This window comes from Battus philenor, unplaced genomic scaffold, assembly GCF_028537555.1.
Source record: "Battus philenor isolate CCGP_79_NKW_IND1 unplaced genomic scaffold, ilBatPhil1.0.hap1 SCAF_13, whole genome shotgun sequence".
NCBI lineage: Eukaryota > Metazoa > Arthropoda > Insecta > Lepidoptera > Papilionidae > Battus > Battus philenor.
The window spans coordinates 14391317-14497747 of NW_027181675.1; the positions used below are offsets into that span (position 1 = coordinate 14391317).

The 106431-nt window shown below is 33.4% G+C and overlaps 1 protein-coding gene across 1 annotated transcript; it reads left to right on the forward strand.

Annotated features, from left to right (window-relative positions):
* Window positions 1-5957: 5957 nt before the first annotated feature.
* On the forward strand, window positions 5958-63766 carry LOC137933595 (uncharacterized). Its single transcript, XM_068777610.1, has 5 exons — window positions 5958-6642; window positions 12688-12793; window positions 23907-24000; window positions 57477-57602; window positions 62774-63766. Exons 1-5 carry the CDS (start codon window positions 5958-5960, stop codon window positions 63764-63766), a joined length of 2004 nt encoding a protein of 667 aa, XP_068633711.1.
* The last annotated feature ends 42665 nt before the right edge of the window (window positions 63767-106431 follow it).

A 106431-nucleotide genomic window follows, 5' to 3' on the forward strand; every position in this document is an offset into this window, starting at 1 on the left:
CACACACACACACACACACACACACACACACACACACACACACACCACGGGCTGAGGTGTACTGCTACGTGGCGCGTCCCCAAGGTTGCGGATAGGGGAAAGCCCGAGAGTCGCAATTTGCGAAACAGGGTAGGGGTGAAATAAAATAGCCCTCGCGGACAAAACACAACCCGATGTCAGTGGTCTAGCGTGCCCAGGACTGGAAGGCGACAGGGAATGGTCGTCGCAAGCGCTCCCCTGAGGGTACCAGGTCCCACCTCAGGCGTACTTAAGTGGCCTTACTTCGGTAACCGGGGCTCTGCCGAAGCGGACTGTATATTTCCCTAGGTTCTCGTGGGAACAGCATGGATAAATTAATCAAAAAAACAAACGAAAATGAAAGTAATATGGAGCTGAAGAAGGCATTACAGCTCCACGAAAATACAATCACTGCCCTGGCGGAGTACATAAAGGGCAAATTAAACGTTCATGGAGAGATCCGCAAACATGTGGCCGCGCTAGGTACATCGTTTGCAAAGATCACCAGGGAAATTGGAAGCGTCGGAAAATCAAACGCCACCACATCTGTAGGAGAAGTGCAAACGTCACCGTCTCTTTACAGATTGTATTCGGACACGACTGTAAAAGAAACCGAAGAAGAAAGCAAATCGGCAACACCGAAGAGCCGAAAAACGCGAAAAGTCAAAAGGACGGAACGCTCTTCACCCTTGGAGATCAGCCAGGCACCGAAACTGCGAAAAGCTAATACAACGGACTTAGCAGTTACGGTAAGGCCAGAGCTGAAGCCAAAGCCGCCACTTCCACACGATCACTGGGAGTGGAAAGAGGTAAAAAAGAAAAAGCAACCCAAGAAGAAAGTAGCAACGCGTCCGAGTGCTCTTATCATTCGCCCAAGCCAGAAGGACCAGTACGCCGAGATCCTTAAGCGGGTCAAAAAAGATGCTTCCGCGGATCATATAGGCAAATGTGTTGATAAAATTAGAAGGACGGCTACGGGCGATATGCTTCTTATCCTAGCGAAAAATCAAAAAGATAAAACGCAGGAGATAAGAAACACCATTTCCACAGTTCTTGGAAAAGATGCTACGGTAGTATGCAAAGTACCTGAACAGGAATTAGAGATTAAGGACCTAGACGAAACCACGACGGTGCCTGAAATCGTAGAAGCCCTACAGAAAATAACTGGCGGAGGAAGCCAAATTTCTGAACACTGTGTCAAGTCCCTTCGCAAAGCATACGGAGGAACACTTACGGCTTCTGTTAGAGTAGCAGCTGAACTGGCAAGAACCTTAACAGAGCGGCAAAACATCAAGATAGGTTGGGTCAATTGTAGAATAAGAGCTACTCAAAGGCCTATAAAATGCTTCAGGTGCTGGCACTATGGTCACGTTGCAAACAAATGCAGCAACAAACATGACAGATCGAAGAGCTGCATCAAATGTGGGGAAATAGGCCACAAAGCCAAAGAGTGCGGTAAGGAAGCCCGATGTGTCCTCTGTGTTGACATTGGGAAATCGTAGACTGTGCTCACATTGCAGGATGTGGTCATTGCCCTGTATTTAAAAAAGCACTTCAGATGTTAAGACAGCCTCAAAAATGATCAAGGTACTACAAATTAATCTTAATCATTGTGAGGTTGCCCAAGACCTACTCATGCAGACTGTACGGGAGCTAAAATTAGACATAGTACTAATTTCGGAACCCTATAAGCACATCAGTGGCCTAAACTGGATCACCGATAAGGAAGGAAAAGCTGTCATCTGGGCATGTGGCACTAAACCTCTCCAGGGTAATCAAAATAATTGTTCTGGATTTGTAAGAGCCAAATTTAATGGAGTACATTTCTACAGTTGCTATGCACCACCTAGCCTAACACACGATGAGTTCGTCCGGTTCCTGGCCAAATTAGTGGAGGATGCCCGAATGTACTCCCCGGTAGCTATAGCTGGAGATTTTAACGCTTGGGCAGTGGACTGGGGTAGTAAAGCTACTAACACTAGAGGTTGCCAGCTTCTGGAAGCGATGTCACTGTTGGACGTCGCCTTACTTAATACAGGCGATAAACCCACGTTCACAAGAGGCGAGGCGAGCTCAATTGTGGATCTGACTTTCGTCAGCAGTACACTGGCAAGAGGAAATAACAGTTGGGAGATCTCGGATACTTACACCGCTAGCGACCACTGTGCCATATACTGGGAGGTATCATGTAAGCCAAATACAAATAGAGTACCACACACAAGAACTGGCTCAGTGGGTTGGAGGACTAGCATGTATGATCCCGGCCTGTTCAAGATAGCACTCGAGGATCGACCACTGCTTTCCAAAAGTGCCAGTGAAAAGGCGGCTGAAATCATAAGGAGGCTGACCGAGGCCTGCGATGCAACAATGCCAAGGCGACGCAACAACAACCGAACCCCACCGGTGTACTGGTGGAATGATAACATTGCTGAGCTTAGGAAAATATGTGTTAAGGCGCGTAGAACCTCCCAACGGGCTCGGAAAACACCACAATTCGAGCAGCTCTACGACAAATATAAGGAAGCGCGATTAAAATTAAATAAATCCATTAAAGAGAGCAAGAGAAACGCGTGGAAAATATTGTTGGAAGAGGTTGAAAAGAATCCATGGGGCAAGCCGTACCAGGTTGTAGTTAAACAACTGAGACATGAGAATACAACGCCCACTTGTCCTATTCTACTAGGAAGAATTGTCAGAGCTCTGTTCCCCACGCAACCAAAATCCTCCTTTCAACTAGGGATTGTGGATCCGAATGAAATCCCCCCTATTACCGAGAAGGAGCTAATGGTAGCATGCGGTAGGGTTGGAAACAACAAAGCTCCGGGACCGGATGGGATCCCCAACGTAGCTCTTAAGCAAGCTGTTGTAGCAACACCAGGAGTCTTCTTGGAGGCCTACAATAGCTGCTTACTGGAAGGCACCTTTCCTACCGCGTGGAAACGACAGAGACTGGTACTTCTCCCTAAAGGTAAGAAGCCACCAGACGAGCCATCGTCATACCGGCCCCTCTGTATGCTGGATACTGCGGGGAAAATACTAGAACGTATTATCCACAGCAGGATCGAAGCAGCAGTTGAACCCCACCTAGCTAACTCACAGTATGGGTTCAGAAAAGGCCGGTCTACGCTGGACGCTATAGAGCAAGTAGTCAATATAGTAAAACTAGCAGTGTCTGGGAAAAGATGGAAGAGAGGCTCGATAAAATACTGCCTGGTTGCCACCTTGGACATTAAAAACGCCTTTAACTCAGCAAAATGGGAGGTCATCATGGGGGCACTTAGCTCACTGAATGTACCTCTATACCTACGTAAAATAGTCGCTAGTTACTTCTCTGATAGGGTCCTCATATACACTACGGAAATCGGGACGGAGGAGTACAAAGTCACCGGAGGCGTCCCACAGGGGTCAGTACTGGGGCCACTTTTGTGGAACGCTATGTACGATGGACTCCTGAAGAAACATCTACCCAGCGAAACTAAACTCGTCGCATTCGCTGATGATCTAGCAGTCGTTATAGTAGCGAAACACGTGGAGGAAGTGAAGTGGGCATTTGAAAGATCCTTCCAAATAATCACTCTGTGGATGAGGTCAGTCGGACTAGAACTGGCTAAGCAGAAGACGGAAGCAGTGCTCATTACTGGCAGGAGAGTTGCGGAGACCATCATACTCAATGTCGGCAGCTGTGAAATCGCAACTCAACCAGCTATACGGTACCTTGGAGTAATGATCAACCATAGGCTAAACTTTAAAGATCAGGCTGAGAGAGCAGCAGCGAAAGCGTCTCTGGTGACAGCTAAACTCTGCCGACTCATGCCTAATGTCGGAGGTCCCAAGCAAAACAGAAGGAAGTTATTAGCGTCGGTGACTACGTCAGTGCTTATGTACGGAGTACCCATATGGTCCGACGCACTGAGCAAACAGGAGTCCCGACGGAAAATCGCCTCTGTTTATAGAGTCAGCACTCTACGGGTAGCTAGCGCCTTTCGTACAGTAGCGGAGGATGCGGCATGCGTGATAGCAGGTATGGTTCCTGTTGCGCTTCTTGCAGACGAAAGAACTGATCTGTACCGAAGCAAAAAAAGCAAATCAGACCCAACTTCAGCTGAACTTAGAATTCGGGGAAGACTGAAAAGCTTGCAACAGTGGCAATCGACCTGGGATAAGTCGACGAAAGGAAAATGGACGCGTAAGCTTATACCAAACCTAGAGCCATGGGTGAACCGAGATCATGGAGAGTTGAACTACTACCTGACTCAGATGATATCCGGCCACGGCTGTTATCGAGCGTATCTCCATAGGTTCAAATACGAAGATTCCCCTGACTGTCCTAATTGTGCCGGAATGATTGAAGATGCAGAGCATGTCTTTTTCGTCTGCCCCTGATTTAACGAAGCCAGGAGGTCTTGGGAAGAAGGTGTAGGATGCAAAATCTATCCTGAACCTCTGATAGCTACAATGCTATCCTCGCCTTCGGCCTGGGAACTTACGAGCGCGTACTGTACGACGGTGCTGAAGGAGTTGCGTAAAATAGAGCAAGAGCGGAGGAAGTTGGCCTGAACAGCCACTCTATCAGAGAAAGCTGCGGCTAAATCCCCCCCGCGAAGTAATGCCTAACGGCCATGCCGTGGGGACCAGGGATACCGAAGAGAGAGGATTGTTTTTAGTCGGTATTGATCTAGATCGAGTCCGACATACGGGGCACCAACATCAGGCCCTATGATACGTAAACGTATTTTTAAACCTCTATAAAAAAAACATATATATATATATATATATATATATATATATAAGCGGTAGCTCCGTGGTAGAAGACTTAAACTTTCGCTCATAATTCACGGGTTCGATTACTAGGATAGTCTTATATAAATCACACTTTGTGTATTAATTATACAGGTTTGTTACTGCTTACAAAAATATTCCCAGAGGATGGGTACCATAATATCACACTGAACGCTAACTCAAGCTAAGTATGGTATTTATGGTGTATCACTCCATAGATATATTTGAGGGAAGACTACTCCTTTCTTGCAAGTTTTTTTCATTTCATTTTATTTATGTTTAAAAGTTCATGTCCGTATAAAGTTATTATCTATTTTTATAGAGCTTCTATTATTTCTTCTTCTTCTTCTAATATTGTTATAGTAAGAAAAGGACCAATATTTAGCCACTTCCGCACATGCAGTGGTAGTCGTGCTACAAAATGCACGGCGGGCGGTGCACTTTGTTGCACGACTACCACTGCATGTGCGGAAGTAGCTAAATATTGGTCCCTTTCTTACTTAGGATGGACTTCCGCAAGGTAACACCCGATTCCATTAGATATTGTAATAGTGTTGTAATGTTTCCTTTATTGTATCTAAATTACGTTACACTTTTATAGAGTGATAGGTCTGTATCTTTTAAGTGTATAATTATTAAAGCTATCATTGATACGCATAAACACTTTATTATCTTCAAAGAATTTAGTTAATTTTTTTACCAATACCTTGGTAGTATAGAAAGAACTTTGTAACTACATCACATAATTGAATAACTTATTTAAAAAAAGGTTCAAAAAGAAAATTAAAGGTCTGTAGAATTCTATAAAATTCAATGAAAAACTCATAAGAATTTTTAATTGAGTTCGTTGGTTCTGAACTTGTATGAATGACTCCTTAAAAGTTTTTGCAATGGTCGGTAAAAAGCCAATTTCGATTCAGCTTCTAACCACGGCTACGGGTCACTTGCTAAAGGAACTTATAAAGTAAAAAATATAAATCTGTTCAATTTAAACGAACACGTATGTAAAATACTTACATTTTATTTAAATAATTTTCCTTTGTTCACAGGTGTTCGGAGAGTATAATGCATTCGAAATATGCAAGAAGAAGCAAATAAACGACGAATAAACATTGATAAAATATAACAAGTCATTCTGAAAAAATAAACAGATTTCAAAAATGACAAATGTGAAATTAAAACTGATGTTTTTCATTTTGAACGCAGTACTCTCACCGGATATAGTACAAGCGAAACCATATTTAGATCAGAATGCAACAATATCAAGTGATACGCATTTTACACTACCAGTGGATCCAAATTTGGATACATTGGTTGTTGCAAACGTTGAAGAGAGTCCGGAAGAGACAAAGAGTTATAAAACACAGTTAGACGATATCATGAACGCAGAACAAGATAGAGACGAAGCCTTATCGGAGAAGGTTATGAAAGATTCGACCGCTCTCGAAATGCATAAAGACGACGCTGAAGGCTTAGAGAAACAATTAAACATATCAAGTTCGCTTTTAGATAAGATCATTGATTCTGAAACTGATAGAGAGGAAACACTTACTGATATCTTACTCAGACCAGATTGGGATCTTGTAGAAGATGCACCGAGATTTGAATTCCTTATATCAAGAAAGCTAAATGAAACAGCTGTAGTTAATGGAACAATATCAAAAGTTTCCAGTGTCAGTGACAATAGTTTAGATGGGGTGAATAAAAATATAAGTGATGTGATAAAGAAAGTGGATTATGTTGAACTCGTGGAAGTATTGAAGCCGAGTAATGAGAACAAGAGTGCATACAATTTAGCCAATATGACAGGACACGAGGTTGACAACGATTTAGCGCCGGACACAAGTGAGTATAAATATTATTTAAAATTAATTTAGAATCGATTTAGAGTCGATACATGTCGATATTTATATAGTTTGCCCAGAATCGATGCATTGAAGATCACGGAGCGATGAGCATAGCACATTTACTTACAAGGTTGACATTTGAGAAAATAGACAAAATTTTGTGTGTTTTGCCAAACACAGGGCACTAATCGATGTAACATAACTAACTCCTGAAGATGCACCGTGGAGGGGTGAAACACGTGTTGAGTGATTTGACGGTGGCGGTTGTGTAATTCGCATTGTTTGCCGCATACGCATTTATCAGCGGGCGGTGCACTTTGTTGCACGATTACCACTGCATGTGCGGAAGTGGCTAAATATTGGTCCTTTTCTTACATCGTATTAGAACTTTATGGAACCCATGTACAGCCGTGCACTTGAATGATGATAATAAACAATAAATTTAATATAAAATTAATAATGTCCAAAGTGGTAATATTCAGTGATAGAATGTAGAAACAATAATAAATCATACTTAAGGTCTACATCAGGTTTTTATCATTTATAGGCGATATATTAGACCTCTGTCTCGCCAGATGTTAAACGATGGCAAGGTCTATAATAGTGCTTGCACGGAAGATAGGTGGTAGTTGTGTAATTCGCATTGTTTGCCGCATACGCATTTATCAGCGGGCTGGCGGGCGGTGCACTTTGTTGTACGACTACCACTGCATGTGCGGAAGTGGCTAAATATTGGTCCTTTTCTTACTTAGGATGGACTTCCGCAAAATAACACCTGATTCCATTAAAAAACTAGGCATTGTTACGGCGTCGTTAAAATAGATCAAGAGATTTTGTAAACACTATAATTTTCAAAAACGTGAGCAAATAAAAAATAGGAAATGTTAAACGTAAATATAAAGCAAAGACACGGATGATGTCTGTGAAATATAGGTGTAATAAAAAATATAGTTGCGGTAAATCTATTTAAATTTGACTAATTGCATAACGATGTCTTTAGGGATTAATAAAGTAACCAAAGGAAAGTTGAAGTAGTAGTTGGTAGGCTACATAGGCTGGTGACGCCTTGAAGTCCTGAAGCGGAGACCATTGACCAGCAAGCGTTATGTAAGACGTCCACCAGCAAGGACAGATGGCTTTGTTAAGTTCGCTTCTGAACTGTCTTATTGGAAATAGAAGATCCTATATCTAGAAGTGAACATTATTTAACTGGAATGATAATGATTGATATTTCTTAATTTTTCGTAATTTTATAATAGATTTTTAAGTATATAAATCTTTATTACATTTACAAAGATTACAGTCGGTAAAACGATACAAAATATATCCCAGCGTAGATGAATTGGTCTTTTAAAATAAAAGCAATAATAATAATCAATTGAGAAGAAATCTTCGTAAACAATAAACATTAAAGAAGATTTTTGAGAATCCGTAAATTTATTTACCGTTTATATTCTTTTGTTACAAAATATCAAGTGAATATAACACGTTTTCTTTTATCCGAAGTACAAAAGCGATTTCATTATTAACGTCAGACCTTTATCAAAATGGCCGCCCAAGTGTTGCTCCTTGAGGAATTATTTACATAAAGTAGAAAGAATGATTAATTGAAAGGCATTGTTATTTTACTATACAATTATTTATATTATCTACAGGACTAATCTTTACACACACATACACACACACACACACACGCGCGCACGCACACGCACACACGCAGCTTTGCAGCAAGAGCGGAAGAAGTTGGCCTGAACAGCCACTCTATCAGAGAAAGCTGCGGCTAAATCCCCCCCGCGAAGTAATGCCTAACGGCCATGCCGTGGGGACCAGGGATACCGAAGAGAGAGGATTGTTTTTAGTCGGTATTGATCTAGATCGAGTCCGACATACGGGGCACCAACATCAGGCCCTATGATACGTAAAAGTATTTTTAAACATCTATAAAAAAAAAAACACGCACACACGCAAACACGCGCAAACACACACATACACACACACACAAATATATATATGTTTGGGGGAGGCATACGCCTTGCAATGGACGTTCGTAGGGTGAAAACTAGAAGAAGTGTATCAAAGAATTCAGGCTTCAAATATAATTAATAACATATAGTAATATAGTAAAAAGCGTTTTTGAAATTCGAACTAATACATATTAATTGTTGTTTACTACATGATCCTGTAGACTTTATACTGCCAGAAGTTTTACCCTATCGCATATTAATAGAATTAATAAATTAGTATAGTAATAGTAATATACAGAATGATTGGAAATAGGTGTACAAGTTTTAAATCCTTTAATATTTATCTTGTATACTTACATCTGCTACTTCGATATGAATATTATAATCGAATTTAAATTAAAAATAGAAAACTTAGAATATACACATCTTAAATGAGAATTTTTCAGACTTTATTTCATTCCTAGCTGAAAATATTAAGATTTATGTCGATGGATTTTTTGATAATGACGTAAATATATATAATATATATAGCTTACATATAATCTAATATATAAAATTTCCATGTCACAATGTTAGTTACCATGCTCCTCCGAAACGGCTTGACCGATTTTTAACAAATTTTATATGCGTATTCAGTAGATTTAAAAATCGGCTACTATCTATTTTTCATACCCCTAAGTCATAAAGGTTGTTCACTCTTAATTTTTTTTTAATTTTTTGACGAAATTTTTTGTTTTTATTTTTTTTATAATACAGTATACAAAAATACATACAACCCTAAATTTTCACCCCTCTACGATTAACCCTTATTTTTTATTTATTAATAATTTTTTTTTTGCAAAATAACGTTTGCGGGATCAGCTAGTAATATATATATATGGACCACTTAATGTAAATTTTTGTCAAATTATCGATATCCATCTTGCACATCACTATAGAATTATTATAGTGTTGTTCAATCACGTATAGGTGGTATATCGATACGAAACACCATTCGAGAGTAGTCATGTCCAATAAGACAGGAATTCCGTAGGGATTGTAACAGGAAATGAACTAAAGGAACGTGTTCGGTCGACCAGTCGGCGCATCCCCCTCTAGTCAGACCGGAGGATACAACCCCCCTCCACCCGGTTTGCTTTTGTTTCATATCCGCTTATCCCTGTATTCTATCGGCGTTAAAACATTGACTTTTTATATCACACTACCTTCGTTTATGGCTCTGACTGTACACATATAATAAAGTTCGACAAGATATCTTAATCTTCCCTTTCTTTCAAATCTAAAATTAAAAGTAAATATTATTGAATTATTGTCATTATAGCATTCAAGTGTTTGTATTTGATCTAAATATGTGAAACTTGCTTTGTTGATTTATTTACAGAGTCCATATAATAATGTATAAATGATTATAAGTTTTATATGAAAAGAGAAACTTTTGAATGGATCTAGTGGATTACTATTTATAATGTTAAAATAATTGACGATTCAAAAGCGCTTGTAAATATCTATTTGATTAAAGATTTCTTTTAATTTAATTGAAAATTAGAAAACTTTGTTCACATTGACCAGTTGAGATAAATCTTTCGGGAACTATGGAGTTGTCTTTACAAGATACTTATTTATCTAAATTTGTTAATTTAGATAAATAAGTATCTTGCTTCATTTATATCCATATAATATGATAAGATATAATATATCTATTTAACATTGGATTTTTTTATAGAACTCTTATGTATTATCAATATATTATCTATTTATTTTATTAATCTATTTTATTATTGACTCAACTCTGCTTCGCAAAGTGTTATAGTTGTGTAGAAGAAGCAGGAAGAAACTCCACAGTAACACATCTTTTAATAAAGTTTAACAAAGATATATACATATACACTTTATCAGATATAGCCTAAATGAAATCAAAATAATCAGGCGACATCACTGCCAAGGATTCTTGTCATTTAAATATTCGTTTATTGAATAATAAACCTTTTTCAGAACTGTGTTTGGACTTAACAATTTAGTTTGAGTTTCTATAGGCAAGCAGCTGTCTATGTAACTTTAATTAGGAACCTTCTTAAAGGTTTGGCTTGAATACGTAACATAAGTGTAAATCACTTACCATACTATCTTAACTTTAATGTACTGTAAATGTAATTGGGAACTTGCAATGTTTTTTTATTAATATAATGGCATACAGGCCTTTCGATTGTGGAATGATTTACCGCTGAATATAAGACGTGCTAACTCACTACATATTTTCAAGAAAATGGTTAAGAAATATTTACTAGATCTATGATAATTATCCGTTAATTCATTTCTCTTTCTTTCTCTATTTCTTTATTCTTTCTTAGAGGAGTACAGTTCAAGACAGTTTTATATTTAAGATATGTATCATACCCTAATATGTATTATATCTTATTTATCATAAATATACATGCTATATACATATGCATGTTTGTACATTTTAACTACCCATTATTTATACTTATACTATTTCCATACCATTGTTGTCTGTAAGAGATTGCCTCGTATGATAAGACCGCCCATTATACATTTTTGTTTATTATTATGAAACTATATAAATGTATCTTAGCGTGTACAAAAAAGAATATTAAGAAAAATGAAATTTGGGATTACAGGATCGTACACTATAACTATATTTATTTATATTATTTATTTACAACTTAGTTGGATGCGGGTCGCCATAATGCCTTGCAGGGACTTGCATCAGCTGACAAGATGATTGTGATATATTTATTATTTAATGGAATCAGGCGTTATTTTGCGGAAGTCCATCTTGATTAAGAAAAGGACCAATATTTAGCCACTTCCGCACATGCACTGGTAGTCGTGCAACAAAGTGCACCGCCCGCCAGCCCGCTGATAATTGCGCACACAGAGTCTGTGTTTGGCACTAATCGGTGTAACATAACTCCTGAAGATGCCACGTGGAGGGGTGAAACACGTGTTGAGTTATTTAACGGTGGTAGTTGTGTAATTCGCATTGTTTGCCGCATACGCATTTATCAGCGGGGTGGCGGGCGGTTCACTTTGTTGCACGACTACCACTGCATGTGCGGAAGTGGCTAAATATTGGTCCTTTACTTACATATTTATTATTTATTTATTAGTATATAGTAGCAGCATTTTTAATGCTATTATGTCGTTTGCGGACATATTAGATATAATCTGTATTAAACCGTGTAGCATCCTTCTCTATGAATAGCGAAATATTTAGAGATTAGCCATCTGTGGGGGAACAATAATCGCCACGCTTGGCAGGCAAATTGGCGATCACAGTGTGTTGTTATGGTATGTAGAGAACGCTGCTGCCAATCCTCTGTAAGCTTGTTTTGTGAACAGAGGCAATTCTGTATAATTAATCTAAGAAGTGTGAATAATATAAAATTGTGTCCTGGGAATCGAACACGAGATTTACTATCAAAAATCTTATTCCATACCTTTTAAACTTAACTAGAAAACGTGGTTACATTTTTCAAGTCAGTTGCCATAATACGTGAAAGTTCTCATGAAACGCCTTTCGTTAAAACTTAGTTGAAGGATCGTAGGTTTCTACGAAATTACTTATTCTGTTCACTTGAAACTATAGTCTATTGTTAACTTATATTTAACTTAAATAAATTGTTTTGCTCGTAGAACAATAACAAGTTGTCTTGGTATAGTTGCACTAAATTAACATATACTCACTTGAATATACGGTAACTAACTTTATTACGTGTAATATATTAAGTTTATATCAAATTTAAATTATTCTCCTTGGCTGGCGATGCTTTTATTCCACAATTGAAAACTCTTCTGAAAAGCTTCTTTCGGAAGGCTCTTCAGCTGTTCTGTTCTAGTTTCTTTCAATGTCGTGTCAATGTCGTCATCCTAAGTAAGAAAAGGACCAATATTTAGCCACTTCCTCACATGCAGTGGTAGTCGTGCAATATGCAATTTTCTTGAATACTTTCTAGATACAAGTAATCAAAATAAATGATCCAAAGTTGATGGTATGACTAAATAAATAAAAGAGCGGGGTATCAACTGTGTGTAAAGTTTTGGCAAGTGACGTGTCGCAGTTCTTTCTGTGTTTTCAGGCTTCACGGACCTTCAGACGCTGTTCCTGGCCTGCTTCGGGACGCTGCTGCCGTTGCTGGGTGTGCTGTTCGCCACCCTTGCCCTCAGGTGAGCTGATAATATCACATGGAAACAGTCTTGACTTCAATTTTTTTTTTTAATAGTAATGTTGCTAGTGATGTACACAGTTAAAAATTACGTAAATAAAACAAATAACAAAAAAACAAATTAAGGAATAATATTTAATGGAATCAGGCGTTACTTCGCGGAAGTCCATCCTAAGTAAGATAAGGACCAATATTTAGCCACTTCCGCACATGCAGTGGTAGTCGTGCAACAAATTGCACCGCACGCTAGCCCGCTGATAAATGCGTATGCGGCAAACAATGCGAATCACACAACCGCCACCGCCAAATTACTCAACACAAAAAAAGAAAAAGTTTTTTGGCACTAATCGGTGTAACATAACTCCTGAAGATGCCCCGTGGAGGGGTGAAATACGTGTTGAGTGTGTGGAAGTGGCTAAATATTGGTTCTTTTCTTACTAAGAAATATTAATAAATTAATTCACAAGAAAATGTAATGTGTATTCTAGTTGGAAAGCGGCGAAAGTGGGTTGATGAATGAAAGGTTTAGGAAAAAAAATGAAAGGAACGAAATAATTTGTGAGGAATAACAGTCGAATGAATAAATGCATTGAGAAGGAATAAAACATAAGAACGCAAATAGTATGACGAAATAAATATACATTTAGTAAAAATTGTCCCTATGTAACAAAGAGTGAGGAAGTATGAGAGGCCAAAAAACGAATGCTATAAAAAAAGATGTTCACATATATGTTAGCACGAGATGAGAGCTGTTAGGTACTATTTTAGCAATAGATACATACATACACACTTAATAATTATAAATAATAATACATATGAATTTCTAAAATGTCTATAATATTTAGTATCTTGATTAGGCCGCCTCTAGCGATTTCCAGTGTGGTTTGTCCCGTGCTACTCTCTCTCACATGTAAACAGCTATCACATATTTAATAACACACATTGATATGAACAAACATACATTGATACAAACGTATATACATATATAATAAATAAATGAGATACATTCTTATATATAATATAAACTTTGTGCATTAATTATAAAGGATTACTATTGCTCATATCCAAGTTTTCAAAGGATGCGTAGTATCGTTCTCTGCATACTATAATATCCCACGAATCGCCAATCGGCCTGCCAAGCGTGGCGATTATAGTATATCCCCATTTATATATTCGAGGGAGGGTAAGCCTTGCGATGAAGTATATGTGGGAGTGAATCACGCAGGCGAATAATAGATGTAAATATTTTTTTAAACACTTTAATTTTTTACCTCTTACATAGTTGACACAAACCGGCCCATCGCCATCTTGACAGAGAATCCATAATTCATTCCTACTTTTCATTCATTCATCAATCAATCGCTCACTTCCTTCACTCTTAAGTTCCGTTCCCACGTATATATCGAAATAAAATTGTTCGAAAAAAATTCTTTCGACTGAAACGTAAAATGTTTTAGTATGTGAAAAAAAAATGTCTTCGAACGAGGTTTGAAATTTAAATTTTAATTCAGTCCAACAGAAGATTCAAAGGGAACGGTAGTAATTGAACGAAATTGGGACACTATCGCGCGAAAAATTTGCTGACCCCTCTGCATGCAGTATCCGACAGTTGGATAGGATTTAGTGTATCCATTTCGAATCGGGTTTTTTTTATTTTCAAAGTGTAAAAAACTGTTTCAGCAAAAAGTCTTTTCAATTTGGAAAGTGTTCATACATGTTTCACTACATGAATGTGATATCTAACCATTTGATTTTTACTTCTGTCGTTCTCTACAAAATTTTTAGGTTATTTATTTAATATTCTTTATTGTACACGTTAAGATACATTTAATAAGTTTTATAATAATATACAAAAAGGTACAATGGGCGGTCTTATCATACAAGGCAATCTCTTACAGACAACCATAGTATGGAAAAGGTAAAAGTACTAATAATGGGTAGTTTACGTTTACAAAACAATACATATTCACAAACAAATGAACATAAACATTTATAGACATACATACATACGTATATAACATATATACTTATAATAAATAAGGTTTAACACATATTATAAATATAATAACTATAAATTTCGATCAGTATTGATTCGATCGCACTTGCCTTAGAAAGAAACAAAAAGAAAAAGAAATGAATTAAGAGATAGATAATTATAAGTCTAGTAAATGGTTCTTAACCATTTTCTTGAAAATAGGTAGTGAGTTAGCACGTCTTATATTCAGCGGTAAATCATTCCACAATCGAACGGCCTGCGTGGTGAAAGATGTTATTATGTTACCTTTTTAACATGATATTTTAAATGTGTGATATTTTTTTTAACATAACAATAGATCAATAGCTATTTTAAATATATACCAAATATTGTTTGAACTTTATTGGGAAGCGTTAATAATAAAAATATATATTTTTTAAATCCGGTAAATCAACAGGACAGAGACATTACAATTTCGGGTAATCATTTTTTCAGATAAATTTTATTAATATTTGTCTTCTTTCTTCCTTCGCAATATCTTCTATTCTTTTTCTTTAACTTAAGCATTATTGTCATTCAACCATTGCCTTTCTTCATCTCTAATCGCAATGGATTAGGAGGACCGGAAAGTAATGTCGCTTTTGTAAGTTAAATTCACACGACTATACTTTTAACAAGTTTTTATTTCTAATCAACAATATATTCACATTCGTTATCAACAACCTTTTGCCATCTAGTATAAAAATCAATGCAGGAGCGGTAACAAATCAATCGGTTTTTCTATAAAAACATGTCGACAGAAACGACATTACTTTTTATTTCTAATTAACAATATATTCACATTCGTCATCAACAACCTTTTGCCATCTAGTATACAAATCAATGCCGGAGCGGTAAAAATCAATCGGTTTTTCTATAAAAACATGTCGACAGAAACGACATTACTTTTTATTTCTAATCAACAATATATTCACTTTTGTTATCAACAACCTTTTGCTATCTAGTATACAAATCAATGCCGGAGCGGTAAAAATCAATCGGTTTTTCTATAAAAACATGTCGACAGAAACGACATTACTTTTTATTTCTAATCAACAATATATTCACTTTCGTTATCAACAACCTTTTGCCATCTAGTATACAAATCAATGCCGGAGCGGTAACAAATCAATCGGTTTTTCTGCAAAAATATGTCGACAGAAACGACATTACTTTTTATTTCTAATCAACATTATATTTACCTTCGTTATCAACAACCTTTTGCCATCTTGCATACAAATTTTCAATGCAGGAGTGGTAAAAATCAATAGGTTTTTCTATAATATATGTCGATAGAAACGACATTGTTTTCCGTTTCCTTAATATCACAGATTATTTATCACATCATTGTCTCCTTGTTTTATGTTATTACTTTTATATTTTACATTTATATTCTTTAACTAATTTATTATTCTTATTTAACACTCTTTTATTTATTATTAAATACATTTGCATTACTCTGGTTTTACTCGGACCTTTGTTAACTTTGTTAATTGTGATCTAATTTTTATTCCTCTCAATTACTTTCTTTATTATTCTTTTGCAGAACTTCAGAAATGGTAGGACGTGAGGCAATGATTTGTATATAATGTTAATAAGCTAGCAACCGTCAATATACCGGATTTCTGGCGTTGAAATCAGGGAGGAGACAATAGCCTCCCTGATAAGCGAAAAAGAAACTAGGAAAGAATTCCTCGCTTGTTGCAAGAATATAGTTAAAAACGTTGTACAAAAAAATAAAAATCCAAATATACAATAAGAAATGTGATAAAATAAAACTCAAATGTGATATATAATGTATTATAGAAAATAAGTAAAAATGTAAAAAGAAAAGAGGAAAGAATGATAGATGAACAGAGCAAAAGGGTAAGAAAGTAATGTAGCATGAAAGATAGATAATAGACCGAAAGAGAAAGTAAAATATGAAAGAAGAGAGAGAAAATAAAAAATCATGGGAAAAATTAAATTGAAAATAAGTCCCTGTCCCACCATAAATAGGGGTACGAGAGGCCCCTAATAGCGGGGGTCATAAAAAAAATATACCGGATATATATAAAGAATGTTTTCAGCTAATTACGTCGCAGGAAATGTTTTTGACGTACACCTTCTTCTAACTGATTCTAATATTACCTGTTGGACCTTTATACTGCGTCTTTTAACTCCTGCTGGTCCATGGAGTCCACTTCAGAAACTTCTTTAACTGACTATCTGTTCTATGTGGCCTGTAGTATTGACACTTATATTTGTCTTGCGGCAACATCCCTTTCCAAAGAAGAGAGCTGCCATATTTTCTTGTGGTTTTGTTGCAGGGTGGTGGGTGATGTAATTAGGCATAACAAAACCGTGTAACAGTATGTGGCGAGGATTGGTAGGCGATGCATGAATGTAATGTTGGTGAATGATGTATGTTGAATGATAGAATACATGAAGGATGAAAGAGAGAAATTGTAAAGGATGAGATAGAGAGAAGGTGAAAGTAGGAGGGTGTATATCTCTGTTCCAAAAGGAAGATAGGAGAAAGAGTTTATAAAAAAAAATACTTGTCAATCGGTTTATCTGCGAGGGATACGTTTGTTTGTATACGAATGTCCTCATTTCTTATTTTACTATAGGACAGTTTCATTTCATTATATTTTTTATCAAATTTGGCACTTTTGGCGTTGTCATGTACATAAGAGATATTTATAAAAGATTCATTTTATGTACACAACACATATTCATGTACACACACACACACATTTATATATATATACACAGCATGCTATCCATGTCTTAATATATATATATATATATATATATATATATTTGTATTGGAATGTTTCTATATATTTATGTATTTGTATGTACGTACGTACTCTCTTAACTGCCCACTCCTTTATATCTCTTATCTCCATCCAAAGGTTGTCTGGTAGAGATCTCCTCTAGCGGTCAGACCGCCTCTTGTACCATATGAATTGCTTCTTTTTTCCCTCCACTTATTGTCTATGGTGTACAAAAAGTGTTAATAAATAAATATATAAACAATTACGTAAATGAATATTTCTAGATTTTAATTTTGGGAACCGCATTTTTATTAGTCACGTTCTCGGGAAACCACTGACCCTTTAAAACCCCTCCACATATGCCGTGACCTGAAAGTGTAGTGCGATTACGGGTCATCACTAATTTGGGTTACATTTCAATATCTTCATATTTAAAAATCGAATATAAAATTCATTTACATCATCCTAATTAAATTTACATACGCTTTACGCATGTACAATAAAATCACACAATTAATTTGAAATCTGCCACTGGATAGATTTAACCCTTAATAGCCTAGAGTTTCAATTTTGATACCAATCTTTTTAACCGAATATTCATATTACTATTAGTCTTTTTTATAGGTTGGCTGTACGTATTTTACTGTTGTATAATATTCTTTCCAACGAAATTAAAAAAAAAATCTATTTTTCCCTTCATCTAGACACTCAAGCAAACACAGTAATATTAAAAAAATCACTTTCGTAAATCAGGCTATTAAGGGTTAAAACGAATATTTAAAAATATTTGACGAAAGTATATCTTACTAATCACGGTGTTCGAACTTGAACTCCTCTGAAACGGCTTGACTGATTTTTACCAAATTTTACATGCGTATTCAGTATGTATGAGAATCGGCTACTATTTATTTTCCATACCCCTTAGTGATAAGGGTGGTCCACCCCTAAATTTTATTTTTAATTTTTTAGACAATTTTTTTTGTTTTTATTTTTTTATGATACAGCATACAAGAATACATACAACCATAAATTTTCACCCCTCTACGATCAACCCTTATTTTTTATTTGTAAATTAAAATATCAATGTTTTTTTTGCAAAACAACGTTTGCGGGATCAGCTAGTTACTCTATATAAGAATACTACACTGATGTTAATGTTTAGAATTAGTTAATCGATGTTCACTATATTCGAAGTTTCGTGGTCGTATTGCTTGTCTGGTGTCAGTCTTGAGGAAGCTAATTATTGTGGCAGACTCTTTATAAAACTATATTTGTAAATAGCAACTGTTGAGTTTCTGGCTGCAGCAGAACTGCCTTCCGAGCTGATACCTTCCTATGTGGACAACAACGCCGACATTTTATGTTGATTGTCATCTCGAAAGTACAACAGACTTTTTGAATATGGAATATTTTGTTTTCTGATTTTGGTAACATGTAAAACTGTTCAATATTGCTTTTAATACGAAACTGGATGCAGGTTTTCTATATATTCTTATAAACACACACACACACACACACATATATATATACCTATATATATATATATATATATATATATATATATATATGTGATATGTTTATAATAAAACAGGTATGTATCTCGTTGTATTAAATTGAAATGAATGTTGTTTAAAAGAATTTCAGATTGAATAATTTACCAGAACACGATATCATCTCTACAGAGGCGTAGCGTTAAAATGTTGCATGCATTCCAATCTTGTATATAGATCTGAGCGCTTCATTCCATTCGGTTGAACATTCGACACAAATGCCGCGCATATTTGCCTGTTTGTACATTGAATGTACGTATATAAAATTTTCTAATATAAAATAACACTAATATATATGATGAATTTATACAGGGTGATAGGACATAAATATAAAATGTTTAAATTGGTAAATAGTTAGCTTATTTATCAGGGAGAAACTTCAAAGATTTTACATCTATTTTCAATAATGCTATTTAAAATGATCGTTCTGAAATGTTACATATTTATTTATACAATGCGATAGACGTGTTATTGTTGGTTTCACAAATATGGTAGAGACAGATATTAGAAACAGTAATTATTTTAATATGTATTAATGACATTTTCCTAAAATTCTTTTTAGGATATATTTCATTAAGTTATTTATTATTTTTGAAACCATTTTTTATTTAAAATTTTTATGCTTGTTATCAATCACATTGCAGTGGTATAGATCAGTATATTGGTACATGTTTCTGAGGAATTAAATAAATAAAGCTTTTTCGTGCGTTATTATAAAGTGTTGGAATAGAAAGCAACGAACTTGTACCTGATTCCGAATTTTAGTTTTTAAAAAAAATAACAATAGAGCTTTGAAACAAGTATGAAAATATATAAATAGATTAAAAACTTTTTTGATATTAAAATAAAAATCAATGTATGTCGCGAAAACAAAAGTATTACACCCAAAAGATGACAATTCGTAATCTGTCATGGCGTCTGGTTCAAAATTATAATAACATCAGCTGACAGACGTTCAATGTAAGGCATATATGTGTATGTATATATATATATATATATATATATATATATATATATATATATATATATATATATATATATGTATACGTATACAATTTTATAAAAATGATAGATTCTAAATTCAAAATTTTCTTGTGATTATTTTTAATAATAACAGTATTTATGGCCAGACTAGTATAAATATTTTTTCTTTTACATTTATACATTTGCCTGTTTGTAATTTCTGCATCACTTTGGGTTGACTGGACGGATGCACACGGCATTAGGTCCGCCATTAACAGTTTTGCAGTCTATCGCTGCGAGTTTTTTTTTAAATAATAATAAAGTATATATTTTAGTATAACAAATAGAAAATTTCGTGAATACGAAGTAGCTTTTCGATTTACCGCAATTTTTCTGAATGATCAGACATCGGAGAATTAGACCCGCAGGCCAAGTGTTAAATATATATATATATATATAAATATATATCAAGTGTAAAATATATATCTAAATATATATACATTTATTTACATATTATATTATAACAGTAGAACTTTGATAATCAAAGTAACACTCAAATACAATTTTAATAATATACCTTTTAAACTACCAAATAATACAAATCAATTATATTACATATACAACAACATAAACATATTATAATTAAAACATATTATAATAGGTTCTTAATGTTGACGATATTAAATACGTAAGTTATATTTGATTATAAGGCTTTGCATTTTGTGAAGTGGCCTTTCAAGTCACTGGAGTACGCTTATAGACCCTTCACATACATATAAGTAGAGCATTTTTAAATCATATATTTTTTAAGTTATTAATTATTATTGAGGTTAATATAAGTTTGTAATTTATATAGGTTAATAAATGCTAAGTAAAAGGTAGCATAAATCGTATTACCTTTCGATTGGTATATTTATAATTTAAATTTGTTTATCTCTCACTGAACCATGGCTGTGATCGTATTTTTATTTAAGATGGAATCAGGAACATAGCCCAGCGATGGGAAGTACAAAACAGATCGCCTCTGGGTCTTCGAGGTTCCGAAGACCAGACCACGGACTGGCATTCGAATATAGCACTTCTATTAAAGTTGAACAGATGACTGACCAGAAACGGCTGCCTCCAGGCCGCTTCTAACCGGTATTTTTGGAAATCTGTGGGTCAGACGTATGTCCAACAGTGGACGATATACGACAGAAACGGTGATCATTCATTAATATTTATTTACATATTTTTTTGGATTTTATTCAGAACTGTACAGAAAAATACGACACTAACATTAAAAGTGATTAAACGAGATATAATTCACAATTATTATTAGATTATAATATTTAATGGAATCAGGCGTTACCTCGCGGAAGTCCATCCTAAGTAAGAAAAGGACCAATATTTAGTGCCAAACACAGAGTCAAGTTGGCACTAATCGGTGTAACATAACTCCTGAAGATGCCCCGTGGAGGGGTGAAACACGTGTTGAGTAATTTGGCGGTGGCAGTTGTGTAATTCGCATTGTTTGCCGCATACGCATTTATCAGCGAGCTGGCGGGCGGTGCACTTTTGCACGACTACCACTGCATGTGCGGAAGTGGCTAAATATTGGTTCTTTTTTTACTTAGATTATAATATGTAAATAAAGATAATTGACATGCAGTAATAGAAAGTACGTTTCTAAACCAAAAAAGTAAAATTATGTTTATTTAAATGATTTATATACTATTAAGAGAGGATGTCATAAAGGATGCACAGCAGCGCCCTCTACGTAATATGTTACACTGCGATCGCCAACCCGCCTGGTAAGCGTGGCGATTATGGTATATATCCCCATAGATATCTTTGGGGGAGGCATATGCCTTGCAATCAGCGTCCATAGACTGAAAAGACGACCACGAAAATAAAATAAAAAAATCTAGAATTTTTATTGGGTAGGTTATTTTTACAAGGTAATTTATATAAGTATATAAATATTTTATTACATGGTATATACAGGCTGATTAATTATATATTTAATGGAATCAGGCGTTACCTCGCGGAAGTCCACCATAAGTAAGAAAAGGACCAATATTTAGCCACTTCCGCACATGCAGTGGTAGTCGTGCAATAAAATGCACCGCCCGCCTGCCCGCTGATAAATGCGTATGCGGCAAACAATGCAAATCACACAACCGCCTCCGCCAAAATACTCAACACGTGTTTCACCCCTCCACGGCGCATCTTCAGGAGTTATGTTACATCGATTAGTGCCAAACACAGTAATTAATTATAGGTGTCAAAACTTTAAAGGGGTGAATAAATAGCTTATTCGCTGTTTTATGTGTAGCCTTCGCGTTCGCACTGACCACTATACATCAATACTTCTGCTAAATTATACTTTGAAAGCCGAATTAAATTCAAACGCCATTATTGATGGAATCGCTGATATTGTGTAATGGTACAAATTGTAAATATTAAATAATTTCTGTATACATGTAAATATATAATATACGTGACATAGATCACATCATAGTATTTGTAAGTTCAAGTGAAAGCTCTGTTTACATTAGGACAATCGACAACACCATCATACCCACACTCCTCATCACCATAACCTTGTACTACTATACAACTGACCCTCGTTGTTCACTACAGACACTACTCACCTTTAACATATGTCCACTCTTGCTTATACATATAAATGCAGGCCGCTTGTAGCTGGTGCATTTGTAAATCTATGGGTGAAGCAGATCTTCAGTGATGAACATCCTATTGCTGAAATGATGTTGATGATGTAATAACATCTACTCATCACCGTTTAATCAGTATCACTAATAAATTTTCGACTGCAAAAAGTTTCCAATTGTTTTGTAATTTAATCAGATTTTTTAATAAAATGCTGCAAAATATTATTGGACTAACATAAAAAAAATTAAAAAATAAATTGTCAAAAATTATTATTCAATAAATGAATATTTAAATGATAAGAATCCTTGGCAGTGATGTCGCCTGATTATTTTGGTTTTATTTAGGCTATATGTGATAAAGTGTATATGTATAAATCCGAATTGTTAAACTTTATTAAGAGATCTGTTGTTGTGGAGTTTCTTCCTGCTTCTTCTCCGCAACTATATTACTTTGCGAAGCAGTGTAGAGTCAAAAATAAAATAAATAGATAATAAATTGTCGAGCAATAAGAGTTCTAAGTATGTATTCTGAATAAACGTATTTTATCTTTATTCTTAATATTACAGACATCGAAAACTTTTCATTCGAATTTAAATTGGCTTTTTGCTATAAAAAGGTCTCCGGAATATTCTCGAATTCCACTGAACTATATTTCGAACGAACGCATAAAATGTTTGCGATAGAATAACTTTGTTTAAGCAACTAGGTTAACCTGTATAATTTTTAACGAGATCTAGACTGAAAAGTAAAGTTCAGTTTCAGTTGAAATTGTTTTCACGTATGTATGTTTCGAGTTGGTACAGTAAAATTAGTTTATGCAATTCATTTATTGGTAGAGAACTGAGATTATGATCTTGGGATGTAGGTTCGATTCCGGATACAACCTTATATAATTCACACGTAGATTTGTCTCTGCTCACAAACTAATTTCTAGAGGATACCCAGCAGCGCCCTCTTTTTACCATTGTATCACGTCATCACCTGAAGCCACTTTAAACATAAAATAAAATATTTTATTATTAAACACATATTAATGAAAGAGACTTCAGGCTTGTAATATAAGGGTCCTTTAAGAGGATGCCTTCAGCTATTCGTCTACTCAAAGGACTATCGAAGATCCTGATAGAAATGTTAAGAGAAACAGTAAACATATGAAGCTTTTTGCAGATGCTTGTTCCGGCGCTGGTGTCCTGGTTGGTGCAGAAAACCGACCGACTCCTCGGTCTCTGAGAGCAGCGAGAAACACGAAACCAACCAACAAGTAAGATTACCAGTTTCAGGAACATATTAATGCGTATAGGAATGATCGCCCTGAAAGATCTCGTTTCACTAAACATTTATTAGAGTCGGGTCATAGTTTACCGCACGGTCATTCCTATGACGTGCTGCATACCTGTAGCAAAGGATTGCGGATGTTGGAAAGGTTAGAAATAATAACTATATTTAACGAGCAGGTGAAAGTTTTCTCTTCTCCATTATTACAAACTTACCAGGGGACTCTCTCAAGGCACTCATCTATTATGTAAAATCGCAAATATAACTCACGCGTAAGAGAGGGTATAATAAAGACCCAAGTGATCTGTCACGTGACTTTGAGTGGTAGTGGGGGAGGAGGTGGCATATAAATAACAAAGCGGTGATGGAGTGAGTTCTCTGCCAGCCGACTGGGTCGCGCTGGAATGTCCTCGAGGACTGGCTGGGTGATCCCCGCTGCTACTATCTCGCGGCCACTACCTATGTGACTTCCTCGTCTTCCGCCGAGTACTGATATGGGTTCGGAAACTCGAATCCTGTAATTTTATATAGTTCACGGACCCCTCCGTTCCGTGAACTCATTTCCGATGAAGCTGTAAAAGCCGCAAGGCTAACATCAAAAACTTCACATGAGACAATAGACAATAGGAATGAGCTCACTCTGTGTTTGGCACTAATCGGTATAACATTACTCCTGACGATGCCCCGTGAAGGGGTGAAACACGTGTTGAGTGATTTAACGGTGGTAGTTGTGTATTCGCATTGTTTGCCGCATGCGCATTTATTAGCGGGCTGGCGGGCGGGTGCACTTTATTGCACGACTACTGCTGCATGGCGGAAGTAGCTATATATTGGTCCTTTCCTTACTTAACAGTTTCATTTATATAAATTACTAATGCATTTTTTTACCGACGATTGAAATAATACCTCGTGTATTTATGTCAAGAGCATATGTTATTATAGGGATTATTTAAACAAAACGTAATATATTTTAAAGTATGTAAGATTCTCAAATGTCCACGTGCCGGTAGACGCGTCTAGATGGTTAAGATCACACCGCTCATGGTGCTGATCATAGGATCATTACGTCTTTCAGTGGGCAAATTGCCCACCCGTGAGGTGTGGCCCCACGTAAAGCGTTGAACCACCGTTTAAGAATGGTATACAATATCACTATGTAATAATACTTGTTATTTCTTTTTATAGAAACATTTTAAACACATGAGAACATAAAATTTGTATATATAAATAGTATTATATAGATATAAGTAAATAGAGAAACATAAATTTGACCCGACTATTGTTAAAGTATTGCGGGAATTGGCATTGGCCAGTGGCTATATTTACGAGTATGTAAGGAAGGTAATAAACAAAATAAAATAAAATGAAATTGAAGTAGTTACAATGAAAAAGTAAGTCGTGTTATATATTGTTATGAGTCCTCGTAAGTTACGACGTTATGGATCTAGGCCTCATCCACAGATTAAAAAAGTACCGGTTTGAAGCAGTTTACATTCAACGTCTTATGAGACGAAAATTTATTAAAAATATTTATTTATTTTTTTTATAAAAAAGATATTTTTATCCAAATAACTATTGTATCTATTAAATAAACTAACAATTATTTACAACATATTTAATTTTTAATAAAATAAGGTGTCAATTACGTTTACTTGTTTTTTTATAATATATATCTATGAAAATATAGTACTAACAGATTCAATTTCTTTTTTTCGTGTGAACGCTCCGACATTTTTTATTACAATGTAAGATTACATACAATGATACGTAATAGATTACATAATATATAATTAAAAAGTATGAATCGCCTACGTAAAATGTCACAAATTGTTTTAGTTTGAAAAAATTGCAGATTATTTTTGACAGGCGTTTAAAAAATATGTATCAGTAAATAATAGTAATAACGGAACTGCGGAAGGATATAGTAACATAGCCCCACTATTTAGCCAAGAGAGAAGACGCCAGATTTTTCTGGAGTACTGTAGGGGGATAATCGTGGCAGAAATTAAAAGGAAGACTAAGGTAATAGAAGATAAATTGAAGTAAGCTAATTATTTTTTTAATAATTTCCCCTAAGTTTTATAAGACGGAGGTTTACTATCAAAGTGATCAATGATGAATTGATCAACGTGGTCTTTTACTTCGTGGCTTTTTTAATTGCGATATTAGGGAACTATCGTTTCCCTACCTTTATTTTGGACGGAGATATATCCCAAAATGATATTTTCACAAATTTTTCCATTTTCTCGTCGCTCATTACCCTAAAACTCTAGGTAACATCTGTCCAATCATTCATAAAGAGAACTATGCAAGGAATATCACAACAAAATAGAATGAGGAATAAAAATATCCATAGACGAAAGCAATTAACCTGTATTGCTTATATTGCAAAGCGTGGACGGAAGGTTCTAGAATCTTTCACGAACCTGCGTAGCGAAGGACAAGGTGAACAGAAGACCTGGTCCATCATAGAAGACTGGATGACATACAAAAGCTTGTGGACAATATACAGCTGAAATTATGATAATAAATACGCCCGTGTGAAGTGAATCGAAATTCAAATCAAAAATACATCTAAACTAAAACAAGCCTCATTGAATAACAAAAAATTTTTTTAATCTATATTTGCAAATGGCGTGATATAGCCTGTTGCGAAAAGAAACTTAGTAAAGTCTTTTTAAAAACTTAAGTAATTTCGTTAATAAATAAGTTTACGACGCATTCGAGTATTGCGAGTTTTTTTAACTCTTTTAAAATTAGACTCTATTGCACTCTTTTTTTTAAACGAGTTTTGATTAAACTAAAAGTTGTAAAGGGAAGTTTATTAAAAAAATTTATGACTATTCGTTTTAATCGTCGTATAGACATATACATAGGCATTGTCTTGTCAAATTCTAAGTCCTGTTGGGTTCCTCGCAGGCATATCGACAACGTCGATACAAATTTACACTTTTAATGGAATCAGGCGTTATTTTGCGGAAGTCCATCCTAAGTAAGAAAACGACCAATATTTAGCCACATCCGGGCTGGCAGGCGGTGCACTTTGTTGCACGACTACCACTGCATGTGCGGAAGTGGCTAAATATTGGTCCTTTTCTTACAAATATAAACAAAAAAAAACTCTACACAGTAAATATTAAAAGTAGCATATACAATAATAATAGATGTGGACTTCATTTTTATTATTTAAATTTGGAACAAATAAATGAAAAGTAAACATAACAATAATAGAAGGCTTTGCCGTTGTTGTTATTTCAGCACATGGAAGCCCATTGTGAGGAATAGGCTTTCCCAAAGGTCGCCACGATGATCGGTCATGCGTTGTCCACGTCCAGCGACTTCCGGTCACCTTAACTATGTCGACGGCCCACCTAGTGGGACGCCTGCCCACTTCTCGTCTACCAGCTCTTGGTGACAACTTGAGAACCTTTCGGCCATTGATGTGTCCAGTCTACTACCACCCTAGATGAGCAATTCTTCGAGCTATGTCACCGAATTTTAGTTTGTGAATCTCCTCAATTCTCTCCATTGCTGTCTGGGTCACCTTGAACTTTCATATGGAGCATGTAAGTGACCACGTCGGAATCTGTATATCATCATCGGCAACACACATTGGTCAAAGACCTTCGTCTTCAAACGTTGCATAAAACAATCATAAGAGCTAGAGTTAAGTTATTTGATATAATATTAGGGGAACCGAAAAGTAATGTCGCTTTCTTAAGTTAAATTCACACGAAAATATTTTTAGCAAGTGTTTATTTTCTAATCAATAATGTATTCACCTTCGTTATCAACAACCTTTTGTCATCTAGTATACAAATCAATGCCGGAGCGGTAATCAATCGGTTTGTCTGTAAAATATGTCGACAGAAACGACTTTACTTTTCGGTCCTCCTAATACATAGAAAATTAGGAAGAAATAAATGTATTGTAATGTATTTTGACTATAAATAAAAAAAAATAACGCCTGTGTCTATGTGATATTGCTATTGTTAATTTTCAGACCGGATTGGGTACTAAATATTTATTTAAACATACTCTAACGGTATTATTTTATATTAAACTAGTTTACCTAACATAGCCTTAAGGCTTTCATAAGATTCTTGGAACAGGTTACATCCCGAATGGTTAGTTATATGAAGTTTTAAAAGTGTGAACGTAATACAAAATTAAGTAAGAAAAAGCTTTTAAAAATTCGCATTACGATCTCCGCGGATTTTTATTGCCAAAGTTATTAACAGGTAGCATTCCAATTAATTAATGTAACTATATAAAGTGATCACTTTATATAAAGTGACTGAATATACATTCAGAAGACTTACCTGTATATTATGCATATATTTGTATAAGTATGTTAGTATGTATGTGTGTATAGTAATATATATATTTGTGTACATATTGTACACTTTTAGATGCCCTTTACTTCATGTCTCTCGTCTCCTTCCAAAGGTTGTCTGGTAAAGATCGCGTCGAGTGAGAAGACCACCTCTTGTAGGATTATTTCTTTTTTTTTATTATTGTCTATGAACAGAAAGTAAACAAATAAATAAATAATAATATATGATTAGCCATTAAGTATTTAGCGATCAAAGCCAAAAACCTTGTGAAAGCATTGGGTTTTTAGGTAAGCTATTTAAGTATAATATATTACCAATAAAGCCTGTTAATATACTAATATCAAAGAGCCACAAATGTTAACATTAAAATAATTTTGTTTGGAGACAGATAACGAAAGATTTCTTTACGCTATTGGTTTATAAAATAGTTCATATTTAAATGTTATGTCAAATTTTTAAAGCATTCTATTTTGAATAGTAATGTTATGTATGTCTGGAAAAATTTTAGACACCCGAAAAGGTTAAAAAAAGTGTAGATAGTTTTTCTCTCGAATTCGCGTGATGGGGTTGCCGTGTGACATTAATATGAATATCAGTAATTCGTAATTGAGCAAGACGTTTCACCATCGCAAATTGTTCGCGTAACCTTTTTCAACACACGGCCCGGCAAAATGGAGGCGGGCCAACAAAAACTGGTCAAAAAATTTCTCATTGCATACTTTGTGATGGCGGGCCCGGCTGCATTTTTGGCTGCAAGTTCTAGAGAGCATCTAGCGCCGTCTCGCTCATGCTCGTTGGGGAGAGGGAGACGGGTGAAGTGTGCTTGACCTATGCGCTTGGGCCGCCTCGAATGATTTCGGCGATTCGGTTTTGCTGCATGGAAGTGCTTGGATTCCAAATTAAAAACTATTTAAATGCACTCACATTTTTTCTACTTTTAATCATTTATAGCCTAGATACAGCCATAGATACGGCTTTATTTATAAGAAACTATAACAAAATCGAGTTCCTCTATTATGACATTTTTGTGCTAAAATTAAACTTTTTTTTTTTTTGGAGATCTTTTATTTTGAATAAAAGTTACTGCTATTATTTCTATTATTATCATTTGAAAACAATGTATTAAGTCTTTTACAAAGTATTAGAATAATTTGTTTTAAATATTATGATTTTCATCAGTTTTTATTTGTTGAAATTTTAAGTTCACATTTTTAAATTTACGAATTTACTATAAATATGTACTTGTAAAAGTATGTAATACGGCGTTTTAATGTCCTGCAACTTAATTTATCACTTTGGGCCAGTTAATCTTTTAGATTAATTATTAAAAAATTAGCCCAAAATAACGCTTTTTATTTTAAAATTTTTGTAAGCAGCCGGTTAATGAAATCAAACAGAATTTGAATTATTGAATTAGCACATAATATTGTAATTTAAAGCCTTTTCGGTAGATCATGTAGAGTGACGACCCAAGCATAGTTCACTAAGGCTTTCTACAAAGAACCTCAACATAGCAAGGCTGCCTCCCAAGCCGGAAAAATAGTAGAGAGAGGTTAGCTACTTTAAAAGAGGCTTGGTATACTCCGCTCTCTGTCACTTTAAACAAGTGGAATCTGCAAATGCCATTTGGGCAATAGAAACTGTCTGGTCCAAAAAAATATGTTACAGTAAGAACAGCTTTCAGTGTTCTACCAGGTGAAAATCGATTTAAAAAGTTTCCAAATTTAAAGATAACAGACATCTCAATTTATATCAAATCGGAAATCTTTCACATATGTATATAATTAAAATTGACAACTTTATCGATTTAGAAACATTTTAAAATTTTTTATAAAGCACAAATAAGGGGATATATGAAAATTAAAAAAAAACTCTTTTCTTTCCTTTACAAACCACAGAGTATATTAAAACATAAGTTTTTAGCTGTCAAATATTTGAAAATCGTAATTAAAATAAAGGTTTTTTTACCGCGAATTATTTGAATGGATATATAATCTCATTACTATTGCATTAAAAACATATGTTTTTAATTAATACTTGTGTACGATTAATATATTAAATCAGTAAAAAAAGTGATCGATATGAAATACGTAATATTTTTTTTACTATACTGTGACATATCAATAATTGTTCACAGTACATAAATTATTTTATTAGCGAAATAGCTTATGCTATATGCTATTATTTTATACGGATGCTACAATTATACAAGAATTTCTACAAATGACGAGTAGGGTCAAATCAATATCAGCTTTACACTATCAAGTTTCTTTGAAGCTGTGCCAGGCGTTTCGACTCGTTACTGATCAGCACAGCCTGAGGATAGAAGGTTCTTCCGGCTTACTTATTACTTGATTATAACCTAAGTTTCTTCAGGGTTAGAATAAATAGGTGATAGTCTGCGTGTTTCATCTTCGACCACAACGTCAGTTTCTATCAGACAAGCTGGTTATCAAATGTGGATAAAATAGCGTAAAGATAATTACAATAATATAGCATACATATATAACGTTATTTTAAAAGTACTTATACGATATATTAAGTGAGACATTATACTATATTCTTCCCTAATGCTTTTACTTACGTCTTAATGTATCTAATATAGTATTAATTATAATGTCGAAAGTGCTTAAAAGCGACTTAATTGAATTAATTATAACTTCTCTTAAATAGCATCAATTTGATGTGCTATTTTACTATAAAGAGATTAAAAACTACTAACTAACACTAGGTATACACGTTCATCCATTGTTGTGATATGGATCCAAATGAATATATCTAAATAAAAAACCAGTATAGATGCTTGAAATATTAATTGATGAAAAAGAAAAACAGTTTTTCAATTGTAAAATCTTCTCGGGGATTTACGTAATAATTTAACAAATTTTTAAGGCAGTTGATTATGGGATTTTTAAATCTATTGAGCACATACAGAGACATATACATTTATATATAAGTACTAGCTGATTCCGCAAACGTTGTTTTGCAAAAAAAAAAAAAAAATTAAAGTTATTACTTAACAATTAAAAATAAGAGTTGATCGTAGAGGGGCCATAATTAATGGTTGTATGTATTTTTATATGCGGTATATAATAAAAAAATAAAACCAAAAAAAAATTGTCTAAAAAATAAAAAATAAATTTTAAGGGTGAACAACCCTTATCACTTAGGAGTATGGAAATTAGATAGTACCCGATTCTCAGACCTACTGAATACGCATATAAAATTTGGTAAAAATCGGTTAAGCCGTTTCGGAGGAGTACGGTAACTAACATTGAATGGAGATGAGAGATTAGAATGAGACGGCAGTTTATAATGTACATAAATACATACAAATACATACGCATATACAAATATATAAACATTAAAACATATGTGTGCCGATTATTAATCTGTGATGGTTCACCCTTTCAAACATTAATGTTTTCAAAAATACATAACGTAATAATAGCTCCTGTAACACCAAAGCCTTGAAGTTTAGTAAAGACATATAGACTTTACTATATACAATGTGGACAAAATGTTGCTTCAAAAAGGTTTATTTATATCTTTTCTAATTCATAGTATAGTAAAGAATGAAAAACAATATAAGTACTATTTATATTAAGGAGACCGGAAGGTAATATCGTTTCTTTCGACATATTTTACAGAAAAATTGATTGATTTTTACCACTCTGCCATTAATTTGTATACTAGATGGCACATGGTTGTTGATAACGAAGGTAAATATATTGTTATAGTAATAAAAACTTGTTAAAAATGTTGTGTGAATTTAACTTAAGAAATCGACATTACTTTCCGGTCAATACAACCTATCACGCAAGTTAAATTAGTGTTTATTAGTATTGCAGTAAATTCCTTTTGAGCCGTGCACTCACAATTTGAAGGCTGTACACCCGAAATGTATATGTGCAGTGTGCCTATCTTCTAGTACTTACAAATAATGATTGCCTTCAGCGTTTGCGCTTGCCGCTTACACACACATTCAAAAACATTACAACTACATGCATGTTTTACGTCCCGTCATTGTGCACTGTATGCGCTAATTTATACTGCGTTCTTTTAAGTTTGTACATATAAAAGATGCAGTTAACACGTTCACTGCGGGCCCAATTTTGAAGAACTTTCAGCTGGTGCGGCTGAGGTCGAATCAGCCTCAAGCTGAACTTCCTAGTAGTGCGGTTGAGGCCTTTTCTGCCTCATGTTCATCAATATTTTTTTACAATATTGAGTCAATGCTTCGCAGACATAAAGAAAGCTATATTTGTCTTTGTCATACCTCATACGGTTGAGTGTAAACAGCCGCCGCACTAGAGAGAAAACACGAGTTTTACGCGCCGCACCAGTGCAAAGTCTACCATGAGGCTGAATCGACCTCAAGCCGCAGTGAACGTGTTAAAACATCTACTATTAAATACACAGTATGATTTTTTTTAAATGACCCCCGCTATTGGGGGCCTCTCGTACCCCTATTTATGGTGGGACAGGGAATTTATTTGCAATTTAATTTTTCACAGAATTTTTTATTTTCTCTCTCTTCTTTCATATTATACTTTCTCTTTCGATCTATTATTTATCTTTCATGCTACATTTCTACTTTCTTACCCTTTTGCTCTGTTCATCTATCATTCTTTCCTCTTTTCTTTTTATATTTTTACTTATTTTCTATAATACATTATATATCACATTTGAGTTTTATTTTATCACATTTCTTATTGTATATTTGGATTTTTATTTTTTTTGTATAACGTTTTTAACTATTTTCTTGCAACAAGCGAGGAATTCTTTCCTAGTTTCTTTTTCGCCTATCAGGGACACAGTATGATTGGTTATACTTGTAAAAGTTGTTAAATCAAATTACTGCATATTAAAATTAATTATTATTTAATATCTGTACATACACTGCCGGAATGCAGGCCTATCGCATTTAAATAAGTAAACGCGTTTAAAAGTGATCACTTTAAACTTGGTGATCGAAAAAATGTGTTGAAATTTTAAAAACTTTTTGCTGATAAATGATCCTTACATTTACCCTTTTAAAGCTATTACAAAACATACTGTATACATAATAACTTCAAAAATGCAACCACATATTCCATATCCATTCGATTGTTGTGTTAAACCGTAAATAAAATTTATCCGGTTTTATTTGAACCGGAAATTTTTCAGTCCACTTCATCCGGTTCGAACGTAAATAGGTCGAGGACTTTAATCGTTCACTTGACTGTGTGAAGTACTTTTGTGAAATGCTTAATAACTTATGTAACCAAGTGTGTAACTTGAAATAGCTTGTACACTCAACCGGCCGGATATGACTCGGTGTTTCTTATTTAATACTAGCTGATCCCGCAAACGTTGTTTTGCAAAAAAAATTAAAGTTTTTAATTAACTAATGTAAGATAAGGGTTGATCGTAGAGGGGTGAAAATTTAGGTTTGTATGTATTTTTGTATGCTGTATCATAATAAAATAAAAACCAAAAAAATTGTCTAAAAAATTAAAAATAAAATTTAGGGGTGGACCACCCTTATCACTTAGGGGTATGGAAAATAAATAGTAGCCGATTCTCAGACATACTGAATACGCATGTAAAATTTGGTAAAAATCGGTCAAGCCGTTTCGGAGGAGTTCAAGTTCGAACACCGTGACACGAGAATTTTATATATTAGATTTATTTAAATATATATAGAGAATTGGTTGCTAAAAAATTGACGATCGAAGTTAAAGGTTAGAATATAGATAGGCAAAACATGTACAGGATGATTTGATATGTGTATACTTTAAAGTGATGGATGTACAGCATATTTGCTGTCATTTAATGTGTGATGTATCCCATCTTTTCATCTATATTAAATAACGTTATATCAGAAAATATATATTTCTATAATTAAAATATATATAGCATAATTAAGACTCACGTTTATACAGTATGACTGTAAATAGATGCAAAATACAAAGCATTTTTGTTACAATTGTATAGTTCACACATTTAATCATTTAAATCTTTTACACTTAAAACCAACCAACAAGTAAATTATTTTAAAATTCATCTAAATTTTAATATAATGTCAGCTGTAGTGTGTTAAGCAACCTTCAATTTTCTATTATATATACAAAGATATAATTACAGATAACAAAAAAATGATACATTACTTAAAAAACTTTACCCTTTGATTGCTTTTTACTTAGGCGTTTTTGAAAATATAATTGAGATAGCTTTGTAAGTAATAAGTACAATAGAAGTATGTAAATTTACTAACAAGAATTTCAAGTAAAATAAATATAATTATTATAAAGATGTTTATATAGATCTTGCAAAACGTAACATTTCTCGAGATTGAAATATAATAAATTAAAATCTATTCTTACTTGTAATTTACCATTACTTGATCGACCACAAGGATTCTATGGTAGTTTCTATGGATAAAGGAATATATATATCTGAATGTGTATATATATATATATATATATATATATATATATTTGATACGCCTTGATGATTAAAGAAAAATTGATATGACGTTTTTTATTACGACAATTGTAATTTTATGCTTGTTTAACAAATAGTAAATTTGTGAATTAAAATATAATTAATTAAAAATTATACAAGAAGATACCTTTATTACATTCACATACTCTGGCATTTAAAAGCCTTCAATGTCCCAGGATATCATCCTTTTCAAACTAGGTTCCTATTGTTATGTACCTGGCTTATATTTACAACGTAAGGTTTGTGTTCAATTACGTATGTAATAATTATTATTTCATGTACGTTTCAGAATAAACTTCTTTGGTTTTATAATAGAGTCTATAAGGTTCTACAGAATATCTTAAAGGCTCATCGTGAAGGAAGTAGTGTCGCTTTGGCTTATCTTAGTATATATACGCTTGAAAAGACGAGAGAAAATTCGATAGCTTACGTGAAAAGTGTATAGAATGAGCTTTCAGTGAAGTTCGAACGCCGGAAAATTATTTTTGTAACTGAAAGATGTATTATAGATATGTTAAGGTTGTTCTATGATATCGAGAGTGATGAATATACTTGTTTTGGTGCTGTAATTATATCATCGACATCATCTTTCATCGATCGCCACTAAAGAGGGGAGGCTACCCACTGCGTCTACCGGTTCATGATCTCGTAGGATGGTCGAACGATGTGCCTTATTATCTGCCGCTTCGGATGGGAAAATATTCGTAGTACATGAGTTACCTAAGTTGTTTTGCGGGTAAATGTACAACTGTATAATATAAAGATACTAAAATAAATACAAACATTGAAGTGACATTTTAATTGTAAATTTAAGATTAAATTTTCTATTCATTCTATTCTATTTTTGAAAACCGTTGTAATTAATATATCCTATTATTTTTTTAAATCATTTATTGAAGTTGAAAGGTTTAAGACAATCAAACTTAATATGAAAAGTTTGCGAGTTGATGCAAACAATATTCGACCAAGAGGACCTATACTCTACATTTACGAGTCAATTATATATATATATATATATATATATATATATATATACACATATATGTCTAGACTAAATTTATCTTGGATTGTTTCAATAAATAATTTAAGGAGATTGTACTAGAACAGGTATGAACCCTAAACACATTAATGGGTCCCGCTGAGCATATAAAAGATTGAATTTATTTTATCGACTTTCTCTCAACAATATATTATAACATTTATTATAATAAATCGGTAGTATATACTAAACCACATTCTTACACGCGATTTGTTGAACCTTGCAAAACGAACGCCACACGTGCATTTATTTGTATTGATTTTGTATATCAACACCACTTTTCTTTTTTAAATTTGACGTTCTTATTCTAATCAATAAGTGTTACAGTATGTGCAGTTCGTCAAACGATTTTAAAATTTAAATTGGCCCTCGATTAAAGAGATGGCTTACCCCTGTACTAAACAATTTAGAGGTCAAATAATTTTACTTCCTCTCTCTTCAATATCTTCTCAATGACCCGTCTTGCACTGCTCACATTCAGTAACATCCTGCGAACTTAATTACATTGTCAGTTCACTTAGTGCAGTACCTACCAGCTCGTGATCGCCAGTAAAGAAAAAAAATGCGATTAAATCCAAAATATGATCCATACGTTGTCACAAGTAAAATTACTTAGTTAAATATGATTTAAAACGACACAGCATAATGCAACGTGTCTATATTAAAACACAAATTATTGCCAAAATTTCCCTTTGCCCTTCCGAAGTGTTTATGTGTGCGATGCGCAGGCGCACATGACGTACGTGTGCGCGATCGCTTGCCCGTGCGCGTGCAATCCGGTTTGCTGGAAAGTACATTTAGAGTACCTATAGTGTTGGAAATGGCTTAACCTATTTATAGCTGTGTATGCGCTGACGACTTTTTGTTGCCCCTCATTGTAAGTTAGGATACGCGACCGAATTTCGAATGCTGCTTCTCGATTTAAAATTTGATTTTGGAACGCTTTCGTTGTGATTTTTGTAACGTATTTGAGTTTATTACGTTGTTAGTAACATTATATATATATCTATGTATATAGTGAAATAAATATTTACTTTATCTAATGTATAAAATTCTCGTGTCACGGTGTTCGAACTTGAACTCCTCCGAAACGGCTTGACCGATTTTTACCAAATTTTACATGCTTATTCAGTATGTCTGAGAATCGGCTACTATCTATTTTCCATACCCCTAAGTGATAAGGGTGGTCCACCCCTAAATTTTATTTTTAATTTATTAGACAATTTTTTTGGTTTTTATTTTATTATGATACAGCATACAAAAATACATACAAACCTAAATTTTCACCCCTCTACGATCAACCCTTATCTTACATTTGTTAATTAAAAACTTTAATTTTTTCTGCAAAACAACGTTTGCGGGATCAGCTAGTAATCTTATATAATTGTAATAAAAAAGATCAAAACTGTCTCTTATACTACTGAGCCGATACTATGCAATTCTTTATACACTTAAAATATACTGAAACATATTAACATATAAATAAATATTTACACATAACACAATTTTTTACTTTTATTTCTTCTTTCTATATGTTATCATCTTCAGCCCGTAATGATATATATATTCATTATTCATATAAAAAAACGGTGTAAATTAAAACACCTGGCTGTCGAATATTTAACATCAATTTAAGTACATCACCGTCATCATCACCGTTTTAGCAGCATGAAGATCTGAATGAATATCTCATCCTAAATATTCAAAAGGACAGGGATTAAAAATACACTTTTGGATGCAATCAAACAAATAAACATTCTATGCACTAATCTTTTGTATTTTGTTATACGTAATAAATAAGGTAATATTCTAGTTAAATGTTGTTCATTATTAAGTAATTGAATTAATAAATAAAATGATAATTCTAAAATTGGCGTCGTTTGAGCCTATAAACTGCAAGGCTTAAGCCTTTCGAATTCATAATCGCCACGCTTGGCAGGTGGGTGGTAGATCGCAGTGTGATGTTATCAGCTCAGAGGACACTGCTGTAAATCCTCTGGGAAATTATTTGTGAGCAGTGGCAATACTACATATATATATATATATATATATATATATATATATATATATATATATATATATATATATGTTTTCTTGTAATGAAAATAATAGGCGGAAGTCTGTGAAGGCAGTATATAATATTTTTATGATCATAAATTAAATAAATAAAAAAGATAATACGTTAATATTTAAATAAAAAATAAGCGCATTAACCTTATAGCTTTAAGTTAAACCTTTGTACATAAATATAAAGGGTGATTATTAGTTTATAAGTTTTAAAGGGATAAATATATAGTACTTTTAGAAGTTACTGGTCTTTCGTATTACTATATATATATATATATATACATACATACATCACACATACACACACACATAAACACATACATATATATATATATATATATATATAATATATATAATATATGTATGTGTGTGTGTGTGTGAACAGTAAACACGCTGTAAATGACTTTATGACCATGTCATGGCTGCACAAGCTCTCAAGGCTCTCAAGGCTTCAAGTTTTAGACGACTTTATACCTGGGACAAACCGTCTACCTTGGTTAGTCCAACTGCGAAGAAGAGATCACTCGCCGAATCCAACTCGGATGGGCAGCTTTCGAATAGCTCCGAAACCACTTCTCTTCCAATACCGCAATGTTTCATGACGAAGGTCTTGCTGTATATTGCCGGTGATGATATACTGAACCGAGATGTGGTAACATACATGCCTAGGCTCAAGGTGCCTCAGAAAGCAATAGGCTATCTCGCTCTAATAGGCTCGGAGTTTCAGAGACATCACTTACAATAAGCCTTAACAATTTTTATTAAGTAAGAAAAGGACGGGGCATCTTCAGGAGTTATGTTACACCGATTAGTGCCAAACACAGTCTGTGTTGAATATAGCGGTGGCGGTTGTGTGATTCGCATTATTTGCCGCATACGCATTTATCAGCGGGCTGGCGGGCGGTGCATTTTATTGCATGACTACCACTGCATGTGCGGAAGTGGCTAAATATTGGTCCTTTGCTTACTTAGGATGGACTTCCGCGAGGTAACGCCTGATTCCATTAAACAATTTTTATTATTATTTCCACGCTTATCTTCTGTCCTTCTTAAGATATCTCATTTCATTTCTCTTTTGTCCTACTCATTCTCTTAAAATCATTTCCATACCTTGTTACCTATCATAAATCGCCTTTCTTCCTACACCTACCTTCCAGAATACTGATGATCTTTGATGTAGTCATTCCGAGGGGCATCATAGGAAGGCACATGGTCACCCAGGGAGCAATGGAGAGGGCTATGCTTGTAGTTTCGCTACGAGAACGTATCATAAATGAGTAAGAAAAGGACCAATATTAAGCCACTTCCGCACATGCAGTGGTAGTCGTGCAACAAAGTGCACCGCCCGATCAGCGGGCTGGCGGGCGGTGCACTTTGTTGCCAGCCCGCTAAATATTAGTCCTTTTCTTACTTAGGATGGACTTTCGCAAGGTAACGCCTGATTCCATTAAATATAAAAGAATTATAAATGAGGAGATCCACAGAAGAACCAAGAACACCGACGTATCTCAAAGAATTGCTCGTCTGAAATAGCAGTGGGCGGCATTGGCCGTTGGGGCTGAAAGGTTCTCGAGTGGCGACCACGAGCCGGTAGATGGGGTGTGGGTAAGCCCCCCCCCCACTAGGTAGACCGACAACACATTTAAGTTCTCTGAAAATCGCTGCATGTGAGCAGCGCAAAACTGCCGTGGCAAACTTTGGAGGACACCTATGTCTTGCAGTGGGGATCCATCAGCTGAAAAGAAGGAGAAGAAACCATTTTGAAGGTTGTTTTGTATCTCAAACGCGTCAAGTCTCGATTAGTGAGAAAAGCGTCAAAAACTCGACTGAAATCTTTAGCAACATCGGTATTCTATCTATTCTAATTTGACTCCGTACGACTCCTGGTTTTTATTCAGCAAACTCAAAACGCCAATGCAGAAACGCCTTTTTAACACAATTGAGGAGATAAAAATCGAATCGAAGAAGTTCTTGAATGCTGTACCGTTAAAAGATTACTCCGTCTGTTTCGATTTCCCAACAATATATAAAGTAAACAATGTGAACATCGATTTATACTTATCGATTCGGAAAATCGATTCGTCATCGCTGCTACATAAAAAGTATATTTTCGTGACAATGCGAAAATGGGGCGACGCTATATGAAACGCATTGTTCGCGGATAACACTCGTGTTACGGGGACCATTTCGCGTATTGTCTTTCTCTGTAACCACAACCTGGATGATTTGCAAAGTTATTTTGCCGTTTAAAAACAATCGATCGTTTGATTTTCGACCCTATTCGTATAGGTATAAGAGATTACGGAGATTTGCGTGGTAGTACAATTGTTGCGGTTACGAAGCATCTTTGTTACTTCGCATTTGTTCGAGACCTAACGGTAATTCGGGTTTGGAAATGTTCTCGGAAATGCTATTTGTTGTTTTCTTATTGATTGTACGTACAGTCGTGTGGTATAACCGTGTTTTATTTCTTTTTGTACCTAAAAGTGACGAGGAGAGTGCGTTGACCCGACTGCGCTGATACCGCACCAACTCCGCCACAAATTTTAAAAATATTATTATAAAATAATAAAGAAAGTAATCATTTATTCCTATATCCCCTAAATGGGGCAGAGGGCGTTCACAGTACGTCGCCATCCCGAGCGGTCTTGAACTTCGCGCTTTACTTCGCTCCACGTCATTCCAACTGCCTTCACTTCTGCAGTGATCATTCGCCACGTTTGCTTTGCCTCGGTATGTGATCAGGGTCCCTTCGGAGCGTGTGGCCTATCCAGTTCCACTTGCTGCGTTTGATCTGCTGGTCGATCGGCATCTCACCGCAGCGTTTTCAGAGATCTACGCTGGCGATCTCAGGCCAGTATATACCGAGAATACGTCGAAGACAATTGTTAACGAAGACTTGGAGCCGATGCTAGATGTCTTTGGTGACCTTCCGTGTCTCGCATCCATATAGCGACACGGTTTTCACATTGGACTGGAATATTTTGAGCTTAACTCGCCTAGTTAGATTCTGTGATTACCTTATAGAACGGAGCCGTGAGAAGGCTGCCAAAGGAAGTAATAGATAAACTTAAAATTTAATAAAAAAAAAAAACAAAAATTGTAATACAAAAAGAAGAAGAGACGACATATGTAACGATTGTGAATGTAAGAAGAGAGCATACAAGAAGATGTAAGGAATAAAAGAAGATATAGTAATAGAACTTGAGAAGGAAGACAGAAGAGAACACTAAAAAATACTGAAAATGATTTAAAACACAAGTCCGTCATAGATTTAAGATAGGAGAACGAAAGGCTCCAAAAAGTAGGCTGGTTGCATTTCGAAATGAAAATAAATTTACGGAAAATATACAAAGATATACAGTGCGAGAGAAAATAGATGTAAAAACTTTAAAGCTATTTCATTTAGTCTTAATGATTTTATAACTATTTTCAATCGGCCTGTATATAACTCTCAAAGAATTTATAATAAAAATTAATTAATTTCAATATACAACTGAAGTTATAAAAGATATATATTAAACAGTATTTCATAAGAACGAAATTTTTCAAAAAGATTTACGAATTTAAGATAATGGTGATTTGTGCCAAAATTTATCTATACGCGTATGGATTAAAATTGGCGGAGGTCGAGTCTTCCGGGTTCCTTTATATCGATAATCCCTTAAGGGCTTCAGGCGTTGTTGTAAGGTCAGCAAAAAAGACTTTGACGACGAATTAGTAATAATTTTATTTTTTATTATTTTATATATGAACCGATATTTAGCATGTATAACATGTGAAAATTCTTACGATAGGACTAAAGATACGGACTACTCCTTTAAACGCATCAAACCACGTAAAAACTTCAAATATGACTGATACATGCCCAGTTTTCAAGAGATTTATGAGTTTTATTTTTCAATTCATCACCGTTATCATTTCAGTCAGAGGACGTTTACTTCTGGGTATAGATCTCCCTTCATAGAATTCCAGAAGAACCGGATATGGTTATTCTATGATTTTTTTTATTTACTCTAATTTGTATCGCTAGTGTTTTTTTACAATATTTATTTTTCGCTTTAACTAAACGCAGACAATTGGGAGAGGGTTGCCGCTATTTGATACGGATCTTTCTTCTCTCAGCTATGAGGCACGACAGCGTTTTATAATTTTTAACAATTTTTCTGACACAATTTTCTCTTATGGCTAAATACAGCTAAAATTTATACATATTAACAATACAATTTGGAATACTCAATTATATATTAGTTGGTACATTATTTTATTTCAAGTCGCTGCCCGAACACTACAGACCGTTAAATGCCTTGAGATTTAGGACAAAGTGCCGGGCCAACTCATCAAAAGATTATTATTCTATGGTTAATTGTTGTTTAAAATGGTTTGGGTTGAACGACTGATTAACAAACAATTAAGCGTTTGTTGTAATATTACCTACACAGGATGCAGGCTTCTATTCGGTCCTATTTGAAAGCTGGGGGAGGTCTTTGCCTAGCTATGGACTTAATGATGATGATTAAAATAATCACATTATTGCTATTCTTGTAGTGTGCGAAATAGATAAAGATAAAATACGTTTATTCAACATAGGTACATATAACAGAAATCTTATTGATAGTCATCTTGTTATCTATTTACATTTTAATCTATTTTATTTTCGAATCTAATCTGCTTCGTAAGATGTTATAGTTGTGGATAAGAATCAGGAAGAAACAACACAACAACACATCTATTGCTAAAGTTTAACATAGATTTATATATTAACACTTTATCAGATATAGCCTAAATAAAATAAAAATCAGACGACATCACTGCCAAGAATTGTCGTTATTAAAATATTCGTTTAGTTTAGTTATTTTTTGTGTAACATATTAAAACCATAAACAGAGTAAACACTCTGAAATACGTTGTATAATATATGAGAATGTGATATATATAGTTTGATAATAATTATGTATATATTTTTTTAATATAGTTAAATGTATATGCTGACGGTACCAACGCCCGGAGGTTCAACCGTTTTAGCACGTTATTTACCGTTTTCATGAACCGCTCAAAGCGACGTAACATGCGATAATCTGTCATTATCATATAGTTTCTGGTATAAAATTCTGGAAAGTTCTTTAATAATGACACTAGTCTTTTGATACGAGTGTCAGTGAAGGCTTTTTGTGGTGGTAATAAAATAGTTGAAAGTCACCGGATGCTGGCATCGCAAGATCTGTCATCGTGGTGATGGGATATGTAAAATAAATACATTTAATAAACTTTTAAGTTAAACGGTTTTTTGATACCCACATGTGGTGGTTGTGAAAAATATTTTACCAAGTCCGCCATATTGGAACGGCGTCCATCTTGAATTTCAAATTTTGACATAATCATCGTGTTTTACTAGTGTAGCCCTTTCATTTGATACCCATATTGAGGGGATTAAGGAAAAATACGTAATTCGTCATTTTGTATCGGCAGCCATCTAAGATTTATAATGTTATTGATTTTATTATATTGTATTGTCATCTAAATTAAATGTGTGTCCCAAATTTCAGATCAATCTGACGACGGGAAGGAGCTTAAATTTCAATTTCTAATTTTGACCCAAACAAATAAATTCCGTACGGGTCGAACTAAATAAAACCGTTTTTTACCGACTAAATTTAGTAGGTTCTTCCTCAGTTCCTTAAGATGAAGTATTTTTAATAGATTCAACCCGAATTAGATTGCTCTACCACAAGAGAGAGATTTAAAAAATGCTAAAAATGTCTTTGAAAATTCGATGTTCTCCTTTTGAAATTCTATTTTTAAATTAGACCATAGTATAAGTGATAATATATCTGATATTATTGATGAGATAATTTTTTATTGATTTACATACTTTGTAATTATTTGAATAAGGAGATAATTTTTTTTTCTACTAGTTCTTTTATTTTATTTCAAGTTTATTACTGTCATAAATACAGATGTATTTATTGTATAGTCCTCCAAGAATTTTATCATTAAAAAAAAAACAAAGCACACAGACTTTTTAAATTATGAACGTTCGATTCCTCACCACAGCAGGCTTTGTGTGAAAGTCAAAGTGGATTAAGATTTTCTATAGCAAACTATCTAAAGATCGAAGATAGGTTCTAGGGGCACGAAAATACAAGTTTTTTAAAAGAAAATTGAACAAAGTAAACATTTAAAAAACAAAAATAATATAACTCTGACAATAAATACTTTGGAATAATAATTACCTTTTTTTGTAACCAGAAACAATACGTAAAATTTTATATAAATTTATTATTCTCTTTAAAAAAAAACACACTAAGTAATTGAAACTGAACTCTAAAATTAGCAAAACAAAGTGAAAATAAAAATGTATTCAAATAGAGTTGTTTTTAGTTAGAGAGAAAATTCCCGAGTTTTGATGGCATGGCGCAATTAGAAACAAAAGTGTTACCATCTTTTAGAAAATTTAAAAAAAAAATAATTAGACTCGAACCCAAAACAACGTAACCTCGAAAATTTAACGACGCACAGTTAAAATTAGTACTAATTAAGCAGCGACGCAACTTTGAAAAAAACGCAAAGCGAGGTATTGGTGTATTATAATAAATACCTATGTGCTGTTAATACAGATAAACTATTATATTTTGGAAAATTGAAGTGTCGATAGCCAGGCTTTATAACACAAAAAACAAGTTTCCGCTGGAGCCTTATTTTATGGAAGGGAGACCACGGATCGACGAAGTAACTCCAATCTAATCAACTTTGTTAAGTTCGTTTGAAGACGATGTATGTAGCCTGCTTCTAACCGGTCCTATTGGTAATCTATATGGAATACTTATATCCAGCAGTGGGCATCCTAACACAAAAATGATGAAACACTATTCTTAAGATAATCATCACTGGTTCATAGACATGTTTATTTTAATATTTTGAAATAACATGAACGAATGAATCAAAGATGATTACGAATAATAATTTTATTATAATTTTGATCGTTATCGTATTTTGAATTAGAATTGATGTTGTAATTTTGATAGTTATTAATTTAAGTTTAATTTTTCATTCTGATTTTGATCGATATCGTAAATTTAACTTGTATTATTCTTGTAATATTAATCATAATTAATTTAAATTTTCATTCTAATTTTGATCGTTATCGTAATTTAAATTTTAATTTTTCTTGTAATTTTCACTTTGATTACAATTTAATTTTTATTTGAGACATAATTACAATTGTTTTTGTAATATATTATTGTATTGAGAAATGAATGAGAAGAATTTAAACCAATAACCACAATAAAGTAAATTAAAATAGAAAACAGTGTGAAAATTATGTTTATATATGTATATAAGTCCTAGTAGTCACCTACTCGCTTCACCTCCCTCGCATTTTCGTGGAAGTAATTTCAAAGAACCCTTTTATGGTTATTCTTAACATGGTGAAGAATATCTTCTGGCCAATTATCACACCTACTAGAGCTATTGTTTTAAAATATATATTTTTATGACTCCCTCTCAACCTCCTCTTGCGGGTGAAGATTTTTTAAATCCGACCTCTAAGCTGATCGCTATTTAGTGCAAGGAATATTTGTGCTAAATTTCAAGTCTCTAAGGCATATGGTTCCAGAATTATTGTGATGAGTCAGTACATAAATGGAAATCTCTTATGTATTTAGATTTGTACGCGTATGCATTTGTATTAGTATTTAAATTAAGATTAAAATTCAAACTATCACTTTAACGGAATATATCTGCTAAAAAGAGAAAATCAGAATCTCAATAATTAGTCTTTTTATATAAAATTAATTAAAAAAGGTTTTATGTTAATATGAAAAAATTAAAGCCTGTAAATGAGATGATTGTTATAATAAAATTTATCTATCTATCTTCTTCTTCCTGTGACGTAACAACCCTTCTTGAATCTTGATCTCTTTCACGATCTTCTTCCATCTCGCTCTATCTTTCGCTGTAGTTTGACAAGATGCCTCCCTTCCAACACTCCTGAGATCGTCTACACAATCTATAGATCTTTAGACTATTGGCTATTTAGATCAATATGCCTGTTTGTAACTTGTCTGCTCGTTCCAGGCTCCGATTTGAAGTCATCGTGAGTTTGTTTCAGATTTCTTAACGGAGGTTCTTTTCACCATTTTATCTGATCTTGGGAAAGGCTGTATCTCTGGAGCAGTAGTACTGGCATAGATGCATCATTTAACTATTGTTTTTTTATTTATTTTAGATTTATAAATAAGAAATGTAAGGTCTAATATAATATATTTTGTGGAACTTTATAATATATGTTTATACTCATGAAACATTTACTTATTATAAAGATTGTATTGGATAGTATAGATGAAAATTTCTATATGTCTAAATTAATATGTAAATGAAACATAAGTGAATTACGACGAATCAATAATTCCCTGTCGTGTAATGAGGTCATAACTTGAAAATAAAACCTTTCAAAGTAATATTACTTATGGTTATAAAATAAAAGGATATTAAAATACCGACAGGGCTTTGATATCGATTCGTATTAAATTGATAAGATAACATCTCTCGGCTATAAATATATAACTGTATATCTAATTAACATAGTTTATTCGTATTTATCTCGTGGGCCTAATTTAAATAAGGTACAAGATGAACGGTGACTTTATTGGACAGTTGATATATAGTATGTTAAGGAGTCGATAGATGGCGTTGGAAGACTATTACCTCGCGTTCCGTTCTGTTTACTTCGTAATAAACATAGAGAAGTATGTACGAAGACCCAAATGATATAATACTATGATATAAAGTATAAATTCTTTATTTATTTTTCCAAATCTCTTTATTTATATTTCATCACTTTCAAAGTAATCCTCATCTAGTAAATGGATCTTCGGCAACGCTTGTTCTAGTCTTCGAAACAGTCGAACAAGAACTCTCCAGGGTTTGAGTGAAGGAGTCTGTAGTCTTCGTGCTTCATCTTCGATCATATCCTCACTTTCCATCAGAAGAGTTGGTAGTTGTATTAGTAGTAGTTGTGTAGGTTGGTGGTTGGTGGGAGAATTGAGCATGAATAATAAAAAAATATTCAGGGCACAAAAATTGGGTCTCAGTGTTTGGAACGTCGATTTAATTTAGTGTATGTATATATATATATATATATTTATATATATATTGTAAAAGTGTTTTTAAAAAATGAAGTGCGTCGATTGATTATAATGTATATATTAATATTAACATATACAATTACTATTTACGTATATGTTTGTGATTATACATATCGTACGTACGTACAAATTTTCAGCGAAATATAATTGACATGATTTTTACTTCGTACTCGTTTGGTTATACCATGAAGTGTTCATTTCTAAGTTTCTAATATATAATTAAAAAATTCTAAAAATATCTCGACTCTACATGTTTGTGTCCGAAAAAATTTAACAAAATTTATTCAGGTAGATGTTTAAATAAATATTTTTTTAAACGCGTCTATAAACTGCCAACAAGATTTGTAACATCATATAACATAATAATATATATAATTGTCACTTAGTAAAAATAAACAAATGTAATGAAGCGAAGTAATATATCAGACGAAATTTCATTCTCTAAGACATTTAGTGCACATAAATGCGATGCGAGTTTGGGGCGGGCGCGGGGCGAGAGGCGCGGGGGGGGGGCGCGGTGTCGAAGCAGCCCACTCGGCCGTTGCCAAAAATCTAGTCAAACTGGCTCCGGCGACGCATGCATGCGTGGACAGAGATTCCGCGGAGTCGAATTGTACCTAGAACAATTTTTGTTAACGCACAACTTTTTATTATTAATATATTTTTAAGTCATCACCATCATTTCACTCGAAGGTCTTTCACTGCTGAACATAGACCCAGATATAGCATGACGAACATTATTGACAACAAAAAAGCTTTCAATGAAAATAGTTTTAATTCTGAACAAGACAATGTTTAGTTGCAAAGCAGTAACTAAGACTGTGATAATAATGCAGGATAGGAATGTGAGAAGTCCGAACGAAATGCAAAGAATACAAAGAGAGACAGATATTGCGAAGATTAAGATTATGAACTAAAGAAATTATGAAGCACGAAAGGAAAAAATATAATAATGGCGTGGTTCGCTGATAACTTATGACTTACTTAAGGAAAATAACATACACAGGTATTCACATATTTAAATTATTCACACAACGAAGAGTGCTACACTACAACTGAAACTTGTAGTGTAAAATGGAGCGTTTATGAATGATTTTCTTCAAAAAAAATTGTCTTGAATCTGCGTGGTCTATTCGCACCTATTTCAAATTTATGCCAATGATTTGACATTTAATTGTCAATAACAAGGCTTTTACTAGTGTTATAGAAATGAAGACAATTAGTTTTTACATATTAACAATGTTATTAAACAATAAATATTACTTATATCTAAGTAGATAATGTCTTTGGATGCGGGCGGTGTGAGATCGGTCATTTTGGCTATGTCTAAGTTAGGTCTAAGCATAGCATTGTGCGTCTATCAAATTACACTTTGATGGTAATATCTAAGACATAAAGTCTAGTATTAATGATTGTAAAATGGCCCAGTGTCCGGCGTTCGGAAGACTGCGCGCAGATTCCGAATGCCGGATGGGCAAAAAGATAGAGGAAAGGAGTATCTCGGCCATCATGCAAGACGAAGGGGAGAGAGAATGCTTCCTCAGCTACTGCAGGATGGTGGTGATAAATGCAATAGGTAAAAATAAAACAAAGTTATAGATTCAAATAGACTTGAATATGAATAAAAAAGTAAAGCAAACACTAAAATATAGAAATCAAATAAATAAAGTAGTACCAAAAATAGTGCAATAAATATTATAATATAAGATGATAATTATAAAGAAAATATGTGTTAAATATTTGAACAATACATGTAATGTTGCAAAATAATAGTAAGGAAACCTACAATGTAGTGGTTGAGGATGGATGTATGGCTAATGGAATGAAAAGAAAGACTGGGAAAATTGTAGAATGAAAGAAACAGTACGACAGATAATATGATACATGAAAGAGAAGAATGGTAATAATAAAAAATATGAATAGATTACTAGATATAAAAAGTCCCTGTCCCACACGAGATAGGGGAACGAGAGGTCCCCAACAGCGTGGACCATTTAAAAAAAATCATTGTAAAAAATTAAAAAATAGATGTAAGAAATATTAACTTTTAGATAAAAAAAAAATAAAATTAGAAATTGCTCCATAGATTTCGCTGTTCGGTCGTTAGATACTGGTACAGCAGGAGTAGGTGCATCTAAAAAGTGCAACCCGATTGCAAGAGGCTGCGCGAGGCGGTGAAAAAACATGGCCGAAATCTCAGCGGGCGTCGACCGGCCAACGACCCCATACTCGCCAAGTTAGACCTAACTGCCTTCTAGGCTTTCGAAGGTGACTTGCGACGCGTGGACCTTGATTGCTGCTTAGCATCGCACCGTTGTTTCAACAACATTTCTTTGTTCGCCTAAATACAGTCATTTCTATACATGTTAATTCACCCGGCGTTGTTCGGACACTTTTATAATCGACATTTTTTGCGATAAATTTGATTTGATTATATTTAAGATCATTAAAGAGGTTAATGTATATAATGTGTGTATCAGAAATTATAAACAACGTAATGAGGATATGGCAAGAAAAATCGTTTTCGAATTTCGAATTGTCATTGTTAAATAATAAATTTTGTACTGCCAGTCTCACTTCTTAGTCTCACTACTCCAGTTCTCAGTAAAATAAATTAAAAAAAACATTATTGTTATTATTATAAAGTGTACAAGGTGAGGTTATAGATAAAGCCTTCACATAGGTTAATTTAAAGCCTATTTGTTAGTAAAGTTTTAAAGCCTTTATACTTATTTACAGTCAAGTTACATAAAACTATGTCTATACAGACTATATACTAAAACGAATTTATTGACCTCTTGCATTCTAATTAATGAAATAAATTAATTTATTACATATATGAGTGATCACTTTATTTATTAAAGCGAGTATGAGTGAAGAGAGTGAATAAATAAATTTAGTATATCGATAAATTGTCAAAAGCGTGGTAATTGGATTTTCTTAAATATTTCAACAATAGTAAAGTTTCCTTTATTCGTGTTTTCACGTGGATTAAAAAAAAGCGACCTACTTTCTTTATTCGCTGATCTAATAAGTACATACATAATAATAAAAGTATGCCCTCAATATGTATGCAACCCAATATCCTTAGTAAATTCCGTCAAATGAACTAAAAAAAAATTTATGTTAAAATGTTAAATTCACAGCCCATTGTAAAAGAGGCTTCAACGGGCACTGAAAACGTGATATTTAATTTGAAAAATCTTAGTGAAGTTTTAAGAATGTCAAATTAGCTTCGCGATTTCTTTATCAACATCGATCTTTATGTGGAATGAAGTTTTATTTTTAAGAGGCAAATCGCTAACGCGAATGCTGCGTCGTCTGGATAGAAGGATCTTTCAAAAACTGCCAAGCGAGAGAAAAGCCTTAAGATAATTAATAAAAATGTTCAAAAACGTACACTGACTTTTTTATATATTTATTTTTATTTTGTCACCTAGGAACGTATCACATATAATCGCATATAAACTAGCATTCCGTGTTCACGGTGTGTATATTCGCGGCATATTTATGGTACATATACCGCGCCAATAAAGAACTTTTACTATATTTAAAAATGAGGAATTTATTACGTGAGAAACAAGGATCGTGTATATATTAGGGGGACCGGAAAGTAAAAACGTTTTTTTCGACATATTTTACAGAAAAACCGATGGATTTGTTACCGCTCCGGCATTGATTTGTATATTACATGGCAATAGGTTGTTAACAACAAAGTTGAATATATTGTTGATTAGAAATATAAACTTGTTGAAAATTTTGTTGTAAGAATTTAAGTAAAGAAAGCTATATATGTATATATATTTATATATATATTTATATATATATATATATATATGTATATAAATATGTGTGTATGTATTAATGAATAAAGACTCCTTTTAAGTATATACATAGTGTTAATATTCAAAACAGTAAATACTGCGTATAATTAAAAAAAGAACAAAAAATAAAAATTTTAAACCGTTGGACAAAATTTAAAAAAGGAATATTTGTTTCTTATACACGTCATAGGTCAATGTATTATCAATTTACTTTGCATTTTGCACCTGAGACGACGCTTAGAGCGGTTGACGTGCTGTTTATTATATTTGTAATATATTTTGCTGGTAAAACACTTTTTTATTTAATTTCTTACGTCACATGGCAATGTTTTATGGCTATTTTAAAAAGTTTATTTAATATAATAATTCCTGTAACAACAAAATATGTATAAGTGTATGTTTAAAAAGGTTAACATATATCTAATCGCCTGAAGAAGGTAGCTCGATCATTTTGAAGTAGGTGTATATTAGCTTTGCACATATACACCTCATTTGATAACATACTAAGAAAATTCATTATAAAATTTCTTGTAAAAATGACTTTGTACTGAAGTTTTTGACCTATCACGTTCCAAATACAACGTATTTAGAGAGTCATTTATACAGGATGAATGAAAATAGGCATGAAAACTAAAAAGTAATTGGACTGTCCTTTACTTTATAAACGCATATTAAAAGTAAATTGATAGAAAAATCTTATTATTCAATTAACGAATATTTAAATGATAATCCTTGGCAGTGATGTCGTCTGATTTTGATTTCATTTAGGCTATATCTGATAGTATATGTATAAATATGTGTTAAACTTTATTATGAGATATGTTGCGGAGTTTCTTCCTGTTTCTATTTCACAACTATAACAGTAGAGTCAAAAATAAAATAGATTAATAGATAAATAAATAATAACTAGTCGAAGAATGAGAGTTCTGTTAAAAGTTCCTAAGTTTAATAAACATATTCACATCTTTATCTATTTCACACAATACAAGAATAGCAATACTGGGATTATTTCTATCATTATCATCAAGTCCACTAGTGGACATACTCCATCAACAGCTTTCCAATAGAAGAAGCAGAGTAGAGTAAAAAATAAAAAAGTAAAAAAATAAATATGCTGTTAAAATAAATGAATTTTAATATCATGTGTTTACTTACCCATATCTTAAGTTGAAATATAGTCATATATATGTTGGTAGTGGATATGATATAGAGTTTGTAATTATGCTTTGATATACACACATACACAAGGTCCTGAATTGAATACACCATGTTACCTGTGACGAATTGAAGTAACAATATCTTTTGATCTTTTTTACATTTCAAACGAGAAAAATCGCTAAAACTAATTTAAGCTCTATTCTAAAGTAATAAAGTTTTATATCGCATGTCGGTAATTTTGAATACATTAATATAAAAAATTATAACGAATTCTTACGATGTGACGAAATAACCAAAATATTTTGACCCACGATGCCTTTCATATATGCGCGTACACTGATGAAATGTAGAGATTTAGACAATGTTACATAGGTCAAAGAAATTTGGTAACAAATTTTATCACAAGTGATTATATATCGGCGAATATATATGTCTACATTAGCAGAGTATCTGGCATTTTTATAAGAAGATTCATAGTATTACTTCGATAATATATCATATAAGAACAGATTTAAATAACTTCGCAGTCAAATAAATCGTCGTTTTTATGGCGATGATAGCCTTCTGCATCATTTTCAATATCATAATCATTTATGCCATTAAACTTTCACTGCGGGACCTCCTCATAAGCCTCCTCAAGGTTTACAATAGGATCAGGCGAATGTAGCCTGCATATAGAACCTTATGACGACATTAATAAAATAATTATATAATTATAATAATAAAGTATATAATTATAATTATACGTAATTAATTTGTTCGTTATAATTTGTTCGCATTGAGCCCCAGATTATTTCTTGCAGCAGTAGGAGGAGCTGGTGTGCTGTGAAGGTTTACTAGGACATATATTCGTCTAAGAAGGTGGTGCTCACGGGGCACGGGGAGTTCTTTGAGCACCTCCACAGGTTCAAGCTCAAGGAGGACTCGTCGTGCTTCTGTGAACTGGTCGTGGACCAGACCGTGATCCACCTTGTGGCCCGGTGTCCCGCATTCGGGGAACTCCGGCACGGCTTCGAGTGCCGGTCTGGCGTTGAAATCAGGGAGGAGAAAATAGCCTCCCTGATAGGCGAAAAGGAAACTAGGAAAGAATTCCTCGCTTGTTGCAAGAAAATAGTTAAAAACGTTATACAAAAAAAAATAAAAATCCAAATATACAATAAGAAATGTGATAAAATAAAACTCAAATGTAATAAATAATGTATTATAGAAAATAAGTAAAAATGTAAAATAAAAAAGTAAAATGAAAAATTGTAATAAGAAAAGAGGAAAGAATGATAGATGAACAGAGCAAAAGGGTAAGAAAGTAGAAATGTAGCATAAAAGATAGCTAATAGACCAAAAGAGAGAGAGTAAAATATGAAAGAAGAGAGAGAAAATAAAAAATCATGTGAAAAATTAAATTGCAAATAAAGTCCCTGTCCCACCATAAATAGGGGTACGAGAGGCCCCCAATAGCGGGGGTCATAAAAAAAGAAGGTGGTGCACTCCCTGTATAGGCGTCCTTACACCGAGAAGAATATTTTGAAATAGAGAAACACCTTGTATCTAACTCACACCCAAGCCAAAAAATAAGCATTTAGCCAAGACTACGGTATACTGACAGGTTGAAGGACGCTCACCATCCACGAGGCTCAGGATCTAAACAGCGAGGCTGTCATCGTTGATCATCAAACACCAGATACCCTCGGGCTGTACAACATTGTTCATCATGCGGTGACAGCAATATCACGTGACACGAACTCGTGCGTGTATGACAGAGACACAAGATGCGATCGCAAGATTTACTGTTGTGAATACGACAACCGCCGCAGATACTGGCGTACTACCTGATGATGGAAATATCGAGTATGATGAAGTGGTCGTTAGAAATGTAATTAAAAACTGAACATTGTTAAGGCGTCGTTAAAATAGGTTTAGACTTAGTAAACATACATGTTAAGAATGTAAGCAAAAAAATGTCTGAAATATTAAAAGCGATTATAAAAACAAAGGTACAGACGCTAATGTCCGTGGAATATAAATCCTGATAGTAATAAAAAATAATTACTGTACATTATTAAAAAAAATCATCAAACAGAGAGAGAGAGAGATATATATATTTATATATATATATATATATAGAGAGAGAGAGAGGTAGAGAGAGAGAGAAGATAGAAGAACCTACTTTGATAACAACCGTAATAAAATTGAACTGAACTATTATGTTCGACGGAATTTTTGTCAATACATCTTTCTCTATTAATATTTATAAATCATTAGGTGTGTATATATAATGAATTTTTTACTTGTGTTCCTTCTCTTCTTCAGCATTGGGAAGCGAAATTGGAAGGGAATCCCACAGAAATATAATTCTTTATACACATCGTGCGAAAGAGAACTCGCTATAATATTTCTCGACTTGTGATTGGCTGTCGATTTATGTTAGTTTAACATTATTTTCATATTTATAAATCGTTATAAATATAGGCTATGCTTGATGAATATACACACTTCTATTTCTAGCATTATCGGTTGGAAGAATCCCACAAATTACAGCACAAGACTGCATAATATTAAAAAGGAGTCAATTATTTTTTTTCATCTTAAAAACCTAATTTAAGAACGGATTATAAATAAACCGCTTCATCTTATGCCTTGTGTTCTATACGTGGGCGGAGGTGAACGATTCGTTAAAACACAAGTCATTAGCGACCTCTAAAACGCGAGACAAATAGACCCTTCGAACCTCTCTGTCGCACATCGACATCACTCGACTCTTAATTTGATGTACCAATAAATACATTTAAAAAACTTTTAAGTTAAACGGTTTTTTGATACCCATATTGTGGCGGTTGTGGAAAAACATGTACCTAGTCCGCCATATTTGAACGGCGTCCATCTTGAGTTTTAAATTTTGACATAATCATCGTGTTTTACTAGTGTAGCCCTTTCATTTGATACCCATATTGAGAGGGTTAAGGAAAAATACGTAATCCGCCATTTTGTATCGGCGGCCATCTTAGATTTATAATGTTATTGATATTATTATATTGTATTGTCATCTAAATTAAATGTGTGTACCAAATTTCAGATCAATCTGACAACGGGAAGGTGCTTAAATTTCAATTTTTAATTTTGATCCAAATTAATTCCGTACGAGTCGAACTAAATAAAACCGTTTGAAAATATACGTCAGTTACATTGTCAAATATTTATTCTTTTTAAATAGGATTAGACTCTTTCTGCTACCTAAATGGCATTTGTAGATTTAGCAGGTATAAGGTGGTGGGGTGTAGAGTGTTTCCAGGTAAAGACATTGTTTGAAGTAGCGAATCTGGGGGGTTCCCCGGGGATCTATGTAATAGTTTACCGGATTGGAAGGTCGCTGATATCTTAGCTTCAGTGAACGCTCCATGGGGTGATTAAGTTCAAGGGGCCTTGCCTTGAGTTGACACTCCTCGATACTACCCGCTTAGCATTAATCACAAGGGCGCCCTAGAGGTCCGTACCTGGGTTTGTCCTGTTGCTATTGCCTGGCTAATATCATTATCACCATTTCAGAAAGAGTTAGCGCTGGAAAAAGCAGAAGAATCTCTAACTATCCTTCTATTCTTTCTTCTTCTATCGTATAACATACTACAAATATATTTGCCTATTATAAACGTACGCATTTCTGACCATAATTATATTTGCAAATATCGAATAATAATATTTACTCAATAAAACAGACAATCAATAATAAACATCTTTTACAATATTAATAAAACAGGGTATAAATAATCTACTGAATATGTAAAACTGGTGTAAAGTGTTGTTTTCAATTCATTTAGATTTGATCCGTTTAACATCTTACATTCTTTGAGGTTAGAAAAATGGGAAAAGACTGAAAAGATTACTGAAAGAAATTTGAATGTACCATCATCATTATTTCAGCTAAAAGACGTTCAATGATTAACATAGGCCTCCTGAAGACATTTACACGTCCTTCGAGGAGTTTGTCAAGTCTGACTGCTCGCTGTTCTGCGTGCTATGTCCGACGCTGTCACTTTAATTCAATTTAAAATATCTTTATTAAAATAGAAATAACATGCGCTTTTAACCATCGATTCTTCATCCCTTTATTTTCAGCCGGTGAACGCCTTCTGCAGGGCATCGGTCTGTCCCAAGGAACGCTATGACGACCAATCCAGTGACTTCCCCTGATCTTAACTATGTCGACTGCTCTCCCAGTGGGGGGACCTGCCCCTCGTATACCGGCTCTTGGTCGCCACTTGAGAAACGGCCCTAACTGGCATCCTTTGCAGCAATTCTTCAAGCTATACCAGCTACCTTTGGTTCTTTTGCGGATCTGTTCATTTTCGATTTCACAGCGAAACTTCGAGAATAGCTCTCTCCATTGCTTTGTGATCTACCTTCATATGAGGTTGTCATTGGTGACCGCGTCGCAAATTAGTCAAAGATGTTATTGCTGATTATTTTAACATTATAAGTAGTAAGCTACCACCGACTTAGAATCTGATCTGCTAGGAAGAACTGACCAGAAACTTAAGTAAAGTAAGGTACAGTAAAAACGTCTAGTTTATGGAGTACATAAATAAATTATCGGATGTTATTGACGAGTGACTACTCAAGGTCCAAGGTCTTTTAGATGGACTTCTGCCGAAGCGATTTGATAGCTCTGTGACCATTCAATTAAGTCAAATAGTAGTATATACCCTAGCCGAGGCTCCACTAGGAACCTTGGAGGTTCTATTGATAAGAGTCGGCTAGAAACTCAACAGTTGCTCTCTTAAATTAAATGTAACAATTTTTCTTCACGTGTACATTATAATATCAATCATTTAAGTAAGAAAAGAACCAATATTTAGCCACTTCCGCTTAGGATGGAGTTCCGCGAGGTAACGCCTGATTCCATTAAATATCAATCATTTAAATGAGTAAGCAAATCAAGTCCCATACATTTGCAACTAACTATAGTATGCTTTAAAAAGAGTTATTTAATAATATACATTTAATTATAGAATTAAAACTAAGAAACGGGAGGTCTAAGATATCTCGTGGAACCTTATGTACATCAATGAAAGATTTGTTAATGTTTTAAAAGCGAATTTTATACGAGTATGTTACGATTTTATTTATATTTCTTGTATTTATACTGTCAGTTATTATTTTCCATATCAGATTTTAAAACATGGCGCATAAATAATATGTTATTAAAATATATAGTGTGGCAGCCGTTAGAAAAGTCTTTCCAAAAACATTTCTCAGTGAATCTCTAGCTTTTAAGTTCTATTAGTTTATTATTATGCAAATATCATGATTAAATAATTTTACAATTTTATCTTAAGTTTTATGGACTCTTTGAAATGATAATATATTCGTCAATAATTGCTTATTCTGGTAAATAAATTATGGTGTTACAGGTGAAGTCTGCCGAGGAAGGAGGAGTGGATGGACTGGAACAGAGAGAGACACAGCCAGCCAACGGCTCCATCTTCACCATGACCCTGAAAAACAATCACCTCATAGTGGAAACTGAGGAAAGAAATGTACGTATCTACATTCATATTATTACAGGTTGATTAATTTTGTATATAAGGTTTAAAGAGGTGAATGTATAGTTCATCCGCAAAAACCTATTTTCAAACACTCTATATAAAGTGATCAGTTTGAATTTTTTTTCTATAGTAATACGAAAGATCAGTAACTTCTAGAAGTACAAAGTCTGCAGGGACAGAATAGTAAACAATAATTGTTTTTAATAATTCGAATTTTAAAAATGCTTTATATTTATATATATATATATATATATATATTTATATATTTATATATTTATATATATATATATATATATATATATATATATATATATATATTTGTATATATATTTTAAATGTGATACTTAATCATGTCCTTTGTCCTTAATTTGAACGTATCCAATATGTTTTTTTTTTAATTTTTCCTGCTTCCTGCTTCAACTTTCCGTGTCATTTCCATGTATTAAATTGAAAAAGGAAAGTTATTTACATGAGTTCATTTAAAACATAATTGAGGAAAGAGTAAGTTAATTTATACAACTGAATATATGAAATTTTATTGCATAAATTCTTGAGAAGTTTCTCGAGGAAAATGTGTACTATGTTCCAATTTAAAAACAGTTAAACGGCGAATAAACGAAAATTAACCTTAAAGTGTCTGTGGTAAGGTTTAAAGTATATATAAATCTAAGTTAAAGGAATATTAAAGAGATCATTAATACGATATGAAAGGGATGAAAGAAGTTATCTAGGCAGTGCACTAAGTTTTAATTGAAGTTATTCCTAAGTACATTATATTAAACATTCATTAAGATCAGTTCCTTTAAATGCGAAGGTTTAAAACTATTTTAACATATGCATCATACATATACCAATAGCAGTAATAGTCCAGTGGTAAGAAGTGATAATTGCGATCGTGAATCGCGGGTTCTATTCCTGGAATAAAATCTTATGTAATTCAAACTTTGTGTATTAATTATATAGGCAATTCTGATAAAAAAAAGTTTTAAAAATTACCACAATGTGATCGCGTACAACCCTGCCAACAGTAGCGTTTATAACATATCTCCCTATAGATATATTTGCCTTGCAGTTGGCATTTATATATTAAGAAGATAACAATACATAGTATGATTGATTTTATTTATTTTTAAAAGCTTTTTCTTACTTAATTTTGTGTTATACGTTCACACATTTAAAACTTAATATAACTAACCATTCGGGATGTAACCTGTTCCAAGAATCTTATGAAAGCCTTCAGGCTTTATTAGGTAAACTAGTTTAATATAAAATAATACCGCTAGCGTATGTTTAAATAAATATTTAGTACCTGAAAATTAACAATAGCAATATCACATAGACACAGGCGTTATTTTTTTTTATTTAAAGTCAAAATACATTACAATACATTTATTACTTCTTAATTTTCTATATATTAGGAGGACCGGAAAGTAATGTCGTTTCTGTCGACATATTTCACAGAAAAACCGATTGATTTGTTACCGTTCCGGCATTGATTTGTATACTAGATGGCAAAAGGTTGTTGATAATGAAGGTGAATATATTTTTGATTATGAAAATAAACTTGTTAAAAATGTAGTCGCGTGAATTTAACTTAAGAAAGCGACATTACTTTCCGGTTCCCCTAATACTTTGGTTCCAACTTTCACAGCATATCAAATTACTTGTTTTATCCTTCATAGAGGAAAACATTTGACCATTATTTCATTGTTCTGCTCTGTATTCTGTCAATAAATTTATGGTGAACCCAAAAAACTCTTAGTTTAAAATTTCCGTTCTCCTATATAATAATAAACAGTATCAAGTGCTGGTAGATAGTTGAAAATGGTTTGATATTCAGACATCGCAGAATGGACTTATTGTTGCAGATTACATTCCAAGTTTGCGATTTTTTCCTTAAGTGACGTATCAAATTTATCTACAAGATCTTGATCAGGCTTTTTTTAAGGTTCTGCGAATTTATTTAAGAGTATTAAAACAATATATAATCTATATCGCATTGGTAACATATATCGCATTGGTCTAGTAAAAGAGGTTTTTATTATTTTAGGTATTTAATTCTTTCTTAATGGAGTCTTTGATTCTTCAGTAACGTTTTTCAGGTAGGCTATATAGCAGTCATGAAGCCTTAAGGTTCTTGTGTGAAAACCGGACCACCAAGCGATAGATAGAAGACACTAATAAGGTCGTTAAACGTTTCAGCTTCAACTGGTCTTATTGGGAATCTATCAGGAGACCTATGCCCAGCTGTGGGTATATTACGGCTGATGATGATATTGATATGTGATTATTTATACAGAGTACTATGCTTCACTCTTTTTGTCTGGTAGGTTGTGTTACGTTATGAAGGCCATCGTTTGTTACGCAGTAAAAAGCAGGTTCCTTCACCTTTGTTTAAAGACATTTCGTTAATTACTTCTGTAATACCCACTTACGCACCGTGATTAAATGCCCATAAAGTCTTTTAAACAATCACCCTGTATAGCCTATTTAGTATAGTGTATTATTGTAACCGTTGTTCATATATTTTGTTTGTGTAGCAAATCAATTAATAATGAAGTAAGATATATTTTTAGTTAAGGTTTGCTTGCAAAAATCAACGTTTCTAACAATCAAGCAGAGGTATAGGCGTCCTCCAACGGGATCTATGGGGGACATATCATAATCGCCACGCTAAGCAGGTTGGTTGGCGATAGCAGTGTGGTATTATAGTACGCAGAGAACGATGCTGCCCATCATCTGGAAACTTATTTGCGAGAAGTGGCAATCCTATATAATTAATGCACGAAGTGTGAATTATATAAGATTGTAAAACGGGCATCGAAACTGCGACGCACGATTGCAAGTTTCAATCCTCATCACTGGTATGCCACTGCTATATTTATCTACATAATATCATTTTATTTTATTATTACATACGCCTAAAACATATAAATAGTTCCATAATAATAAACCAAATAAATTAGAATGGGCGGTCTTATCACACGTAAGATTATTGTGTGTGATATACACAAGAAAATAATTAAACCAATTAAAATTGTGATACTCTAATAGAAATGGATAACTGAAGTGTTTGAGGATATACGAAAGGAATGGAATGATTGAGAAAGGAAGATGGAATTGTAGAATGATAGAAGGAGGAAAAAAGATATTGTGTACTATGGAAGACGAGAACGAAAATAAAAATTATAGTGAAAAAAATTATTAAAAATACAAAACCCTGTTCCCAATTAAATAGGGGGTGGAAGGAGAGATCCCCAATAGTGGGGGCCACAAAAAAAATTATTACACAAATCAATATATGTAATAAATATATATTTCATTATTTGATCGTTGTTCTATATAGATATTATATATTTAACAGCATTAAAGAAATAAAAACGATTATATATCTACATTTTTACGACACGAAATGGTCGCATGCATTCACAGCGAAATGTATTGTTACATTCTTGCTATGAAACGGCTTTTGTAAAGTCAACGACCTGTTGCATTTTTGAATTGCTTTTCTAAGAAAACCAAGCCGACTGAGATCTCTGAGAGAATTCTATTTGAAAACCTGTTCTTTTTTTGTTTTTATTACTTTTTGTTTTATACCTCTGAGGTAACTTGTTTTTATATGGTTCAAAATAAAGTCATTCTCAATCAAAACGTCTTTTTAACGCTAAATTGGTGATCCAAAACAGCTGACATCTCTGATTTAGCTACCAACGCTTTAACTGTATATATAGCACTCTCTCAAAGACCGCGATTAGTGTTAATATGTCCGTAACGAACGACTTCTCGCGGCTAAACCAATGCGTCAGTCATCTTAGTGGAAAGCCAAACTTAGGTAGATTAAAACAATGAGTGAACCTAGTTTTTTTATGGCCCTGTTTTTATTGTCTCTCGTTTAACTATGAGTGAACAGGATCTTTATTTACATTGTAACTTATCATATAATTTTAACTAATATCCATACTCATCTTTCATCCATCCCAATGTTTTTCATTCTATTTAATGGAATCAGGCGTTATTTTGCGGAAGTCCATCCTAAGTAAGAAAAGAACCAATATATAGCCAGTTCCGCACATGCAGTCGACAGAGCATTCTGTGTTTGGCAGTAATTGGTGTAACATAATTAGAGGTGGTAGTTGTGTTTCGCATTGTTTGCCGCATGCGCATTTATCAGCGGGCTGGCGGTCGGTGCAATTTATCGCACGACTACGACTGCATGTGTGGAAGTGGCTATATATTGGTTCTTTTCTTACGTTATTCACTCTTTCCTCTAATCTCCTTCGCAATATCTCTCATTCCTTAACATACTTTCCTTACATAGATCGCCTCACTTCTTTTGCCTTCTCTCCAGGTTTCTGCAATTTTAAATTTATTATTTATATTGTTTTGTTCTTTAACCTTTAAGTATTTTTTTATTTTCTCACTATCTAAGTCGCTTTTAATTTAAATTTCTAATATCACAGCTATTTTATCACTCTTGTTTATTACTTTCATCCCAATAATCCCTTTTTGTGGTATATTGCTATTTATATTTATTTTTCCTATTATCATTTTGATTTCAGAATTCCAAAAAAGTCTGGCGGAAAATCTTTTATTCCTTTCGATACATCTCTATGTATAACTAATAAAAGTTAATAGTTTATCAAAGATATCGTTTAAAGTAGAAAACGCTATATGAGTACGTGGTTTACAAATCTTCAGTATATTTATGACTATAAATGGACAAGGATTAAGAGCAACTTTAAATTATTACATAAGGAATCCATTTGTCTGCAATATTACAGTATTTTATTAGTTAAAACAATATATTGTTTAAAGTCACATAGTAGCTTTTTACCTTAAGACATCGGCAGAAAAATGTTTACCCAGTTGCAATAGATCAAACTTGAAATGTTAGGTGCTTACAGTATATTTATATACATATATATTTAAATTATTTAAAACGTTCTATGGTACCTTAGTAATTTACTGTCTCATGAAATTTCCACGTGTATAAAAAAATCATAAGTCAAATCACTTTTAATTCTATAATTTTTGAATTTTGTTTTTCCAAAAACAGGTGCAGTAGAAATGTCTTTATCACCATCATCTCAATATGATTCTTTGTGATAATACAATAAGAACTGTGTTAAAAAATATTCAAGTAAATCTTCTTCTCTTTCCAGGACATAACGAAGAATGGCCGCGAGACCAAAATGAAGTATTCACCAGACAACGACGGTATCTTCGTCGTGGAGGTCCAGCAGTCTGCGGCTTACCGTCCAAACAAGTCAATCCAGAATTCTCCACCTCACGATCCACAAATATCCACCAACCAAGCTCTTATACACCGGGTTCCTGAAAGACTAGAGAAGAGAATCGTAGAAGAAGACAGTGAAAGAAGCAGTGACAAATTTGAGAGACAAGCATTGGCATTATCTTGCACCGGACTCTCTATTTCTGACCTTAGCATGTCTTCTATTGGTTCTCATAACGTAAGTTATTCGTATGGAAGTCAGATGGGATACGAACAAGGTCCTTTCGGATATCCAGTGTACGCAGGATATGAAGTTTCAAAGGATGACACTGATGGTATAACGCATGATGATTCACAGGAACCGCTGATTGGTAAGACACCTACTGATCCTGATAAACCTGTTGTTACTGCGGCGATTTTTAAACAGGACTCCATCATTGGTAATGACGCACTGCAAGGACCAGGGTACTGCATTGAAGGTTCAAGTGATGGACCTCTACTCTCTGATGTTCAAGCTAGAGAATATAGCTTGCAGCACCTACACGATCAGAAAGAAAAGAAGTTAGAAAACGGAGTTGCTATACCAATAGCAGAAAGGAAAAAATCTCCAGAAAAGAAATTAAACAGAGCCGAAAGTCTTTCATATAACATAGAGAATAATGCTTCAGGTTCTAGTGCAGTAGTAAAGGATATAAAAGAAGATTTGACATTGAAAGATGATGTTAAATCCAAAAGAGCATCACTTCCGACAATAAGAGGTGATGTTTATGAATCTGTCAAGGAAGCCATTTTACCAGGATCGTCTAAATTTGAGAAATTACAAAACGACTTATCACCGGAAGGTTTATCGTTCGATAATCCACCACCAATGATCACCATCACGGAAGAAAGCGAGTCTGGTAAATCGGATAGCACCAGCTAAAGTTTAAAGTTTAAATTTCATTGTAAATAGATGTAAGTAAATGTTTTTGATTGCATTAATATTTTCTGTGAGATATTTTGCAGGAGAAAATGATTGGATTTTACCTAGAAGATAGTACGTGATAAACGTTGGAGGAATTACATGAAAGTTTAAATTTCAAATTACTTATGAATCCAGATGTTGAGGAAGAAGATAAAGCTATATGTAAATGCTACTAGATATAATTTTGTAAAATTCTCGCAATTAAAAAAAAGGTAGATTTAATTATACTTAAGCTCTAAGCTTCGGTGTTGGATTTATGTTGAATAAGTTAAGTTTAAGTTATTTGTCGTTGCTACTTTTTGAAATTCTAACATAGTTCTAAATACTCTAATCATGTAGGTACATGTTTAGGGAATCGCTAGATATTTTATATGTAATTGGACTTCTCTACAATACTGCATTTATATCTAGATAGACTTTAAACTTTTGGTTTTAAGTGGGAAATTTTCTGGATGTTCAAGATACCTTGCCTTCTGGGGTTAGAACAGGGTTATATTCCTCAAAACAACCTAAAGAACCCAACGCTTTAGTGATGCGTAGCAATCAAAAAGTATTGTTAAAAATAGGCTTTATTTCTACTATATATATATATATATATATATATATATATATATATACATATATAGGATACGGTACACTGGCCTGAGAAAGTTTCCAACGTAGATCTCTGGAAATGCTGCGGTGATCGAACAGCAGATAAAACGCCGCAAGTGGAACTGGATAGAACTGGATAGGCCACACGCTCCAAAGTAACCCTGATCACATACCGAGGCAAGCCACAGAATGGAATCCTCAAGAAAGCGCAGATGTGGCCGCCAAAAGCAAACCTGGCGGATGATCACTGCAGAAGTGAAGGCAGTTGGAATGACGTGGAGCGTAGTAAAGCGCGAGGCTCAAGACCGCTCGGGATGGCGACGTACTGTGGATGCCATCTGCCCCATCTTGGGGACATAGGAATAAATGATGAATGATTTACTAAAACTTGTAATATATATGTAATATTTTAAATTACTAAAGATATTATTACAGATTTTAATGCTTCAAAAATAAGTATGGATAAATCGAAAGGTTTAGAAGTGACCAACGCCAAAAAGTAGTTTGATACTTGTAATATTTAAAATCACTTTTTTCACTTATAATGTCATCATTTTTCAAAACACTAAATACTTATTCATCGTTATGAATTTAGAAAATATTAAAACAAATGTATGTAGCTTTATTTAAACGACACCGTAGTTCACGATAATGTCAGAATTTTCTCTTTTTTTTTATTGCAGTCGAAAAATTAATTATGTGCACCTCTATTCAAGGATCGTAAAACCTTATCAGGCACTTCACGAAAACCATAAGAAAGTTGTATCACGAAGTAAAATAAAAAGAAAAATAACTCGTAAAACATACGAATCGTAAAAATATTACAAAACCTTGCAGAGATGTCCGCTGGACATAAAAGATTTAATTATCCTTTTATGACGACCCCCAGATTTAAATAGGTGATCTACTCGAAGTTTCTCAAGTGTTATTTTGTTTTGTTCTGTACGTTGATTCGGAATAACATTCAATATCATCGTCATTTTAGCTGCAAAACGTGAAAAAATTAGAATGAAATAAGTCAATTTTGCTCCCAACTATGGCTTGAGTTAGTAAAATAGAAATTACACACACTCGCACACACACACACACACACACACAACTATATATATATATATAGTTGTGTGTGTGTGTGTATATATATATAATAACGAAGAGTATACTGTGTGTATATATATAAAATAGATATATAAACTTAAAACAATATTATGTAAAGTATGTACAAATAAACAGCATGAAAAATAAAAAAAAAATCAAAATCCTATAACTGAGGTATTAAAACCTATATAAACCGAAAATCAGATATCAAAAATAACATGATATTATATGATGATTTTTATTGTTCCTTTGCAAAAGTGTTAAAGTGATTATTAGAAATTTCTACTAAAAACAAAACCAATTTTTTTCCGAACTCTCACAGTTGACTGGGAGATCATGTTGGACTGTGACACGACAAAAACCAAGATCATTACAGAGAATACAATACATAAAACATTCTATCTCTGTTAAAAATGCCAATTAAAAACGTTATAACATAAGTCATTTTCTCAAGCGTAGACTTCATCATCGTCATTTCAGTCAAACCAGCATAAATATAACATAAATATAATTTAATCAGATCTTTGAACAGAACTCTTATTGATTGTCAACATTTATATTTTGTTTTTAACTCTGCTTTGCAAGATGTTACAGTTGTAAAGAAGAAGCAAGTAGAAACTCCATCACAACATATATTTTAATAGTTTACCAAAACAGATATATACGTATGCAATATATAGGAGCATATATTAAATCAAAATAATCAGACGACATCATTGCCAAGGATTTTTATCATTTTAATATTCGTGTATTGAATAATAAGCTTTTTTCGACAATTTATTTTTAAAATAAGTTTTGAATTTTTTAAATGATAGTCCAGTATTGTTTTGTGTTTACTTTAGTTCAAATTCGTGGTCAACATTTTAAACCATAACATTTGTATATTATACTTTTGTTAGAGTATTCTATATCTGAATATGAACAAGCACATATATAAGCTATGATATACAAGCTATATTGTAGAGAAGTCTTTAAATTATCGTAATTTTAATTTCGTAGAGTATTGGCCAATCTAGGATATTGCATATAGTAATAAATGACTTGGTTGATTGTATAATTACTACGTAAATACTGCTGGCATTATATATGTTATATATTTTTTAATATGTTCCCTGTTTTTGGGATCTCTTGTTCTCCCCTATTACAGTAAAGCATGGAATACATATACAATTTATAATCCTCTCTCATCCTTTTTAATATCTTCTCTTTTTTCTCTCTTTTTTATTTTCTGTTTTTTTTTTTAAATAGCTCCGTTTTGAAATCTTTTGGTGCTCTCTTACAATGTTTTAGCTGAGATATTTTTTACAATAATAATTATTCTAATATCCTTTTTAATCTATACCCTTCGTACACCTTTCTTCATTTCACTTTAACTTTCATTCCTTTTTATTCTTTTCCATACATCGCTTTACTTCCTTCCGCTCCTTCCGCTCCGTGAACTCAGTACCGATGAAGCTGTAAAAGCCTTAGGGCTAACAGCATTAACATCAACAGAAACAATAGAATATCGCCTTCTCTTCTGGATGCTACATTTACATTTATTAATTTTATTACTTCATTTATTTTATTTTTATTATTATATCTAAAAATCGATTAAATTTTAATATTAATATTTATTACCTTTCGATTCGAATCTGTTCAACTCTGTCTCCTTTGATATTTTATTACAAATTAAATGTACATGAACGTGTGCGTTTTGCGTTATTGTAAAAGGATCGTAAATTACCTTTTAAGACATATACGAAAAGCTATATTTGTTTTTAATTACAGTCGAAATGCATTATTGATTGATTCTAAATACGTATTTTTCATGTCGATTTTTTATTTTTTATCTTCCTAGGTAGTAATCAATTAAAAAAATACCTTCAAAGATGAGACCATGATACCTTTATAAATAGCATAATAATAGAAGCGTTAAGTAAATAATACTGCTTATAATGTAAACCTATAATTGGTATAGATCAGCGGTTTTCTTGTACTTTTGGCTAAAATAGGTCTGTGCAAATAAAACCAAATGTAATATTAAATTGTTCCTATATGTGTAATAAGGTAATTTATGAAATTTATTGCGAAAAAAACCTGATTTAGTTTGTTATAATACTCACTAGCTCAGAAGCCTTATTTTAAGTTGAAAGATGACGTCATAGGGGGGTGTTTATTCTGTTTGTAATTAGATTCGAAATTTAAATTATTTACACTGCAAATAGTCGGGGAATGTATAAATCTTTTTGAAAAATTTTCTTGGAGGATTTTTTTGATTTTTTTATCACTTCTATCTTTGTAAGATCAGGGCTTTTTTTACAGTTTAGTTTTTTTTTGGGGTCTTTCTTCCACCACAGTGTCTTTCGTACTTTTATCATTATTTTCTCTTTTCATACAACATCTCTCTCTTTTCTCCATTCTCCTCCTTCTATTTCCTCTATATCGCAGTTAAAGCTTTCCCTAATAATTACTTTCGTTTAGTAACATATAAACATACCACATCAATGTAATTAAAACATTTCATCTTTTAATTTATTTTTAGTGTTATTTACTACATTGTTTTGCATTTTTAAAATATTTTGACTAGATATTCCTTATTTATTTCGTTTTATAACCTCCTGAATTATTGAAGATATCTTAAAAGTACATCTAGTACTTTTCTAAATTTATATTAAGTTAAAAGCCTTTTTAGAAGTCATCAATTTGATTCTAGACTCTAGGCAGAATAGTTTCGAATTGATCTCACGAGGTACACATGTAATACTATTAAATAATCAAATCGTGGGTTAATAAGATTAAAAAGTTGAATTGAATAAAGTAAGATTTTGACAGAAGTTCAATTTATGTTCAAAAATAACAATCAACCAAGTTAAAAACACCAATTTTACTAGTATTAATAGGTATTACGTAATTTTTTTTAAACATTGAATGTTTGAGATAAACGTGTGTTAAACACTTTATTTAACATAACTTATATGTATCGGTAAATTTTATTAAAAATAAAAAATCACATGATTTTATTGAAAATGTTTAAATACCTTTCACACGACGATATCGTGTCGTTATAACTTCAGACGAATTTTTTGAATTTTTAATCTAAGTTCGACGGAGATCTATTACAATAGGCCTTTCCTATAACAAAGCCTATCCACCTTGAGGTTCGATATAATACGCAGGACTTGGATGCTTATCTTCACTTAAGGATCTGAAGGTTCCGACGGATGTTTTAACTATCAATAAGGCCCAAGACTAGTGAGAATATACCAGTGCGATGATTTATTATGTTCGACGATCGATTCCATGTATTTGAAGTATCTATGTACAAAATTCAGTGTTGAACTAGTTTAAAAACGCACGTCAATAAGTCGTGGTGTGAAAGGTATCTTACATTATATTTTACGCCATTGTATTTTTGTAATATGTACATGTAAATATATGTGAATGATTTTATATATATTTCTGTTATATTAAGGTATTTTTGTCTTTCATTTCACTAGTTAGTGCCGTCCTGAATAAACGAAATATATCGTGCCAAACAAATTTGAATTCTATTAATAATTGATTTTAAGTATGTAATTTGAAGTTTATTGTAATATAATACATTATATATGGGTTTGTTTGCGAAACGTTTGAGTGTTGTTAGGTGTTATTTTATCGGACTTTAATTTGCTAGGTTGTGGATGCCCGGTTTGTTCATAATTTTACTTTTTATAAATAAATTCTAATGTAATTTGCCGATCTGTGAGTTTTATTATGCCGTTACGTTTTATACGTCGTATTTTATCACTTTATTTATTAATTATTTAAACACTTTATTTACTAATTATTTTACCACTTTATTTATTAATAAGTTTATCACTTTATTTATTAATTATTTTATCGCTTTATTTATTAATTATTTTATCACTTTATTCATTAATTATTTTATCACTATATCAATAAATGTCTTAATAAGAAACAAAGATTGAATATAAAAATAATTTTTCCATTTCGTACACTGCAAGGCTTTAAAAATTTTGCTAATTATATTTTCAATGTTTTAAGGTACGTAATATATTTTTGATAATTCTTTTAGTTATTCTATTTGCGATGATTTATTTAGAAATCAGTGGTAGACGTGCGTCAGAGTATTGAAACTTTCGATAGTGGCTGCAATTCTCGCTATACTAAACTACTCAAAACAAAATAGGGCCCACCGCAACTTTGTCTTTAATCATGTTTATAAATAACTCATATACTGATCATTGACAGAATGAAGCACTACCACTTCTAGCACACATGTTTATTATAATAGTTCATAATGATGTTTTGAAAGTTAACTTTTTTGTTGATTTCAAGTGGGTAGACAAAAAAGTAAAGTGCTTAAATTTATCCATTTCTTAAATTTTCAATCGTTTGTGTTCTCAGTCTTGCTTTAAGCGCAATACTTTGATCACACTTTGTTTAGCTATGTTTTTTTCGTTTCGGCATTATTCCCGATAACAACGTCATGTTCTCGTCGTTATATGGATGTGGAAACTTCGACAAGGGCAGTTCTTTTGCTTCAAGAGGGAGAATCGCAAAGATCGGTTGCATCTCGCCTTGGTGTGTCACGGCGAGCAACGTATGGTATACGTTCACACTATGCATTAATTATTGCCACTGCTCACAAGTTTCCAGATGATGGGCAGCAGCGAGTACTGCGTACCATAATACCATACTGTGATAGCTAATCCATCTGCTAAGCGTGGCAATTATTGTATATCCCACTATATTTTTGGGGGAGGCCTATACCTTGAAGTGGGCATCTATCGGCTGTAAAGCTAGGGATAGATGTTTTAATTTAGTCTATGGTTTGTGGGAATCATAAGAAAGCGAAACAAAATTTGTGTATTTCTCTGTCTGTGAGCAGAAGAGTGAAAATATATTTATTTAATATTTGGAGTATCGCGTCTTAATTTATTTTATCTATTAAATTGTATGAAACGAAGTAAATCGATCTTGAAATTTTACTATGTACAAAAATATACCGCGTAATGTTTTGTATGTAATATTATGTTTAGCTGTCAATAGATGGCGTTACTAGTATGATAAAAGAAAATCTATTTTTCACAGTTAAGCGACATCTAGCGGGTGGAGGATTACATATTGCATGTCGTAATAAATACATAATATTTTGTAAAGACAATTGAATAATCGGTGATGGGAGTTTTCGTTAGATGACGTAAGAATAAATGTTAATAAAAAAACATGTTTAATATTTTTTCATGTCACTAAATAATATAGATTGATATATTATGGGCATAAAGGTTTTAAGAAGTGAAGGTATAGCTCATTATTTGCTAAATATTGTTAACTGTACCTTATAAATACAAATGTTTTAAAAAATAATAAGTATTGTTTAATAAAAACATTTTTCACTCTATTTTTGTGTATATTTTTAGTCTATCGCATTCCGATAGAGTTTTTAATCGAACTTTATACAGGGTGATCGAAAATAAACGTGAAAGATTATATATTCACCCCTTTCAAGTCTATAACCTTGTATAGAGTAATTTAAGACAATATGTATTGTGTTTTCTATTGGCTTTTCTGACCCAAGGCTGACAATTAGATATCAAAAATTAATATTCTGTGTAATTTTTGATATATTCCGTGTGAGATGCTTAAACCAAAAATTGGGAAATAATGCGGTTTTACTTATCTTAAAAATTGTGATGGTTGAATAGGCTCTAAGCGATCATGAAGCTTATCACAAAGGTAATATATATCTGGTTAGTTTAATAAAGAATTCGAATGCTAAATACTAACTATTTAAAATATTAAAACTAGGAATAATATTTTAAAATCATGAAAAATCTTAATCGGGTAGTGAAAAGGACTAAAATAAAGAGTCGAGTGATGCCCGACCACGAGAACACAAAATGTTATAAAGTATAAAGTGAATTATCAATGTTATTTAATAAATAAATAAAAATTAAAATTACAAATAAAAATTTGTAAATTGAAAATTGTTAATAAAGAAAATATAATAAAAAAGATGATGTAATAAGAACCAAATTTAACAAGGAATTTAGATGAGAAAAACAAGGTGATATACGGAAGAAGATCGAAATGTGATAATTTAAAGAAATTATGAAGGATGTAAGAAGAAAAATAGATAAAAAATGTGAAGGGTGATAAATTTTTACCCCGATATTGTAACGTCCTTGCCACACAAACCAGGGGGAATATAAAAGCCCCGTAAAAACGAAAGCCATTAAAAAATAGTAGAAATCTACATGAATTAAATCAAAGTCTCTATCACCCGCACTTAGCGTTTTGCTAATACTTTTATAGTGCGAACAAGCATGGTGTGGAAAAACCTGTCGGCGTCATTTTCCAGACAATTATAACTTAGGTTTCTTCAAGACAAGAGAGAATGAGAAAAAAGTTGCAGTAACTCTGTAAGCTGGAGGCTGTTTTCCGATCGTAGATTAATCATCGATTAGCGTAATTTTTTTGTTTAATAATAATACATTTCCTTTCGTATAAATAGTGAAGCAAACATTGTAAACATACCTAAAATATTCTCTTTGACATCTTAATAGATAGCACTTGCCTCCCAACAGTGGGATATCTTTAGCCACAATATACATGTCGACGGGAAATATGCCTGTGTTTGTGGTATGTATATGTGGTATGTGGTATGTATGTATATAGTGGGATAAGGGTTATAGACAATTTTTACATAACAGAACATGACAGATTTAAATCTTATGTTATGTTGTGATTCTGTTTTTTTATTTTAAATTTTCTCAAATATATTTTTGTTGAGCTTTACGTATTATCTTAGGGATATCGTATTATTACTTAATTTACTTACATTTTAACAAAACAATCTGTAGCATTAACACAAGTTAAAGTTTTGATTAATACATTGATAATTGCAACTTAGATACGGTACGTTATCTAAGTATTTTACGATTTGCTTTTAAACGTGCGATAGCTATCGCGGTAGCTGTAGAGGTAGTTGTCGCGGTAGCTAACGCGATAGCTGACGCGGTAGCTTCTAGGCAAGCGTGTGGCATCGCAGACCACGTCATGCCTTAAACATCCGGCGAGACAGAGGTCAAATGTTTCGCCTATAATGGACAATAAAAAGTGATTTAATACGCTGTGGCGGTAGAAACTAAAGGATAGCAGGTAAATTTACATTACCAATTAAATAAATATATTTTACTACCATAATTATTACTAAAAATACAATTACCAAAATATTTGTTGAATTTTTGCTATTTACAATATGTTATATTCTGATATTCTATGAAAAGATTCAAATAATGACTGCATCGTATCCGTTTAAATTTCGTATTTTTTTTTTCTAAACTTTCAACACTGTATAACCCTGCACGACAATACACTTTACTAGTCAATCTCTGCCTAGTGCAGAGTGTTTTGTTAAGCAGTGTGTTTTATTGTAATTTCGTGTGTTATCTAAATAACAAATATTATTATTATAAACCGCTGAAGGATTTAGGTTTGTTGAGAACGAACGTCAACTGATTTCTGTGACGATCTTTTGAAAGAATTTTAGTAGGAGTAATTCGATTGGGTAGATAATAAAACGAGTATGGTGGGTAAACGACAATTCTTTACTAGATGGTCGTCTGAAATATGATACGCCGGCTTTTAGCCCCAAGCACCGTACCCAGCCCCTCTATCTACATTGCAATGGACCCAGCATCCGCACCGGAAATCCGTGAAATGATAAGTCATCTCATAATCAATAGTTATTCCACCTCATCACTGGCTGTCTTCTATTTGACTCTATAAGAGCAGAATTCAAGTCTTCGTTAGCAAAGAGAATAGAGGAGAAGAATATCGTCTTACTGATGAGTCAAGAGGAATGTCGCCAATGGAGTTCTGCAAAGCAATAAATAAATAAATTAAATAAAGTCCAATAAAAATTGTAAGAAAATAAACAGTAATTTTGAGAAATAAACAATGTGGCGATGTATGGAAGTGAATGAAAGATATTGAAAAGGTAATTTGAGTAAAGAATGAAGGACAAGTAACAAGTAAACTAAGGATACATTTGACTTGTACAGAGAAAAATTAACTAGTGCAGTTTTGAGAAGAAGTAATGGTAATTCTCGTTCCTGTTACCATAACACACAGAAGTGAAGAAGATGGTTAATATTGTAATTGTACTATAAGCAGGAATAAGAAAATCCGTTGACGATCAAATTATACAGTCATCTTGCGAATTGGTAGGTTGTAGTGGAAAAATATAGGCTACATGAAACACGTTGCCCCAGCGCCTTATCGTTCTGAAGTAAAGATCATAGGCCAATAGGTGCAGCATATACGTCTATCTGGATCTTTCAGCTTCCAACCTGTACTGACACAGGGCGAGGAGGGCTGGTGAGTGAAACTTTTAATAGAAACAAAAGAGTATAGATAAGTAGGTACCAAATAAACTGCACATAAAATAACTAGTCAATTAATAATAGGAAAAATAGAATAAGGAAAGTGTAGTAATGTATTAAGAAAGCACAACCCAAAGAAAACTGTGATAAAAAATAGAATATGTAAACAATAAAATAAAGAATTAAAAAAAATGTACCTAGCCACCTAAGAGTAATAAGATGATGGGCGGCGATAATACAATTAGGAAAGATTTCATAGAGTATTGCAAAATAATAGTAAAAAAAGCAATACAAAAAAACCAAACCTAGGCATAAGAAAACAAAAGACTGAAGCAAAATAAATAATAAATATAAGCAAATAAATGTGATATACCTAGTAAATAAGATTTATAAAACAAAATAAGAGGATGAAAGAAAGAAGAGTAGAATAAAAGGGCATAAAAGAAAAGAATTATAACATGAAAAACAGAAAAGAATAAAAGATAATAAGAAGAATGAAAGAAGATAATGGAAATAAAAAATAATGTGAAAAAATAAATTAAAGATAAAGTCCCTGTCCCACAACTAGATAGGGGTACGAGAGGCCCCCAATAGCGGGGGCCATTAAAAAAAAAAAAAAAAATAAGATGATGGTAGAAAGGCGATGAAAGCAAGAAGGAATGAAAGAACAAAATGAAAGATATTGTGATGGAAATAAGGTAAGAATAAAGGAAATTGAGAAGTACAACAGTGAGTGAAGAATAAAGATGAAAAATCTGAAAAACTTATTTGTAAACAATGACCCTGATCCCAACTAATTAAAAATAAAACCTGTACTGAAATTTGATTCATTTGACTGAAAATGATGAAGATATACAAGATGTGTGTTAGGTATTTCTGAAAGATTTTTTCATATATAGATGATTGATTATAAGTGAAAAAGCTTTATAGGCGGTGAATGCTGAAAGCTAGCCATATGAGCTTTCAAAATCAAAATACGTTTTAATAGAACAGTCTGTTACAAGAACTTTCGAGTCATCAATCCATATAAAATGTCGGCATTGTTATTCCTACAGGAAGCTACCAGCTGAAGGCAGTTCCGCTGAGTGCCGTGAAACTCAACAGTTGCTCTTTACAAATGTACTTTTATAAAGAGTACGCAATAATTAGCTTCCTGAGTATTATTTGATAGAATAATATACTTTTTTCAATAATATGTTTTTATTATTGATTTTAAATTTCTTCAGTGGTAGATCTGAAATTGCTTCTGCAATGAGTGTACAGTTTATTTTTATATATTTTATTAACATCCTGCATGTCATTGTTTTTTTTTTAAATTTTGGATGTTTTGGCGGACAAACTAAATATTATTATAGTTACACATTTATATTCGGTAAAGCCAATACAAAAATCAATGAAAGTATATTAAGAAAAGGCGTTTTTAAATTCGTATTATAATATATTCAAATTAGTAGTTACTTATGCCTGTAGACTTTTTATTGCCAGAAGATATTGGCATATCGCATTCCAGTAGAACTAGTGTACACATTATAGGTGTATAGAGACTAAAACTTTTATGAAATGTGCCTATAACAAATCATCCTGTATTTGTGTATATAATAAAAAAAATTGTAATTAAACATCGGAATTGGCTTATGAGTACGTTACGCGGTGCAATACATCTGGAACGACGTATAAAAGCACGAGTGAGCGCTCTAGAGAGTTCTACTGGCGCGATCGGGAAAATTAAGAGCCACATTACGCAGCCGAACTTAATTTTAAAAAGCCTCTACACGCCTCGCGATCCGAACTACCCTCATCTCATCGTTATTGATTCACTGCGGATAATTGAGTACACGCGTGACACCCCCCCTCGGGGCACCCCCCCTGGGGGGACTCCCCCTACCACCGCACGCCCCCACACACGTCGCACCTCATTTGATTACAACGGAAAAAGCGGCGAAAAATCGAGTAGATGCAGTAATCGCCCGGTAGCCATGGTTACCGATATTAACGGGGGGTTAATGTGACCAAGGGTGCAGGAGAGGGACGCCCCCCCGTCGCGCCCTGCCCCCAATTAGGCCTCTTTTAATTTAATACACTTTTTAAAAACTATAATGATTATTAATGTGTATACATCGATGGTAAATTTTGATTAAAAATCATACAAAAATATCAAACCCATCGTATATATGTAAAGTAATTGCACCATAATATGTTATATTACCTTATTTTTCTATAGTAATTCTAAAGACATATAACTGAAAACATACATACATAAAATAAGATCAGAATATATCAATTAACGAAACCAAAATAACGAATGCTTTAATATAAGCCTTAAGAATAAGTTACTTCTGAACTAGTCGTTGTCGAACTTAATAAGAAGGTTATAGATCACCCAGAGAGCAAGGGAAAGGATACGCTCGGAGTTTGCAGAAGAAGATCATCGACGTAGCTCGAAGTAAGGCTGTTGAGGTTGAATGGTTCTTGAGTGGCAACGACGAGACGGTAGACCCGGAATGGAGGCTTTCCAAAAGGTCAACCGACGACATAGTTATTGTCACTGGAAATCCAGATGCAGGTAGCGCAGGACCAGAGATAAGGCTTTGCAGTGGACGTCGTAGTCGTATCTCGAGAATCAAAGACAATAGATGAATCATAGAAATACACGTTGGAGAAATAGGTATAAAATTGTCAGTGAACAACGAAATGTTAAGCTGGTGATATCTTAGAAAAACCGGACAGATTTAGGTGACCATCGCTAATGAGAACTCTGAAATAATACACAACCATTTATAATATAAAATATTTAGATGATATATTACAAATTGTTAATTATTATTATATTATTATTATTGAGATTTGACGGGAAACTTTTAGCAATATAAAGTCTGCAGAGGTTGATAAACAATTATTAATTTTAATACGTTGTGAATAAAGACACTTTTTCTATATAATCAATAAGTTATTTATTATTTCTAAAATCATTTATTTTTGGATGGAATTTAAAATGACTTATATATCCAACCCATAAAAGTTTTTACACCTATAACCAATACTGTATGTTTATGGATGTTAAACATTATATATATACATAGACTGTCAACCAGGGCGACCGGAAAGTAATGTTTTGTCGACATGTTCTACAGAAAAACCGATTAGTTTTTACAGCCCCGGCATTGAAAATTTGTATACTAGACGGTTAAAGGTTGTTGATAACGAAGGTAATTATATTGTTACAGAAATAAAGACATGTTAAAAATGCAGATAATTGAAAATGAGACATTACTTTCCAGTCCCCCTAATACTTTCGTTCCAACTGTCACAGCTTATCAAATTACTTTTTTTTTATCTTATATAGGAGAAGCATTTGACCCCTGTCTCACTTGATGTTAAGTGACGACGAGGTCTACGATGCATGCTTACCTGTAAGAAACCTATTCACTTTTGTCTTGAAGGCTTCTAAGGTGAATATATTATTAATTAAAAATAAAAACTTGTTAGAAATATAGTCGTGTGAATATAACTTAAGAAAGCGACATTACCTCTAATATATCTTCTCCTATCTTGGATGGATGGGTAAATTTTTTAATAAATAAGTAAATCAGATATTGTTTTATTTCGACACTCTTTTTATATACGTCTCAATATCTTTCAATTATTTTTATTTTTTTATCACACCTTTTATTCTTATTCATTCTGTATAACCTTTCATAAACAGCCTCTTTTTCTTCACCTTCCTCCTACAACTTTACAATTTTTTATTTTGTTTCTCTATACTTATTTCACAATTCGCTATACTACTATTTATTATTTTACTATCATTATTATGTTTTTTATCTATATCACTTTAATATCTTTATCACAGTTTGTAGCCTCTTTTGGTTTTGATACATTTTATCGCCTTGCGTATTATCTTCCGGCTACCTTCTACTTTACCATGGACGATTCCTAATTAGTTAAATATGACAAATGTTTTAATTTCTAAGGTACAGATTAACTAGTAATATACATATTTTTATATCGTCCATTTTCTTTAATCAATTAAATTTAAAAATATTAAATAACTTAGTTATTGAAAGTTGCATATAAAAAAATATCTACACTTACAAATAAAATATATTTTGTTATAATATAAATCAACATAGCTGTCCACATCTACGTCTTCGCTACGACGTAGCAGATATCTATGCTACGCGTAGATGGCGTAGCACATGATCGTAGAAATTCGTAGCACATCCGTTTATACTTCATTTTTCATTTCGTGATGGCCAGTATTGCTTGTATCTTACCTGTATAATTTGTCTACAAATGCTAAGGTTTTCTGCTATTCTAGAAGCTTTGCAAAAAGACATATCAAGACCAACCACAACTTCCCTGTTCATTGTTTTAAATCTTTTTCAACTTAGTGTTCTATTTTTAAATCGACAGAATGTTTTCACATGTATCTCAACTAGTGATTATAAAAACAAAATAAACTTATATTGTAATATTATTATTGTTTTTAAATCATTTGTTCGCAGTACAAGTACTGTATACATACCGTAACGGATGTACGGATAATGGTTTATCTAAGGATCATAATAAAAGGATTAACACTGCATTGGGTCAATCGTCTGTCCAACTCGGCCCGTATACCGTTAACGTCACGTATCTAAACTAAAGTGCACGTATAATTTCATATGTGTGTATTATTAAATATTACGTGATATTATAAAATAAATATGGTTAACTATCATCTTGTTTATTATATGTATAATTCAGCCAAAGAAGGTCCTTATTATGGATACAAAGGAAGGTCATTTAATTTATCGTAAGCGAGTTATTCTACATTTGGGTTGAAAGATTCTCGAGTCGCCCCATTAGACGGACTGGTGATATAATAAAGGTGGTGAGGAATATCTGGATACAAACAACGCAAAGCTGGTTATCCTGACTATCTCTCAGGAAGATCAATGCCTTGCAGTGGGCGTCGTTCAACTGAAAAGGAGAACGCTATTTTACAACACAGTCACGCCGACGTTAATATTTAAGTCAAAGGTTTAATAGGAAAGGAAAAAAAATTACAATGGATACATAAAAGTATTTCCTGTGTGATATAATCTTTCCTGAATTACAAACACACGTAGAATTGTGTGTAATAATCTATTTAATTTTATGATAAAAAAATCTGATATTACTACGCTTGCATTTCTCATCGGTAAATTTATTAACATTTTAATTAAAACTTAAAAACTATATTCACACTGTCTTCCATTGCTTAGATGTAACTTATTTACTTGATTATATTTATTTAATTCTCGAATTGAAGTTTGAACGTACAAACGCATTTTAGTATAATTACTTTTACTTATATTTATAAGTTAACTTGAGAAAAAAATATTTAAAAAGTACAAAATTCATAAGGTTTTCATATATTATAAGTTATCGTCTCTACGGCTGTTTTAATTATCAGATAAGATATTAATAGATATCATAATTAATAGTAAGTTTTCGAACGACTTTCCCATGATCTCCACTTTGTCGCCTGTCCAACTTACGCGTTCTACTTACACTGCGTCTACTGTGTCGTGGTTGCCACTCTAGAACCTTCCGCCCAACCTTCCATCGCTTGCACGAGCGATATACCCCGCCCACTCTTACTTCAGAGCTAAGTCGGTGATCTAGGTCCTTTTGCGGATTTTCTTATATCTTATTCAATCTCGTAGCGAAACTTCTCACATAGCCCTGTGTGTGACTCTCTGAATTATCTTATATGTAAGTACCCGCGTCTCGGATCCGGAAAACCATCAACAAACCGCTTTATTATGTAATTATTATAAAAGGCGTGAAGAATTTTCTAAATATCTGCTAATTAATAAGTAGTTTTTACCGAGGTACGTTGATTATTTGTATGTCTTGTATGTAGGAATAAATAAAAACATACCGACGGCAAATAAAAGAGAGAGTCGTCGCTTGAGCCGTCGGATAGTTTGAAACTTTAAATACATTGTTACGTTTGTAATTGTATATATGAAAATTATTTTATTCTGTGTTATATCGGAAGTATTTATTTGTTGGTGCATCTGTTTTTATACATATTTAAATAACAACAAATTCATTGAAGTTAAATGTATGTATTTATTATCATAAAACTCGAAAAGGACTCTACCGCTTATATTAATTTTTTAATTAATATTTTCGTGAAGGTTGTATGAAGGTTTTCCTAGCAAGTTGTCGGCGTCGTTTCAGTTCACTGCAAAACATAGCATCCTTTCAAAGATATCTATGGGGATATACCATAATCGCCACGCTAAGCAGGTAGGTTGGCGGTCGTAATGTGGTATTACTGTGGTATGACACTTTCATCTATCTTTATCAATCTCTAGTAAGATCCCACTTAGAGTATCTATCCCCCGTTTGGAATCCACTGTATGCAGTCTACGAAAATAAAATTGAAAGAGTACAAAAAATTCCTTCGTATTTTGAACTACCGAATGCATTGCCCCTGGGATTCTTATAAAATGTTTTTAAACAGATACCGAATGTTATCATTGGAGGATCGACGATCTCTAATGGACGCCACTACACTTAAAAATATTTGTGGTGGCAATGTTAACTGTTCGGAACTGTTGTCCGAGGTAAACTTTAGAATTCCTGCAGCAAGAACGCGTTCTAGATCTCTCTTTTTTATCAACGGCTAGGACAAATATCGGTAAACGTGCACCCCTATACAGAATGTGTGACCTCCACAATTCATATGTTAGTGATATTGATATATTCTCGTGCTCTCTTGTATCTTTTAAAAAACAATTTCGTTCAAAATTATTGAGTACATACAACGCAATTTAAACCATAATATAAATATATAAACCATAGTCTTTGATCCCTGTTTAGTAATGTTTTTATTTGTTTTTTCATTGTTTGTCTATAAATCATTTTATGTTCTCAGTGAGATAGTTATAAGTTAGTTATAACAATTGTAACTAATTTTATATTTCTAAGCTTCTAAGTTTGTACTTTCTTACTGCCTTTTGTTACGGTCTATCTCCAATAAGGTAAATAAATATGGTGCGCAGAGGACGCTGCTGATCATTCTCTGGAAACTTGATTGTGTGCTGTGTTAATCCTATATAATTAACACACAAAGTGTGAATTATAAGATTGTAAACCAGGAAGGGAACCTGCGACCTACGATCATAAGTCAGCCCTCTACCACTGGACCACTAAAGTAATAAGCATTATATATTTTTTCTATTATAGAATGTTTTTAATATTAATTTTTAAATATTTAATGGATTCAGGCGTTACCTTGCGGAAGTCCATCCTAGGTAAGAAAATGACCAATATTTAGCCACTTCCTTGACTCTCTACATTTAGCTGTTATATTTAGGGAACGGAAAGTAATGTCGTTTCATCATATTTTACAGAAAAATTGATTGATTTGTTACCGCTCCGGCGTTGATTTGTATACTAGACGGCAAAAAGTAGTTGATAACGAATGTGAATATATTGTTATAGAAATAAAAACACGTTAAAAATGTAGTCGTGTGAATTTAACTTAAGAAAGCGACGTTACTTTCCGGTCCCCCTAATAGTGTAACTAATGACTGTAGTTCCTACAAAATAGATTGCAATACCAACTTCGTACACACCAAATTTCACTTGCAATGACATTGACTCTCTCTCATATTCCTGGCACATTCAATACATGATGAACAATCTGTTCCACACCACACAAACTACTATAATATTTTGCTTTCGTTCCAATTATCACAGCTTATCAAATAACTTGTTTTATCCTTTACAGGAGAAGCATTTGACCTCTGTCTTGCCTGATGTTAAGTGATAACAAGGTTTGTTATAGTACATGCTTACCTAGAAGAAACCTATTCACTTTTGTCTTGAAGGCTTCTAAGGTGAATATATTGTTGATTAGAAATAAAAACTTGTTAGAAATATGGTCGTGTGAATTTAACTTAAGAAAGCGACACCTAATATATCTTCTTCTATCTTGGATGGACAAGGTAATTTTTTTTTAATACATAAGTAAATCAGATATTGTTTCTTGAAGACTCCTAAGTTATAATTGTCTTGCAATTCGATGGTATTTAGGTTGACTAGTTGCTGATTCGATGTTTTTAATTGTCTATCTATAATCGGACTGTCCGGTCGAGTCCGGCACGTGTGGTCACGACAGCCTACACATAAATAGATCCGGGCATAATACATCCGATTTCGCTCGCCTCATTTTTGTACATCGCTAAAAATCCCTAAAACCTCCCCTTCGGCCCAGTTTAAACAGCCTCACTCCCCGGTCGCCCCGCGACTCCCCCTCATGCAGATTAGCTAAAACTACGCATTTTTTACCCCACTCCAAAGGGATCTTTTTTCCCGTTTCGCCCACCCTCTAACTACCGAAATGTGGGCTCCCGACCGTGGGGTTGTGGGGGCACGGGTAAGTTTGCGTTTTAAATATGTCCAAAGGCACACATTAAAACGGTATGCGAAATACAAATCATTAGTGAAAAGGAACCCTTTCTGGACGGACTTTTCTAATGGATTTATTCATTTTCGCATAAAGGCATGACTAGGATGGAATGGACATATGAAAAATGAACCACAACGGAAGATATAATATATTCTGTATTGGTAATACTACAACGAATCTTGATATACCTGGTAAACGATGAAATAGAACACGAAGAAGAAGATAAGGAAGAAGTAGAACCTTGTACGTAACTAAATTTGGAGCACTGTTCTATAAAGAAAATAAACACACTCTTCATGTGCCAAATCAAACGCCGGGTAATATACAAGTTGTATTTTAGTTTTTGATAGTTATTTGTTAAATAAATATTGTTGGTCTTGTAGATATGGTTTAAATAGGTTATCAGCAAGACGCCCACATGTGGAAATGAGATTTTAAAATATATATTTTAGTATGACCGCTTGCAACTGGCCTGCATCTAGGATCTAGGTGATACCTCTGCGATAGGTGTAGTCTTAATGAAAGATATGGAAAGCTGCGGCCACATAGACCAAGATGGTTCAGGTAAGAGTCAAGTCGAGGACACGGCGTTTGTTAGTGGTTTCAATCAGCTGACTTGATAAACGCTAGGAAAATTCAATTATAGCTTTTTAGCTTCTGCTATGCAATGTTTTCTTGCATGAATAATAGATAAAAATTTATATGACTCGGATCTTCCTTGAGCAATATTTGAATTAAGAATTTATTATTGATTTATTTACCAACTAGAATGAAAATTAAGACCAGCTTCGTCATGCTGATTTACACCGAGATACTTAAACCCCTTTAATAATTGCTAAATATACAGGATGGTTAATTTTACGTATAAAAAACCTTTTAAGTGGTGAACGTATAGCACATATATATGTTTGTATTTTACAACATTTTTTTTAGAATACGATAAGCCTGTTACCTCTGGCTTTGTCTACAGGAACAGCTAGTAAACTATAATTAATTTAAATTAGTCTCAATTTCTAAACGATTTATTTTTCTAACAATATAATTTTAGAAACCCATGATATTTGGTTATTGTGCGCCATATATTACCTGACGGCAAATGAACAATACTCACCCCTTTGAAGTATTTGCATCTATATTAATCATCCTGTATATCGCTTACAGGTACAGATAGTAAATAATTAATTAAATTCTAATATGTAGTAATCTAAATACTGTAAAATCTTTTTATTGTATTATCATTACGTTATTGTTTATTTACGAAATTATTGATTATTGGATACGGTGTATTTTGTCAATTTATTATTATTTTCTTGTTAATAATTTCTGAAACCAATTAGTAATATTTTCACAACTTTAAAACTTTCACAATAATAACCAATCATTCTGTATATTACACAATACTTTAGTATAGCTAGATTATTTTAATTTAATTTTTATTCGTTCAGGAAACTTGATAAACTAGTTACATTTTAACATTCGACTTATACATCAAGGCGTCAATTCAAGTTTCTGCCTTTAACATTACTTACATTATGAGAACGTGCAAAAGGATTATAATCCTACATAGACAAAAGTTACTCAGTAAAATCTATAGCACATACAGGGTAAGGAACAAAGTCTTACAAGATACATATAAACATATACTTACACATATATACATGTGCATGCGCACATACATATGAATACAGTATACAAATATTTAAAAAAAGATGTAGAGTATATCAAAAACAAGCTTCATTTAAACAGAAATTACTTTTTAATTACTCAATGTAATGGTCACACAACATAATCAACCTGTATAAAAGTTGTACCTCTCAATTGTTTAACAGAAAATGTTTCGCCTGTTTATAAAAGCAAAAAGTGCAAAAGGTGCATATATCGTTTCGTAATCATGCATATAAATAATAATAAAAAAATATTATTAATTAAAAATCAGTATATCAGTCATTTACATTCGGAATTATTGTAATTATATTCAATGCGAAACAAATTTTTATTATTCATAATTATTTGTGTTAAGGTTTTATCTGAATTTTTAAACCAAAATGAAAAAAACATTAGGACGTCAACCTCATGGTGGATGTGCGCAAAATCTAAAAGACTTTTGTTCATATCAAACACAAAATACTTTGATGTACCAATCAGCGCTTGACTAATAAAACCCCCCCGAACTTAAAGTGTTACCAAAACCTCTTTACCGCGCCTTAGGAAAGCGCGGGGTGGAGAGGGAAAGTCAACGCTCGCGGCGGCGCTAGTGCTCTTATTTTTCTTGCTACCTCACCTCGCTGGGCTTTTAAAGCACGGTAGAGTGATCTCGGTAACACTATAGTATACGTAATTATAATACGATTAAAAAAACACAATAAGCGTGATAATATAATAAGATACTATGCTGACTTTTACCTTTATATTAAAATATAAAAATGTTCATTTCACCGTATTCATTATGAGTATATTTTCTATATACTTATATATGTTAGTTTGTATATATGTATGTACTCGTTAACTATCCGTTATATATATTTCTACTGTTTCCAACCTATGGTTGTCTAAAAACTTGCTTCGTGTGATAAGACAGCCCATTGTACTTTTTCTTTACTATTTATATATATATATATATTCTCTAAAGTGTACAATAAAGATTATAAAATTTAATTAAATAAAAATGTAAATAATTAATATAAATTAGTCAATGACTTTAACAATGTAAAAATTGTGGTAGCCAATGAAAACTGTTTTTCTGGGAATATAGATGTAAAAAGGAAGGCGAAGCATGGAAGAAGAAATGTAAGAAAAAGTAGACTTTGTGATATATGAAAAGATGATATAAAAGAAAATTTAAAGGAAGAAAAAATAATATATATATGAAAAACGTATATACTCGAATCTCTAACATACATGTCAGGAGGTAACGTCATCAAAAAGGAGAGACATGAAAAACCTTGTCACCACCATTTTAGGTACATGATGTTCACTGCTCGATATAGGCCTCATCTGTGGATTTCGAATAGGACCATCTGTAAGTGGCTTGAATTCAGGGTCTAACGAGGAACTTAAAAAGTTCGCATGTCCGTCTTTTTATAACGCCGTTTTTGGGTCCTTTAGTTCAACTTTTATCATGGGTATAATAATTTTAAAAATAAATTTCCATGATATCTCATAGAGACTAACCATTACTTCATTGTTGGTACAACTCTCTTAGGTCTTGTTTTGTATGACCTCTCTTTTGACCCTTTTCAGTGGACAGGATCTTTATTTACATAATAATTAATTCTCGATATCTTTCATTATTTCCTCTAAATTCCTTCACAATATCTCTCATTCCTTTCCATACTCTCCTTCCACACATCTCCTTACTTCCTTCGCATTCCCTCCTAGGTTCTATTTACATTTACTAAATTTATTTCTTTATTCTTTTGCTTTCATATAATTTCTCACTTTGTTGCTATTTATATCGCACTTAATTTACATTTCTAATATAATACCTATTTCATCATTCTCGTTTATTATTTCCATTATTATTGATCCTTATTTATTTATTGTTTCTTAATTATAATAAATTACTAGTTCCGCAATGTTTGATTTATTATTTTTATCATTTGTTGTGCAACAATTTATTTATACCTAATTCATATATATTTTCTTACTATCAAAATCAGCTTACCTGCTGTTTTATCATTCTTTTTCTATTATTTTTATTATACTTGTTCTTCTCTATTTAATTACTGTTTTATATTGTTTTTTATGTTACCTTTTTGCAGAACTTTAAATAGGTCTGGTGGTACTCCTCCTTACTTACTTTATGGACCTTGCAACTCCGTGATCTCTCCTACGGAATATAAAACATCTTTTGCCATCTCTTTTGCGCACTGTGACTTTCGCACTGCCAAGGATAAATAAATGAATTAATGAATAATTAATAAATTATTTATTAATTATTTGCTCGTGGTCGCCACTCGAGAATCTAACGGCGATCACGATGTGCCCCGCCCACTATTACTTCAGATGGGCAATTTTTCGAACTACGTGCGTGATCTTAATTCGACGGACCTCCTTATTTTTGATTTAACACGTTCACTGCTACTTGAGGTCGATTCAGCCTCATGGTAGACTTTGCACTGGTGCGGCGCGTAAAACTCGTGTTTTCTCTCTAGTGCGGCGGCTGTTTACACTCAACCGTATGAGGTATGACAAAGACAAATATAGCTTTCTTTATGTCTGCGAAGCATTGACTCAATATTGTAAAAAAATATTGATGTACATGAGGCAGAAAAGGCCTCAACCGCACTACTAGGAAGTTCAGCTTGAGGCTGATTCGACCTCAGCTGCATCAGCTGAAAGTTCTTCAAAATTGGGCCCGCAGTGAACGTGTTAACCTGATAAATTTCCAATAAGACTGACTGGAAGTGGGATGAATCCAGCGTTGACGATATTTACAAGGTCATCTGTCCACTTGTGGGACGCTTGACGGTCTTTAATCTCCACTTCAGAACTTTAAGCCGCTGCCGTCTGTTACCTGAGCTACGTAACCTGCTTTTATCACTCAATCTTGCTAATCCGGTTGACTAAATCTGATATTTTCCTGGATTTTCCTGTTACTCCTGTTTTTTATACAGGGTGGCCCATAAGTCCTTTGAAATGAAAAAAAATTATTAAAATAAAACTAATTACATTATGAATTAAATTTTTATTTACAAAAAAAGCTTAAAAAACGGGAATTATTTTTTGAAAATAACATCTTCTAAATGTAATCCGTTGCGATCACGGCACTCTTGCAAACGACGTCTAAAATTGTCGATGACTGCGCGGCACGTCACTGCTGAAATGTTTGTCATTTCTCTGCGGATGTTTTCTTTTAGGGCCTCAATTGACCGCGGGTTTGTGTCGTATACTTTAGCCTTAAGGTAGCCCCACAAAAAAAATCCATCGGGGTCAGATCTGGACTACGTGGAGGCCAGGAAATGTCTCCTCTCTTAGAGATCACTTTGCCAAGAAAAAATTGACGGATAACGGGCATAGCAGTGTTAGAGGTGTGAGAAGTGGCCCCATCCTGTTGAAACCACGTCCTGGCATTAAAGCCTGAAAAGTTTTGCAATTCTGGTATGAAAAACTCTTCGATCATAGCCACATATCGCTCCGACGTAACAGTAACTGCGCGCCCTCTGCCATCCTCAAAGAAGTAAGGCCCTAGGATACCATGGGCTGACATAGCGGCCCAAACAGTCACTTTCGGACTATGTAAGGGCTTCTGATGCTTAAGTTTTGGATTGATGGGGCCCCAATAGCGGCAATTTTGTTTACTAACATGCCCGTTAAGATGGAAATGAGCCTCGTCAGAGAACATTATGTTATTGAAGGAAGTAAACCGATTCAACATTTCATTCGCATAATTTTGTCTTTGAATACCGTCAGTTTCCTTTAATTCTTGAACCAACTGAATTTTGTAAGGGTGCATATGTAAATCTTTCTTCAAAATCCGTTGTAACGATGTCCTGGATACGTTTAATGCTCTGGCGCGCTTACGAGTTGACTGTGTCGGATTTTCGCGAATAGACTGTGTCACTGTGTCTATGTTTTGTTCCGTACGTGACGTCCTTGGGCGACCCAACCGCGGTTTATCTAACGTCGAACCGGTCTCCTCGAACTTAGCAACCCAGTTCTTAATCGTTTGAAGAGTTGGAGTGTCGTCAAAGTTGTGTAAAACTTTGTGTTTTCGAAATTTACGCCGCGCAACGGTTGCCGAATTGTCGTTTTTATAAAACTCGCGCACACAAAACGCACGGTCTGCTCCGGTAAAATGCTCCATCGCGACTAAATTCCCAGAAACCGAAGTTACTCCCATCGCTTCCCCTGCACCGCTCACGCGCGCCCTGTTCGTTTTATTCAAATTTTACTTTTCAAAGGACTTATGGGCCACCCTGTATAAAAATTCAGAACAGCGCCTTCTTTATGTAGTATTTACCCAAAAATTTATTACACTAAATCATTTGTTACTGGCAAATATCTTCTGAGTGTATATACTCTATTAGCGAATTGAATATGTAATAATATGTTAGGCTAGCCTGCTTATAAACATGCTTTTTGTTGCTTGATTGAATATATATCAATAATATCTTTGGCAATGATAATATAGTAAAAGTGTTTTTTTTTTAAATTCCTGTAACTAAGTATAATAATAAATGTTTCTGTCTTTGTAGACTTTGTATTGTCACGAATTATCGGCTTGTCGCATTCTAACAGAGTTTTAGAGTGATCACTTTATACATGTAAGAAAAGGATTAATATTTAGCCATTTCCGCACATGCAGTGGTAGTCGTGCAACAAAGTGCACCGCCCGCCAGCCCGCTGATAAATGCGTATGCAGCAAACAATGCGAATTACACAACTGCCACCGTCAAATCACTTAACACATGTTTCACCCCTCTACAGGGCATCTTCAGGAGTTATGTTACACCGATTAGTGCCAAATACTAATAGTGGCACTAATCGGTGTAACATAATTCCTGATTCCATTAAACACTTTATACATGGTGGTTGTATTTAAAATGTAGTGGTGCAAATTGTATGTTCGTTTGTTCTGTTCGTCTATTTTAGCGTATTATTTTACTGTTGTATTTAAATTGCCTGCATAATTATCATTTATTTAATTCGTTTATTCAGTGCATAAGCTTGCCAATATTAGACTTATTTAGAATGTGATGGTAAATTTTAATGACACTAGAAAAATACGAACCTAATTTATTTGAACTAAATTTTGCGTTATCTGCAACAGCGATAAACTTTTGTCCGGTTTTGAAATACGCTATCGTAGCCAACGGGGAATACCAAAACGCAACCCTTTCAAACAATGGCCGCCGACTGCCCCGGAATTATTTTTCGATTTATTAGTTGTTAGAATCTAGAGGGATTATTCCTACTGGAACATTGTATGAGCGTTTTATTTTCTAAAACGGTTTTAGATAGGGGTCGGGTTGGGGACGGCGTCTCTATTTCATAAGCTGTTAGCGATTTATATATTTATATTGACGGATATATGCGTATATACTCTGAAATAAACACAATTATATCAGGCAAATAAGTTTTACGTTAAGATAAAAATTATATATTGATTTTTACTTAGCAATACGTGTATAATAATGTTTTTTATTCATACACTATACCGAAGAGCCAACTTCATTAAATTTTCTTTTATAGGCAATGTACACGTTTTTACAAGTCGACTGACGCCCACTGTGAGACAGGCCTTCTCCTAACATCACCACAATGACCGATCTTGAACTACCCGCATCCACTTCCTGCGACCTGCAAAGGCTGGTAATTTTTTTCGAAGGTTGATAGGGCTGTCTATAACATTTGCCAAGTTTCAGTTTGTCAAAAGTTGGAATGAGAAAAGGACCAATATTTAGCCACTTCCGCACATGCAGCGGTAGTCGTCCAACAAAGTGCACCGCCCGCCAGCAGTCAAATCACTCAACACGTGTTTCACCCCTCCACGGGGCATCTTTAGGAGTTATGTTACACCGATTAGTGCCAAACACAGAGTGATCTATACATCACACTAATCACACATCATACAACACACTCCTGAGGATGCCCCGTGGAAGGGTGAAACACGTGTTGAATGATTTAACGGTGGTAGTTGTGTAATTCGCGTTGTTTGCCGCATACGCATTTATCAGCGGGCTGGCGGGCGGTGCACTTTGTTGCACGACTACCACTGCATGTGCGGAAGTGGCTAAATATTGGTCCTTTTCTTACTTAGGATGGACTTCCGCAAGGTAACGCCTTATTGCATTAAAAAGTTTAAATATCATTTGGCTTAACCCAAACCATTAGAGACTAAAGCGTTAAAAATTTATTATTATCATTTCGCAACCACCGTATTCATTTGGCTTCGTGAGAATTCTGGCTATTCAGAAAACTCAAAAGGCACAATGCGGGTACGCCATTTTGACACAATTGAGGAGATAAAAACCGAATCTAAGGTCTTGAAGGCTATACCGGAAAAAGACTTTTCCAACTGTTTCGACGACTGGAAAAAGCATTGGGAAAAGTGCGTTGAATTAGACAGGGTTTGCTTTGAAGGGAAATTAATTTTGAAGAATAAATAAATAATCAATATTTTTTAAAGAAAATCACCTTACTTTTTAATCACAGTATCATATGCGCTGTTTATAATTATAAAATTATTTACTTGTTTTACGTATTATCTAAAAAAACAAATCGCTCTTATTGTAATAGAACATAGTTTCCAGAATCTTCTTATATTAGATTAACAGTAGCAATGTCAAATAGTTCTGAACGCGCTGGTAGTTCAAGGTACAATTGTATTTGTTCCAGTGCATTATGATATACACATCCTAAAAATACTTACAAAACATTCTCTGATATATTTACTTGCATTTTATAATAATAAGGGGATATCACAACTCGTTCGCGCCGATACATAAAACAGTTTATTAAATCTAATATACAAAATCGCTGTCGCTTATCAATTGTACTGCGGACGTTGTGGCCCAAAACGTACAGGTCGATGTCGCCCGAAGGCGTTGTTACGTACGCCAATAATGTTTTTTTTCCCTGGATTCCTTTACATGTTCGCGATTTGAGTAAATTACAAAAAAAGTGTTTTGAACTGTGTTAACTGTACGGAGTTTAGTGTCGAACGTACCCTAGTGAGTGAGTTTTATCACAATAATAATTCCCCCTGTATCTGTGTAACAAATAGATTATATTGTACCATTCATACATGTTATAAAAATAATAATAATACATTGATTATCTAATGTAATACTTTAGCATTGTAATTTTGAATAATACTAGTATTTAAACACACACACACACACACAAACACACACACACACACATGTACACACACATATATATATATATATATATAAAACAAGCTGTTTCGATATACTTGTTCACAATAAAGTTATTTGCCTGTGTAAAAATAAATTAAATAAAGTGTATTCCAAAGTAGTGTTAGCCGCTTGTTCAGGAATGAAACTAGGTCGTGTGTTCAAATTCCGGATTGCAGTGTTTGTAACAAGTTTCCAAATGACAGGCAGCGGCGTCTGCGTACCTTAATAACATAGAGATCGCTATCTCGCCTGCTAAGTGTGGCGATAATGGTAAATCCCCTCTTAGATATTGGGGGAAAGATTATGCCTTTTAGTCTTTTCAGCTGATGGACGCCCATTGTGAAGCATTAGTCTTTCTCCGCCACTTTCGTTTACTAGTTCTTTTTTTCTCCAACACATTCTCTTTCAATCATCTCCATTTTTACCTTTCACATTCTCTCACATCGCCTCTCATCTCACGCCATTACTGGATATGTTATAATTTTGATTGATTGATCTGAGTGACAAAAAAGTGACTTTAAAAAATTTCGACTTTTTCTTCGGTGACGACGCTTTTGGAAACATCGGCTTAATTATATATTAATAAGATTAAATATGCCATTATAGTGAATGACATAGATTCCACCTTCACCCGACCGTCCATCACCACCAAAGATATCACCGGTTGAAATACCCTACAATCAGGGTCTTATACCTTACGAGAGGAAGTCCTTAGTTTCTGTAGCCGCTCTTTACTCAAGAACCATACAGTATTTGTTCTATGTGACATATGACCTGCCACAGCTACTTCCAATTGCTGATCCTCTAGACTATTTTGCTGTTTATTATTCTTCTCTAAGAACACTATATCATATGAAAGATGCTAGGTATAAGTCACTTTAAAACTGTCTTATTGGAAATGGGAATCGGAGGCCTTTGTGGCAGTAAACGTCTGGCTGAAATTATTAAGATAATGAATATTATTCCTCATTACTCAACGGACATAGTCGAGGCTGCTGAGGAAGGATTTTCATTATCATTTCCATCGTACGATTTTCACTGCTTTATATAACACACAACCTTTATCAATAATTTTGTAAAGGACCCATTGAAAGCGTCTTTAGCATGATCGTTTGACCTTGTGGTCATTAAGATTTTAGCTTTACATTAAGTTAAATCTGAAAAGTGTTTAAATGTCATGATGATTAAGCGAAATGTACATAATGTGTATAAAAAGAATTCTTGTTAAAAATTAAAATCATTAGACAGTTGCTAACAGCGAAATCAAATTAGATCCATCCTACACTTTCACGTATTTGTTTGGGCGACCGCTGTCCCTCCTTACACCCTCCCGGGGACTCCCCACGCACGTTGGTCCATCGAAAAAACCCTTTAAAGTGAAAAGTTGGGAATCCCCCCTTATCCTCATACCCGCGTTTATATATCGCGGTCTATTTACCCTAAACATGTACAAAACGTTTCAAACCACCCCGCGAAAGGTCAGCCCATATTAGCCCGCCTTTGTGGATGGACATAGGAGTTGTATTCTAAACACTTATATTAAATAAGTACGTTATTAAGAAAAGTTTACCCGGTCTAGTATTAAAAAATATATTTCTATCATACATATATACATACAATAATCTATTTAATCTCCGTCAAATATGAAAAAAAAATTATTTTAATCTGGCATACACATATGCCAAACTGGCATTTATAGATGCTAGAGGATAAAACATTCTTAAGGTAGTAAAACTCGAGGACTTCCTATGAAGCCTTAGCTTGTGCCGCTACATACTACAGTTGGGATACCGCAGAGCTATTAAATCATTTAGGCGGATGCTTCATGGAATAACCAGGGTCAAGGGCACCTTTGCGGGGATCGAGACTTCGAATATCTCTTGTTGATTAGCAATCTAGAGCATGGGCGCCCGACAGGGCTGAACCTATGGCCGTTGGGACTGAAAGAGAAGACTGAAAGAGAGGGTAGGTTAGAGGATAAAGCATTCTTAAGGTAGTAAAACTCGAGGACTTCCTGTGAAGCCTCAGCTTGTGCCGCTACATACTACAGTTTCACCGGGTTGGGATAACGCAGGGCTATTAAATCATTTAGGCGGATGCTTCATGGAATGATAAGGATCAAAGGCACTCTTGAGGGAATCCAGACTTCGAGTATCACTAGTCAATTAGCATTCCAGAGCATGGGCGCCCAACAGGGCTGAACCCCGACTTAGTCAGTTGCCAACACCCAGCGCTTGAAGACGTGATGGAGAAATCTCGACTTCAATATTACATATAAATTTAATTATCAAAGTTTGATAACCTATTTACCACTATATAGTACATAGAGGTATAGTGTGATATACATATATATTCATTATACAGTTCCTATCACGTACGATATATTATATCGTAATGTACCAACTTCATTAATGGTTGCATTACGTTTTTTGGCACAAAATATGACTATAGTTCGTTCGCGTTAAGAGTATAGGAAATCGTCGTTGTCTGTCATTAATCGCGTTAAAAAGTATGTTATCAATATCTCTTGTTATTCAAATTAGAAAAGATTCTTAACGCGAACGAACTATAATTCATGATTTGAAATATAAACGCGTCTTGTGAATCGTTTGAACATAATTTTTTGAAATTCGAATTTATATATACTTTACACGCATTTTTGAATTGTCAATAATTAACTTTATAAAAGGTTAGTGTAGTCAGACTGTGAATAGGCTTCAGCGGCACAAATCAGCTGAAAAGAGCCTGCCTGAAACTCAACATTTAGATATTTTTAAATGTTATTGAACAATGTGTAATGTTAACATTATAATGTAAATCGTGCAAATGAGTCAATTAAATACGTTAGTTTCAATCTCCTAAAATTTCCTGAACGTTTTAACAAGATTTATATAATAATATAGTTTTAATTATAGATTTGAAACTAAAAAGGCGTACTATATATTGTGAATCATTACTATGTAAGAAGGTGTGATAATTATATTCTTCTTATCTGCTACTGGTTGCCCACAGTAGGGAATATGCCTCCTCCAAAGATTGCTACGATGAACAGTCCAGTGGTGGACGCGTTCTATGTCGAACTATATCGTCAGTCTACCTAATGGGAGGCCTACCCCCACCGCGTCTACCAACTTGTGGTCGTCAAGAACCTTTCAGTCCCAACGACCATCGGTTGGACCAGCGATATGTCCCGTGCACTGCTATTTCAGATGAGCAACTCTTCGAGCTTTCGTCGGTGATCTTGCAACAAATCTCCGAACATAGCCCTCTAGGTAACCTCGAGCATGAGCATTTATGAGGCATATAAGTTACCATATCCGGGATCCGTATTTCATCACCGACAACAGACATTGGTTAAAGACTTCTTATTGCGGTATTTAAAATACATTAAATAACTTATTTAAATACATTAAATAATATTTAATAATTTTGTCAAATATCTTCTATCTAATTATATATTAACACGCTTAAATAACATATAAGTTACACGTATATTATACACGCGAGGTGAAAACGCAAGAAATTGAACAGTGGTATGTAATTAAAAATTATAATAAAATAATTATGTAATTCACACTTTATGCATTAATTATATAGGTGAACATTATTTAAAAGTTTCTTGAGCAGAGGCGTACTAAACTTATAATACAATACAGCGACCGCCAACCCGCCTGCAAAGTGTGGCGATTATGGTATTTAATAGACTAAATAGATGTTTAATGTAGTGCCTATTTTATTTTAAAAGGCTTTTACAAGATATTTAGAACCTTCTTTAAGAATATACAACGAGTCATTTTAAACCAAAGTGAAAACGAAGTCTAGATCTGTAAGAAAAACCCTAACCTCATAATAGGATTTAATGGAATGAGGCGTTACCTTGCGGAAGTCCATTCTAAGTAAGAAAAGGACCAATATTTAGCCACTTCCGCACATGTAATGCGTATGCGGCAAACAATGCGAATCACACAACCGCCACCGCCAAATCACTCAACACGTGTTTCGCCCCTCCACGGGGCATCTTTAGGAGTTATGTTACACCGATTAGTGCCAAACACAGAGTGGCACTAATCTGTAGTTGCACTTTGTTGCACGACTACCACTGGTGGTTAAATATTTGTCCTTTTCTTACATAATAGTAAAAGATTATTATGGTGATATTAGATGTCTTTTATGGTCTCCACATATAAAAGTGATCATGGTGTAGGTTTATCTTTCTAGTAGCCTTTTAGGTAATAGAAAATATCTTAGATCGCAATTCCACTGAACAAACATGAGTCAATAAAAGTTCTCCATTATACAGAATAATTGATTATAGATGTAAAGGCTTTGAAAGGGTTAACAAAAAAGGTGGTAATCAATGTTTTTAGAAATAATTACGTAATGATAATATAGCAAGAAATTGCGTTTTTGAAATTAGACTTCCTGTATATTAAAATAAATGATTATTTACTATCTGTCCTTGTTGATTTTATACTCCCATAAGTTACTAGCTTGTCGTAAAAATTAATTATTGTAATATATTTCAGAGTACACTTTATACAGGTTGATTGAAAATAGGTGTAAAATCTTTGATTATTTAAAACAACACGAAATTAGAATGAAATTTAATATATTTTCTAATTGATCATACTCTGCAAGTATTAATATAGATCTATATATTAGGTGCACAGATATTAAAAAGTTTTTTTTTTCTCTGTTTTAATTTAGCAGTTATTGTTTTAATACTTAAATGTTGCAACTGAACATGGAGGTTCCCAAAAAATAGTTCCTTAGGAGACGGGAGATAAAGAACAAAAACAATTACTAATTATTTCCAAATGTCATTACAAAAAAAAATTGATTTTTTTTTCAAATATATTCGAACTTTTTAAATATTTTTTTTTTCGCATATAGCAGATATTCGTTTAAAAATAACGGTATTTAATAATAATCGTTAATTAAAACAGCAATGTTAAACGAACAAAAGATTAGGGCCCTTGTAATACGGCGCAGGGCCTTTAGGGCGTGCGACGAGGTCATCGGCCTAGGCGCACCCGAAATTCGAAAGCACTAAAAAACTTTTTTCAAAATGGCCGCCGTGGACCTGTTGCCCATGTAACATTACTCTATGCCAGGTGTCATCAACTTTTGGACATTATTTCTCTTAATACATCATTACAAATATTAATTAATATAAACTTTAATATACTTTGTGAGTAACTAGTTGATTCCAAAGAAACATATTCTTGCAATCGTTGATCCCGGTTCAATTTCGAAGATACAATCTTACATAATTCAAACTTTTTACATTAATTATATGCCAATGCTTACGAAACTGATTTAAAAGAATGGACACCACCGTTCTCTGCGTACCATAATATTGCACTGCAATCGCCAACCTGCCTGCCAAGAGTGGCGATTATTTTCGCGTTAATAATGCAGTGAAATTATTAACGCAAACGAACTATACAACGTGATAAAATAATAATCTAGTTCTTTCTGTTTAAATTCTTTGTTTTAGTTGTGTTATTGTGATAGATTCAATAATATTGAATCATAATTTATTCCTATGTCCCCAAGATGGGGCAGAGGGCGTCCATAGTACGTCGCCATCCTGAGCGGACTTAAGCCTCGCGCTTTACTTAACTCCACGTCATTTCAACTGCCTTCACTTCTGCAGTGATCATCCGCCAGGTTTGCTTTGGGCAGCCACGTCTTCGCTTTCCTTGAGGATTCCATTCCAGGGCTTGCCTCGGTATGTAATCAGGGTCCCTTCAGGTCCCTTCAGTATATATATGTATATATATATCTAAATTACATTTTTTTATTTTTGTTAGTCTTCCTGTCTGTTCTAGCTAATCTCTAAAATGGCTGGATCGATTTTGACGAGATTTATACAGGTAGATAACTTAATAAGGAGTAACTTAAGCTGCTTTTGCTTAAATTTGCTGTCTGTCACGCGTGGCGATTATGACATATCCCCACATATATATATTTGGAAGAGGTTTATTCCTTGGAGTAGGCTTCTGTTTCAAGGTCCTTCGATATATACTTACTATGTTTACTAAATACATCAATTAAGAATAAGTAAAATATATTCCGGTGAGGACGAGTGTTTAACCTGTTTATATTTATACATTTTTATAATTATACAATAAGCTTATAATGTATTATAATAATATAATTAAATACATGTAACTTATCCTTGTTATTAATATGTCTAAGTTGCTTGATATATAATGTAAGTGCTATGAAAAGAAGTCTTTATACTTAGAGATAGAATATGAATAGTGTAGTGTATTTAATGTCACAGTAGAGAAAAGTTTCGTGAAGAAATGATGGCTTAGTAACAGAAATTCGCCGCATGCTGGCAGCGAAGAATTGCTCGTTGTGGCGCTCTAACAGGCAGGCTTTGCAGTGGTCGTCCATCAGTTGAAAAAAGGAAGATATCGCCTAATTATTTTGATTTCATTTATGCTATATCTGATAAAGTGTATGTATTTTAATCTGTATTATTAAACTTTATTAAAAGATACGTTGTTGTGAAGTTTCTTCTTGCTTCGATTCTATACTTTTCGAAGCTATGTTTAGTCGATAATAAAATAGATTAATATAATAAATCGATAAGTTGACAATCAATAATAATTCTGTTAAAAGTTTAATAAATATATTTTATTTTATTATAGAAATGCATGAGGTGGTTTGACGTTCTCTTTTGAGTTGCTGGGAGATTTAGGTCACTTTTATATATGTATCACTATATATAGTGTATATATATCAGTTCTAAACTGTTGCAAATATTAACAGCTACCTTCGTAGTATAAACGACATTGTTAATTCCTTAATATAAAAAGTTTTAGCAAAAATAAATTGACAAAAGAATCAAATTCTTTCACGTATCCTAATGATTGCTTCGTATTACATTTTTAATAACATATTTACGCATAATAATTTAAAATCTGAAACGAAAAATAGTAACAGACACATGATAAATACTAGAAACAAAAATAAAAGTAATGTCTAAATTTGGTCTAGAAAAGTTAACAAATCATTGGTTTAACTGTACGCTTACATAATAAAGTGTCAAAAGATATCTTATACATTCTGTTTCTTAGATATAAATCTAAAATTAAAAGTACATTACTAAATAAATTTTATTCTAGCATTTAAAAATTTATACTTAATGAAAATGTGTGAAACTTAGTTTGTTGACTCATTTACATGATTGATATTATAAAATACACATCAAAAATTGTTAAATTCTATTTAAAACAGCAACTGTTGAGTTTCTAGTTGGCTCTTTTCAACAGATAAGCGTTGACCCGGCGGCAGCTTGCTGCTTATAATGTTAAAATAATCGACGATTGAAAAGTACATATAAATGCCTATTTAAATATAAATATTTTAAATTTGGAAATATGTAACATTAACGATTTATATATATATATATATATATATATATATAGAGAGAGAGAGAGAGAGAGAGAGAGAGCAGTATATTTAATTAAATTCAAGCATAGTGAAATATAGCCATTAGAACAGCCTGTAGATAGTTTGTGAAACAATATACAGGATGTCATTGTTTTTATGGATAGTAAAATGTACCCTTATAAAGTTTGATTGTTTACAGGTGTACAGACTTTAAACAGGTATATATGTAGCTAATTTATTAGCAAAACGCTTTAAAAATATACCATCTATTTTCAAACATCCTGTATATTTTTATCTCCATGAAATTAGGTTTCTTTCTTTTGTAATGCGACATGCCAGTAACTTCTAGCTGTACAGTGTACAAAGGCATGTAGTAAACAAATGTTAATTTAAATATATAGTTATCGGAATTTTTAAAACGCTTTAATTGCTTTTTTATTATTACGTAATTTATTATTGAAAGCAAATTAATATATACAAAACTTTTGACACGAATAATCAAACATCATGTATACTCTATGTACCACAATTACCATGTATGATACGTTTTATAGTATATATCTTCTAATAAAACTCTTTTCGATGAAGCTGTGACAGCTTGCAAGACTACCAACGTAAAAAAAAGAGAAAGAGAGATAAAACATATTTAGAATAGTTGGTACTCTACCGTCATGTAAATTAATCTCTACCAAATAATAAACCAGTCTTTATTAGAGATGATTTAAATTTAGTCGAATATCAAGGTTGACAACTCCTGCTGCAACTACTCCTTAGAACAAGTCGAATTTCACCCGGCACTCACACAAGCGCGGCACACTCACACACGTATCGTATACGTATACTAACGATTCGACGGACCCGCTGTACGGTTTTCTTTGACTTATTATTTGGGAACCTATAGTTACATTTTAAATTACTTCAACCAATATATAGGCTGTTAAGAAATAAGGTATTATATTTTATGATGATATACATATATATATGACTGAATCCGATTCGGATGGCAGCGTTCAGGGAACTCTGAAACATCTTCTCGAAGAAGACGAAGGTATTTCACCAATGTGTGTTGCCGGTGATGATGTAAGAATCTAAGACATGGTCACTTACATCTAAGAAGACTCAACATCATCAAATGAGCTATGAAGGTTATGCTGAAAGTTTCGGAAGAGAACGAATCAGAAATGAGAAGAGATGAGGAGATCAGAAGAATCAAGATCACGTACGTAGCTCAAGGAATTGCTGAAATGGTATGAATGGAGCACATTGCCCATGCAATCCGTAAGGATCCCAAGTGGCGACCACGAGAAGGTATGCGGCATGGGTATGCCCTCCACCAGGTGGACCGAAGAAATAAAGATCCTCGGAAGTAGTTGGATACGGGCAGAGCAGGATCGGTGATCATAGACATTTTTTGGATACTCCTGTACCTTGCAATAGGCGTGCATCGGCTAAAAATAAGATGCCATTGTAAAGTTGTTTTGTTTTTTAAATTAACTTCCTGCAAGAAATTCAAGAACTCAATGAGTACAACTACATCTCTTTTTTTTCTTCTTCTCAATCCTGTTGTGATAAGTTCATGATACTTAAGTTAAGACCTAATGCAACTAAGTGAATAAGCATTAACGCTATTTTGTTTCAAATGAACCCTGTTTTACGGCCTCTCGCTCCCCCGCCTTGTGTGAGACAGGGACGTCACAAATTCGGGTAAAATGAGTTTTTAATACTTATTCTACATTCTCTTTCGTATTTCACATTCTATTTTATTTATTCGTTTTACGTTTCACGTGATCATTATTCGATTGCATCTTCTTCCTTCGTTTATATTCCTAGATTTTTACATTAATTATCTAAAACACTTTATATTTAATTTAATTTATTTACTTTTCTTTTATTATTTAACTATTTCGCACTAAGTTACTAATTTTTTTTTTTGTAAAATCCTTAGTATATTTTAATTTATTTTCTTGACTTTTGCAAGTGCTACCATTTTTTTTCTATTTCAAAGTTTGGCGTCCTTTTGTTGCAGTTTGTACAAATTTTCTACCAAATAGTAGGAATGATGGGCGCATGTTGTCGTCGCATATGAAGGGCTATTAACGCTATTGCATCTATGACAATACAAGAGGTGCATCTATCGGTTGCACTTGCGATGTTCATCGCCAACTGCCACTTTAGACAAACGAACCTTCAAGCTACGAAGGTTATATTGATTCTTCTGTCGATCTCCTAATTTCTGAATCGATATTAGAAAACTCCGAGCATAATTCTATCCATTGCTCTCTTGGGGACCTGGAGCCTTTTTATGAGACATGTGATAATGTTGCGACTCCATATGTCATCATCGGCAACACAAATTGTTCAAGGACCATCGTCTTCAAACATTTCGATATTTTGGACGAGAAGATAATTCAGCGAGTGATCTCTTTCCCGAAGTTGGACTAAACAAGCTGGACAGTTATTTTATCACAGCTAACCTTTGTCATATTAATTAATATTTAATAGCGAAATCTATTTTGAAAAGGAAATCTGTTTACTATTAAGGGAAATTTAGTAATTTTCCTTTCGGAAGTAAATATGTAGGCTTTTCTCTGTATTACGATTTTACAATAGACTTAATTAGTTGCTAAATTAAAAATTAAAAAAAAAATTGTAATTCGTTTTCCGGTTCTTTACCGGAATATCCGTATAACGTGCACATAAAACTCATTAGTGCGTCGGTATCTCACTAAAGCTGAATTAATTGTCTGTGAAATTAAAAAAAAAATAAATAGGCCATTAGCTCCGAGAGTTATTCGATGAATGTATTTCGGGGTAGGGGTGGATGCGTAAAGAGTGCGTTCGAAGCTGATGATGGGTCTAGATCATCAGGTTTAGCTGGTAATTATCGACTCCAGGATAAGGCTTTTAGGGCTAAAAGGAACAAGAAAGCAGGTCTCCAGAGGTACACATGTCTGATGTTTCATGTGGAGTCAGAGATTTAAGATGAAGGATGCCATTATCTTCATTATTTCAGCTCCGAATCCATTTCAAAATATAGGCCTCTTACAGAAATTTCCAGAAGGTTCGGTCGCAATAGGCCTGTACCTTCATACTCACAACACATAAGGTTGTCTATCCATTTTATATTTAGCCATCTGAACTTAAGCTGCCGATCCGTGTTCTGCATTCCAGAAACTTGAAGCCCCGGCATTAATGTGAGGTCTCATCTATTCATAGACCTCCGGATAAATATCTATGAAAGATTTACCATAATACCCACGCTTGGTAGGCGAGTTGGCGGTCACTGTGTGATATAGAACCTTATCTGTAAGCAAAGTTTTGTAGCGCACTATATCCTATGAAGCCTTATTCTCTCTACAATTAATAATTATCTACGTATATAAAAAATAACTATAAGCTACTAACTGAATTAAATGAGATAATTGATTTCACACGTCCATCGAAAAAACTGCATTACAAATAAGAAATTCAATTTAGCTACTTCAAGCGAAAGAAAGTAACTTAATGTAATCACTTAACATTTTATAGCGGAACCGTTGCGTTGTATATAGCTTAACAGCTGCTGTAAATTATAATCGCTTATTAGAATCGCAAATAACTTGAGGCAATTAAGTAACAGGCAACGAATAAGTTATACACGACGTGAAATATAAGCTAAAAAAAACTAATTAATTGTTCAATTTAGTAGTGTACCGTTTATTATGTAGTTTAGTAGAACAAGGAACATTCAGTAGTTTAGTACGAGAACATTTATTTAGTATTTTAGTTTAGTACCAGAGAAACGTTTTACAGTTAATTGATAAAAGATAATTAAGTTATAAATGTTAGTAGTAAAATTATTATTAAGTTGCAAAGTGTAGTAGTGGAACGATTCTTTAGTTGTTTAGTTTAGTAGTAGTACGATCATTAAATATAATTTAGGAGTTTGTTTTAGTAGTACAGCGATCATAAAGTTATTTATGGTAGTTTTATATAGTAATTCATATATATATATATATATATATATATATATATATATAGAGTCATTATATTACTAATAAAGTTATCATTAGTCTGGAAGGTGTAGTAATAGATAAAAATATTAGTAAAGAAAAATTTTGGTATTACAGCTAAAATAAAGTTGTTTTTTCTAGTAGAAGAACGGTCAAAACAGTTATTAAATTGATAGTAAAATTATCATTAAGTTACAGTGTTGTAGTGGAATGATTCTTTAGTCGTTTAGTTTAGTAGTGTTATGGACATTTAATTAAAATTATAGTATTACAGCTATAATTTAGTAGTTTATTTTAGTAGTTGTAAGTTGTTTTAAAGTTATGTTAGTAGGAAAGTTATCATAAAGTTGCAAAGTGTAGTAGTATAACGATACATTAATTATATAGTTTAGTAGGATTATGATAATTCAATTAAAATTATATTATTACAGCTATAATTTAGTAGTTTATTTTAGTAGAAGAACGATCATGTAGTTCATAATCAGTTGAAAGAATCTTTAGTTCTTCTAGTTTAGTAGTCGTGTGATTTTTAAATTAAAATTTTAGTTTTTTTGTTTAGTTTTTGCTTTACTTCTCATAATAATTAGGTAAAACTTCAGAGCTAACATAAAAGATTATATATAAAAAAATATTTTCAAAGTATAAACTATGAAATCAAGTATACATTTTAACATTTTTGGTTTATAATTTGCAGTTAATTTTTGAGAAAGAAATCTTATAGCGATACCTAAATACATCTTTTTTCTTTCTTTCTAGTGTAAGTCCTAATTCCAAAATTGCTTTATAGTTATTAAAAATTGCACTAATATTATGAGGACTGGAAAGTAATATCGTTTCTGTTGAAATATTTTGCAGAAAAAACGATTGATTTGTTACCGCTCCGGCATTGATTTGTATACTAGATGGCAAAAGGTTGTTGATAACGAAGGTGAATATACTCGTATTGTTGATTAGAAATAAAAACTTATTAAAAACGTAGTCGTGTGAATTTTACTTAAGAAAGCGACATTACTTTCTGGTCCCCCTAATATATATACATGTTAATTTAAGCGTAAACTTCATGTGAAATTTTTTGTTGTTTTTAATTGCCAATATCTGCTTATTCTGGTTCACCATAATTCCAGCTGGAAGACATCCACGGCCAGGCATATATGAGCAAAAAACATTATTTCCACCTGGATTCTTCTAAAAAACTTAACGAGAACATCAGCTAGTCCAAGGTCTATATCTGTTCTACGCTATATGGCAATAAATGTACTCGATAAATGTCTTAAACAGAGTTACTTTTGTTATAAGATACCTTTTATTTAGCCGATCTCTTAGAAGAAAGAAGTAAGTTCTGAAAGCGATCTCTAAATAAACGCATGTTTAGTTTAGTATTGTAATTGGAATCCACGGTTGATTTTACACAAAGAAATTTCTAGAAATAAATAAGTATCGGACTCCGAAGGAGTTCCTATGACATTGATACGTCGACAGTACAAAGAACTGTATATATAATAATATTGAACGAATATATCTCTGTTTTGAATTCCATTAAAATAAGTAAAAACAGTTTGTAATATGTTTACTTGCGCAGTTTATACCGTAACAAAGAAACAGTGTCCATGAACGCGACGAATTTCATGGAACACTAAAATGAGAGAGGAAAAAAGATAGTCGATAATATATAATTATATCCGCCAATTTTTCTACGCACTTTCGCGTTCACACAGGCGTGCGAGCAAACCGCGTGTACAAATGCAACCGCAAACGCACACACACGCACAACCAATAAATAGATTGAACTAAACGGTGAAATTTAAAAAAGGAACAAAACGAACGAATCGCATTGGCGCACACAACGAAACAAATGCAGCCCAATCATTAAATTACAACCAATGTAATTCCAACTTTGAAACTATAATTTTAAAGTCGAAACTCAAATGTACGTTTCATGTTTGTAGAACTAGCATGTGAACACATTCAGCATGCGTGGGAATGACGGCCTCTCGCACACATTTGCAGAAATTTGGATTGTAGGAACACCGAATTTTGCGAATGTGTAAACGTGTTTGCGTGTGTGAGTGGAGCAATAAACGCAGTATCTATGCAGTTGTGAGCGGCGCGCGGTGCGTGTGTGCGTGCGTTTTCGTCGTCCGCATGATGGATTCGCGTGTGTTGGTCTCTTTTTCTTTTTTCGGCACACAGAGAGGGACGGGCGAAAAAATAATTTTAACTGGCACACTGCGCCGTGTTTAATTTTTGAGCTCTCTGTCCCGCGCGAAATGGGACGTCATTACTTTTTTAAATTACGAATGTCGACGATGGTGTTTTTTTTTTTGTACTCCGCGCATCCATTCCTGTTTATTTGCTCATTTTAATTAGTATTGTTTGATACACGGAGTTGGATACTTTTTAATTACCTCTCATTATTCATTATTATTATAACTCGACGAATTTAACTTATGGGCAACATTCGGGAAACTTCGAAACGTCTTCTCGTCCTAAATACGACTTCTGAAGATGTAGATCTTTGCCCACCGTGCGTTTACGTCAACCATAGACAACGGCTTTGCTTGCAATTCCGCTAGACTCTTCTTGGTTCTTCTACTTGATCTTTTCCGCTGATGGACGCCCACTACAAGACATAGGCTTCCACATTAGTCACCATGATGACCGGAAATGCGCTGTCTGCAAGCAGCGACTTCCCACGAATAACTATTTCGGCAGTCCACCTAGTGGGGGAGCTGGCCCACGCTGCATCTACCCACTCGTGGTCACCGCTCTAGAACATTTAAAAAATAAACAGCTAAACACATTCAATAACCTTAATTTTTTTTTGGAAACACTTACCAGTATATATTAGAAGACATTATTATAGTAATCTGAGATGGAAGCCTAAGATATGGTTTCTACAAACCGAAGATTGTAGAACCCTATTCTACCAACCTAAATCTCGATTTTGACTAAATATCTTGAAAGGTACTTCCTAAGGCTTGGCTTGGTTTGGACATTTACTGGAGACCTCTCCAAGCTTTTCGATCTTCGGTCAAGCTCGGGTGTGATGGGAGACCAAGCGCTGCGCGTAGCTCGTTTTGTACCAGCATAGGCCTTCCTTAAAGATGTATAGAGGATATACCATAATCACCATGTTTGGTAGGTGGTTTGGTGATTGTAATATGGTGTTACACTATGCAGAGGTCGCTGCTGTGCATCCTATAGAAATTTGTTTGTGAGCAGTGGAAATCCTATGTAATTAATGCACAAAGTGTGGATTTTTTTTTGTTTTTTTTTTTTTGTTACCCCCTGTCTTTTGTGGGACAGGGACTTTTTGGGCAAATTTATTTAATTTTTCACAGAATTTTTAATTATTTTCTTTCTCTTCATTTATACTTCACATTGTCTTTCGGTCTATTCTTTCATTCCACAATTCTACTGTCTTTCTCTTTTGCTCTGTATCACCTTTCATTCATTCCTCATTTCTTTTTACGTTTTCTTAAATTACATTGTTATTTTATATCACATTTTTATTACTTAGATTCTATAATTATTTTATATCACAGTATTATATATTATTTTGCCTTTATTATCTATTTATTTGCAATATTTACTTTTTATTTCTTTATAAAGTGTGGATTATATCTCAGTAATCGAACCCGTGACCTAATATCACAAGTCCCATTCCTCTACCCCTGGGATAATAGTACCCATTTAGAGAGGGCGAACTTATTGGTAGTTACTGAATTAAAAATATTTGTGACGGTGATCATAAACAATTCCGATTGGATTTTATCAAGGGTTTTTTTTCTCTTTAGGTAGCATTTAGAAAAAGTTATAGATTTATTTTTAGATGATGTTATTA

Coding starts and splice junctions, on each gene's coding strand:
- LOC137933595 (XM_068777610.1), top strand. CDS start 5,958: ATGACAAATGTGAAATTAAAACTGATGTTTTTCATTTTGAACGCAGTA. Junction 24,001..57,476: donor AACACGAAACCAACCAACAA/GTAAGATTACCA, acceptor ATGGTGTTACAG/GTGAAGTCTGCCGAGGAAGG. Junction 57,603..62,773: donor TGGAAACTGAGGAAAGAAAT/GTACGTATCTAC, acceptor TTCTCTTTCCAG/GACATAACGAAGAATGGCCG.